Source organism: Lynx rufus, unplaced genomic scaffold (genome assembly GCF_022079265.1).
Source record: "Lynx rufus isolate CCGP_SWC_20201006 ecotype Redwood Valley unplaced genomic scaffold, mLynRuf1.p SCAF_4, whole genome shotgun sequence".
Taxonomy (NCBI): domain Eukaryota; kingdom Metazoa; phylum Chordata; class Mammalia; order Carnivora; family Felidae; genus Lynx; species Lynx rufus.
Genome location: NW_025814856.1, coordinates 71,024,102 through 71,145,997, shown reverse-complemented (window position 1 = coordinate 71,145,997; position 121,896 = coordinate 71,024,102). Strand labels below are relative to the sequence as shown.

The window sequence follows — 121,896 nt, the reverse complement described above, 5'->3', positions numbered from 1 at the left end:
TCCAAAGAAGAGATAAAATATGCTCACAAAAAGGGGTTCAACATCACCAGTTATTAGGGAAGTGCAAATCAAATCCACAGTGAGACACAACTTCATACCCATTAGGATGGTTACCATCAAGAAAACAGAAAAATGTGTGTTTGCAAGGATGTGGAGAAATTGGAACCCTTGTGCGTTATTGGTGGGAATGTAAAAATGTTTAGTCATTATGGAAACCGGTATGGTGGTTCCTCAAATAATTTAAAATAGGATTACCATATGATCTGATAGTTCCACTTCTGGGTATGTACTTTATATAAAAGAACCGAAAGCAGGGTCTCAGGTATTTGTACACCACTTTTCATAGCAAGATTATTCACAACAACTAAACTGTGGAAGCAGCTCAAGTGTCCATCAATGGATGAATGGATAAGACTTAAATGTTTAGTGGTAAAAGGGGAAGACATTCTGCAGTATGCTACAGTACGGATGAACTTTGAGGACATTATGCTAAGTCAAATTAGCCAGTTACTGAAAGACATATACTGCACGATTCCACTTATTGGAGGAACATAAGAGTAGTCAAATAATAAAGACAAAAAGTATAATATACTTTTGTTCTTTTGGCAGGGGGTAAGGGAGAGTTACTGTTTAATGGGTATAGAGTTTGCGTTTCACAAGATCAACACAGGGGATGGATGGTGGTGATCATCGCACAATGTTACCGTACTTGACACCGCTTAACTGTGCACTTAAAATCATTAAGATGGTAATGGAAGAAACACCAAAAGAAAAAAGAAAAAAAAAGTTTTGCTGCCTCTTTGGTCTGGGCCCAAAAAGAACCGAGCAGGTTTCACGTGGTTGCGGTGCGGCCAAGGAGAGGGACAGAGCACTCGGTGAGGCCCCCACCCCTTTCCCCCTCAGGCCTCGCAGGTCCCGAGCACGGCCTAAGGTCATCTCCTCCTGTTCGCAAGCTCCCAATGGCCCCGCAGCGGAGCAAGGCAGAAGTCCGAGGGGCAGGCTAGAGGCAGCTCAGGTTCACAGCCAGCCCTGCGGCCCTCTGGCGGAGTGGAACGCTAGAGCCGGGCTCTCCCAGAAGCGGGCGGGAGACAGGGCCCCTCCCCTCCCAGCCCCATTTGCTCTCCCCCCACCCCCTCGCCCCCGCGCGCCCTCGCGTCCTCCGGCGCCGCGGCCAATCCGAGCCCGGCTCCCGCCTCCTACAGCAGGGCGGTCAGGTGGCAGCAAGGCGGCTGCGCGCAGAATCCGAGCTTTGTGCCCCGCGGCAGGTAAGGCTCCCGTCGCGGAGTGGGGGTCGCGGGCAGCTTTGATAATGCCTTCGGGTTAGGAGCTTGGAGAGCGCGGCCCCCCGGAGGCCGGCGACGGCCCTGCGGTCTCGGGCCCAAGCCCCAAACCGCAGGCGCAGCCTCAGCGCCTCCTATCTCGCTCCGCTGGGCCCAGAGGGAAGCTAGCAGTCCGGAGGCTTGGTGATCGCGACGAGCTCCATCGGGAAGGGGCTTCCTCCAAAATGCAAGAGTGTTTAAAAAATCTGTATTTTATCTAAGAAGAGTTTATGGTTTCGGTTTTTACGTAGACTGGTGCTGCGTACATCTACGGTGTAGCCTAGGGGACTGAGCCTGAGCCAGTGGTTCTGTCGAGGCAGCTCCAACGTGGGGGAGACAGCTCGGCCCACAGGAGATGTGCGGGGCCGGGTTCTGCTCCTCGGGTACGAATCCTGCGCAAGCCCCGTAGCTTCTCCTCGCCACACTTTCCTCTTGGGAAACTGGGAAGTATCAGGTATTTCACAGACCCCTGTGAGGGTTACGTGAATTAAGTGCGCTCTAAAAAACTAAGGCTGAGCTCTCAGCAGCAACAGGGTTAAATATATACACAGATATTTCGAAGTACTGATACCCTGAATTGTTTGACAAATAAATTAACGTAGTTTACGACATCACGTAGAATAGTAACACATAAATATAAAAAATAAATGACTAAGATACTGGGGACAGAGATGATGTAAGAACAAAATAAGTCTGGGTGAAAAAGAAAGTAGGTCAGTGCTGTCCAATAGAACTTTCTGTGGTAATGGAAATGGCCTATATTTAACATTTACATAGCTGTACGTGTCAAGTGGCTACCTTATAGCACAGGCAGGTCTATATTGTTTTGCGGGCTGAGTATCCTAGGACGGTTAACTTCAGTTACACAGTTCTAGTCATTTGGTAGTAAAGCATGCTAGAGACTTCTTCTCACCTTCCCTCTGGCAACCACCGCTTTGTTTTGTGTATGTAAGGACTTTTTAAAATGTTAAAAACAAAAAGTTACTCCTACACGTTTTGCCTGTGTGGAAGCTCTGTGTTCCTTTGCCCACCCCCACTCCTCAGTTGTGCTGTGGTCAGCTCTTCAGTAGTTCATGGTTTCCTCCTACAGAAAGAACTAGTCTTTCAGTAAGAGGGAGTCAAGGTTCAGATCTTGCTGGGGGATCAGTGCCTAACAACATGTATCGGCCCAGAATGTCCTGATCTCAACCCGATTTTGAAACTGAGTTGCACATTGCTTGCAATTTGAATTAATAAGTCACTTAAAAAAAAAAACCAACATGGATGTATCCTTACAAGTTTCAATACAGTAGACGTTTATTCCTTAAAAGTATTTTGACTTCTGCTATCTCCTTTCTCTCTTATTATATCAAGATCACTTTAAAGAAAAGGTAGAAAGTTTTGAAATGGTGATGAGGAATAGGAGGAACATTGAGCAGGAGGGGCAAGAAGGTGGGATGGGAAAGAGAGTGGCTTAGGTGTAGAGGGAGTGTTCAAGAAAGCTTCCCTGGTTCTGATAACCCAAGCCTTGTCCCAGTTTACTTGTGTACAGTTCTGCCCATGAGAGAACCAGGAGAGAAGCTAATAACCTCCAGTTAACCAAGACAAACACTGAGGAAGCTAAGGCCAGAGGAGAAGAAAAAATAGAAGTGAAGTGGGTTAGAATTATAGCATGTCAGCACTGAAAGAGAGCGTAAAGATCATCTAAGTTTGTGTAAAGTTCATCTGCCCCCTTTCCTTTCTTGTGGTGCAGAAACCAAGGCAGTAAGAGGCCATGTACATTGGCCTTGGTCAGAGTGGTAGTGGGTGCCCATGCCAGGTGTAGAATTCTGGGCTCTTGAGTCACAGGCAGGCTCTTATCCCTGTGTGTACCTCAGTGCCTCATATTTTGGGGTCAAAGCTCAAACTCCACCTCTGTTTAGTTAGTAGACCTGCCACAGTAGGGGAAAGGAGAAACCTACTTTAAATTGGTTTAAGAAGGTCTTTTATGCAAAAGTGTTGCCTTTTTTCTTTATCTTTCTAGTGAACCACTGCAGCCTGAACTATCATTTGTTATTATGTGGTAATTCAGGAACTAACTCAAGATTCTTCTGTTTTGTAATTTTTCTTAAAGTGCCTGCTCCTAGACAGGCATACCATATATTTCTCGATGAGAAAACCTATTAATTCACATTAATTTAATTTATACGTTTGATGCAATGATAGGCACAATCCCAGTGAAATTGTTTTTTGTTTTTTTGTTTTTTTAACTTGACAAAGATATTCTAAAATTAATCTGGAAGTCCAAACAGGCAAGACTAGATAGGAATACTCTACAAGTTAATGAGAGAACTTGAACTGCCAGATAGCAAAACATTGTTAAGCCACAGTTATGTAAACAATATATTATAGGCATGGGAATAAAGGTCAGTGACACAGTAGAGGAAGTGAAAAAAAGAATAACTGTGTTCATAAAAAGTTATGTATGAGTCATTGGGGGAAAGGATGAAATATTCAATTAATGTTTTGGGAACAACTCAACTATTTGGGGGAAAAGTATAGTTAGAGTCTTATGCCATCACCACAATACTATTTAGATTGATTAAAATATAAAAGTATAAAAGAATTAAAAATCAAGGAAATAAGAATGTCTATAAGTATTTCTAAATATAATACTAAAAGTCAAAAACTTAAGTTTTTTTGGCCCAACTTAAGTTGGGCCATTTAAATATTAAACCCTTGAAATAAACTAGCAAACAAACCTAAATCTTCTTGTTATAGGATTAGGTCTTAGATATTTAAGAATATATTAAAATATAGAATAAAATTCTCCCTGGGTTCTTTTCAAACCTTAACTAGTCTTGGCAAGACAGTGGGGAGGAAGAGAGAGCTGTGTGATGAGCAGGGAAGATGTGGAAAGGCAGAGCCAGATCTCACCTGGCCAGGGTTCTGCCTCCTGATAGTGCCATCTTAAGGGGAGTTGAAAGCTGGATGGAAAAGAGCATGGGAAGGATCCCTCAGTTGAATGTGCTTTATACGTGACAGTGCTATTCATCCTAGGTGGTAGATTGCTAATGCCTAATGCAGTAGATTTGTAAGTGGGATTGTTTCACACATGTGCATTTCTCCAAATCATTTTTTGTTTGTTTGTTTTCTTTTGTTTTGCTTTCCCAGATTCTTTGGGAAAGCAGTCAAGTTTATTAACAATGTTTTGTAGACATTTTTTATAGGAAAACTTTCCTGGAAGTTCTCATGTGAGGAGCAAGTAGTAGCAATGTTTCTATGAAGACAAAAGACTTAGGGCAGTTTAATTTCTCTTGAATATGATTTGGGGATTGGAGACAAATTGGAAGCAGTGGAATGGCTATGTCAGAGGTTGCCTGAATTTAGATTTGTAATAGACATTGCTAAGCTGCCCACTATGGAGATGATACCCATCTGTAGTCCCCCTGATATTGTCAGAGAGTCTATTCCCCACACTTTGACCACTGCACTGTGGCAAACATTTTGATCTCTGACAGTCTGATAGAGCATCAGAAATAATTGTGAAATAATAATTTGTATTCTGTGATCATGGCTGACTGAGGTTGAGCATTGTTCCACCTATTTTAAGAGTTATCTGAATTTCCTTTTGTGGAAATCAGAACATTTTAGAGCTGGAACAGACCTTAGAGATGAAGTCCAGCCACACAGCCTACGATGAATCTGTTTGGACATGGCTGCTTGGCTAGCCCATGACTGAAGCAGGGCAAACACTCATTCTCCTGTTTGTCATAATAGCTGTCTGACAGGATCTGTAAAGTTCTCCGGAGCACTCTGGAATTTGGCTCTAGAACCAGAAAGTCTGAAAATTACAGTGCAGTGCTACAGTGCCTTGACTGTGAAAGACCAAACGCTTTTACCCACCCTGCACTTCAGGTATCTCATCTGTAAAATGGAGTTAGTGTTGGCCTTTTTGTCAAGGGTTTTATGGGTTAGTGTGAATATAAAGTAGTTGACACAAGTAAGCTCACAACTGTTATTATCCTCATATTTTTGCATTTTGTTATCTGACTTTTCCACTCACATGTAAGCTCTAAGCAGGCTTAGACTAAAGTTGTTAAGAACATAAGTAAAGCACAATAGAGTTTAGGATAGGGCATCTATGCAGGGGAGGGCAACCAAGTGTGTTCTCTGGGGAGTCCCTGTGGTCAAGACTGTTGCTTAACACACATCCTTGCCTTAGTTTTGGCTTTTTTCCCTGACTTTGCTATCAGTGTGTTAGTCATACCTCTGAGATATTTTATGCACAAGATATCACACCTATACTGACTCCCTGAGATCTGAGAAGAAAGCTTACCCACTTTGTCACTTCCTGCTTTTTAGGGTTTGTCTTCTAGCAGTTCCCTTTTTCATATTTTTTCAGGAAACATGAAACCTCCAGATTATTAAAGGAAAGATTGCATGTGTGCAGGCTAGGTTGGGTCATGAGACCCGATCTCAAAACAGGAGGAATGAGAAGAGAGAAGGGAGGGGAATTACTGAAAATGGGTTATTTTCAACACACAGCCTAGGTGACCTCCCAGGTGTTCATAGGATTGTCAGGAGTCAAGTGTTTTTGTTTTTGTTTTTTTAATTTTTTTAATGTTTATTTTTGAGAGAGAACGTGCTCGAGCTAGTGGGGGGAGGGCAGAGAGAGAGGGAGACATAGAATTGAAGCAGGCTCCAGGCTCCAAGCTGTCAGCACAGAGCCCGATGCGGGGCTTGAACTCCGACTGAGAGATCATGACCTGAGCAGAAGTCAGACACTTAACCAACTGAGCCACCTGTTTTTGTTTTTTCAAATAATTGATGTTATTATTTCATTGTTCTTATTCATGGTTATCATCACTGTGCTCAACTCTTTCTATATTTTGAAAGAGGACAAGATCAAATTCAGGGATGGGTCCAAGGATTGAGGCTACCATGGCCTTTTCTTCCCAGAGGACTTGGAGAGCCCTCCTTCTCCTCCAGCTCTGAGCAGTTATCTGCATTGGTGTCCTGGACATCCCACGCAGGTAGAGGGGCTAGAGAGGCTTTAGCTCTTTGTCATTTCTGGTTACCCAGTCACCCTGCCATTGCCTGCCCAAGTCTTAGTTGAAATAAAGTGGCAATTCTAACAGCTCTGAAAAACAAATGAAAAAGTTAAGTTTTATAGGCCTCTCTGTTCTAGTGTTTCTCCAAGTGTGGCTGTCTGACCATGTGTGCATGATCTCTTGGATGACTGTTGAAAATACCCGATTTTTAGCCTCCCTTCCCCTGTAGACTGCCTGAGTCAGACACTGGGGGTATAACCCAGAAATAGCATTTTCAACAAGCAGTCCTTGGAGTACATTAAAGTTTTGAGCCACTATTATTCTGTACTAGTTTTTTATTTCTTTTCCTTCTCTCTCCTGTTTCTCCTTCCCTTCCCTTTTTCCTTCCCCATTTCTTCTGACTCCTGATGACTTGTTTGTTCCTTCCTTCCTCCTCCTTAATGCTGCAGGTTCAGATTAGCCTATCAAACTGTTCGTAATAAATTTAATCCTTTAGAAAGTCAGCTGGGAGGAAAAAAAAAAGAAGTGTGTATTTCCTGCTGCCCTGCTTGTCTCCATAAAAGAAAGGCAGACCTGAAGCTATCCTCTCCAAGCACTAGCTTTGGGACAAGCATTATTCTTTTAAGTACACATGGCATTGTGTTTACAGTCCCTCATCTAGTATAGGAGGTGTGCCTGGGGGTTGGAAATGTCCTTCTTCAGAGAAACATCACGGGCATGACATCCCAGGGGAGTCCACCACCAGCAGCCTCAGAATCAGACACTGGCCTGGGTTCCCTTACTGGAGGGCTCAAGGTGGTGGAGGCATTTGGGGAAGATAGGGCCAGTGGACAGTAAGTAGTGTGGGAGAGAGTGGGGTGGCAGCGGGGAGTGTCTGCCTGGAGTGTGGGGCAGGTGTCATCTGAGTCCTGACCTCTGCTTTTGTCTTCACAGCCACTGAAGGAAGGGACCAAGATGAATGCAGAGGTAAGTTCTTTAAAAGGACCAGTTTAAGGAATGCTTTTCTTGCAGTATTCCTCATTTCTCTTTCACAGAGTGTCTTGTCTCCCTAGAGAGCTTTCAGAAACATCTGCACAAACTTGAAAACATTTCTCCTCCAACCTGCCCACGTGCACATGGCTCTGGGTGATATAGGAGGAATTAGGCTCTTCTGAGTTCTTATCTGTGTCTGTCCAGCCTCAGTTAGATTAGAATTTATCTATTGCAGTTAATCCTGAAACAACAGTCAAGAGCTAGGCATGGAGTGGACAGTGGGGCGGCGTTGGGGTGCTGGGCCTAGAGCCCTGCTTTGTATTATTCTGGGGACACTTACTCTCTGCATTGTCTCCTGGGGGTTCTCCATTCCACTGTCCCTGTTCTTTGATCTGGTGAGATGTCTAGTCACTTGGCTGTTTTGTTCTTTTTCCTGACTAACCAGCTTCTTCCTGTCTTTACTCCTTTCCAAGCCACTGAATTGTGGGGTCCATCTCTTCAACCACTGTTGGTCTGATGTCCCTAACTTTTCTTTTCCTCTTGTCCTGTTGATCCACCAATCCAAACCCAGGACAGTGGTCTGAGATGAGTGGTATAGCTTCATGCTGTTTACAGCTTGCAGCTATCTCTAAACCCTCAAGTGGGTACTCAGCACTGCCAGCCTGGCCCCCATGTAGCTGCAGGAGGCCCCCTTTCCCATTGCCCTGGATGGCCAGGTCCAGTCTTCTCACCCTTCCCTGCTCTCTCCTTACTGTTAGCATCTGGACCACCTTTTACCTTACAGAGAAAAATTAGAACCATCAGACATCATCTCTCTCAATTCCTACCTTCCCATTTGTCTTACTGCTCTTCTCACAGTGGAAGGGATGTCTGTCAGTGAGAGAGCTCCAGGCTGTGAGCATAGGAAAATCCAACTTCACGTGTTTTTTTTATCTTGGAAGTCCAAATGGAGGGCAGGCTTCAGGGCTGGTTGATCTGGTGACTCGGCAATCTTGAGGATCCAGGATCATTTCACCGCTCTGCTTTTTATCCAAGTGTTAGCTTTATCCTAGAGATGGTTTCCCTTATGGTTATGGGATGGCTGCCAGTTAACCCGTTGGGGCTACATGCTTCCTCATTCACTTTGAGCAGGAGAAAGAGATAACTTCCTGTGGCTCTCCCAGAAAAATAGGAACTTCTTTTTTTTTTTTCTTTGTTTGTCACAGCCTTCCCACCCCTAACCCCTGGCAACCACTGTGTAATACACTTTTAATTTTAGTAATTGTATTATGTTACAGTTTATATCTAGTTCTCTTTCTTTTTTTTCTACTCAGCACTACATTTTCAAGATAAAACATATAGTTAATCTGTTGCACAGTATCCCATGATGTGCATCTGTTTAATCCTAACAAGACAACTAGGAGCAAGATGCTATTATTGTCTCAGTTTTGTAGATGAGGAAAATGAGGGTTAAGTAAATTGCTCAAGTCACAGGGTATTGGGGGCCGAATGGTGATGTAAGCCCAGATGTCTCTGACTCCATGAATGTCTTTCTTCTTGTGTATATTCAGCTAATCCTGTCCATCCAGTTCAAATGTTGTTACTGTTGCATGAAAAGTTTCTCAGGGCTTTCTCTCCAGAAGTGGTATCTCCCTTTCCTTGATTCTCATTGCTCTTTACTTTTTGGTTACTTTCCATTCTCTGACCTCAAATATAGCTGTCTGTGTATCTTGTTCACCTTAGTATACCCACAGCATCTGGCATGATGCCTCATACTTAGTTTGTCCTCACCAAGTGTCAGTCATCATTTAGTCAAATGATCAGATGGTTCAGAAACTGTTCAGTAATCCTGTAATGCAATCCAGAACTTGGGTGGGTTAGAGAAAATGTAGAGGAAGGAAATCATATGACAGAAAATTTCAAGGAAAATTTGCTGTGATTCAGAGTCTGGCTGGAGTAGAAGGGCAGAGAAAGATTGTCAGCCTCAGCGAGCCCTTGGATCTCAGAGGAACTTTGCTGAGTACATGAATGACTCCCAGGATTTTGAGCATTTCAAGCTGGGTGCCTGATAGAATTCGTAGAGCCATTGGCATTTGCCCAGAATTTCAGAGCATAACCAGTCAGGTAGAGTGGATGGCTGGCATCTAGCACAGAGCGGGATGATCCAGGTCAGAATGAGATGGTCAGGTGGAAATTGGAAATGCCCAGTTGGCATTTCTTCTTATGATTGGAACTTGGAGGAAAGCATGGCTCACAGCTCAGGATGTTGGAGTCTTCAGCATAAAAGTGGTTATGGTGAAGGGACTCCCCCCCCCCCCAACCTCTGGGAATATGGGGAAGAGAGGAAAACAGAGGGACAAGGATTGAGTGCTGGGAATTATGCACTTCCAGGGGGCAGGGTGAAGAAGGAAAGTGAAGTATGAAAAGAAAACCTCAGTATGAGGTGAGAAAAACCAAGAAAGGAGGGAAGGTCCATTTGAATTTTAAATAGGTCTGAGGTCTAGGGGAATTCAGTAGAGAAAAAGCCCTTGAATTTAGCAACGAGAAGGTCTCAGATCTGTGATGAAGCAGAGAAGCATTGAAAACCAGATTACAACTGGGCCAGAAGGTATGGGTGGAAACAGCAGTTGTGAGGAGTCAGATGATTGGGGACATTGGACAGGACACCATCAGGGGCAGAAAGTCCCCAACATGGGACAGCAGAAGATTCTGGGCCTTATAGAGGGAACTCCAGGAAGGGAGATGGGAGTAAGCCAAAGAGTCCATAAGCTGTCAAGTTCTTATCTACTTGGAGCATCCCTTAGATATTTGTATGTATTTTAAGTGTTTTTATTTTAGGTAACTAATATATTCAGTTGATTCAAAATTTTAAAGGCTGTAGAAAAAAATTCTCTTCCCTCCCAGCTGTTCTGTTTCTCATGCTCCCAGGTAACTTTGTGTTCCTGGAATCTTTCTTTCAGAGAGATTCTAAACATATACAACAAATATTTTTTTTCTCTCCATATGGCTCCTTCTTTTTTGTACAAACTATAGCACACAACTTAACACTGATCTGTTTTTTGCTATTCTCACCTAGCAATCTATCTTGGAGATCAATCCCTTTAAATACAAAAAGAACTTCCTTGTTCTTTTCTATAGCAGTGTAATATTTTATTAAGTTTTTTTAATGTATGTTTATTTTTGAGAGCAAGAGAGACAGAGCATGAGTGGGAGAGGGGCAGAGAGACAGGAAGACACAGAATCCGAAGCAGGTTCCAGGCTCTGAGCTGTCAGCAAAGGCCCGATGCGGGGCTCGAACTCATGGACTGCGAAGTCATGACCTGAGCCAAAGTTGGCTGCTTAACCAACTGAGTCACCCAGATGCCCCTGTAATATTCCATTTTAAGAGCATACCAAATGTACATAACCAGCCTGCTATTATAATATATAATATAATATATAATACAGTACACATGTTATTTTCGATCTTTTGCTATTACAAATAAGGCTGCAATAAACCTAAATCATCTCATTGTGTATCTCTATAGGATGCATTTTTAGAAATGGATTTATTGGAGCACAGAGAATTTGCATAAGTATTTCCAAGTTGCTCTCCACAAATTTGCCCATTTTTCTCTCCCACTTGCAGTGTATGACTATTACCTCTTTTTCCACACCCACCAATGTGCTGTCAAACTTTTTGATCCTTGTGAACAGTGGATGAAAAACATTAGATTGTTGTTCCTGATTATTTGGAATCTCCTTCCCCACCTCCCAGAGTGGTAGTTCAGCACGTGTCCCCATGTCTCACCTCTCAAGGTTCCTCTAAAATTATTTTACATTTTCTCTTACCTTTTTCATCTGAAAACAAGTTTTTTCTAAGTTAGCAGAGCATGTTCTCTTAATCCTAACTTCCTTCAAATGCTGTGATCAGATCTGGAGCTCCAGACCCCAGTCTGACTCCAAAAGAGGGAGCAAGTTCATTCCATGACTATGATTTGGCTCTGAATTTTTGAGTCACTTTGCTGTCCTGTATGTGTGTCCTTTTTCTGCTGTCTTGAATCTGCTCCTTTTCCTCTACTGTAGTGGCATTTACCCAAAGGTTCAAGATAAAGTAAAGCAAACAACTGAAAATGGAATTTTAGATATCCTGGTTGCTAGAAATCCATTGCCCACCCTTACTGGCTCCTTTCTGTTACCTTCAACCTCCTCATAACCTGTGTGCATCTTCTCTTTCTGCTCCTCTCTATTGCCCTTTCCTCTGTCTTCTGCTAGTTCCCACCCTCTAATTTCTTACAACTTTATGCTAAGAACACTTAGAATGATTTCTTTTTTTTAAGATCTGTTCCTAACTGATACCTTGTGGAGTTTAATCAAAAGTTGGGGCGCCTGGGTGGCTCAGTCGGTTAAGCGTCCGACTTCAGCCAGGTCACGATCTCGTGGTCCGTGAGTTCGAGCCCCGCGTCAGGCTCTGGGCTGATGGCTCAGAGCCTGGAGCCTGTTTCCGATTCTGTGTCTCCCTCTCTCTCTGCCCCTCCCCCGTTCATGCTCTGTCTCTCTCTGTCCCAAAAATAAATAAACGTTGAAAAAAAAAAATTAAAAAAAAAAAAAGTAGAAGTACATTGGGGCACTCGCTCTGTGTCTCTTTCTCTCAAAAATAAATAAAAACATTAAGAAAATAAAAAATTAGAAGTACATTGTGTAAAAATGGTAGTATAAAGTTTGGGAGAGAGGAGATGGAAGTATAATATTGTAAGAGTCTTATATGTGAAATGGTATATTGTTTTCAGGTAGCTGTGATAAGTAAAATATGTATAATATAAAAGTCTTTAACCACTAAAGAGAAGTTGCAGCTATAGCCAATAAATGAGGTAAAATGGAATCATAAGAGGGCGCCTGGGTGGCGCAGTCGGTTAAGCGTCCGACTTCAGCCAGGTCACGATCTCGCGGTCCGTGAGTTCGAGCCCCGCGTCGGGCTCTGGGCTGATGGCTCAGAGCCTGGAGCCTGTTTCCGATTCTGTGTCTCCCTCTCTCTGCCCCTCCCCCGTTCATGCTCTGTCTCTCTCTGTCCCAAAAATAAATAAACGTTGAAAAAAAAAAAAAAAAAATTAAAAAAAAAAAATGGAATCATAAGAAATACCGTATTAATCTAAAAGAAGGCAGAAAAAGAGGGACAGAATAGATTGGACAAATAGAAGACAAACAATAAAGTGTTGGTTTAAACCTAACCATCTCAATGATTATAATGTAAATTGTCTAAACACTTCACTGAAAGGCAGAAACTGTTAGATTGAACAAGACCTGACTATATGCTGCTTAAAGAAACTCACTTTAGATATAAAAACACACAAAGGTTAAAGATAAAAGATTGGGGGAAAAAAGTACTATGCTAACACTAATCAGTGGAAACCAGAAGTGGATTGTTAGTATCAGACAAAATAAATTTAAGGGCAGAAGTATTAACTGGAAAAAAATGGTCATTTCAGAATGATGAAGGAGTCCATTAATCAAAAAGACATAACCAACCTAAACATTTATATATCTAATAACAGAAGGTATTATGGAAAAGTCCACCCAACAACTGTAGAATATACATTCTTTTCAAATGTGCCTAAAACATTTACCAGGATAGGCCGTATTCTAGATCATAAAGCGTGTTTCAAAATTTTTTTGATGATTCAGATCATTTAAATAATTTTTTTCTTCTTTCTTTCTTTTCTTTCTTTCTTTCTTTCTTTCTTTCTTTCTTTCTTTCTTTCTTTCTCACTTGAAGGATGTTTTGTGACTGCAATGCAACCGAATGAGAGATCTATAATAGAAAAATATCTGGAAAATCTGTAAACATTTGTAATCCAAATAACACATTTCCAAATAATCCATGGCCAAAGAATTAATCAAAAAGGAGATTAAACAATAAACTGAATAAAAATGAAAGTGTGGCATTTTACAGTTTGTGGGATGCAGCTAAAGCATTGTCATCCCAGAGAAATTTATAGGACTAAATGCTTATTTTTGGGGGGAAAAAAAAAAGAAAAAAAGGGGTTTCAAATCAGGGGCCTAAACTCTTATCCTCGAACTAAAAAGAAGAAAGCATGTTAAATTCAAAATAAGCAGAAAATTTGAAGTAACAAAAATAACAAGAGAATCTATGTAATAGGAAACAAACAAACAAAAACAATTGGGAAAATCAGGGAAAACAAAAACTTTTTGAGGTCATTAGAATTTATAAACCTTTAACGTGGCTTTGGAAAAAGAAAAGCCAGAAGTTAACAAATATCAGAAGTGAGATTCACCCTGTCTGTTTCCAAGCTGTCCACCTGCCAGGTGGTGCGTCCCTCCAGTTTTATCTCAGTTGCCACTGTGTTTCAAAAACCCCACACTGCGGAGACACCTGTGGCTCATGTCCACGTTGATCCTCTGGGGGAGGTTCTTGCCATGCTCTGGCCAGCACTTGCTTGTTCCAGAAAATGTTAATGTGACCGTGCAGTGGCAACAGCTCAGAGTTTATGGTAAAATCACAACACACAGCCTGTACCAGGGTTTGCTGCCTTCAGCCTGTGTCTTTGTTCCTATACCAGTGAACAGGCAGTTCTATGACACCCACCGGGTCTTTTGCTCATGGAGAGGCTGTATCACCTCCTGTCAGTTTCCAAAACACAGTACCAATAGAGAAAATCATGAAGTGTTGGCATCAGCAACAATTCCAGTTCAAATAACTCAAGATCAACCTCTCCATCATCCAGTTAGAAACCTATGTTTAGAGCTGCCTATTTTTCCTCAGATGGATTAAGACAGTGTAGGCAAGCTATGGTCAACCTGACCATGGTCGAACTTGCTTAGATGAGTTCAACTCTGTACCATTCCAAAAAGTAATTTTCAATTATTTATTTATTCTAGAGTAAGTGACATATGTATTTATTTGAAACCACTTATCTAGGGTTGCCTAGGTGGCTCAGTTGAGCATCTTACTCTTTATTTCGGCTCAGGTCATGATCTCATGGTTTGTGAAATCTGTGCTGGCTTGCTTCAGATTCTCTCTCTCTTACCATCTCTCTGCCCCTCCTCTGCTGGTGCTCTCTCTCTCTCCATCTCTCTCAAAATAAAAATAAAACCACCTACCTATAAAGCATCATAAAATTACAAATAGTTCATCACGAAAAGGCAAACTCAAGTAATCAGAATCATGTGTTGCATGTTCAATAAATACTCAAGAGACCATAGCAGATAGATGAGTCTATAGGCCTGGAAGATTTGTTCAGGGCATTGCAATGCAGATTTTCTCCACCTTTCTCAAAAGCCATGGGACTATATAATAAAACCTGAAGTTCATAATTATCCTAAGGCATTGTCTAATCCAGTGGAAAGTAAACCAAAAAAAACAAAAAACAAAAACAAGGTTTTCTGGAATATCTAGAACATTCAGTTCAGAAACAAAAATGCCCCCTTCCTGGATAAATGAAAAGTCTAATGTATTTTTTCCTTTCAAATTGATTAAATGACAAATATTTTGAATTCTTAAGTGTTACTTCCTTAAAAGAAGAAAGTGGTATCTAATACTGGCAAACGTTTTATTGCCCCAGTTTTGCAATAATTATAAGTGAAAAAAAAGAGGAGTAAGAGAAGATAAACAGTACAGAAAAACAATAAAAGCATTCAGACTTTTCAATTGTGCAAAAAATTTTGTATACTTCTGTTAGTTGTAAGCAATTGCCACAAAGAAAACAGAGTACATCTTCTTGTGGTATCTATGTAACCTGAAAATTTGTGGAGGGAAATGTTACAGAATTTAACTTGTAATTAATATTAAACATTATGTTTATACTAATGAAACACATAATTTATGGACTATGAAGTAACATGTATACAATATTTTTTAAAGTTTATTTATTTTGAGAGGGAGGACCAGAGGGAGAGGGGGAGAGAGAATTCCAAGCAGGCTCTGCATTGTCAGTTCAGAGCCTGATGCAGTGCTTGAACTCATGAACCATGAAAACATGACCTGAGCCAAAATCAAGAGTCAGATGCTTAACTGACTGAGCCCCAATATACGTACAGATTTTTAAGATATAGCTTGAGACTTAAAGAAGCTTAGTTTTTGTAGCTGTGGGTTATATTCCCAGACCCCTAAGCTTTTATTCCTTTTATTGTATAGAATAAAACTTTGGTGGGAAACTTTGAGAAGCATGTCTTAAGATATTAGATAATCCTTTTAAAAAACACCTTTATTGAGGTATACTTGATATATAATACACTGCACATATTCACCGTGCAGTTTGATAAGTTTTGATGTATGTATACATCTGTGAATACATCCTAGCAATCTAGGTAATGAGGTTATGCATCACCTGCAGAAGCTTCTTCATTTTCCTTTGTAATTTCTGTCTTCATCCCTCCTCACCATCTGTCAACTAGGCAAGTGATCTCTAATCTGCCTTCTGTCAGTATAGATTACTTTGCACTGCCCAGACTTTTGTATAAATGGAATAATACAGTATGTGTTTTTTGAGGGAGTGTGTTAAAAAAAAGGAAAGAAAGAAAAGAAAAGAAAAAAGAAGGAAAGAAACCTTGTTTAGAGCTTCCAGTACTTCAGAAGGATTGAGACAGTGCATGCTTCTACAAGCACAAATGGACCCTATACAGAGTTACCAGTTCCCACGTGTAATGTAAAGAAATGGAGATAGCTAGTTTCTTGGGCAAACTATTCCACCTAGATTCCCAGTGTATCCTGCTTTTAGCCCCCCTGCAAGTGTTATGATGACAAATACGTATGCTCATTAGTATTATGTGCAATATCGAACAGTAGTTTCAGTTCAGGCCACATCAAATGCCAACCCAGCTCAGCCTACTGCTTCACAGCCTCTACATTTGGCACATGTTCCTGGGGAGTAATCTCACCAGCTCCAAATCTAGTGGTTAAAGAAAATGGATCCAAAGGAGGATGTTCAAATGAATGCACAGGGAGGGTCAGTGCTAAATGAAAATGTCAGTTGACACTGGCTAGATTGGAGTCACATGTTTTCATAAGCTGCAGTTCCCTTCAGCACAGTATATTTCTTTTCTTCCTTTTTTCAGTTTATCATGGCAGCGGAAGTCATGTTACTAGTTTATGTACAGCAAGTTGGATGATTTCCTGTTAGGCAAGAAAGAGGTCAGCAACAGGCTCCCTGTAACATTGTCACAGTTAACAGTGATGGGAAACAAACATGAAAAAGTAGATCATTGTATGGATGATGGGCTTAATGGTGAGGGCTGTGAAGGTGCAGATGAAGATGACCATCAATTTAAAGACCTCGAGGGCTGCCTGGGTGGCTCAGTTGGTTAACTGACCGACATGGGCTCAGGTCATGCTCTCGAAGTTTGTGAGTTTGAGCCCCACGTCGGGCTCTGTGCTGGCAGCTCAGAGCCTGGAGCCTACTTTGGATTCTGTGTCTCCCCCTCTTCCCCTCCTTTGCTCACGCTCTGTGTCTCTCTGTCTCTCAATAATAAATAAATGTTAAAAAAAAAAAAAAAGACCTCGGTTAATGGCTTTTGCTTGGTCTTTTATCACTGCTTTCTGTACCTAATACCAGAGGGGCTACCAGATGTCAGCAGTTAAGCATGAGAAGTTATTGCAGCTGAAGAGGAGGGTTTGACTTTAGGAAAGTGTTTTATTTATTTATTTATTTTTTTTTTAATTTTTTTTTTTCAACGTTTATTTATTTTCGGGACAGAGAGAGACAGAGCATGAACGGGGGAGGGGCAGAGAGAGAGGGAGACACAGAATCGGGAACAGGCTCCAGGCTCTGAGCCATCAGCCCAGAGCCTGACGCAGGGCTCGAACTCACAGACCGCGAGATCGTGACCTGGCTGAAGTCGGACGCTTAACCGACTGCGCCACCCAGGCGCCCCTAGGAAAGTGTTTTAAATAATAGTGTAGTGTGTGTGTGTGTGTGTGTAAACACACATGTTATATATAATTAAATATATAACCTTTTTATTATGTACAGAGGTTTTTTTTTTAAATGTAAGCTTATATATATGAATACCATAAACACAAATGGATTGCTAATTGTGTGACTTTTAAAGATGCTAACAGAACATAGTGTAACAACATTGATCTTCCAAACTTTATTCATCTCAATTATATATATTATACCAAGACAGACATATTTATGAATCTTATTTTTTGTTTTAAGTTTACTTATTTATTTTTGAGAGAGACAGAGACAGCACGAGGAGGGGAGGGGCAGAGAGAGAGAGAAAGAGAGTGAGAGAGAATCCCAAGCAGGCTCTGCAGTGTCAGTACAGAGCCCAATGGAGGCTTGAACTCCTGAAGCAGGAGATCATGACATGAACCGAAACCAAGAGCTGGATGCTTAACCAACTGAACGACCCAGGTGCCCCTATGAGTCTTCTTTCTTTTTTTTTTTTTAACGTTTATTTATTTTTGAGACAGAGAGAGACAAAGCATGAACGGGGGAGGGTCAGAGAGAGAGGGAGACACAGAATCTGAAACAGGCTCCAGGCTCTGAGCGGTCAGCACAGAGCCCGACGCGGGGCTCGAACTCACGGACCGCGAGATCATGACCTGAGCCGAAGTCGGACGCTTAACTGACTGAGCCACCCGGGCTCCCTGAGTCTTATTTCTTAAAAGAGCTGCTTTGTGTATAAATATCTATGGTTAGTAGTTCAGCGTGTGTACCATTCAGTGTGTAATTTAATATACTCTATCAATTATTCTGAAAGTTTTAATGGATGATCTCACAGTTATTAATGAAGAATGTTACTGAGTTTAAATGTGCTACTAGCTTCATGTCTAGCCATAAACCAAGAAACTTAGCAGTGATCTTAATTTTATTGGGTAAGGGACACCTATTTTAAGAGCATGTATCATCTATTGGAGTTAGTACCTTAAAGAAAAGATAGCTCTTCAGTGGAATCAACAGTGGTATAAAATATTTTATAAAGGCAATATAAAAGATAATACTTTTATAAAATCAATTATCCTAGAAATCATTTTACATTACAAGAAAATTACAGACCAGTAACTCTCATGAGCATAAATGCAAACACTCTTAATAAGATTTTAGTGAATAGAATCATCAATAAATAAAAAGGATAATACATGGTGGCCAAGTGATGTTTATCCTAGGAATGAAAGGCATCATCAGATCAATAGACTTTAAGAAGAAAAAAAATTATATGATCATCTCAATAGATCAGAAAAGGAATTTGATTAAACTGTTTTTAGTTTAAAAAACCATAAAAACCATTTATCGTTTTAAAAAACAGCAAAAATATGAATAGAAGGAAATATTCACATCATGATAAAGGGTATCTACAAAAAAATCTACAGCTAACTTAAGTTTTCATGGTAAAAGACCCAAAGTTTTTCCCCTTAGATTAGAAAGTAGGCAAGAATGTCTACTGTCACTAATCCTAGTCAAAATCATAGTGGAAGACCCACCCAGTGCAATAAGGCAAGATGAGTAAATAAAGCACTGCAGATTGGGAAGAAAAAAATGAAACCATCTCTATTTATGTCTGACTTTATGGTCTATCTAGAAAATCTGACAGAATCTACAAAAAAAGCTGCTAGAAGTAATGAGTTCAGCAGGATTCCAAGATCCAAATTGGCATATAAAAATCAATTATATCTTTGCAATAAACAATGAGAAGTGGAAACTAAAAAAACATACTATTTACTAGCACTAAAAATCATAAATACTTAGGTATAAATTTAACAAAACATGGCAAGATTCATACACTGAAAATGATAGAATGAAAGAAGTCAAAGAAGACCTAAATAAATGGGGATATATACCATGTTCATGGATTTGAAGATTCATTATTCCAGGATATTTGTTCCCCCCCACCAAACTATATTCAATGTAATCCCATTCAAAATCCTGGCAGTTTTTTTCTTTTTGATAGAAATTGACAAGCTCATCCTAAAATTTATATGTAAAGCCAGGAAAACTAGAATTTTTGAAAAGAAAAAAAAGTTGGAAGGTTGACAGTAACTGATAGTTAGGTTTATAGTAAGTTTATAGTTAACTTTGTAGTAAGGTTAAAACTTACTATAAAACTACAATAATTGAGACAATATCCACCCCCAAAAATGCAAAGGCATTTAAATGGAAAAAGAATAGTTTTTCTCAATAAATTTTTGTTGGAACAATTGGATATCATATGCAAAGAGGAAAAAAAAAGAACCTTGCTGGCCTCCAGAGGAGATGGCACATGAGCTGGGTGTGAAGTCTGGGTATATTTACATACAAGCCTGGCATACTTCTGCCTCATTGTAGGCAGTTGGTATAGAGCCTGTGGAATACACATTCTAGAGGCTGCATCTCTACCTATCAAGAGCCCTTATATCTACCTTAACACCATATATAAAAATTCAAATCAGAATATAAACTATAACATAACTAAAACTGTAAATCTTAACTATAAAACTGCTAAAAGAAAGCATAGGAGAAAACCTTTGTACCCTTGGGTTAGCCAGAAGAATGATATATTAAAATTTTTGTGATAAGTTGGACTTCATCAAAATTAAGAACTTTAACTTTAGCCTCTCAAGAGCCATTCTTAAGAAAATGAAAAGACAAGCTACAGACTGGAAGCTGTTTGCAAATTACAAATTTGATAAATGAACAAAATGAATATATTAAAAACACATAAAGAACTCTAAAAACTCAATAACAATCCAGCAGAAGGTGGCAAAAGATTTTAACAGATGCTTTAACAAAGAAGATACAGACATCTATAGGCAGATGGCAAATAAGCACACAAAACAATGCTCAACATCACTAGTCATTCTGGAAATATATGTAGAAATCAGAGATACCACAACATACCAATTATACTGGCTAAAATGAAGAAGAGGAGAAAAACCTGATAGTACCAGGTGTTGGTAAGAATGTAGAACTCAGACATTGGTGGTGAGAATGCAGAACAGTACATATAGCTTTGCCAAGGTTCACTTCAGTAAATAGTTTCACAATTTCTCATAAAATTAAACCCATACTTAACATGTGACCCAGCAGACATAACATATGTATGACTTAACATAATTCACAAACATATGACTTAACATATGACCCAGCACTCTTATACCTAGGTATTTACCCAAGTTAAATAAGAACTGTGTTTATACAAAAACTAGTCCATGATTGACTATAGTGGTTTTATTCATAAAAGAATGAATTATGAATTCATTCGGGCTTGGAGCATCAGAAATGTTCTTCCTTTGCTAAATGGATGAACAAACCAGGATATGTATACAATGGACTACTACTACTTAGTAATAAAAAGAAAGAAATTACTGCAACATGTAACAACACAGATGAAAAATGCATTGTTCTAAGTTGAAGCCAGACTCAAAAGACTATATATTGTATGACTTCATTTATATGACTTTCTGGAAAAGGCAAAACTGTTGACACAGTAAGCCAATCAATGGTTGCCTGGAGTGGGAGTTGGATTTGACTTTTACAAAGGACGTAGGTAATTATGGAGGAGGCTGATAGAATTATTCTATATCTTTACTTGTGGTAGTAATATGTATGTTGGTCAAAACTCATGGAAATGTACACTAAAATGGGTGAATTTTATTAGATACAAAAAATCTAACTGATAGCATCAAAAAGGGCTTCGTAAGATCCTTGGGTCTTGAAAGTTTTGAAGGTGTCCTGGTGGGGAGTAGGGAGGAGCTCAAGGGACAAAGGATTTGCAAAGACTTAAAGGTAGCAAACAGTGGTGCCTGGGTGGCTCAGTTGGTTAAGCATCCAACTCTTGATTTCGGCTCTAGAGACTTGAGATTTGAGATTTTTGTGAGATTGAGCCCTGCATTAGGCCCCACACTGTCAGCATGGAAACTACCTGGGATTCTCTCTCCCTCTCTGTCTCTGCCCCTCCCTCACTCATGCATTCTCTCTCTATTTCTGTCTCTCAAATAAGCATTAAAAAATTTTTTTTAATATTTATTTATGGGAGAGAAAGAAAGAGCACAAGCAGGGAAGGGGCAGAGAGAGAGAGGGAGACACAGAATCTGAAGCAGGCTCAGGCTCTGAGCTGTCAGCACAGAGCCCGACAAGGGGCTTAAACTCACGGACTGCAAGATCATGACCTGAGCTGAAGTCAGACACTTAACCAATTGAGCCTCCCAGGTACCCAGTAAATAAGCATTTTTTAAAAAGATACCAAACATACAAAGTTTTACATACTTTCACTTGTTTGGGAAGTCAGAAGTCTAAAAATACACAGTGGGAGAGGTGACCAGGAGAAGTAGACCGGATCCAGGTTTGGAACACCTCAATTGTTTGGTAAAGAAGTCTTTGTAAGACTTTCATATTTAATTACAAGACTTATATTGTTTCATGTTTTATGATTATATCCATTATTTCCAAGCCCTGCAGGCATCTGCCCCCCTTGAAGCCTTTGAAAGAATACCTTCCTCTGTCCCATATACCCCCAGATAACAGTGTGGCTCACCTCAGTTCATTCAGGTCTTTGTTCAAAGCTGCCTCCTCAGAGAGGCCTTCCCTTACCACCCTATCAAAACTGAGACACCCCCTCCCTGCATCCCCACCCCATCTTCTCCTTTCTATTCCTTTTACCCTACTTCATCTATCCTGGTAATGCTCACTATCTCTTGACATTTATTCATGTGTTGATCTATTTGCTCTCTTCCTTCTTTGAAATTTCTTTAAGAACAGGGTTTGTCTAAGATATATCCCCAGAGCCTCACACTTTTTGGAGTAAACCATATATGCAAAGGCCCTGAGGTGCAGATGACCATCACATGTTAAAAGAGCAGGAAGTGGGGCGCCTGGGTGGCTCAGTCGGTTAAGCGGCTGACTTCGGCTCAGGTCATGATCTCGCGGTCCGTGAGTTCGAGCCCCACGTCAGGCTCTGTGCTGACAGTTCAGAGCCTGGAGCCTGTTTCAGATTCTGTGTCTCCCTCTCTCTGACCCTCCCCCGTTCATGCTTTGTCTCTCTCTGTCTCAAAAATAAATAAACGTTAAAAAAAAAAAAGATTTAAAAAAAAAAAGAGCAGGAAGAAAGCCAGTATGACAAGAGGGAGGGTGCTAGGTGATGAGCTGAGAGAGGCAGGGGACAGGTCTTGAAGGCTTTTGTAGACCACAGCAAATGGTTTGGGTTTTATTCTGCATATAATAGCCTCTGGAGAATTGTAAGCTGGGGGACAAGGAGGGGATAACATCATCTGATTATATTTAGTCTAAAGATTCTTGCTGCTATATGAAGAATAGAACAGGGGCGCCTGGGTGGCTCAGTCGGTTAAGCGTCCGACTTCAGCTCAGGTCACGATCTCGCGGTCCGTGAGTTTGAGCCCTGCGTCGGGCTCTGTGCTGACAGCTCAGAGCCTGGAGCCTGTTTCAGATTCTGTGTCTCCCTCTTTCTGCCCCTCCCCCGTTCATGCTCTGTCTCTCTCTGTCTCAAAAATAAATAAACATTAAAAAAAATTTTTAAAAAAGAATAGAACAGGGCAAGAAGTAAAGCAGTTATAAAAGCTATGGGAACAGTCCAAAGGATGAGATGGTAGCTTGGATTAGGGGGTAGCAATGAAGATGGACAGAAGTAGATAGAAGGCTTATGGATGGATCTTGGCCATTTATGGGTGAATTGGGTATGGAATGTGGGGCAGAGAAAAAAGGCCAGGATAACTCCCAAGTTTAAGGACCTGAGCAACCTAGTAGATGGTGGTGGCATTACTGAGATGGAGAGTGAGGGAAATATACCTTGGGTGAGGGGTTGGAGTAGAGAATGAAAAACTTTTCATGTTTTTGTTCCATGAACAACAAGGGGCAGAGGGTTTTTTTTTTTTATGTTAAAGTATTTTTTTTTGTTGAGATATAATTGACACATAATAATACATTAGTATCAGATGTACAGCATAATGATTCAGGATTCTTTTCTTTTTTAAAGAACTTGGGCTTTGGTGTTTTTCTCTCTTTAGCTGGTGTCTCAGTTTAGGCTGCTATGATAAAGCAGAGAAAGTACCACAGACCAGATGGCTTATAAACAACAGAAGTCTATTTCTTACAGTTCGGGGGCTAGAAGTCCAAGATCAGGCTGTGTGGTGGGGTTCTGGAAGGGTGCTCTTCTGGATTGCAGATTGCTGACACCTGGGCAGAGAGCAGGGCGAGGAAGCAAGGTGTTTTGTGACTCATAAGGGCACTAATCCCATTCATGAGGGCTCCTACCTTATGCACTCATCTAATCCTAATTACCTCCCAAAGGCCCTACTTCCTAATACCGTTATATTGGGGGTTAGGATTTCAACATATGAATTTTAGGAGGACACAGTCAGTCAGTAACAGTTAGGAAAATGGAGGCTTTAATCAGGGGAGGGACTTAGTTTTTATCTTAAGCAACTGCTGTGGCAGGCCTGTCGATGAGACATGGAAAGGGTGACATTAGGAGTGAGAGCATTTGGTGATTTAGTGTGGCATCAGGTGGAGACAAAGAAATCCTGGGTCAACACTAGAGCAGTTTACACAGGAAGGGGCAGAATTAGTGGGAAATGGTGATACCAGATATCTCAGGTGACAGGTGAGTCCTAGGTGATGTTCCCATTTCTATGCTCAGAGACATCCAAGAAGAACTGAGTGTAAGGGATGTGTAGATAATTTTTTATCAGTTTGGATTATATTAAGTGGCTCTATACCTTTAAAGAACTGACTTGATTTTTTCATTCTGATACTATTTGCATACAGCACCCAGCAGTATACCTGAGTAATAGGTAAGCTACCACAGTACCGTGGGAGTGAAGTTGGTTGGAATGCAGACAGACAATGTGGAATCTGAACAAGGTGACTGCTCATGGTTTTCCCTGTGTTCTGTGTGCCAGCATCTCACTAAGCACCTGTGGCCTCGGAATGAGTCCCAGCTGTATCAGATTTGTATGTCCACTGGAGGAAGGATTCAGGGAGTACAGAGGTACAGCTTAACGAGGAAAATCTCTTATCTTTGGAAAGGTGGCAAAGTGGAGAACCAGATGTGAGGAGCCTTCTCCATGGATGATACACTTGAGCTCCTGTAGAAATATATCTTGGGTGGAGCTGACTTCTCTCCGAGCTCTCATTTCAGGGAGTGTCCTATTTGCCCCTTGTATGCTGCAACTTTTGGTTCTGGGTTGTCTCCTTTCCTTCCTTGTCTGGACTCTGACTGGTCCTGGGCACAGGTCTTTGTTTTGCTGTTCTCTGCTAGATGCATGGACTGTTTTTATATCCTACCATGGTTCCGTGTTTTTCAGCCTGAGAGAAAGTTTGGAGTGGTGGTGGTTGGCGTTGGCAGAGCTGGCTCAGTGCGGATCAGGGACTTGCGGAATCCACATGCTTCCTCGGCGTTCCTGAACCTGATTGGCTTCGTGTCCAGGTGGCTGGCATTTGTCTTGTGCCTTGTAATTCATGGGAAGACCAGTGAGAATGGATTAGGGCTTGGGACATAGAGACTCTCCAGACCCAGGAGAGAGAAAGCCAGCTCTGGGGTCATTCCAGAGAACTGTGCTCAGGGTCAGCCCCACAGGATCTCAAGTTTGGATGGCTTTGGGGTCTGGAGTGCTGGGCCTGCAGCTGGGGTGTAAGGCGAGTCAGCCTTGATGGGACTGTGAAGACAAAGGCAGAGAAGATGAGAGCAGTGCCTAATAGTTACAGAGGGGTCACAGTGAACACATGTGGATTGGCTAAAAGAAGGCATTAGGTGTGTACCAGTTAATCATTATGTCAGTTATGATGGCCATCTATGTAGTGGCCCTGGGTTTTATAAGCCTTTTCAGCTATTTGACATAAATACCATTATCAACCCTACTTTACAGATACAGAAACTGAGCCACAGAGGGGTTAAATAATTTGACTATGGACACACAGCTGGAAAGTCTAAGACCTGGATTTGCATGCATGTCTATTTGATTCCAAAACCCTTCATCTAAGCAACATGTGTTCTTTTCCTTTTGATAATTTTGAGCCTTACTTTTCTTTAAGGTTTCATTTATCTCCTATAACTCTATCAAAACCAGACTTCCCACCATGTTTCTTCTTCCCTGACCCATAGGGAAGTTGCTCAGCACCTTCCTTCACCACTTACCACTTCCTCATACACACCATTCGCTGAACTAACACCATATAACATCATTTAGGAGTGTTAATTTATGAGTGGACAAGATGTAGGCACTTTCTTGGCTAAGGAGAGGGGGTGGCATGCAACTTAGACACCTCTCTGCTTTCTAGCGCTTTAGAGAAATCAAATAAATAGTGGCCCAAAGCATGTTTTAACTCCTGTGATGGTCCCTGCAGATGTTTTTTCCATATCTTAATTCATGGGACCTACTTTCCTCCAGTTTACCTGTCTCAAACCTGGCTTTTCCCTTAAGGATATAAAGTGGGTTTTGGGACAGTAGAGAGACCCAGAAGTGCTAGGAGTCTGCCCTTGGGCAGTCTTCTCCTCTCAGTAAGATTCTAAGGGAGTTGCACACAAATGAGAGATCAAAATTATTATTAGCACTGTAACTCCCATTGCACCCCTGCCTGAAGCCAGGTTGAACACAACACTTGGGCTCAAGGCTGAAGCAGGGCCTCTCTTTGTCCCATAAGCCCCAGTCCCCTGCTAGCTGGCTGCTGTGACTGATACAGTCGAAACTCCTAAGCTACCCAAGTCAGGAGGGAAGATGGCCTGCTTTACAGCCCTGCCATTCTCACACTGTTCCCCATTCTTCATGACCTACCCGCTGTGTTGTAGCATCTCCCCTGGAAGCCTACTCTGAAACCTTAAAGTGGATGTTCCCTGCCTTCCTTGAATTACCCACCTATACCCCCAACACAACATTTCTCGTATTAATGTTGTGATGTTGCTACATTTATGCATGTGTGCCTTCCTTCCTCTTTTAGACTGTGAATGAAGTCTGGTATAGTCAGTGTTTGGCCAAATGCTTGGAGCTGGCTGTGATCATAGAGACCACTTCTCATGAGATAAAAGGAGATCAGTTGTTTTTATTTTAGAGATGGAATAATTCAAAGACCGCCATGTCATATAGGCTGTTAGCAGTAGTGTTGGCACTCAGTGCCAGATCTCTTGACTTAAACCCCGAGGCTGTTTTTCTCACTCCATGTTGGAAACTGTCCTGGAAATGGGACAGAGGAAATTAATTTCTTTATATCCAAAAGCTAATTATCAGGACATCGTTGGGAGGAGAAGAGAAGGATAAATATAAATATAAATATAAATATAAATATAAATATAAATATAAATATAAATACAACATATATATATATGTATGTATACATGTGCTCATTTATTTATTTGATATTCTGTGTACTTTTGAGTTGCATTTCTGTTATTCTTAACTAGACGAGAGCTCGGGAACATTGATGAAGTCCAGCAGATTTCTTTGGAAAATGCTCTTTCCAGCCCAGAGGTAGAGGTTGCTTATATCTGCAGTGAGAGCTCCAGCCATGAGGACTATATCAGGTGGGTTTTCAATGTAGGTATTCCTTGCCTTGCACAGTAGTGCAGGAGTATAAAAATGACTGGGAAAGCTGAAATCTTGCAAAGAAGTTTTAATAATCAAAGGGAAAAGGGGCACCTGGGTGGCTCAGTTGGTTAAGCGTCCAACTTCAGCTCAGGTCATGATCTCATGGTTGGTGGGCTCGAGCCCCACGTCAGGCTCTGCGCTGACAGCTCAGAGCCTGGAGCCTGCTTCGGATTCTGTGTTTCCCTCTCTCTCTGCCCCTTCCCTACTCGCACTCTGTCTCTGTCTCTTGAAGATGAATAAATGTTAAAAAAAAAAAAAGAAAAATTTTAAAAAGGGAAAAATTACAGTGGGGCCATTACCTTTAAAAATTGTCAAAATCCGGGGCGCCTGGGTGGCACAGTCGGTTAAGCGTCCGACTTCAGCCAGGTCACGATCTCGCATTCCGTGAGTTCGAGCCCCGCGTCGGGCTCTGGGCTGATAGCTCAGAGCCTGGAGCCTGTTTCCGATTCTGTGTCTCCCTCTCTCTCTGCCCCTCCCCCGTTCATGCTCTGTCTCTCTCTGTCCCAAAAATAAAAATAAACGTTGAGAAAAAAAAAAAAAATTAAAAAAAAAATTGTCAAAATCCTAAAAACTCTAAAAACTTACTATTCGTTATAAAAATATAAGAAAATGAAAATTATGTAAAACTAAAATTTATTTAGTACACTGTAATTTAAAACAATAGAAACAAAGAATTAAAGAGTTTTCTTTGTAAAAAACTGACAGTAGTTTGAATAGTGTTGGTTTCTTCTCATGGTAGGATGTGGAGCCAGCATCTATTCTGTGCCTTGGCAGATTGTTGTAATCCTTTCTTGTGCTTTTAATATTGATAAATATCTCCAAGAGTTCCTTTAATATGAAATATTTTTCCAAGAGGTGAGGAAAGAAGTAGTGGTGGCATCGATATCATAGAGCAAGGGAGGTGACATGTTCCTCTGCCCCAGCTTCAAATGCGAAGCTTAGCGCCCTTCAAGCGTTGGGTGGTACTGACCCTGGAAGGAGGAGCCCCACAGGATCTGGCGGCTAACGAGGCAGTACCAGTCGCCTCCCTGAATCTCACTGCCCTCTTAGGTCCTTACATTAAATTGAAGCTGCCACCGTGCTATTCCCCAGGAGTAAGCTACTCCCTCCTTGTCACTCCAACTCTAGTGTGGAAAGAAACACCTTTCCTTGGTTCCCTTTAACCCACTTTGGCACCAGAATGTATTTCTTAAAAAGGTAATTGTGTAATTTTCATCTTATAAATGTTTGTACCTTAAGAGTATCTAAAAAATAAAATCCAAACTTCTGAGCGTAGCATTCTGGGTTCTTCACAGTCAGACTCTCAGCTGCTTTCATGATTTTGTTTCCCTCTCGTCCCTGAGTCCACTTCCCTGCCATATGCCGAAATTCATACTATTATCCAGATGGACAAATTTCCCATAAATATCCACGCCTCTGCATATGCTGCCCAAAGTGAAATTCCCTCATCTTGCATGTTGCACCTGGAAAATGCCTCCTATTTCAAGACCCAATTCAGATGTAGTTACTGAAATCTCAAACTGCCTCAGGCAGAGCTGCTGTCATGGGTTCATGGGTTTGGTAGTCTTTATTTATAGCTGTCATGTGGTAATAGACAATTTTCATATTAATGTCTTTTATTTCTCCTCCAGAGTAGCTGATAAATAGTGCCTAGTTGAATACATGAGTAGTTGAATGGATGCATGTTCAAATTAACACATAACTGGAAAGTCATTCTCCTCTAGCACATTAGAAAATAATAGGAAGTACAATTCATCCTCCTTATCCTCTGGCCCCATTTCTCACTGATTCTCATCTGTAGTCCTACATAACTTGGAGATTTATGTGTATTTATAACATTCCATTCTCTGTTATGCAGGGCATTTAATGAAGCTTACTTGAATATATTTTCTCTCTCTTTTTTCCAAAGGCAGTTCCTTAATGCTGGTAAGCATGTCCTTGTGGAATATCCAATGACACTGTCTTGGGAAGCAGCTCAGGACCTGTGGAAGCTGGCTGAGCAGAAAGGTGACGTATGTTCTGTCTGGAGCACAGACTCTCGTTTAGAGTTTCTGCCTGTAAGATGTCTTTGGTGCCATCTTTATGCCTTTAAAACTTAACCCTATGTCAGATATGTTACTGGTCCTGTGGGCTCCCAACCCCCTACTCATCCCCACAATTGTAGGCACGCATAAGGAGCACGTGTGGAGGGCCAGCAGGGCAGAGGGATGCGTGGGAATTTGCACATTTTTGTTAGAGACTTAACAGAGTCTTGTACTCTAATGACAAGCATGAATTAGCTTTGCCCTGTGCCAGTGCCATGATATTATTTTGGTGTTATTCATATGAAACATTGCTAGTAGAAAAATGCCCAAGTCAGAGTAATGCATGCCCAAGTCTTATATGCATACTTTTTTAAATTTTTTATTCAAAAAAAATTTTTTTAATGCTTATTTATTTTTGAGAGAGAGAGAGAAAGAGACAGAGTGTGATTTTGGGAGAGGCAGAGAGAGAGGGGGACATAGAATTCGAAGCAGGCTCCAGGCTCCAAGCTGTCAGCACAGAGCCTGAGGTGGGGCTTGAACCCGTGAGCAGTGAGATCATGATCTGAGCCGAAGTCAGATGCTTAACCAACTGAGCTACCCAGGTGTCCCTATTTTTTCCGTTTTTTAATTAATTTATTGTTTAATTTACATCTAAGTTAGCATATAGTGCAACAGTGATTTCAGGAGTAGACTCCTTAATGCCCCTTACCCATTTAGCCCATCCCCCCTCCCACAACCCCTCCAGCAACCCTCTGTTTATTCTCTATATTTAAGAGTCTCTTATGTTTTGTCCCCCTCCCTGTTTTTATATTCTTTTTGCTTCCCTTTCCTTATGTTCATCTGTTTTGTATCGTAAAGTCCTCATATGAGTGAAGTCATATGATATTTGTCTTTCTCTGACTAATTTCGTTTAGCATAATACCTTCCAGTTCCATCTGTGTACTTGCAAATGGCAAGATTTCATTCTTTTTGCTAGTGCTGCTATAAACATTGGGGTGCATGTGTCCCTTCGAAATAGTACACCTGTATCCCTGGGATAAATACCTAGTAGTGCAATTGCTGAGTGTAGGGTACTTCTATTTTTAATTTTTTGAGGAACCTCCATACTGTTTTCCAGAGTGGCTGCACCAGTTTGCATTCCCACCAGCAGTACAAAAGAGATCCTCTTTTCTCTGCATCCTTGCCAACTCTGTTGTTGCCTGAGTTGTTAATTTTAGCCATTCTGACAGGCGTGAGGTGGTATCTCATTGTGGTTTTGATTTGTATTTCCCTGATGATGAGTGATGTTGAGCATCTTTTCATGTGTCTCTTAGCCATCTGGATGTCTTCTTTGGAGAAGTGTCTATTCATGTCTTTTGCCCATTTCTTCACTGGATTATTCACTTTTTGGGTGTTGAGTTTGATAAGTTCTTACAGATTTTGGATACTAACCCTTTATCTGATATGTCATTTGCAATTATGTGCATACTTTTGTAGTTTGTGTTGTTTCTCAAGAGGATTATTTATCAAATATCTCCTACATGTTAGGAACTTGGGAACTCTACTATGTGCTTCATATATTATTTTGTTTAATTCTAGAAACCCTTGGAGGTAGGTATTTTCTCTTATGTATAGGAGCTTATGTATAGGAATCCATGGCTCAGAGAAGTTAAGTAATTTGTGCCAGATCACAAAGCTAGTAACAGGACTATATTGAAGATAGAGATTTGAATTCAGTCCTTTCCAGCTCTGAAGTCTACATTCATTCCTCTAAGCCATACTGCCTTCCAGAGATTTTTGTTTTTACATTACCTGCACAAGTCCCTCTATGGAGGCAACAAGAATTAACTATAATGTTTAATGATTAAGGGACCTAGTTACATGAAGTTTAAATTAAAAACTCTTTGTTTCAACATTTGCTATTGAAAAGCTTTAATATATGAGCAAAGTATCATGAACAATTGCATGAAAATCACCAAAGAAAGCACCTTGTGCTTATCACCAGTGTAGACTGGTCAGACTTTATTGAAACTCTTGTAGCACTCTGTAGCACTGGGATGTGCTGCTGAAGGACAGAGCCCATCGCCACAGCAGCTAAGCAGTGCCTAGAACTAAGTAGACCTTCAGGAGGTGTTTGAATGAGGAGATAGAGAATTACTGCTGTGAGTAAGAGGAGCTTTGAGGCCATCACCTTTGTATATTATTTTCTTATAGCACAGATATCCATGGACAAAGAACAAGACACCAAAGCATACACCATAGATTTCTTGCTAACTGCAAAGGAAAGAAAAAAAAAATGTGCCTTTGCAATGAAGAGCTCTGTTGTTTTCATCCTAACCGAATGATTGCTGATATGGGTCAGTCTGATGATACATACCATCTGATGTGATGTACACAGTGTCAATCATATAATTGAGACTTACAGGACATGCAAGGATAAAGGAGCAAATTAAATGGCACTGTAAAAAATCAAGCAAACTAGAATGTGGTACATGCTACAAAATAACAGGCTAAATTTTCTCAGAAAGGTAATATCCTGCACATAGTGACTTCCTTCCAAAGTGTAAATATAGAAAGGAGGGGAAAAGAGTACACTTTACACTAGAGAAACCAAACACTACCTTAGCTAGTTGATCAAAAGTAACATCAACAGTGGTAAGTTATGATAATAGGACGTATTCTTGATATGATATGATGAGAATGGTTCATTACCTCTGTAGTTTTCCTCCCCTAACCATAACCCCAGTGTGATCATGAGAATAACATCAGAAAAATCCCAGTTGAGGGGCATTCTACAAAATTCCTGGCCAATACTCTTCAGAACTGTCAAAGTCATTAAAAAACAAAGGAAGTTTAAGAAACTTTCTAACCCAAGAGGAGCCTAAGGAGATATGATAACTAAATGTGATGTGGTATCTGGAAACAGAAAAAGCACATTAGGTGTAAACTAAGGAAATCTGGGGGCACCTGGGTGGCGCAGTCGGTTAAGCGTCCGACTTCAGCTCAGGTCACGATCTCGCGGTCCGTGAGTTCGAGCCCCGCATCGGGCTCTGGGCTGATGGCTCAGAGCCTGGAGCCTGTTTCCGATTCTGTGTCTCCCTCTCTCTCTGCCCCTCCCCTGTTCGTGCTCTGTCTCTCTCTGTCTCAAAAATAAATAAATGTTAAAAAAAAAAAATTTTAAGGAAATCTGAACAAAATATGGACTTTAGTTAATTAAAAATAATAAGCTTAGTTTTTTAAAATTTTTTTTTTTCAACGTTTATTTATTTTTGGGACAGAGAGAGACAGAGCATGAACGGGGGAGGGGCAGAGAGAGAGGGAGACACAGAATCGGAAACAGGCTCCAGGCTCTGAGCCATCAGCCCAGAGCCTGACGCGGGGCTCGAACTCACGGACCGCGAGATCGTGACCTGGCTGAAGTCGGACGCTTAACCGACTGCGCCACCCAGGCGCCCCAAGCTTAGTTTTTTAAAAACTAAGGATAAGTGTTATATTAGAGCCTTGGTATTATCTCCATTAGCAAGCACAATCTGGGTGGATATGTTTAGATCATTAATGGCTTTTAAAAAGAAAAAGGTTCTTAGCAATGAAACTGACATTTTTTTCTCTAGGCAAGTATTTATAACTCAGAGCGTTCATTAAGCAGTTTTTACACAATAGTTATTATGTATGAGATACCGTACTTATTAACAATAGAGATAATAAAAAGATGACCCTTGCTTTTGAGGAGCCCACATTGCCATATGTTCACAACTAGGTAACATTAATCTGCTGAAAATGAGTTGAAAATGTAACTATAACATTTACATTGTAGCCCAGGGAAGTAATACTTTTATTCAACTTGGAATACCTAAATGCAATATCATTTTGTATGGCAAAAGTTAAGGATAATTTGGGAGTAATGTCAGCAAGATGGTGGAATAGGAAGCACTAGGACCTCATTCTGCCGTGGAGACACTGACTTAAGAGCAATATATAGACCATATTGCCTTTGTGAGAATTCCAGAAACAATTTAAGTGGTTGTAGTCACCCAGGCATACACAAAGCCAAGAAGAGCTGCATTGAAGCCGGTAAGAAGGTTCATTGCATTTGCTCGGCTTCACCCTGGCACAACAGGGTGTGATCAGGACAAAACTCCCAAGTCTTAGCTTCTCCCTTGGGGGAAAAAAGAAGAGTGGAACCTGCATCTAGTGTTCTGGTTTTGCAAGGGCTGCTTGAGAGACTGGTTTCTATCTCTCTTGACTTGGGGTGCTGAAGGAAGCAGTAGTGTACTTTAGATGCGAGATTAGAGGCTGCCAAGAACAAGGCAAACTCTATGATTTGTTATAGCAACAGAGAGACTGCAGTACTGCATAAAGAAACCAGGGTGAGCAAGATATTAGGTTTTTGAGAACAGGGGCAAACCTCTTTCACTTGGAAATTATACACATAATCCCAGAGAAGATACATCCCCAGGAAAGATTTGAGAATTGTTAGCCTGTCTGGAGAAGGTCTTTCCTTATAAAAAGTCAGTCTGTAAAGACTGGGAGAAGTGGCTGTTTTTCCAAATATTCAGATCTCAACAAATGATCACAAGGCGTAAAAAGAAACAAGGAGGGCGCCTGGGTGGCGCAGTCGGTTAAGCGTCCGACTTCAGCCAGGTCACGATCTCGCATTCCGTGAGTTCGAGTCCCGCATCAGGCTCTGGGCTGATGGCTCAGAGCCTGGAGCCTGTTTCCGATTCTGTGTCTCCCTCTCTCTCTGCCCCTCCCCCGTTCATGCTGTCTCTCTCTGTCCCAAAAAATAAATAAACGTTGAAAAAAAAATTAAAAAAAAAAAAAACAAGGAAAAATTGGCCTCTTAAAGGAACAAAATTAATCTCCAAAAACTAATCCTAAAGAAATAGAGACCTATGAATTATCTGATAAAGAATTCAAAGTAACTCTAAAAGATAGCTAAAAGAGGACACAGACAAGTGAATAAAATCAGGAAAACAGTGCATGAACAAAATGAATATATCAACAAAGAGCTGTAAACTATAAAAAACAAAAAAATTCTAGAGATGAAGAATAAAATGAGTGAATAGAAAAATGTGCAAGGGTTCAACAGCAAACTTGATCAAGTGAAAGAATTGGTACATTTGAAGATGGGTCATTTGAAATTTGAGTCAAAGGGGCAAAAAGAAAAAGAATGAAGTAAAGTGAAGAAAGCTTAAGGGATTTATGGTACACCATCAAACAGATCAATATATGTATTATACAAGTCCCAGAAGGGAGCAGTGAGCTTATTTGGAATAATCATGGCTGAACACTTCCCAAATTTGAGGAAGGAAATGGAATACAAATTGAAGACACTTAATGAACTCCAACTAGAGTAATTCCAGAGATCCACACCAAGACACATAATCACACTGTAAAGACCATAAAGGCAGAATCTTGAAAAAGGCAAGAGAAAAGTGACTTCTCAAGGAGCTCTTAATAAGCTTATCAGCAGAATTCTCAGCAACCTTGTAGGCCAGAGGGAGTTGGATGATATATTCAATTTGTTGAAAGAAATACAACTGCCAACCAAGAATACTATATTCATCAAGACTGTTCTTCAGAAATGAAGGTGAAATTAAGACTTTCCTGGAAAAACAGCAACTGAGGGAATTAATCACTACTAGACTTATTCTACAAAAAATGCTAAAGGGAGTCATTTAAACTTAAGCAAAAGGATTTTAAACAGCAATTAATCATATGAAAATAAAAAGTACTCTGGTAAAGGGAAACATAAAAAGAAATATAGAATCCTGTAGTATTTTGTTGGTTCATAAATCATCAAACAATTTTTTTAATGTTTATTTTTGAGAGAGCAAGAGCATGAGCAGGGGAGGGGCAGAGAGAGAGGGAGACACAGAATCCGAAGCAGGTTCCAGACTGTGAGCAGTCAGCACAGAGCCTGTGTGCGGCTCAAACTCCTGGACCATGAGATTATGACCTGGGCCGAAGTTGGACATTTAACTGACTCAGCTACCCAGGCACCCCAATCATTTTTAATTCTAGTATGAAATTGGAAAGACAGAGCATAAGAAATAACTATAAATCTATGTTAATGGATATACAATATAAATAGATATAATTTGTGATATGAGTAAAATAAAGTGGGAGGTTGGAAATGTAAAGGAATAAAGTTTTTGTATGCAGTTGAAGTTTTTATTAGTTTAAGTTAGATTACTATAATTAGAAGCTTTATTTAATTCCCACAGTAACCACATGAGATGTGCAAAAGGAAATGAGAAAGGAATCAAAACATGTCACCAAAAAAAAAAAAAAAAAGATCAACAAAACACAAAAGAAGGCAGTAAGAGAGGAAAAGAAGGACAAAATACTGCAAGAATTTATAGACAACAGTTAACAAAATGGCAGAAGTTTTTTTTTTCTGTCAATGATTACTTCAAATGTAAATGGTTAAACTCCTTAATCAAAAGACTTAGATTGGCTCAGTGGATTAAAACAAAACAAAAACAACGTCCAACTGTATACTGTCTACAAGAGACTTCATATCTAAAGACACATATGCACTAAAAGGATGGAAAAAGATATTCCATGTAAATAGTAAGCAAAAGAGCAAGAAGACATAAATTTATCAAACAAAATAGGCTTTAAATCAAAAAGTGTCATAAGAGATGAAGAAGGACATTATATAATGATAAAAGGGTCAGTTCACCTAACATTAGAGCTCCCAAATGTATGAAGCAAACATTGTTGAAGGGACACAATAATAGTAGGAGACTTCAGTACTCCACTTTGAGTAATGGATAGGAAAACCAGCCAGAAGGTCAATATATGAAACAGAGGACTTGGACAACACCAATTGAACAGACATATAGAGAATACTTCATCCAATAATAGCAGAATACACATTCTTCTCAAGCACACATAGATTGTTCTCCAGGATAGACTATATGTAGGCCACAATAAGTCTTAACAAATTTAAAAAGATTGAAATCATGCTAAGCATCTTTTCAGAACACAATGGAATGAAACTAGAAATCAACAGCAGAAGAAAAACTGGAAAATCCACAAATACATGAAAATTAAACAGTATACTGTTAGTTAGCCAATGGGTGAAGGGAAAAATCACAAGAGTGATTAGAAATATCTTGAGAAAATGAAAGTGAAAATGCAGCATACCAAAATATATGGGATATAGTAAAAACAGTACAAAGAAGGACATTTATGGTGGTAAACACATTAAACAAGAAGGAAGATCTCAAGTCAACAACCTAACTTTACACCTCAAGGAACTAGAAGACTGCACTAAATCAAAAGTTAGCAGAAAAAAAGGAAAACAATAAAGATTAGAATAGTAATAAATAAATAAATAAATAAATAAATAAATAATTTCAAAGAAACTAAAATCTTTTGAAAAGATTTAAAAAATTGACAAACTCTTAGCTAGATTAACTAGGAAAAAAAGATTCAAATAAACAAACTCAGAAGTGTAAAGGAGACATTATGACATGCTACAGAAATAAATGTATTACAGGAGACTACTATGAACAAGTATACTCCAACAACTGGATAACATAGAGTAAGTGGATAAGTTCCTAAAAACAGACAAAATACCAACTGAATCATAAATTCTGTACATACCTATAACTAGTAAGAAGACTGAAACAGTAACTTCCTAACTAGAAAAGCCCAGGATCAGATGGCTTCACTGGAAAATACTACCAAACATTTATAGAAGTAACAACAATTCTACTCAAAACTTTCCAAAAAATTAAAGAGGAAAGAACACTTCCAGACTTATATGAGGCCAGCATTGCCTGATACCAAAGCCAGACAAAGTTAACTACAAGAAAAGTAAAGACCATATATCTGGTTTCTGCAGATGCAGAAATTCTCATCAGAATGTTAGCAGCCTAGATTCAGCAGGACCAAGTGGGATTTATTCCTGGGATGCAAGAATTGGGTCAACATATGAAAACAAAGAATGTGATACACCACATTAAAAGAATGAAGGACAAAACCCACATGATCATCTCAATTGTTGCAGAAAAATGCATTTGACCAAATTCAACACCCTTTAATGATAAAAGCATTCAACAAACTAACAATAAATAGAAGGAAACTACCTCATGATAATAAAAACTATATATGACAAACCGCAAAACATTGCTGAAAAATATTGAGGTGACTGCTTCAAATACACAGACATCAATGCAAAAGCCATCAGAAATAGGAAAAAAAACAAGCATGACATTATCAGGAACACAATAATTTTCTAATAACTGACACAAAAGAAGGGGAAATCCACAAGTTACGTGAAAATTCTAAATAATTATTTGAAGGAAGCTCAGCATGATTCAAGAGAACAATAAACAAACTCAGGAAAACAATGTATGAACAAAATGAGAAATCATAAGACGAATACATTTTGGAGCTTAAGCATATAAGTGAATGAAATGAAAAATTCAGTAGAGAGCTTCAACAACAGGCCCAATCAGGTAGAAGAAAGAATCTATGAATGTGAAGACAGGTCTCTTGATATTATCCAATCAGTGGGAAAAAAGAAATTAAATTGAAAAAGAGCAAAGAAAGTGTATGTGAATTATGGGACAACGTCAATTGAAACAATATTCACATTATGGGAGTCCCAGAAGGAGAAAGGAGAGCAAAAGACAGGGAAAACTTATTTGAAGAAATAATGGCTAAAAACTTTCCAAAACTAGGGAGAGATGCAGTCATCCAGGAACATGAAGCTCAAGTGTCCCCAAAATGATTTAATCCAAAGAGATCACATTGTAGTCAAGCTCTCAAAAAAATCAAAGAATTCTAAAAGCAGCAAGAGAAAAAAGACTCACCACATACAAGGGAATCCTGATACAGCTGTCAGCAGACTTCTCAGCAGAAGGCCCAACAGGCCTTCCATGTGCTCAAAGAAAAACACAATCAACCAAGAATACTTCAGAACTGTCAATCACAAACTTTAGAAATGAAGGAGAGATAACGTCTTTCCCAAGCAAATAAAAGCTGGGGTAATTTATCATCATTAGATCTGCCTTATAAGAAATGCTAAAGGGAGTTCTTCAAGCTGAAAGGATGTGAATTAGTAACATGAAAATATATGGAAGTATAAAATTCACTGTTAAAGGTAAATATATAGTTAATTTTCTGAATATTGCAATAGTGAACTCTAGCACATAGGTTAAAAGACAAAAGTGTTACCTGTCAATGATGTAAATGACTTACATTCTCCACTAAAAGACATAGGGTGGCTCAATGAGTTACAAAAAAAAAAAAAAAAAAATCCAAGTATATGGTGCCTATAAGAACACTCATAGACCAAAACTAAAAGGATGGAAAAATATTCTATGCAAATAGAAACCAAAAGAAGCTGGAGTAGCTATACTGATATTAGACAAAATAGACTTTAAGTGAAAAGCTGCAGCAAGAGATAAAGAAGATAAAGGGATCAATTCACTGAGAGGTTGTAACAATAGTAAATTTTTAGGCATCCAATAGGGGCACCTGGGTGGCTCAGTTGGTTGAGCTTCAGACATCGGGTCAGGTCATGATCTTGCACTTGATGAGTTTGACCCCTGTGTCAGGCTCTGTGCTCACAGCTCAGAGCCTGGAGCCTGCTTTGTACTCTGTGTCTCCCTCTCTCTCTGCCCCTCCCCAGCTCATGCTGTGTCTTTCTCTGTCTCAAAAATAAACAAACATTAAGAAATATAGATATAGATATAGATATAGATAGATAGATAGATAGATAGATAGATAGATAGATAGATATCCAGTATTGGAACACCTAGATACATTAAATAGTTTATAGATCTGAAGACAAAAGGAGATAGCAATGCAATAATAGAGGATTTCAATACCCTGCTTTCAACAATGGATAAATCATCCACATAGAAATATAATATGGAAATAATGGATTTGAATTACACTTAGACCAAATGGACCCAATAGACATGTACAGAATACAGAGCATTTCAACCACCAACAACAGAATATACATTCTTCTCAAGAATGGAACGTGGAACATTCTTCAGGATAGATCATATGTTAGGCCACAAACAACTCTTAACAAATTTAATAAGAGTGAAATCTTATCAAGTATTTGACCACATGATATGGTATAAAAGTGAATAATAGGAAAGCTGGAAAATTCATAAATATGTAAACTGCACACTTCTGAAAAAAACAATGGGTCAAAAGAAGAAATCGAAAGGGAAATTTAAAAAAAAATCTTGAGATGAATGAAAATGGAAACAAACATACCAAAAATTATTGCATCTAGCAAAAACATTTCTAAGAGGAAGATTTATAGCAGTAAATACTTACATTAAGAAAAGAGAAAGATCTCAAACAACCTAATTTTACATTTCAAGGAAGTAGAAAATGAACAAAGCAGAAGAAAATAATAAAGATTAGAGCAGAAATAAATGAAATAGAGACTAGAAAGATGATGGAAAAGATAAATGAAACTGAGTTGGTTTTTTGAATAGAAATACAAAATTGACAAACCTTTAGCTGCACTTACCAGGAAAAAAAAAAGATGACTGGAATAAGTGAGGGAGTAATATAACTGATACCGCAGAAATACAAAGGATCATAAGAGACTACTATGAACAATTTTATGCCAAAAAATTAGATAACTTAGAAGAAATGGATAGATGCATAGAAATGTAATTTACCAAGATTTAATCATGAATAGAAAAATGGAACAGACCAACAATGAGGAAGGGATTAGATGATGATGATGACAATAATAAATAATAATAAATCCCAACATATAAATGTCCAGGATGAGATGGCTTCACAGGTGAATTCTACCAAACATGTAAAGAATTGTTACCAATCCTTCTCAAACTCTTACAGAAAATTGAAGAGGAAAGAACACTTTCGAACTCATTTTACAAGGCCAGCATTACCAAAATACCATGATCCAAGACAAGAACATTAAGAGAAAAGAAAATTACAGGTCAATATCCATAATGGACATAGATGCAGAATCTTCACCAAAATACTAGTGCCAAATTCTAGAACACATTAACAGGATCATACACGAGGATTTAATGATGTTCCTCCCTGGGATGCAAGCATCATTCAGGGTATGTAAATCATTAACATAATGAAGGATAAATATATCATCATCTCCATAGGTGCAGAAAAAGTATTTGGCAATTCTTTTATGATAAAAAAAAATCTGAACAAATTAGGTTTAGATGGGATGTTTCTCAGTATAATAAAATATTGAAAAGCCTACAGCTAACCTCATACTTCGTGGTGAAGCACTGAAAGCTTTTCCTCCAAGATCAGGAACAAGACAAGGATGCCCACTCTTACCACTGTGTTCTGTTTAATGTAGTACTGGAAGTCATAGAGCAAGTAGGCAAGAAAGAGAAATAAAAGGCATCCAAATCAGAAAGAAAAAGTAAAATTGTCTCTGCAGATGACATGCTCTTATATGCAGAATACCCTAAAGACTCCACCAAAAAACTGTTCGAACTAATAAGCAAGTAAAGTTGCAGATACAAAATTAGCGTGCAGAAATCATTTGTGTTTCTATATACTAACAAATTATCTGAAAGTGAAATAAGAAAGCAATCCCATTTGTAGTACCATTAAAAACAATAAAATACTTAGGAATAAATTTAACCAAGGAGGTGAAAGACATGTACACTGAAAACTGTAAGACATTGATGAAAGGGATTAATGAAGATCCAGCAATTGCACTAATAGATATTTACCCCAAGAATACAAAAATACGAATTCAAAGGGATACATGTACCCCGAATGTTTATAGCAGCAGCATCTACAATACCCAAATTATGGAAATGACCCAAAGGTTCTTTGACTGATGAATGGATAAAGAAAATGTGGTATATTTATATACAATGGAATATTACTCAGCCATAAAAAAGATAAATCTTGCAAAAAAGGACGTGGATGGAGCTAGAGAGGTTTATGCTAAGTGAAATAAGTCAGTCAGAAAAAGACAAATACCATATAATTCCATTCATATGTGGAATTTAAGAAACAAAACGAATGATCATAGGGGAAAAAAAGAGAAAGAGAGGTAAACCAAACACACACTTTTAGCTATAGAGAACAAACACATGGTTACCAGAGGAGAAGTGGGGGTGGGGTGGGAATGGGTTAAATAGGTATTGAGGATTAAGGAGTGTACTTGTAATTGAGCACCATGTGTTATATGTTAAGTGTTGAATTACTAAATTGTACACCTGAAACATACAGTATAATGAAACTAACAATACACTGTATGTTAACTAACTGAAATTTAAATAAAAAATTTTTAAAAACAGATTGAAGAAGACACAACTAATTGGAAAGGTACCTCATGTTCTTGGATTGGAAGGATAGATATTTTTAAAGTTCATACTTTGTAAAGCAATCTATAGATCCAGTGCAATCCCTAGCAAAATTCCAATGGCATTATTTTTACAGAAATAGTAAAACCATTTTGAAATTTGTGTGAAACCATAAGAGACCCTCAATACCAAAAACAATCTTGAGAATGAACAATAAATCTGGAAGCATCACACTTCCTAAATTACAATTTATGATATAAAGGTATAGGAATCAAAACAGTGTGGCACTGGCATAAAATCAGGCACATAGACCAGTGGAACAGTATAGAGAGCTCAAACATAAACCCATGCATACGTGGTTAACTAATATTTGGCAAGGGCACCAAGAACATACAGTGGGAAAATGGTAGTCTCTTCAATCAGTGGTGTTAGGAAAACTGGATATGCACATGTAAAAGAATGAAACTGGACTCCTGTCTTACATCAGTCACAGAAATTGTCTTGAAATGTATCAGAGACATATGAAATCATAAGAAAAAGAGACTTATCTGATACTGTAAAACTCCTAAAAGAAAACATAGGGGGAAAATCCTTGACTTTGTTTTTAGCAGTGTTAGCTTGGATAAGACACCAACTTCACAGGCAAAGAAAGCTAAAATAAACATAAACACATCAAACTAAAGAGCTTCTACACAGTAAAGGAAATATTCAGTAAACTGAAATGGCAACCTATAGAATGGGAAAAAATATTTGCAAACTATATATGTCATAAGGGGTTAATATCTAAAATATAAAGAACTCACACAGCTAATAGGGGAAAAGCAAACAATCCAATTAGAAAATTGGCAGAGGAATTTAAGAGACACATTTCCAAAGAAGATATACAAACAGGTATGTCAACAGATGTATGAAGAGGAGTTCACGGTCACTAATCATCAGGCATACCAAAACCACAATGAGATATCACCTCACACCTATTATGGTAGCTATTTTCAAACAATGAGGTAACAAATGTTGATAAGGATGTGGGGAAAAAGGAACTCTGATGTACTCTTGGTTGGAATGTAAACTGGCATATCCAAAATGGAAAACAGTATGATGGGTCTTCAAAAAATTAAAAACAGAACTGTCAGATGATCGATGATCCAGAAACCTACTCCTGGGTATATATCTGAAGGAATTGAAATCAGTGCATTGAAGGGATAACTGCACACCCATGTTCATTGTAGCATTATTCACAATAACCAAGACATGGAAGCAACCCAAATACCCATCAACAGATGAATGTTAAAAAAAAAAAAAGGTGTGATACATATATAAACTGGAATATTATTCAGCAGTGGGAAAGGAGGTTATTCTGCCATTTGCAACAACACAGATAAACCTTGAGCACATTATGCTAAGTGCGATAAGTCAGAGAAAGACAAGTACTATATGATTATCACTATTTGTGGAATCTAGAAAGTCAAACCTATAAAAAAAAATAGCCAGTGAAATGGTAATTACCACCAGGGAATAGGATGTGTGAGGGGTAAGATTCATAATGTTTAAGGGCACAAACTTGTAACAAGTAGTAAATAAGCCAGAGAGATATAAAAATAAATAAATAAAAATAAAAGGGAAATACTGAACAAAACATATTTGAACAAAAGAGCTTTCTTGTACTTTAAGTTTTTCCTGAGTTTTGTTTTGTTTTGTGTACCTAGAGAGGTTGGTAATATGGAAGGAATATATATATATATATATTTTTTTTTTCAACGTTTATTTATTTTTGGGACAGAGAGAGACAGAGCATGAACGGGGGAGGGGCAGAGAGAGAGGGAGACACAGAATCAGAAACAGGCTCCAGGCTCCGAGCCATCAGCCCAGAGCCTGACGCGGGGCTCGAACTCACGGACCGCGAGATCGTGACCTGGCTGAAGTCGGACGCCTAACCGACTGCGCCACCCAGGCGCCCCTGGAAGGAATATATATTAAAAAAAAAAAAAAAGTCATGTGGGATTAGTTGAAAATAAAGAACTATTGAAGAAGGGGAACCAGTTCTGGTATTTTATGAATCTTCTAACCTAGATAAGAAAAAGCCACCAGAGCAAAAAATTTTAACAGCTTTCTTTTATAATCCAAAATTTTAGTTACGAATATTAATTATCCACCCTCCAACCTGGGTAATTTGAAAAAGTCACTTGGTTCTTCCAGTTTTTGAAATAAAGAGTCTAATTTTAGCTTCTCTTTAGTCCTCAAAATTCCTTTTCTTCTCCTTGTTTCTTAGATTTTTATGCTGCACTGCCCCATTCTGGCTAGAAGAGAAGTTAGCACTCAGCTCAGATACTTCCCAGATCTCATCTTGCCTTTGGGGCAGGTAGATATCATGTTGCTTTCTTAGACTTTCATTTCTGTTGTAAGTTGAGAACTGACATCACCTCCAGGTGGGGTGTGTAAGGGTATAGTGGTACCCCAGGTGGTTCTGCAGTCGCTGTGTCCTTCTGTGCTGGTAGAAGACAGACCTAGACTCTGGGATGCACATCTATACATGACTGATGATGACTGCCTTTTTTACTCCCATTTTTGTCATGACAGGAAAGGTCTTGCATGAGGAGCATGTTGAACTCTTGATGGAGGAGTTTGCATTCCTGAAAAAAGAAGTGGTGGGAAAAGACCTGCTAAAAGGGTCTCTCCTCTTTACAGGTCAGTTTGAGGTGGGATCACAGGTCATGTGTAACTGGTGAGGCCAGAAAGCTAACTAGGTTCTTTCCTAGTTCTCTAGGATGTTAATTTGGATTCATTTTTTCTAAAGACTGTCTGACTGAAGGCCAATTTAATATAATCTTCCCATGCTTCCACAAACAATAAAAATAGCCATTTTTTTTTTCTTTCCTCAAATGAGATTTAAGTGCTTGGTGGACCTTAGGTAAAAGTATGTTAGAAATCTTAAGCTTACAAATGCTTCTGTCCCAACCTTTTAGATAGAATTTTCCTCATTAAATCTTAACAAATTGGAGACTATTTTTCCACAGGAGGTTGAACATGGACTCAGGTTCTTGGAGAGGAGAATATTTTTGTTCTCTTTGCAGAGTAAACAATATCTATAGCCCCTTTCTTCCTCCAACACGTTACAAGGACATGGGCAGCCCCCAGAATATTTGGTCTATACTATATTTGATTATTTGCTCTATGTTGGTCATTATTTGAGGAGCTCCATTAGCAATAGGATATGAGCATCCTGGAGCCTCCTGCTCTTTGGATGGCCTTCTTATCTGGCTATATCCTAGAGTATTTGGAACCTTTCCTGAAGGCTTTCCTTATAGAAGCAAAACCCTGACATGGTCAGGCATTGCTCAGTGGTAAAACCATTTATCTCCTCATGAATTTTCAGAAAATAACAGTGAAACCTCTTTTTAAAATCCACCTTCATCTTTTAAAATAATGATAGAGTTGTAACAATAATAACCATGAACTTGTACAAGGAACTGTGCCACGTATGTGACATGTATTAATTAGTTCATGTTAATTCATATATGATAATCCTATAAAGTGAGTATTTATACCCCCATTATACACACAGAGAAAAGGAAGCTCAGAGAGGTGAATAGCTTCACAAAGTTGTCAAAAACAGCTTTGTGGCAGAGCCAGATTGGAGCTCAGGCCTCTGACTTCATGGCTCAAACATTTGATGGCTGCTCTGTCCTCTCCAAAAAGCCCAAGAGCAGACAGTAACCAGCTGAGAGGGAGAAACCTTTCTTTTGTAACTTTGATATTTAGGTCCTAGTGACTTCAAACCATGTTGTCTATGAAACTTATAAATTTTTTTGCTTTTATTTATAGCTTGTTCTCTTTTTTATTTTTTTAAAAAAATTTTTTTTATAACATTTATTTATTTTTGAGACAGAGACAGAACATGAATGGGGGAGGGGCAGAGAGAGGGAGACACAGAATCGGAAGCAGGCTCCAGGCTCTGAGCTGTCAGCCCAGAGCCCGACGCGGGGCTCGAACTCACGGACCGTGAGATCGTGACGTGAGCTGAAGTCGGACGCTCAACCGACTGAGCCACCCAGGCGCCCCTGTTCTCTTTTTTAAAACATAGTCATAATATGAATTCTTTTCAAGTCAGTATCAAATTTGTAAGGAATTAGTTTATAAACAACGTAACAGGTTACATAGCCTTTTAAGTTTGGGTTATGTTTAAAATTGGGGCTGGAGAGAGTCGGGAGCAATATCTTAACCACACATATTGCTCACACAGATATTTTTTTTAATGTACTTTTGTGTAGGAGATTATGAAGACTAAGGAAACACTTAACACTGTATCAGTTTTTTTTTTATATTGACATAGTTTATAGGTATTGCTGTTTTCTTCATAGCTATCATGGTGCCTTCACCCTATTGTCATTTACCCTATTGTTAGTTATATGGTATTTATAGGAATATAGGCTTGGGGGCCTAAAATACCTTGATCCTTTTTCTTTTATAAGACTTCTTTAAATCACTAACTGAAGAGGGTATGTATGTATGTGTGTGTATGTTTACTATATGTAAACCACATGTGCATAGTAGAAGCCTGAAATATTTTTATTATCCTATGGGCTAGATGGACTGCTGTTTCCAATAAAATGTTTTATTTTCCTAAGAAAATTGAATCAAGTAAACAAGAAAAAAGAGAAGTGCTTTTATGAAGTTTTCATTCAGGCACCTAAATATCAGTAGTCATCTTGCATATCATGCTGTAAGGCAAGGTTGCTTTGTCTTGAGGACCTAGCCACACACCTGCCCACTTGCTCCCTCAGCTCTCCAGCTATCAGTCCTTAACTTCCCACTTCCCATGGTATTTGTGATTCCCCACAGCTGGCCCATTGGAAGAAGAGCGGTTTGGCTTCCCTGCGTTCAGTGGCATTTCTCGCCTGACCTGGCTGGTCTCCCTCTTTGGGGAACTTTCTCTTATATCCGCCACTTTGGAAGAGCGAAAGGAAGATCAACATATGAAAATGACTGTGTGCTTAGAGACAGAGAACAAACGGTAGGTTGTGAGAATCTGTGAGGGGGAAACTTGAGGACATTGTCATATGTTCACAAAGGTGAATCTAGACAGAGCCCAGAGGGCCTAGACCCCCAACCCCAACTCCAGAAGGACTGTCTGCTTTTGTAGACACAGTAGGTGCTGGGATTTCACTTATGTTGGCCTTATTCATCCTCACAGCAGCCTTGGAAGGTAAATAAGACGAACATGATCCCCTTTGCCAAGTACATAGAGGCTTACGGAATTTGAGCAGGTTGCCTAAGCCACACAAGTGAGCAAGATCAGATGAAGTAACAGAAATCCAGTTTACCCCTGAGACCTGAATTTTTTCCAACATTTTATTATGAATGTTTCAGACATATGGTAAAGTTGGAAGAATTTTGCAGTGAACACCCATACAACTACTACCTAGATCTTGCCATTGACATTTTATCCTGCTTGCTTATCACGTGTCCAAATATCCATCCCTCATTGTGACTACAATTTAAGGTTCTGTTTCTCAGCTTTATCTTATTCTGTCATACTATTCCCAAAGTGTTCTGATTCTTTATTTTTTATACCAAGTCTTTTAAAACAAAAGCATATTCATAATTCTCCTTGAAAAGCACTTGGGCTCTATAAAATATTTAAAATAACAAGTGTTTTGGAGTGTTTCTAAATGTGCTTCCAGCTGGTGGGGCTCTTGGTAGTAAAAGAAACAGACCATTGGGTATTTACAAAAAGAGAAAAGTATTTGGGTTCCTGAATGAAGCCTGATCTTTGTCCATTTTGAGGAGTTTCCTCTTTGCTGGGGAAAGGCAGAGGTCACAGATGAAGGAAGATAAAGAATGCGGAACCTGCAAGGGCTGCATTTGGAGTAATAGCACTAGCGGACCCTGACCTTGTAAGTGTAAGAATTGCAGCTATGGTCTGACCATCCCCACAGACAGGTGCTGTCCCCAGTAGCCAGAGCTAAACATAGCTCAGGGTGCTTCTGGAGCACAGAAAAGGGGAATGTCGAGAGGTCAGGTCATGCTTCTCAGAGGAAAATGTGCTCTTCTCAGTCCTTGACAGGAAATAAGATGTGAGGGAAGCAGAGACTAACTCATTATTGCAAAGGCGGGGCAGGCATCAGATGAGAGGTTGGGACAGATGGCAAACAACATATTATAATAAGTTGTTAATTACATATAATACTTTCTACTTCACAGATTGTACTTTTACTGTCACACCACCACAATAGCATAGGTGAAGCTGTATATTTATTAGTCATGTCCACTGATTAGGAAATTGAAACAGAGGAAACATCCTTGATGTTTGGCATTTCCTCAGACTTTTAAGACTCCATGTTCTATGGAAGGATATGAAAAATTTTCTTAGGTAGATCAGAACCTTTGGAATATCTCAAATTTCTTTTTATTCCCTTTTTAAAAAAAATATTATTTGTTTTATTATTTATTTTATTTGAGAGAGAGGGATAGAGAGCGCGAGCAGGGTAGAGGGGCAGAGGGAGAGAGAGAAGATCCCAAGCAGGCTCCATACTCTGCCTGGAGCCTGATGTGGGGTTCAATCCCACAACTTTGGGATCATGACCTGAGCTGAAATCAAGAGTCAGATGCTCAACTGATAGAGCCACCCAGGTGCCCCTGTCTCAAATTTATTTGTATCCAACGTTAAAGCAGTGAATAAACAGCATTAATGTTCATCTTTGTTATCAAATTCTGGAATGTTTTAAAGCGTGTACCATGTGCTTTTAAAACTAGCCATGAGCTGAAACTAATACAGTTATAATGTCACCTACCTCAGTTAAGTAAAACAAAACTAGCCATGGAGATTAATGTTTTAGAAGTGAGACCAACTTTTTGATGATAGAGTTTGTAATAATTTATTTTTAAAAATTGGAGTCATAATCAAAAATTTTTAAATGATAGATTGAACACCTTAGTTTTACTAGTTTACTAATCTAACTACTATCTTTTAGACTCTGTCTGACCTGAATATGAATTTTTTATGTATCGGCTATCATTGATTTATACATGAATCATCTTATCATTTTAAATTTTTTTTTTCAACGTTTATTTATTTTTTTGGGGACAGAGAGAGACAGAGCATGAACGGGGGAGGGGCAGAGAGAGAGGGAGATACAGAATCAGAAACAGGCTCCAGGCTCCGAGCCATCAGCCCAGAGCCTGATGCGGGGCTCAAACTCACGGACTGCGAGATCGTGACCTAGCTGAAGTCGGACGCTTAACCGACTGCGCCACCCAGGCGCCCCTCATCTTATCATTTTAATGACTTCCAGAATAGACGACTTGGTGAAATGTAGCTCTTCAAAGCAAATAAGTCCCTGCTTGGTTTACGTGCTGCTTAGTATAGTGTCCTCTGTGACAGAGAAAGGCCATCTTATCCTGTAAATGCAGTTATGGCTTCTGACTGTGCTTGGGAAGAATGCTTGGGATCTGTGGGCTTCTTTCTCTCTCTCCCCCAAAACTTGACTCAGTCTGCAGGCCTGAGTTTCAGCTTTCAACTATAAGTAGATGTCTTTCTAGGGTTGTTAACTGCACATTAGGAGCCTGTGCCAGTTGTTTCCAGAGACAATTTTTTAAGTTATAGCTACCTTCAAACAATAGAGTAGAATAGAGCAGAACCATAACTGGGAATGGGGAAGAGGCTGGCGGGGGGGGGGGGGGGGGAGGTGGTGGGAAGCATGATTTTGAGAGGTCACAATAAAAGGACTAGCCAGACAGGGATTATTACTTGAATTCCTGTTGTGGAAGTGCTGGTGTTAGAGACTGTTTACTGAGTGCTTACTGTGTGCCAGGCACGGGCCTAGCCCTTTAACAAGGATTTTCTCATAGAATCTTTATGCGAACTCTCTAAGTGGGAATTATTATGATCACCTGGGAAACTGAGGTTCAGCACTGTTAAGAAACTTGCTAAAGGCACAGAACTAAGTGTTGTGTGAGAATCACACTTAGGCAGCCTGTCTCCTGTCCCCAGATTGTGACACCTTCTCCCCAAAACTTCATGGGAAGGGCACAAGAAAGGAAGGTCTTAGAAACCACATCAGGTCTTGTCTTTCCCTTGTTGCAGTCTTCACCTGCCAGTGACGTAGGTGTCATTGTCTTAGAGCCCAAGGTCATCCAAATAACCCTAGTGCAGCTTCATTCTCAAGCCTGTGTTCTTTCCACCTTACCAACAGTTTTCACACTTTGTAAAAATAAACAATACTTTTTTAATCGAAATGTCATGTGGATAGTCAATGTATAGAAGAGTTACACATTTCAGCTCTCCTGTCAAAGACAGCTGGTAGGAGTGTGGTCCCTGCCTGCTCATCCTTAAGAGCCTGGGGAGAGCAGTTAGAAGTCACCACCTCCACCGGGTTTGCAGATGCAGGCTGAAACTCGGGATATGGATGTGGTTAAACACCTCCCTGTGGAAGGGGAGACCTAAGAAGCTTTTTGTTGGTAGTCTATGCCCAAGTTGACAAATGCAAATATTTGCAAATGAAAGTTCTCGCAGAGAGAAAGAGTGGAGGAGGGGTCTGTGAATTTAAAACTTGTGTTTTGGGTTGGGATGTCTGGAGCTAAGTGTTGTCCAAGCCCAGAACGTGTGTGGACAAGGTCCCATCCTCAGCCCTACTCTATTCAGTTGACAGTAAAGTGCCAACAGTCAGTATGCACACACCGGATAATGTATGGAAGTGTTTAATCACTATATTGTATGCCTGAAACTAATATATCGTACACTGTTAAGTAACTGGAATTAAAATAAAAACTTTTTAAAAAAGTTACAGATAAGACAGTCACAAGAAAAAACAAACTGATGTTCACACAAAATCATTGAGTGAATTCCCTTGCCTGATGGCAAAATTAAATGAAGGACTGTTTGGCCCTGAAGTTGGAAACAATCACCCAAGGCCTCTGGGAGGCTGGTAGAGGTCAAGATGCCACCTGAGCCACTACATTGAGCAGCAGCTTCAGGGAAGATAGGTACAATATGCAGACCTGTTACCAGGTTCTCACGGGCTAGCAAACATCCACCTGCACTCTCTTGTAATCTCTAACATTTATGATTCTTTTGTCTTTGCAGTCCGCTCACATGGATTGAAGAGAAAGGACCTGGTCTAAAACGAAACAGACATTTAAGCTTCCATTTTAAATCTGGGTCCCTGGAGAATATGCCAAATGTAGGAGTCAATAAGAATATTTTCCTGAAAGATCAAAACATATTTGTCCAGAAACTCTTGGGCCAGTTCTCTGAAAAGGAACTGGCTGCTGAAAAGAAACGCATCCTGCACTGCCTGTGGCTTGCAGAAGAAATCCAGAAATACTGCTACTCAAAGAAGTAAGAGAAAGAAACATGCGGCACATCTAAGATGGGACCATAGTTTGCTTTTTATGAAGAGTTGACCTCTATCTCTGTTCTTACAATTAAACATATCTTGGGCAAACAGGATTTGCTTACTGTCCCGAGCTGTGTTGGGAGTGATATTTGGGAGTTGGGACACATGTAATAGGGATGAGAGAACTAACCTTGGTAGAGCTGAGCCAAGTGCTTCATATGCCTGATGTAATTTACTCTTCCCAACAGCCCTATCAGATGGGTATTACCAGGTTTGTTTTCATTAGTGTATTGGAAAATTTTATTTGAAGTCACCCAGATAGTAAATACGAGAACCAGCCTTTAAATCTTTCTCATGCACTGAGCCACTGCAAAATAGCCTCTTCCCTGCTTTAAGGAGTTATGTTTCACCCAACAAACTGTCACTGGGCGAGTATGCTAGGTGCTAAGGATTCTAAAAATGAATAAGACATAGCCGCTTTCCTCGCTAACCTTGTCGAAAGCAAACCAGTCATACAAACTGGTCACTGTAATGTAATAGGTCCAGTAAAAGAGATATGCCCCTGGTCATCTGGAGGAAGGTTTGGGGAAAACCTACAAACCAAATCTTCATAACTAGGTTAGTTGTGTACAGGTGAGAGGAGGGCTTTTCTTGGCAGAGTGCTGACATGACCAAAGAGAAGGAAGTGAGAAACAAGCTGGTGAGTACCCTGGGAACAGTGTTGCTAGAGCATTGTGTCTGGAGGAGGGAGTCCCAGAGATTAAATCTGTGGGGTCCCTATAAGCCAGATCAAGGAGCTAGGGTCTTATTTCTTAGGCACTGAAGGCTCTTATTTAACAGGGGAGTGGCATGGTCAGTTTTCTAGTTTAGAAATGAAAACTTCCAGGAGGAAATGAGACTTGAGACCAAGGAGGAGGCATCCCGTTAAGAGCCAACAAATGTGTTCATACTTGCAGCCCTTGGCTTATCTAGACTCACTGCTTCTGTTGAGACACAGCTGACTTGAGGCAGAGCTGATTCCCAGGAATCTTCCCTTTCATTTCATTGGTTGTCCTGTTGCATTTTCTTTGAAGCTTGTGTTAGATTTCTTGCCTTTGTGAATGTCTCCCTCTTGCTTTTTGCCTACTACCTTCCCATTGTGAGGTTTAGGAGCTGGGAAGTCATTGGTGTCAGCACTCTATTTTCTACCTCGATTTCCATGATTCTGTCACCATATACCTCAAGGTAGAACCAAAACTCCTTAAGGTTGTTCCTTTATTTGCCATGTAAAACAGTTTAATAAATATTGGTCAGTTAGTTCTCTTGTTTTATTATTCACATCAAATATCCTTTGTGGCCAGGAAATATTGTATCTATTTTTGTGTGTTGTACAGCATCTAGCATGAGGCAAATATGTGATTAGAATGTAGTGCAATGGCGTCTCCCATTTGGGCCTGATAACTCTGCTATTTCAAAAATATTGGCCATATTTGGTATTAGAGGTGGGGGTGGGTGTCAAAACCAGAGCTGGATAGTAAAGTGGTATAAACTGGTTTTATTTAATTAAGACTTGTGATAGATGAAAACAGATCTCAGTGTAGAACCAGGCTCAATTCCAAATTGTATTTTCAGTGGATGGAAAATTACTAAGAGGAAACATGGGGAGGGAATTCTGTCTAAACCAACTTGATAAGGTTCTTGCTGAAGGCAGGCCAGTGTACTCAAATACCAGGGGTGGGGGACAAGGGATTTGATCAGATATTGAGGGTAGGGATTCTCATGGAACTGACTTAAGAGTTTTGCTAAATTGGGTGATGCAAAGACAGACGTGGAAATCCAAAGTTTGAGGCCTAGTTTGAGAAGAGGGTTCAGAGGAGCCTGACTAAAAGTTTGGTCAAAGTCTTTGTCATGGGTTATGTGATTACTAATTGATGACTACTCATCTTAAGCTTGTTTTGTGTGTGGTCAAGAGATTAAAATGAAAACATCCATTAGTTTTACTAATTGGTAAGAATTGCAGAAGGAGGGGCGCCTGGGTGGCGCAGTCGGTTAAGCGTCCGACTTCAGCCAGGTCACAATCTCGCGGTCCGGGAGTTCGAGCCCCGCGTCGGGCTCTGGGCTGATGGCTCAGAGCCTGGAGCCTGTTTCTGATTCTGTGTCTCCCTCTCTCTCTGCCTCTCCCCCCGTTCATGCTCTGTCTCTCTCTGTCCCAAAAATAAAAAAAAAAATAAAAATAAAAAAAAGTTGAAAAAAAAGAATTGCAGAAGGAGAAGGAAAAGATGGGAGAAAATAGAATCTGGAGAGATGGAGCAGGAGTCCTTCTTCCTCTGCTATTTACAACTGCCCTCATCATCCTTTGGGGCTACTGGAGCCATTCTGGCCCCAGCCTACTGCAGCATTTCCCAAATACTCCTTCCTCTGAAACCCCACCCCCACCCCCACCCCCAATCTATCACTGTCTTCCAGAGCTTCACTGAAGTTAAGCCACAAGTATCCCCTGCCATTTGTTTACCCAAAATATGGTGACCTTTGTTTTTTCCCTTGACTTTCATGGAAGGCTTAGTGAGAAAAGAGGGATTTGAGGTCTGAGATTTCAGAACAAATTAGGCTTTTAGTCCAACTAGAAGAAAAAAGCCCTTTATCCCACTGTACTAATGCTTTGATCCCTCTCTGCTCCTCACCCACTTCTGTGGTAGGAGCAACCTGCCTTTAGTGATAAAGCTGAAAAAGAAACTAAGCAGCAAAGCCCAACCTCCCTCTAGGTGCACCTGAATTCTCCATTTGTCCATGTGGTAGGTGACAGGGGTAGGCTCTTCCTCTGTAGTGGGGTGGCTTGAAGCTTTGAAAGAAAGTTACTCTAAGAGCAGAGTAGCAAACCTATTTGGCTTTGGATCCCAGCTACATTTCCCAATCTTTGTCATAATAAAACTGGTACTTTTTTAAAAAACTTAGTCTGTCTCCTATGTTTATAGCTGAATTGGTCCCCAGAATTGGGAAGGAGAAAAAGGAATGCACCTTGCTGGCACCTTAAATCCCAACAATAGATTCTCTCCTTAGGGTTTACTGCCTGAAGGAATCAAGTGGAAAAAAAAAGAGGGTGGGGAGGAAACATTTTAGTCAATGGCTCTATCGTTCCTCAAGAGAGGGCTTCTGTTGGGGAAATTCCTTGCTAAGCCAGTCCATAAGTAGTGGTGGTGTTGGAGATGGAGGGGGATTGACTGTAATAAAAGGAGAAGCTTTGGGAACCTAGGTTGATGGGTTGAAGGGGAAAAAAATAGACACTTCTCTCTGCAAAAGTAATTAATAGGATTTAATGGGAAAGAAGGTAATTAAGAGGTCTAGGATAATGAAGCCTTTGATACTCAAAATGTGTGCTGACCAGTAGCCTTGGCTTTGGCATGGCCTAAAAACTTGTTAGAAATGCAAATTCTGAGGCCCACCTTAGACCTACTGAACCAGAATCTGCATTTTAGATTGCATGGTGATTCCTGTGCATATCAAAGTTTCTTGGAGCTTGTGGACTAGTAAGGAAGAAAAGTGTTACCCATAATGTTAAAGCACAGCTATGAAGAATGCTAAAGGAGGATTTTTTTTTTTTCTTCTTTCTTTTCAACGTTTTTATTTATTTTTGGGACAGAGAGAGACAGAGCATGAACGGGGGGAGAGGCAGAGAGAGAGGGAGACACAGAATCGGAAACAGGCTCCAGGCTCTGAGCCATCAGCCCAGAGCCCGACGCGGGGCTCGAACTCCCGGACCGCGAGATCGTGACCTGGCTGAAGTCGGATGCTTAACCGACTGCGCCACCCAGGCGCCCCAAAAGGAGGATTTTAAAATCTTGTTCTAGGGAGAGTTTTTCTAGTCAAGAATTTAGGAAAACCTTCCCTAAAGAATGCATTGAAATCTGAACGTTGAGAAAGACTTTTGGCAGGTGTAGGCAGACAAGGATGTGGAGAACATTTCAGGTGGAAGGAATAGCACATGCAAAACCCTTATGTCCAGCTATGCCTGAGGCCAGCAATACCCCTGGATGTTACAGGTGTGGGCACCTTAAATTCCCTCTTGTTAATTCCATTTGGCTTTTCTAAACCTACCTTTTTTTTTTTTTTTTAAGTTGTGAAATGAGAATGGGCTACTAACATTGGAGAGTCTCTTTTACTGACTTCAAAAAAGTATATTACTATTTATTAAACAAGCAATATCCGGGGCTGATGCTAAGAGGCTTACATACCTTATTCCATTTACTTTTTATAATTCCTATAAAAGGCCATATGCAGTAAGCACTTTTCCTTCATCTTTTTTTTTTAACACATGAGGCTCAGAATTTAAGCTGCATGGCTGAGTTCCTTTACCTAAGTCAATGCAAAGTGCAGCCTACATGTTAGGTCCTGTGGCCCAGTCCCTATTTGTGTAGTTTTATGGGTAACACAGCATGCTCATTTATTTATGTATTGTGTATTAATGCTATCATGCTACAAAGGCAGAGTTGAGTAGTTGTGACAGAGACCGTATGGCCCACAAAGCCTAAAATATTTATAGTCTGGCCCCTTAGAGAAAACATTTGCCAGTCCCTGTTCTAGGTGGGAGCTCAGGTCTCTCTGAGGAAAGGACTAGGGTACAGTAGTCCAATTCTGTGGAACCTGGAATTATGAATAATTCCCCTTTGCTTAGACAACAGCTACAGAAGAAGAGGCTTCAATGTTTTTCCATAGAGAGTTATGTTACCAGTGGGTTTCTCCAGAGTTGCATACAATCATAAATGCTCAATTGGCCTTGGCTCTCTATCAGTGACTCACTGTGTTCTGAGATACTGTAGAAATGCTCTACATTTGTTGGAAGTCTTTGAGAGCCTAGAGGCTTCGGGAATTGGTTTGCTGAGGACTTGGGATAGGGAAGGACATGTCAGAGCACTGTACACTGAGTCTAGAGTCCAAGCACAATATCAGTCCTTGTTGGACACCCAGAGTCTTCATTTGGAATCAAAGGAGTCATTGTCCTGGCAACCTGAGGATGCCCATGAGCAAAGACTATATACTGGGGATGGACAGAGTAAGGGGAATGGCTGAAGTCTGAGTTCCTTTGCACAGTCCTGGAGTCTGTAGGTCCTGAGCTTTATCCTGGGACCTTAAAGGGCCACTACCTTCCTCTCAGTCACATAAAAGTGCTGATTTTGTTTGGGGATCTTCATGCCTGTGGCTCCAGTGCTAGTGCTGGACATCAGGGAAGAGGCAGCCTCCAGTGTCAGTGGTGTCCACTGAGTTTTGCTGGAGAAACTGGACCAGGGAAAGGTCATTCAGAGGTCATTCTGGATACAACAGGAATCTCCCATTACTAGCAGCTATCTCCACAGATTAAGCTGGTCAAAATCTAGATGGAGTGTTCCACGGTCTTTCTATTTCTTCGTTCAGTAACTGTCCCAAGCACTCACCTTGTGTTTGGGGATCTGGTGGGCCTAAGTGCAAGGCTTACAATGACAAAGTGGTCCCTGCCTGCCAGGTATTTACATTTTGGAGGGGGAGATGAACAAAGGTATGAAAGACATGTGGGGAAAAAAAAAGCCAGAAATATAATTGTGAAAAGAATGAGTGTGATGTGAGGACAGGTTGGGGAGTCACTGGAGTATATGAAAGGCTGCACTGAGGTGACATTTACTGGAGCCAGAATGACAAAAGGAATCCACACTGCACATGTCTGCAGTGTGTCAGGGAGAAGATATTGCTGGTGCAGAGAATAGGAGACAAAATTGTGTTTGTCCGTTAGAAACATTAAAAAGGTGGAAAATGTGCCTGTAGGATCCTGGAAGGGGAGAGGCAGGGAGAAGGCAGATCATAGACCAGATGCTGGGACCTATTAGACCGTTAGTTATCCATTCCTCTCTGACAGCATTATTCGAATACTTTGAATCTTAAAACTACAAATATTTAATAGCTCACATTTTTCTGGGAGAAAATCCAGGCACAGCATAGCTGTGTGATACTGCCTCAAAGTCTCTATGAAGCCAGGGCTGTGGTCTCAACGGAGACTGAACAGGGTGATATTTTACTCCCAAGCTCACTGATATGGGCAATATCAGAATATCAGAATTCAGTTTGAACTGAGAGCATATTTCAATCTTTTCACCAGGGAACGTATATCTTTCTCTCCTATATAGAGGTCTCATAGGGTAGCCCCTAAGTTAAGTATTTGATCTCCCCATTTCCAGGGTTCATGGAGAGACAGAGGGAGCAAATGAGGACAGAAAGCAGAGAGTTAGACACACACAGAGAGAGACAGAGAGAGTAGAGATACAGAAAGAAGGGAGGAGAGAGAAAGGGCAGGAGGGAGACAGCGGAGTAGAGAGACAGAGAGAGATGGAACAAACACAGGACAAAGTAAAAAGAAAGTGACAGAATTTTTGTCATGAAGTCTTGAAACTGATCTCCCATCACTCCAACTGGGTTTCACTGGTTAGAAGGCAGTCACTAACAGTGTAGTGGTTTTACAAGGAGTGAAGTTTCTTGACTGGACATGCATCACTGTCTGCATCCCCTGGGAAAGTCCAGGAGAGTATGTTGAGCAGGCATACCCCAGAAGCGAGAACAGTGGCCAGTTCCAAAATGGCTGTAAGTGATGAACGTCCAGCCTCACTCATTATTAGAAAAGTGAACATAGGACAATGGATTTGTCCACCAAACCAGCAAAAACATTTCACCAAACTCCTGAAACTAGACCCCTTTTTGGGCATTAGAGCTAAGGGCACTTATGTTTCAGTAGTGAGAGGGACCTCAACTCTCTTACCGGAGGGTGATTGTTGCCATGATTTCAGTTGCCATCAGCTTTGATTATGGTGAGAGGTTCTGCTTTTAGAAACCAAAGACAGTGATTAGAAATTTGCACAAAGAATTCATGTAGGCATTTGTGACCTGTGCTTGACTCTAAGAGCCTTCAATGGGACACCTCTTTCTCAGACAGAGAGGATCCATTTCCCCTGGAAGCAGGACCATGATACAACCATTTAAAATGATGGTGTCAGACAGAATGTCTCACACCATTGTCAAAACACTTTAATGGACGATGACCTAGTAAGTGATCTGTTAAGACTTTCTTTTTTCTTTTTTTAATTTAAATGTTAGTTAGGAGGTGCCTAAATTGCTCAGTTGGATAAGCATCCGACTTCAGCTCAGGTCATGATCTCACAGTTTGTGGGTTCGAGCCCCAAATTGGGCTCTGTGCTGACAGCTCAGAGCCTGGATCCTGCTTCTGATTCTGTGTATCTCTCTCTCTCTCTCTCTCTCTCTCTTTCTCTCTCTCTCTGTGCCCCTCTCCCACTCATATTCTGTCTCTCTCTCTCTCTCTCTCAAAAATAAATACACATTTAAAAATTTTTCTTAAATAAAAAAAAGTTAGTTAACATGTTTTCAGAAGTAGAATTCAGTGATTCATTACTTACATATAACACCCAGTGCTCATCACAAGTGCCCTCCTTAATAACCATCACTCATCTAGCTCATCTCTCACCCACCTCTGTCCATCAATCTGCAGTTTGTTCTCTATCATTAAGTGTCTCCCTTTCTTCTCCTCCCCACCTTCCCATATGTTAAATTCCATGTATGAGTGAAATCATATGATATTTGTCTTTCTCAGATGACTCATTTCGCTTAGCATAATACATTCTAGTTTCATCCACGTGTTGCAAATGGCAAGACTCCATGCTTTTTGATGGCTGAGTAATATTCTCATCAAGATAAAAAGCATTTGCACAGTGAAGGAAACAATCAACAAAACTCAAAGCAGCCTGCAGAATGGGAGAAAATATTTGCAAGCGACATATCTGATAAAGGGTTAGGATCCAAAATCTAGACACGACTTATCAAACTCAACACCCAAAATTCAAACAGCCCAGTTATGAAATGCGCAGAAGATATGAATAGACACTTTTCCAAAGAAGACTTCCAGATGGCAAACAGACACATGGAAAGATGCTCAACATCACTCATCATTAGGAAATGCAAAGCAAAACCATGATGAGATTCCACCTCACACCTGTTAGAATGGCTAAAATTAACAACAGAAAAGACATCAGTTGTTGGTGAGGATATGGAGAAAGGGGAACACTCTTGCGCTGCAGGTTGGAATGCAAACTCATGCAGCCACTTAGGTATGGTTTACTTAAGGAAAATGTTAGAGAGTATTCCTTCTATGGTTACTTGTTGTTCTCATTTCTGTGTACTATTTAGGGCACTGTCATCAGGTGAAGATTATTCTTTATGATGATTAGAGTAAAAAAGGTTGACAACCAATATAAATGGATATTTAAAGATATGGACTTGAATTTACCCTGTTAAAATGAAAACAATACAATAACAAAAACAAAAACAGTTTACTCAACCAAATAACCTAATTCACATTGAGATTCCACTCTGAAAATAATGTTCATATGTAGAAAAATAACCTAGGCTGTGATTGCCTTCAAATGCCAGGATTTTTATTTTCTTCCTTATCCTTATTTTGTCTTTCTAAATAGCACATCAAGCTACTGGAAAATGTAACATGGTTTGTAAGCTGCTCAGAGTTTGGATTCAGGATCCACAAGATAGTGTGTGCCAGGGTTAGGCAAGGACCTTAGGCAAGGACCATCTCCTCCTGCAGTTCCATCCTGGTCATGGAAATGTTGTGGTGAAATGCTGGCTTCCAGGCTGAGATATTCCCTGTTGTCCACCTGGACAAATCTATTCTTTTCTCAGACCTCGATGGCAGGTCCACTTAGCGTCATAGTCCAGGCTAGGATTAGGAAAAGGACCCAGGAAGCACTGGGAGTTGAACTACCAGCAGCACAGTGGTCTCCAAGGTGGGCTGGGTTGAGGGCGCATGGTCTGATACCAGTCAGGCTTAAGGTTTGAATTCCAGAGCCACAGGATTGTGTGGACCAGGGTTAGACAAAGTCTTGGGATCCCCTCCAGCAGCTCTATTCCAGCCATGGAAATGTCATGGCAATATTCTGGCTTCCACACTGAGATATTCCCCGTTGGCCACTGGGACAACATCTATTCTTTTCCCAAACCTCCATGTGGGCCCCCGTAGGACCAGAGCACTGCCAAATGTTCAGGTTAGGTCCCAGGAGGCACCAGGGCCTAAAAGCTCAGTAGTGCAGTGGTCTCCCCAGAACACTGAGTTGAAGGCACATGGTAGGGTGCGGGTCAGGCTTAATCTTTGGGTTCCAGGGCAGGTCTTATCCATGGCAAAGCTTAGATTTGCCTTCATGATGCCCTGTGAGCAGTTCCTTCCCTGCTTTGGAATTTGCATAGCGATTTTCCAAATCCCATGTTGAATATTCTTGCACTGTTTGTGGGCCCCAAAACTGTTCTGCTCTTAGACCAAGGAATTGTACCCCCATCATGAAAGAGCATTGGCTAGTGTTATGGTTAGGTCCTGGAAGTTTTCAGGTACAGAACCATACTAGTCCAGTGATCTCCCAGAAGGGCATATTTGAGTGCGACTATTAGTGTGCTGGACAGGCACAGGATTTGGGTGCAGTGGATGGCCCCATTATGTGTTCCATGCTTAGCACTTTGCCCCACTTTCAGGCTTTAGAAAACCCATGGTCAACTCCAGTGTTACTCGCTGAGTATTTCAACACCCATCATGTGGTCCAAATCTGTTCTTTTGGTAAAAGGTGGGCCCTCAGAAGCAGAGCCATGGCTAAGGTTAAGGATGGCTCCCTGGAAGTGCCAGAGACACAAACAACAACAAGGTGGTCATCTGCCTTGAAGGCTGAGTTGAGGGTGCATGGTTGGGTACATGTCAACTTTTGGGTTTAAATACAGGAGCCAGAAGATTTGTGGGCCAAAGTTATGTAAGGTCTCGGCATCATCTCATGCAGATCCACCCCTCCTTTGGAAATGTCATGGTGAAATTCTGACTTTCACCCTGAGATGTTCCCTATTGGTCATTGAACCTAAATCTGTTCTTTTTGCACATGTCCATGTTGGGCTCCCTTATGGCCAGAGCCTTGGCTGGGATTATCATAAGGTCCCTGGAGGCTCCAGGGGCTGAAACCCCAACAGCACAGGGTTCTCCCTGGGGGACTGTGGTGAGGGCGCATGTCAGGGTGTGAGTCAGGTTTTGCCTTTGTGTTCAAGGACCAGCCCAAGGTATGTGCCAAGCTTAGCTTTGGCCTCAGGATCCCCCTTGGGAATCTCCATCCCTGTTTTGCAAATGGTCTGATGAGTTTACAAGTTCCATGCTGAATAATCTTGCACTGGTTATGGGCACCAAATCTATTTTCTATTCTCAGACCTACAGATTGGTCCCCCATAGGGAAAGAGCCTTGGCTAGGGTCAGGGTTAGGTCCAGGAAACTTCAGGGACAGAACCTACACCAATACAGGGATTCCCCAGGAGGGGTGAGTAAGTGCACCTGTTAGGGTGTGTAACAATAATAGGCTTTGGGTGCAGTGAACAGCCAATTGTGTGTTCCAGGCTTAGATTTAGGCACTGGATCCCCTTTGAAGCTCCATTCAGGGCCTGGAAATCCCAAGGTCAAATTCAGCATACCTCACTCAATATTTCAGCACCCATCATGAGTCCCAAGTCTGTTCTTTTTTCAGACCTAGGACGTGATCCCTCGCAGAAGCAGAGACATGGCTAGGGTTAGGGTTGGCTCACAGGAAGTGCTAGGGGCACAACCACCAACAGTGCCTTGAATTTGCTGGAGGGCTGAGTTGAGTGCTCAAGGGAGGCTGTGGGTCAGGCTTAGTCTTCGGGTTCAAGGGCCAGCCTATGATGTGGGCCAAGCTCAGGTCGGGCTTCAGGATCCCCCTTGTGCAGCTCCATCCTTACTTTGGATATGACATGGTGATTTCACAACATCCATGCTGAATAATCTGCATCTGTTATGGGCTCCATATCCATTCCTTTCAGACCTGCAAATTTGGCCCCCATAAGTAAAGATCCTTGGCTAGGGTCAGGGTTAGGTCCCAGGAGGTTTCAGGGACAGAACTGATACCAGTGCACAGATCTCCCTGGAAGGCTGAATTGACCATGCCTGATAGAGTGCGTGAGAGGCATGAGGATTGGGTGCATCGGACAGCCAATTTTGAATGCCAGGCTCAGCATTTTTTGTAAACATAACCCAATTCTTGTCCTTAATGAAGAACTCTTGCCTTAGGTATATCAAGTTTAATGACATTATTTATTATCCATCAAGATCTTCTCGGGGTCTATACAAATTCAGTCTTTCAGAGTACTATCTCTGGCTTGGAGATGTCCAATGTGGATCAGCCCTTGTGACTGTGGGATAGGTTGAGCCAAATGAACCCTGACCTTCTGGTTTCAGGACTACTTAGACATGTAGAGCCATAGGGCCTTGGCAGTGGTCCACCCGAGACCAGTTTGTTTGGAGGCTGGACCAGACAGTATTAGAAGGGAGCTGGCCTCCTTGCTGCACCTAGGGGACATGAAGAAACACATCTCCATGCCATATTGGTTTCACTCCCATTGTGGAAATATTGAATGCCCTTTGGTCATGGCTGTAGCCATTCCATCACCCTTACTGTGTCTCTGACTCTGCCTTCATTCATGCTTAGGAGCCATGGAGCTGGCACACACTCAGTGGGCTCCTAGGGATGGATGTTGTGTTCTCACTGTTCCGTGCTCAGTGACAGCCATCAGCATCGTATATACCAAATGAGAATAGCCCTCCTATTCATGAGCTTGGTGCTTGGCTGTTTGTAGCAAGGGGTGGGGGGAGTGTAGACAGCTTGACCCATTGCTCTGCCTGATTGAGGTTTCTTCCCCCTGAAAGGCAGACAGTTCACACAAGAGCAGTAGCTGGTGAGCTGGTGAGCTCCAGAAGCTGGTGAGCCCAGAAACTTCCCTTGACAGGAAGTGGGCACCAATGCCTCTCTCCACACTTTGGAGCCACATCTGGGGCACCTCCCAGCTAAAACACTGTCAGAGCTCACTCCAGTCAATGATGGAGAAAGCAAGAAAGGCAGACCAAGTCCCAGGGCTCTCTAGGTCCTTCTGAAGGAAGAAGTCAGGCCTGGTGCCAACACAGCTCCCAAATGGAGATTCTAGGGAGCATATTTCCCTAAGACCTCTGGTGTTTCTTCTTCTTCCCACAGCCATGTTACCAGAGCTCTTGCTGGGCACTCACTTTTCCATAGAATTCCCCTTCCAATCTTTGAAGAGTTCTGGTTTTCCTTATTCAACTTCACACATCTTTGCTCCTTCTCTAAAAACAAGGTTCTTCCCACAATCCATTCAGAGTCAATGTCTCCAGGTCCTATCCTCTGCCTTCCACCTGGGAGTCTGGTCCAGTCCTTGTGACTGGTGGAGAGATTTTGCCACAGGGCTCCTATTCAAAAGCCTTGTGACTGGCTTTCAGAAGGATACAGCCATTCAGGGCATTTTTAGCAGCCAAGCAAAGGATGTTTCATATGTAGACTGGGCCAGAGGTCTGGCCAGGGAGCTGGTATCTTTCTGGGCTGAGGGCAAATGAAACAAGACATCTTCTTTCCAAGTGTATCCCCATTCCCACTGGAAGTGTTCAGCTTTGGCTCTCCTTGCATTTCCTTTTCCTTTCTGTATTTTGATAATTTTTTCTCCCTTAGGAGCCATGGGGCCATCACTCACTCAGCTGGCACTACTGGGTAGGCTGCAAACTCCCACTATGCTCCTGTGCTAAGTGAGAGCTATCAGGCTTTGTTCTACCAAAGGAAAGAAAGCCTTTACTCTCTTGGTGCTTGGTGGTTGGCCTGCTGTGCTATGTAAGGTAAAGGGGAGCCAGCTTGCCTGACTGACCTGGACGATTGAGTTTTCTTCATTCTGAGAAGCAGAAAGTTAGCACAGGGGCAACATGAATGGGAGGGGGTCAGCACTAGAAGAGCCCTTGCCAGGATGGAGGGAACCAGATCCTTGTTCCAGAATCCTGAGCAAGAGCCAGCAGAACCCAACAGCTACAGCTCAAACACTGCTGCCTCACTCAACTGATTGAAAAAGGGGGAGGGATACCCAAAGCCATAATTCACTGGTTCCTATGGAAAAAAATGCAGGCTTCTGGCTGACAGGGCTCCCAGATGTAGTCCTTCAGAGGCTTCTTTTGTCCTAAGCCCACAGGCATTTCTTATTCCAGATATAACTTGGTTGAGAGGAGACTGCACTGGGTACTTCATTCTCAACATTCTCCAAATCTCATGCGTGATGAAGAACTCTCGCAGTCTGTGTCTCCATCTCCACCACTTAACCCTTTTTGTGAAGAAACATTCTGCATATAATTTATTCAGAGCCAGTTTCTCAGAGCAATGTCCTCTTGTTTCAGCTTGGGAATTTGGTGGTGTCTTTGTGATGTTGATATAGGTATTGCTTTGGGTCCTTCTTAATTTCATTTTATAATTATGTGGCCACCCCAAACCTAAGGTGTGTAAAGATGCCCACGGAGAATCCTTGAGGGTAGTTTAAGCCAGTGTTTAGGGGAGGATCCTGCATCCTGGGTGGGACAAGAGGAAGGGATGTTAGAGATATCTCCTTCCTCAATTAGACCTGTGCCCATTTGAATGGAGAACTTTGGCCTTGTAGTCATTCCTCTCCCATTGCTGCTTTTCTAACTTGCTCTCTGTTCACACAGAAAGACAATGTGGCTGTCTATACCCAGCCATGTTCCAAGGATTGGAAGTCAGTTTCAGTCAGTTCCTGAGCCAGTGAAGGACTCTCAGAGTCTGATGTCTCGGAGAACAACTGACCCTCATGTCCTCAAACTCTTCTTGCTTAGCGGGCTATTATAGGAATAGTGAATAACTGCTCTTCTTTTGAATCAAGGGATTCCCTGGAATCCTTTCAGAGCCAGTGTCTCAGAGTCATATCTTTTCCTATTAAGCAGGGAGTCTGGAACAATTTTGGTGAGTGTGCAATAGGTTTGGTCACAGGGGCTTTGGGAGTTGTGTTTCAGAATTTGTAGACATCGCCAGGCCTAGAGCATTTGCAGGTGCCCACTGGAAAATGCTTGTGTGTAGGCTAAGCCAGAGGTTTTAGGAAGGGAACCATCCTACTATCTGCATCAAGACTTAATTAAGAAATATATCTCCTTTGCAGATGGATGCTATTCTCTTTGGAGATGAAGAACTTTGGCACTGCTTGTACTCATACACATCCCATTGCTGATTTTCTAGCTAGGTCTCAGTTCATGTTCCAGGACCATAGGGCTGTTATTAACACAGCCATGACTATATGAATGGTGCCAGGTTCCCAGTCAGTTTCTGTAAATTGAAGGTACTCTGGGTCTAATATCTAAGAGGAAACCTGGCCCTTCTGTCCCTGAGCACATGGTGTTGCTTAGCTGGCTAGTGTATGCACAAGCATCACTATCCAGTTGCCCTCCCTCCCCTCACTAATATAGATCCATTCATTTTGAAGAACAGGCAGTTTTCATGTGGGCATGATGCTCCAAGATCTGATCACCACATAAAGTCCCCTTGGATGGAATCCTGTACCATGTACTGCTTCCAAACACTTACCCATCGGCTGGGAGTACATCCCTGCTACAGCTGTATCACCACTGCCCCTATGTCCTGATGGCAAGGATAGAGCACATAAGTAGAACCAGGTCTTTCCCTCTGATTCTGAAAAACAAAATCGGAAGGCTTCTTGATGACAGGGCTTTCAGGTGGAACTTATACATGGCACTGTTGGCCAAATCCTGCTGGCGTTTCTCTTTCCTGAGTCAGTCAGTGAACTGGGGAAGACTGTGCTAGTCACATAACTTCCTATATTATCTCATTCTTATCTCTGATGCAGACTTCTTGGATTCCCTCTATGTGTTTTCACCCCTTTGCTCTATTTTAGTGCTGAGCCCATGCTGGGGTCCATTCCATGTGATTGTCTTACTGTCATATCCTGGGCTCTCCACTGGGGTTCTGGTCCATTTATTGTGACTGTGGCATATGTTGTCCCAAAGGGCCCCAGGGTCTTTACAGGATAGACTTCCCTATATGCTTGTTCATCTCTGCATGAGTCTCAAACTCAGGTTTCTGGTCAAGTAGGCCTATGTTTTTCTTTTTGTTTTGCCATGAACAGATCCTCAGAGCCTCTTGGGTTTTGAAACATCTTGAAAAGACAAGAATAACTATAAAATGGGAAGGTGTTACAGTGTCTGAATGATGCTCAGGTCAGTATCTATTTATTTTAAACCAGTGCAACCTTAGTAATATGGGAATAGACAAAGCAACCCTGTTCTAGTTCGTTCCTCTGCATTTCTCCAGGCATACTGCACACTGGCCAGCATCTTGACTAAGTATCTCCTCACATAGTTTATTCCTGGTCCTCTTACACATCACAACATGCATATCCATTTCATGTGAGGGTAAACATGTGAAAGCACTTTAATCCTCCAAATGTGGGCTGGGAGAGGTGAACTGGTAAGGAGGCAAACACTAAGTGTTGCTCTAATGGGTTCCACCCTATCTGCCAGGCCCTGCCTTCTGCCACTGTCCTTGGGGCTGTTGTGGAACTAGTCCTGCCAGCCAGAACTATCACTGTTGTTACTGTTGAGTATGTTGAAGGAGGACAGTACTGCATAGGCCAATGCCATGGCTGCCACACCATGACCACAGAGTGGCTTTGCTGGGCCACTGAGGCTGCTATGGAACTGCCTGATGCACAGGGTTGTTCATGCCTTGGCACCTGACGCAGAAACCTCATTGTGGTGGTGACCTGCACCCACCACTGATGCCTGTGGTCCTGCTGACCCCTCTGTGCCCCCAGATGGAAGGTAAATCCAAGTCTGAATAAGTGCAAGTGCTGCCATTAGCAGTGGCTGGGCTGCCTTGCTTGCTTGCCAGTGGAAGTGGGCTGCCCACTTCCAACATGCACAGGCTTGTGTGAAAATCTATGCCTGGGCGCCAGTTGAGTTAGTGACAGCTCCAACACTCCTAAGTCTAAACAGGTACATAGTTAGACATAGAACCATGGAAAGCAAGTGTCCATTATGAGGGCCAATATTTCCAATGGGAATGGGAACAATCTGGAAAGGGGATGTGTAACTTCATGTCCCCTCAGCCAAGAAAGGAGGCCAGCTCCCTTCCCAGTCCTCTGGCCTAGTCGAAGTGCAAATGTTCCAACCTGGGCTCTTCCATTTCCCTAGGCATCTGAATGCCTGAATGGTTTTGACACCAACTTCCCAGGGGCCCTGTTACCAAACCTATTGCACAGTCACAAGGATGGGACTAGGATCCCCAACTGAACACCAATTTGCCAGGCTACGTTTACTCGGACTTGTGCAGGGATGACTCGTTCTTGCACTGCTGCAGGATATATTAACGTTTCCTCAGCACAGCTTTGTCAGACCCTCCCCTGGTGGAGCTCAGGACCCAGTTGTCGCACCTTGAATTTTTCTATGGAGTCCTTGCTCATGTCATTCCCATTTTTGTTCCATGGTCTTTCCATCTTCCTGGCTAGACCTTGAACTCCTAGAGGGAAGACGTGGCTGCCTTAGCAGCACTGGCACTATGTGAATGCTCAGATGCTCATTCCCAGTGGCTGACTGAAGAGGTAAGGGGATCCATCCCACCATTTAGCAGCTCAGTCATCGTAGCCTAATTTACCTGGGTCATTTTTCAATACTTATTTTATCGTATATTTGTTCACTCCAGTATAGTCATAATTTTGGGTGTGAAATCACACTCCAAGATCAAGAGTCTCATGCCCTACTGACTGAAAGAACCAATTTTAATGGAAATAGACTGATTTCTAAGTTATCTTGCAGGTTAACATTTTGTACATATATTAGGTTATGCTGAATTACAAGAGAACGTGCCACATTTCAAAAGCATGTCCCCATAGATTTCCTCACATGACGGTGCTGGGTGTGTGTTTAGATTGGAGACTAAAGTCCTTCAAGTGGTCACTGAGGAACCCAGAGTTCCTCCATTTTACCCTTCTCCCTCCCGAGGATATCAGGTACTTGCACAACCAGCAGCACAAGGGGCGATAAAGGGGAAAGAGAACAAGGAAATGCACCTGGGAGCATGTTATCAGCCTGGTCTAGAGTGCCTAAAATATCCCTTTTCACTCATTCCTTGTTTTAAAGGCAAGGAAGTTTTAAGTAATGATCTGTGCGAAACTATGTCCCACAAAACAGAAAATGCATCCCTAGATATGCACCAGAAAACATACAAAGGTAATTCCTGAGCTGAAGGAAAATTTTCTCCCTCCGGGACACATTGTATGAAGGAAATAAGAAGAGTAAACATCTATGTGTGTGTTTGTGTGTGATTTCTACATATTAATGAATATGACGTTTTATCACTATCTCTGAATATCTTTAAGAAGTGAAGGATCATTGACTTTTAAATAGAAGAATTAGTAAAACAATAGGTTAAAAATCATAATTTGTGAGCTTACAGACATATAGTATTAAGATATATGACAGTATTGGGGCGCCAGGGTGGCTCAGTGGGTTGAGCATCCGCCTTCATCTCAGATCATGATCTCACAGTTCATGGGTTCGAGCCCCGCATCGGGCTCTGTGCTGACAGCCTGTTTCCGATTCTGTGTCTCCCTCTCTCTCTGCCCCTCCCCCACTCACGCTTTGTCTCCCTCTGTCTCAAAAATACATAACCATTAAAAAACATTTAAAGAAATTACATTAAGATCTATGCCAGTAGGAATTAAACGACTGGTGGTTGAGAAATCAATGAAGTGCCTCTTAAGATTGATTGTTTTCAAGTACGAAAACTCTCATAAACCACATGACTGCAAGTAGTATAGTGTAAATATTGAAACTGCAGCCCAGTTAGCCAGTTAAATGGAAAGAATTCTACATATCTGTGTTCACTTACACTTCACCACCCCACTCTTTCTTTCTGGTGAGGTCATGATCTCTCGGTAGTGAGAATGCTGAGAGAGGAAGTTGGAAGGAGCCCCCTTGTGTCTGGGTGCTGGTGACATGGAGGGAGCTATTGTGGGCCTCCATGTTTTCCTAGGTGTCCACGGTCCAGGAATATTACAGCCCTCCCTAATTCCCCTGCACAAACCGGGCTAGGAGAGGAAGTTCTGGCTGCCGCAACTTCCTGTGAGATGTGGCCTGAGATCTCGACAGAGTTGACCTAAGATCTCATGAGATTTGCCCCTCAAACTCATGACATCTGTCAACAGGACAGAGTTGGCCGTTTGCTCTGAGATTAGAAGAAACACAGAGTGCCCTCAAGGTTCCACAGCCTGGGAGAATCAACGAGGGCTTATTGTGTGTCCGGGGGAGCCAGGTGCTGTGCACTTTCCTTTCCCCCGCACCTCCTCACCTCCTGTTTCAATCCCCTCTAGCTTCACAGAAAGCAAGGGACACCAGGCCAAGTCTTCCCTATTTTAGTGGTGGTTGTTACCCTGGCTGCTCTTGGAACTCTGGATGAGTTGGAAAGGATGAGCCAGGGACCTCATATCCTTTGGGTGGTGGCCTTGGGTTGTTTGTGGGACCCTGGGTGTTGGTAGCAGTCCACAAAGCAGGAGTGTCCCAACCCTGCCTATTTACACTGCACAAAGGTGACTACACTAAGGAGTTGTCGTGCCTGCCCCCTTCTGGCTATATTTGGCCTGACATCTCGTGAGATTTGGCCTGGGGATCTCACAAGATTTGTCAACCGAGCAGAGGTGGCTGCATCTTTTTGAGTCACGACAGACACAGACTGCGCTAAGTGTCCATGGCCTAGGACAGCGCTCAGGGATACTTTTTCTGTGTTCACATGAGTCCATTTCTGGGCACTGTGCTTCACCCCACTCCTCCTCCTCTGCTGTGTCTTGTGCCTCTAGTTTACTGGGAATAATGGGTCAATCTGGTCCAGCAGCCCCTGTTTCTGTGGCCAGGTGTTTCACCCACCACATCTAGGGTGCTGAGACAGACAGGAAATACGAACACGACCCCTCGTGTCTTGATGCTGGTGACATGGCAGGGTCTACTGTGGGACCACAGGTTTTCCAAGGTGTCCCCAACCCAGGCAGAGCACAAGTCGACTTCTTTATCCTGCACAAAAGAGGTTAGGCTACCTAGTTCCCGCTCCTGCCAAGTTCCCAGGAGGTTGGAAAAGATCTTGCCAAATTTGGCCATGGATCTCATGAGATCTGCCCCGAGATCACGGGAGACTTGTCAACAGGGACAAGGTGGCTGTGTTCTCTGGCGGCAAGAGAGACACAGAATGCCCTCAAGTTCCTGCACCCTGGGAGGTGCAATGGCAGGCTGCCTGTGTGTTCAGAAGAGGCGGCTCCTGTGCACTTTGTTTCTCTCTGCACCTCCTGACCTCCTGTTTGCATCACCTCTCATTTAGCATGAACAATATGCAGTCCAGCTGTTACAGCACATACTCGACACCCAGGAAGAGCCAAGCCACACTCATTCAGGCAATGAGAAAACACTGTTTATGGGGCAACGTTGCCGGCCCAGTGGAGTTCCCTCCAAAGGCTGAGCCCCGCACCTCGGCCTTTGCCTCCTTTTCCGGCGGTGATGTCAGGGGCTTGAGAGACAAAAGAAAAATGGGAGGGGGTACTTATCAGTGGTGTGCTCTACGGGTAGTTGGTGGAGGCAGGAGGCAAAGAAGATCACAGAAGCTATTAGAAAGCATGGAGAGTATCCAGCCTCAGTCATCAGGCTGGCCCCTTTTATCTTTTTTTTTTTCCCTAGGTTTTCTTCTCACAGTCATTCTTTCCTATTTCAGTAGTCCGTGTTACCGCCACTGCTCCTAGAATACTGAGAGGCTTGGGGAGTACTGGTGAGACACCTCGGGACACTTTGGTGGTGGTGCCTGGAGACATTTGTGGAAGTCCAGGAGTTCCTAAGTGTCCCCAATCCATGAATGTCCCTGTCCTGCACAAACCAGACTAGGTGAGTGAGTTCCCACTCCTGCTGAGTTCCTGTGAGATTTGTCCCAAGATCTCCTGAGAGGTGCAGTTAGATCTCGCATGATCTGGCCTTATATCTCACGAGAATTGTCCCTAGATCACGGGATACTTGTGACCAGGGGACTCTGGCTTCGTTTTACAGACTCAGGATAGACACAGACTATGCTCAAATGTCCAATGTCTGGGACAGCTCTCAGGTAGCCTCTTAGTGTGATCACAGAAGCCACTTTCTGTGCACGTTGTTTCTCCCTTCCCCTCCTGCCGTCAGGTTTCTCTGTCCTGTAGTTCGGTGTGACAAATGGGCCTCCGGTCCATTTGTTCTTACTTCATTGGTCCGTGTTTAGCTGTAGTGTACCTTAAGGCTGGGAGCGGCAGAAAGTACGAGCGAGGCCATTTGTGTGAATTGCTTCTGGTGTCTGTTGGCTTTTGTACACCCCTGGATGTCGCAGCAGTCCCCATGCAGAAATGGCCCAGCCCTGGCGGTGTGCCTTGCAGGTACAGCCAAGACCAGGAAGTTCCTCCTGCTGCTAATTTCCTGTGAGATGTGACTCAAGATCTGGTGAGCTTTGGACACACGTGTTCTGAGATATGACCTTAGATCTCGAGATTTTCTCTTCATCAAGCGCTAGTGGTCACCAGGGAAGAGTGGCTATGAATTCAGGGGCAGGACGACACAGACTGCCCTGAAATGTCCAAAGCCTGGGAAAGTTCTCAGGGACTCGGTTCGTGTGCTCATGGCCAGTTCCTATGTGCGTTGTCTCTCCATACTCCTCCTACATTCTGGTTTGTGTCCCCTGTATTTGTGTGTGGAAAATGGGCTGTCTGGTTCATCCCTTCCTATGTCTTGGTCTGCATCTCACCCTCCTGCACCTAGGACACTGAAAGGCTGGGGGTATGAGCCAGGCACCTGATGTGGAAGTGCTGGTGGCATCTTTGAGCTTTGGCGCAACCACAGTTGTTCTTAGCGGTCCTCAATCCAGGAATGTCCCAGAACTGCCAGCATACCCTGTGTGCATCAGGCAAGGCTAGGAGTTCCTGTTTCTGCTGACTTCCTGGAGATTTGGCCAAATTTCTTGCAAGAGTTGACCTTAGTTCCCTCGAGATTTCCCCCTAGATCATGGGAGATTTGTCAACAGGGAATCATGACTCCTTTTGAGGAGGGCAGGACATATGATCCTCTCAATCGATGGAGAAGAAGGAATTAACAAAAGACAGCATTCTTTCTCAAATGGAAACCCTCAATAAATTAGGAACAGAAGAAACATCCCTCAACATCCCAAAGACCATGTGTGAAAGACCCACAGCGAATATCATCCTCAATGGGGAAAAACTGGTAGCCTTTTCTGGGCTTGAGTTGATTTTCTTGCAGAGTCCAGAAGGAATATCTCCAGTGCTTGCTCCCTGAGTCTCACAACTCATGTTAAAACCTGGAGTAAACGTCTCTGATTGGGACTGGCTGGCATCTTAGCTCTTAGGGAAACTAAGAAACCTGGTATGTGAACATTCAGGTTTCAAAATGTGGGAAATTCCTCATACATGCAAAGGGATTTCAGACACTGAATGGACAGGATATGACAAAAGATCCTCCAATGCCCAACACCATGTAGACAGCCTTGTGGAGAACATTCTAAACCCAGTGCCAATCGCTCCCCAACCCTCTCCCAAACACACACCGTTGCACAATACAACTCAGACATTGATACTGCCCAGAGCATAGGGTCAGGGCATAGAATCCTTAGTGTGGATGGTTGATTCAACCTTCAGTATTATTTAAATTATTTACAATGAAACTTGAAAACTTTTAAAGTTCACATTTCTCGGAATAGAGCAATTATTCTAAAGCCATGGTACCAAATAGGCATTAGAGCGTGTTTTCAATCATCTGTATCCGTTAATCACCACTCTAGGAGCCTCCTACTATTGTAACAGATTCCCACAAACTTACTTGCTTAAAACCACACCAACTAATTGTTACGCTCTGGACATGAAAAGTCCACAGTGAGTCTCCCGGCACTAAAGTCAACATGGCAGCAGGACTGAATTTCTTTCTCTGGACTCCATGGAAGAATCTGTTTGTTGTTCCTTCCAGCCTTTAGAGGATGCCCACCTTTTTCTCTTGGAGCCCGTGCCATCTCCAAAGCCGGCCATGTCTGATCAGTTACTCTCACATCACGTGATCTTGACACTGACTCTCCCTCTTTCACTGACATGGACCCTTGTGATTACATTGGCCCCTCCAGGCTAATCTCCCCAGCTCAAATTCCTTCATCTTATCACAGCTACAAAGTCTCTATCACCGTGTAAAGTAGCGTATTCCCAAACTCATGGGGTGAGCATGTGGACATTTGTGGGAAGCTCTAGTCTACCATAGCTACTACCCCCATCAGTGAACACATCTCTAAAGCATGTCAATCAATGCAATCTCCTCATTCCTTAAATCAGCACATTACCACCCGTCAGTCTACTGCTTTTGAGAGCCAACCTGTCAGCAGCTGACACCAACTCATGTATGTCCCCAACATCCACCATTTCCAGAACTCCACACTTCCCAAAAATTCTACATAAGATCAGCAGTGTGGCCAGTTCAGAGAGACCGTGAGTGACTGACAGGGCTTGCCCTTCCTGAAGGAAGCAATACATTCAGCTCTGTGCTTGCTGCTGCAGAAATTATGAGCAGAGCTTGTCATTTTTCAAACTATTTCAGTATGACATGTATACATTTCCCAGAACATAACTGAATGAAAGGGAAAAGGGAAAGAAAGACTGTGCACGTGCCAGTGTTGAGGCATTTGAATTGGGGAGAGAGAAGAAGGAACCCTGTGGTGGGAGGAATCTGAGGATCCAGTGCCTTGAAGGTTCTCAGGGATAAGAGCTGTGTGCTGCAAGCAGATTTCATGGGGGAACAGGGCTGGAGGAGTGTGTGTGGATTGACTGTGTCCTGTTAAAAAGTCACACATTGAACTCTAATGCCTAATGTAACTCTAATGTGACTGACTTTGCAGAAAGGCCTTTACAGAAGATATAAGGTTAAATGAAGTTAGGGGCATGGGGCCCTTGATCCAATAGGTTTAATGTCCCCAAAACAGTGAGCTTGAGCTCTCCACCTCCCACCCGTGCACAAGCACCCAGAAAAGGACACGTGAGACCACAGGGCAAAGAGGGCCCTGTGTGAGGATGGGAACAGAGCTCTCAATGACACCTGAATTGGTGAGAACTTCCCATTTTGATCTTAGATTTCCAGCCTCCAGAATTGTGACAAACAGATGTCTGGTAAACCCAGACATGGTGTTCTGTGGTATTCTGTGAAGGTAGCCTAAGCTGATTAAGGCGGGTGACACTCGGGCATCGGCCTCAGCAGCTTATCCTACCTGGGCATTTCCAGAATCTAACTCAGTTTTGTCTATGTTCCGGAACTGGCACTCACAATCCACTTCCCCCCTGTGAAGAATGATCTGTGAATTTACTTTTTTTCAGTTAGCTCCATGCCCAGTGTGGGGCTTGAACTCACTGACCCCAAGATCAAGATTCACATGCTCTACCAATGGAGCCAGCCAGGTGTGACTGACCTGTGACTTGTCACATGGTTGATGATTTCATAGCACAATTTCTTACATGTAGGAATGACCTAGACCGAAGATCTTCTTGGATTTTCTTGTCATCCAGTTTGACCTCAAATATCAACCTAGAATGACCTGGGAAATCTAGGTCCAGATTCTGCAGGGTGACTCCTTGACCCCACATGGCATGCTCTTCCTTTTCTCTTGGGAAATTTCTGTGCTTCTGACTCTCCAGAACCACAAGACACGTATTTGACTGCTGTGGAGAGAGCTGGGCTTAGTCTTGGGGAGACACAGTTGAAAAGGAAAGAATCCCCAGAATCAGGGTATGTTGTGGTGTATGGAATTATAGAGGATGTTCCTGTGGGAGGAACAGAAGCTGAGGATGAGAGCCCCTCTCCCACTCCGCTTTTCGGCGGGCCCAAACCTTCCTTTTGTGGGAGCAGCAGATGAGGCACTTCCAGCAATAGTCAAAAACCATCATAATAATTTATAGAAGCAAGGATTCCGTGCAGCCTCTAGATTTGAAGGCCTGGAGGCTCTTACATAGATGGCAAGCCAGCACAGCAGTAGAGGACCTCAAAGTCCGAGAAGTGTGAGTTCACCAAGTGGATAAGGAGCCCTTTGCAGATAGGTGGAGTGTGCTTAGTGGAAGTAATCTTGCAAACGAAAACTCAGGTGGGAAGAACATGCACAGGCCAACGGCACCGCGGCCTGAGGGAGAAGACAGTCTGTGCCAGCACAGGTGTATCTGCACATGGCCACCAGCTCCATTTGGGCAGGCACAGGTACTCTGCTCATCTAGGTTTGCCTGGCTCCACCTTGAAATCGTCTTTCACACAGGCCAACACAGGAAAGGCTGTGTCAGCGTGAGGGGAAGATGAGGGAAAACTTTGCACCAGCAAGAGAAGCACTCATTTTTCTCCCTGTTTGATCAGATCCTGGGGAGCTCAGCATTCATGGCCACCTGCCCCCCGACCCTTCCCCCGCAGGCCTGGGCACGACAGGCTTTAGGCCACTGTTGGGGGAAGGGTGACCAAAAGTCAGGAAGCCCTGGGCATTCAGGATGACACCTGCCTGCAAAATCTCCACGCACTGAACATCTGGGTTCCTGCTTCTACACTGTGGGTTCCGAGAGCAGGACCACGGTGCCCCTCGTAGCCTCTTGGGGGAGGTGCACAAGGATCCCAGGATTGAGGCAAGGGCAGGTCCAAAGGATACCATCCCACCTTCCCCTTTAGGCCCAGCTGAGAGTTGACAGCAGGAGGTGAACAGGGTTCCAGGCACACCTCATTCTTCCCTTGAGTTCCTCCACGACTGCACCTTGGATGAGATTTGTGCAATCCAAATCAGCCTTTGGAGGGAACAAAGCCATGTCTTGAAAACAAAGCCAAACAACTATTCTGAAGACACTAGAAGCATCTGGGCAATTTTATGGTCATCAGCAGAGCACTTCTGGGGTCTGATTTGCCTATGTCTTGATTGCGCCTCTAGGTACTGTCTTACTTTTCCACATATATACATATACATATAAATATGTATATGTATATGTATATATTTACATAATTAATTGCTCTAGTAACGAACCCTCTACCTTCATTGCCCTCTTTTAGCTTCTCTTGGTCTTTTTTCTTGCTACCATTCTCCTTTCAGCATGGATTGGGTAATTAATTATGGCTGAACGGCCAGAATCTTTGTCCCTTTCATAGGCTTCATGGGGTAGTGCATCTTCGTGAGATCTGCGAGATCATTTTGCTGTCCATTTGTGTGGTATTTGTGGTGTACTCTCATATGATCCTGTTGCCAAAGATTGATTCTAGAGCTGCTTTCGTTAAGTGGGCTGGGTTGTTGGTACACTACTAAGAAAGAATGAGTTCAGCGGTAAGTATATTTTGTCATGAAGCCTTTGGCTTGCCTCCTATGTCTTCCCATTATGTCTTACTTGAACATTCAGGACACTCTGTTCTATAGGTGTGTTCTGACTGGCTCTATCAGAACCCTACTGTGGACCTTGTCATATGCAGATAAGATAAGCCAAGAGAGTCACATTGAGTTTTCAGTGGCATTAAAATCTTTTGACAAGGGCTCCTGGTAACCCACAAATCCTCACAACAGTTGTGGAGATGTGTAATGTAATGTATATATTTTTCAAACTGTAAATGGGGTACCTAGGTGGTTCAGTCCGTTGAGTGTTTGACCTTGGCTCAGGTGGTGATCTTGCGGTTTGTGTGTTGGAGCAACTGAGTTGGGTACTGTGCTGGGCCTGGAGCATGCTTCAGATTCTGTGTCTCCCTCTCTCTCTGCCCCTCCCCTGTTCGTGCTCTGTCCATCTGTCTGTCTCTCTCAAAAATAAAACGTTAAAAAAAAAACCCTGAAATTGAGGTCAATGTATTTATTGTAATTCTATTTCACATTAGCATTCTTTATCTCATCTAGTTAAACTTGTCAACATCTGTTTGGGTGGTGTCTCAGTCCGTTCGGCCTGCTCTAACAAAATCGAACACAGAAATTTCTTTCTTATGGCTCTGAGGGCCAGGAAGTCTAAGATCAAGGCCCCAGCATGGTTGAGTCCTATGAGGGCCATCTTCTTGATTCATAGCCAAACACCTTAGGGCTGTGTCCTCACTTGGTAGAAGGAGCAAGGGGTCTCTGTGGCATCTCTTTTACAAGAGCACTAATCCCATTCATGGGGACCTTATGATCTAATCAACTTCCAGAGGCCCACCCGCTAATACCATCACATCAGGCATCAGGATTCCAACATATGGATTTTGAGGGGAAATGAACATATGGATGTTAGCAGATGATGACATGACCATGTGTTGTAGAATCTCCACTTTGTGTGCCTTGGCTGGGAGTCTTTGAGGAAATTACTGAAGCTCTCATTGACTCAGTTGATTCACTTGTAAAAGGAGAAGTGCCTTAGTGTTGTGGGAGGCCATGGGAAAGTCCCCCACTTGAACCTTAACTCTTTGTGTTGGCTGGATCAACAGATTGTGAACTTGGCTCTAAGCAGGCCCTCTGGCGTGTTGATTTCTTAACAGATGCACAGTGGCTCTGAGGGGATGAAGACTTGGCAGTCTAGTCAGCGACTAACCTGGATGCTGCAGGTTCCTGAAAGTACCACATGATCTCTGCTTGTTTCCCTCCTCTCTTCCTTTGCCATTTGAACTCCCACCATACGTGAAGAGACTCAGGTGATTGATGTCTGAGAACAGGATGCTGACTGTTCCCTCAGGTAAGAGTTAAGTGCCAGACCTAGGCAAACCATTTTGAGTACCTCCTAGCTCATGTATTTTAATTGCCTCTTTGTGGAGTGTGAACCTCTTAGACCTTAACCTAGAGACCTTGGTGCAGAAAAGCTTAGCAGATGGAGGGGAAAATGGAAACAGAGTTGGATATACATGTTAGCCTCAGGGGAAAGAATGTGGTTTGAGTTGGGAAATGAGGAGGTGGGTAAAGGGAAGGTGCAGATATATATCAGGTGGCCCTCCTGCCATCTCACTCCCTCTCTCTCCATAGTAAAGAAACATGAACAAATATTAACAGAACGTTCCCCAGGGCAGGTGCTGGCCCCGGTCACAGCCATTCATTCGCTTTGTAATTAACTCGAGGGTGTTACTTTAGCATTATTGAGTATTTGAGTATTATTATTTGAGGAGCACTGGGTTCATTTACAGCCACCTCCCTGGGAAACCAGCTTTGCAAAAGCTTCCTGTGTCTCTTTGGGGGTGACAGGGAGGTGTCCACCTTGGGAGGAGACACCTGCCAGTCCCTGTCCCACTGGCCTGGTCTCTGGAGCCCTCTGCCTGGCTCCTGGCTGTCATGCTGGCGGGCAGTCGGTCAGAGCATCTGGTGGGCACAGGGAGGTGCGGTGGTGCAGACCATGGCGCCCAGGAGCTGTGCCCCCTGCGAGGGGGTGGGGGGATGGGGCGACTTGGACCCTGGGCCCAAGCAGGTGTGCGGGAGCGCGCGCACGAGTGCGCGCATGCACGTGGGCCAGGGCCGGAGCCCGGCGAGGGACACAGCTGAGGCTGCAGCGGTGCTGTGAGTTGGCTCCCAGCCCGCCTGCCGCCCCAAGCCCCCAAGTGTCTGGGCCAGCCAGGGACTGACGCCCACCTCAGCCCCCGACCGGGGCCATGCTGCTGCCTGGCGCCTGCGACGGGGTAGCCACGGCATTGGCGGTAGGGGGAGCGGTAGTGCAGGCGGGAGCGCTCGCGGGAGCGCGGGCGGAGCCCCGCGTGGAGAAGACTGGGAGCCAGGAGCCTCCAGCCTCGGAGGGTGGCGGCCCTGCTGCTCCTGCTGCTCCTGGAGCCAGAGGCCAGGGCGCGGGACGCGCTTCCCGGGCGCCTCGGTCTTTGGCCGCGCTGGTGGAGTGCCAGCACTGGCTGGGGCAGAGCGCGATGCGATGCCCCCACCCCGGCGCCCCCGAACGACCATCTGGGAGAAGCCTAAAGGTGGAGCAGCTGAGACCCACAGCCTCCCTCCAGGACCTGCCTCAGTCGCGGTGCTGCCAAGGTAGGGACCCTCGCGACAAGGTCGCACGTGGCCTTCCCCCCTGCCCCTCTCTGTCTTCCACTTCCATGAGCACCACCACCCCCCCCCCCCCGCCCCCCGGTGCTCCGGGCTTCTTCTTGGGCTCCTTTGCGGCTGTGGTCTGGAGGCCTCAGGAGTGGGCTTTCTGGGTTGGACCCCGGTTCCCTGGAGGAGGAGGGCCCCAGATCGAGTAAGGGGTTAGGCTCAGGCGGTGGGGAGTGGCTCAGGTCGAGAGGGGGGGCGCCCTGAGTGCCCATGGAGGTCTGACTGGGTTGGTGGTTGGTGGGTGGAGGTGGGAACGCACAAAGGAACGAAGGAACGATGGAAGGAAGGAAAGCGTGGACCTGCGGTTGTGGGAAAGTGTCAAGGCAGGGCCAGGGAAGTCGCAGCCTTGAGCAGGAGGAATCATTCCTGCCTGTGAAAATGAAGTACAAGGGACGTGAGAGTCCAGAGAAACATTCCAGGGAGAGTCAGGGTGGTGGGCCTGAGTTGCTGGAGGCCAGCAGGGGACGGTGTTGAAGGGATGGAGAGTGGAAGCAGCAGGTGAACACAGGCCTCCTGCCTCCCCCCTCCACACCTGCTCTCCTGCCCTGCCCAGCCCCGCCGCGCCCCGCCCCGCCCCGCCCCTGGTGGCAGAGTTGCATCCTCTGATGGGGAGGGGGAGATCTCACCCCGCTTGTGGCGAAAGGGGGTCCTCTATCGTGGGAGTCAATGGGACTAGGGGGTAGGAGTCTGGATTAGGGCAAGTGCAAGTCCCTGGTGAGCTCTTCATTTCTGAAGGCACTGTGCATTCCATCAATGAACTCGGAGCCAGGGAGCCAGGAATAAGTGGCGCTTCTGTGTTTTAGAGGGTGGTCCAGACTCTTTCCTACTTGGAGATGTGTGCTGAAGAGAACTGGGTGTTGTGGATGGAGTCCAAAGGCATCTCTTTGGGACATGTTGGGTGGGAACGTCTGCTTCGTACTCTCGCGAGGAAGGTGGACTGGAAAGCTCCTCCTTCCAGGCCGACTTCGGGTTTTGTTGTTCATATCCGTGGGGTGTGGCGCTTCATGTGTCCGTGGAACGCCTCCTGTCTTGCATTCGTTCTGTGTTTCAAGAGTTTCAGACCTTAGGAATCACATCTCCTCCAGGATACACCAGGCAGCCTGAGGGAGAAATGACTCTGAGCCCACCGGGTCTCTAGAAACCAGTACATGTGTACCTGAGCAGTCGTGCTCATCTCTCAGCCTCCTTTGGAAATGAGGTCTTGCGCAAACGCTCTTTCATTGCATGGGTTCCACCTCTGTCAGGTTGTTGGGGTTTGTGTTCGTGCATGTGTGTAATTGTCTGCAGTGCTGTGTCCTGTATTTAGTCCGGACCGTGGCAGGGTCCCAGTTCTTTCCAAAGACACAGTTTTGTTGCATAGGAAATTCTCATTTCAATAGTGTTTCCCAATGCGGTTACACCGGATGAAAACTTCCTGCAGGCAGTACCGTGACCTCACCGAAAGCAAAAGTCTGAGAACGGAGGCTTTCCCAAACTTACATATCAAGCTGACCGGTACTTTATGTTTTCAGTAAGATGGTGTGGTGTTGGCCACTTTGAGCAGCTGAGGCTCCTAAGCATCTGTTTTCTCCCCGGGGGGTGAGTTGTCTCTGTCAGCAATTCTGGAGATTATGATTTTCTTGAAGATCATTATTTTCTTGATTACCATGATTACTACATTCTGCATAACCCATCGCATGGAATTTGATAAGGAGCCCGATTCCCGGAACTTTTTGTCCCCAAACGCTCACTACAACAAGGAGAAAAACAATCACTTTTGTGCGATGGACAATGTACCTTACCTTTATTGTACTCTTTTAGTGGTATGTACATATGTTTAGAGTAATGAATGTGTCCACTTAGATCTAAGGAGTTTTAGTGACATCATGGTACTTCAAGTAACCATAAAAGTAATGGAAAATCTAAGTTACCTAGTAATCTAAGCACTCTGTCCTGTTGGATACGAAATCCTAATTAAAGAACTGAAGTCCGGGTAAAGAACTGCCAAGTCCTTGTAATTCGTTACTATTCATGTAGGTCTAGTGAATGGAAGGGACTGAACTAAGGTCTCTGAAATAGAGGAAGCTAGAATTTGAGATACTGAGTCACCTTTACTCTCCCTTTCCCTGTTGACATGGTCTTTTTTTATTCGATGATTTCTCTTGAACTTTACCCTATTTCCCTCCTTCCTGCCCCCCCCCCACCATTGCAATCATCTTTATGTATTGATGGGCTTGTTTCATTCTGTTTTGAGGATTTTTGTTTTTTGTTTTCTTAGTTTTTGAGTCAGATTCCCCATATATGTGTGAGCATTCTGTATGTGTTTTTCTCTGTGTGAGTTCTTTCACTTGGCAAAATGCCCTCCAGGCTATTATAAACACTGTGGCATAATAACAGGTGTGAAGGTATTTTCGGGAGTTAGTGATTTCATGTTCAGAGTAGTACCTACGGGGGTAATTGAGGGAAGTTGCTGGATGATATGGATGTTCTCCTCTGAATTGTGTGAGCAAACTTTACATTGTTTGCGACTGCCTCTGCACCAAGTTCCAATGCCACCAACAGGGCCCAATGATTCGCATTCTTCCACATTGTACCCGACGCTTGTGCTTTCTTGTCTTTTTGATAAGACCGTTCAGACAGGTTTCAGGTGATATCTCTTTGGCTTTGGACTTTCATTTCCCTAATATGGCGTGACATGGAACTTCTCTTCATGTATGTGGTGGCCATCTGTATGTCTTCATTGGAAGAATGCCTCTTCAGGACTCTGCCAGTTCTATCATTGCTCTTTGGTTTTGCATTGTCGCTCTGTAGGAGTTCTTGATATCTTTTGTGTTTTAACCCTTGACCATGTATATAGTTTGCAAGTATTTTCTCCCATTAACAATGTTGCCTTTCCATTCTGTGGAAGATATTGTTGCTGTGCAGAACTTGTTTTTTTTTTTAGTTTCATGTAGTCCCACTTGTTTAGTTTTCCTTTGTAGCTTTGGCTTCTGGCATCAAATCCCAAAACTCAAGTCAAGACTGAGATCCAAACATTCTCATGGGTTTGGCATTTGGCTCTGTCCAGCAAAGCCAAGGAGAGCAGAAAGGATTGCTTCACACTCCATGCAAGTCAAGAGAGGTGAGAGGGAGTTTAAGGGACATCTCCGCGAGCTGCTCTCAGGCTCCCGTAGTCTTTAAGCCTACAAACGATGTGCAACACGTCAGCGGGCCACATGCTAGAAAGAACGTATTGAAGACATGGTGCAAACCACATCGAGACAGGATAAAATATTCCACGCGACAACACGGTCCAAGGACTTGGTGAGCCCATGCAGAACCCAACCCCTAGATACACACGCACTAGATCAGCCAAGTCTCGCCTGCCCCCCAGATACACACCAACTAGGTAAGTGAGCTGCTGCAACTGTTTGCAGGAAGGCCAGAGAGCAGTGATCTGCTCTGCCAAGCGTTCCCTATAATCTCCCAACTCAGGACATCGTTGTGCGATTTCCCACACCTCCTGCCCAAGGTCTTATCCAGGACTTTCTGGTTTCAGGTCTCAAGTCTGTAATACATTTTAACTTTGTTTCTGTGTGTGATGCTAAATAGGTGTCACTTTGTTTTCCTGCGCCTGTTGTTTTTCTGTGCCCAGTGTTTCTGGGCACCACCTATTGAGGAGACTGCCTTTGCCTCAGGTTATATTCTTGGTTCTTTGGTTGTGAAATAATTGGTTACATATGTGTGGGTTTCTTCCTGGGCCTTCAGTTCTGGTCCAGTGACCTGTGTGTCTGCTTTTACCCCAATACTGTACTGCTTGGGTTATTGTAGCTTTGAGATCTAGTTTCAAATCAGAAAGCATGGTGCTTCCAGCTGTTTTCTTCCTTCTCACAATGACTTTGGTATTCAGAGCCTTTTGTGGTTCTGTCCACCTTGAAGGATTATTCTATTTTTGGGACCGTGCTTCAAGTTTGAAAGGATTGCACCTAGGGAATGTGTAAATGGCTCTAAGTAGTGTGGACATTTTGAGAATCTTAATTCTTGGGATCCACTAGCATAGAATGTCTTTCTGCTTATTTCTGTCTGTTCAAATTCTTTCTCCACTGATTTCTGGTTTTCAGTAAAGAGGTCTCTCATCTTCCTTGTTAAATTCATTCTTTTCTTTTTAAATTTTTTTTATGTTTATTTATTGTTGACACAGAGAGATACATGGAAACACACACACATACACACACAGAAAGAGAGAGAGAGAGCACGTGTATGAGTGGAGAAGAGCTGAGAGAAAGGGAGACACAGAATCTGAAGCAGGCTCCAGACTTTGAGCTGTCAGCACAGAGCCCAACAGAAGTCTCACAACACAAATCATGAGGTCACGACCTGAGCGAAAGTCAGATGCTTCACTGACTGTGACACCCAGGTGCCTGTAGGGTGATTTATTGTCAAGAATTTTCTTCTTTTGGAGTGATTTTAAAATTATTTTCTTAATTTCTCGCTCTGATAGTTTGTGATTCATGTACAGAAATGAAGCACATTATGTACAACGGCATACATATGTTAACATGACTGAAATCATTTATAAGGTCTACTAGTAATGTTGTAGAGTCACTGTGGTGTCTCTAGAGCATATCATGCACTCCCAGTAAGTGAAAAAGTATCTGGGAATATAGGATGATGTGATCGAATTTAGATGCGAGTAAGCAGATATATGGAGTGAGAGTGTGCAAATTTTCTGAAATGTTTTGTGGTTGATATAATCCACCAAGTCCATAAAGAAGGTTTGTTTGGATATATGTTTTCTTTCAACCAGACCCAGAGAGCTGTAACATAAATATATGGTTCCCAACACATTGCCACAACACGCCCTGTGCATCTTGGGAGCTGGCCACCTTGTCTCTCTTTTCTGTCCTGGAACCCAGTGCCTGACTCCACCGCTCAGTGAATTCATCTCAGAATACTGCAGTTGGGACGAGACCTACATTTTTCATAGACTTCCTGAAAGGCACCTCAAAAACATTGGATTTTACAGAGTTGTGTCTGATCTGCCTGGAATCCTCTGATGATGTGTCAGTTGGAATGGCACTTTCTTTGCTGGGAGATCAGGGAGCCCTGCAGTATTCCTGTGTGTCTTGTGGTCACCCGTGGGTGCTGTGTGGCTGCTCATGACAGGGACACTGCTCCCCAAAGATGAGGCTGGCAGGTGCCAGGTGTCACTGCTGGAGGAGCCTGAAGGGTGGAGGGGCTTGACTCGGTATCAAAGCCTGACTGAGTCTCCATCCTGCAGTCTCCCTGAGCTCCTGATGTGCTGTGTAAAGGACTGTCTTGCTTGCCGAGGCTCAGGTGGTTCTTGCTGTTGCCACTGAATCCTCAGGATGAACCCATTCAGGTCATGGTCTTTAACTCATTGACCTGACCTGCACCTACGGTACTTTCCTGAGAGTAAGCAACCCAGCCTGGGAGGAGGGCCAGCAAGCAGACAGCAGTGGCCCAGCCTGCATCCTCCACTGGCCTGAAAGCAGGGACTGGCTGATCTTCTGAGAGGCAGAGCTATGGACCTGGAGGTACACAGGCCACTGGGGTTTGTCATGGGATGGGGCCTGGATGGGTGTGTCATGGGACATGGGGCAGGGATGCTGTGCAGGAGGTCAGAATGAGGGAGTGTGGTTTCTTCTCTGCCCCATGGGTCACTCCTAGGTACCCTGATGGCCTCAGTGCTGGCTTGTCCTCCTATTCTTCAGGTATCCACTCAGTCCCGGGGGTCCCTGCTTTTCACATAAGACCCCAACGGAATCAAGAGTCTGTAGGTACTGGAACCTGGAGGCAGCGCCCGAAAAATGCCTATAAATTATGTCCCCAAAGGTGTGCTAGGTGTACACGCCTAAAGAAAGAGAGAGTTCCAGTACACATGTGCCCTTGTGTACAATGATGAGAGTCAAAATATTGGAATTGGCCCAGTCATTCAGCTTCTGGAGATGCAGAGTACAGGATGATGTGTGGCCCCTGAGAATGCAGAAGGGGACAGGACTGTGCCTGTCCACTGTGGGGACATCCCATAGTACAAGACCATAGTCCTGGATGGATGCCCAACCTGCTCACCACTCGTAGACACAAACACAGACACCTGCTGCACTCAAAGCCAAAGGACTGTGAAGATGACACCATGTCTTACGGGCTATTATTTCTTCAAAGAATGTATATTTTTTCTCTGTCTGTGTTTGTTGTTTCCTCTTTATTTATTTGGAAAGAGCCAGAAGGAGATTCCTGACCAGGGCTTCAAGCTGTCATTGCAGAGCCTGACTTGGGACTTGATCTCAAGAACCATGAGATCATGACCTGAGCCAAATTCGACTCAGAAACTCGACTGTTTGAGCCACCTTGGTGCCTGTCCTCATTATTTAAATCTTCCTTTTACTAAATAAACATCACCTGTAGAAAACCTTTAACAACTTTACACTTTGTTGCCTAATAGATTAGCATAAATGGAATATTGACTGTTACATTTGGGTATTTTTATAATATGCACATTAGACCAATATCACCATGGCCTGTCCAGGAAAATGAAAGATTTTCAAGGTATTCTCTCTGGTCCAGACATTTCTCTTCTGGCTTCTGCTCTTGTGTCAAACCCCAGAGGGTCCCCATGCCAGACAATGAAGATATTTCAAGTAGGGGCCTTCACCTAATCTTTGTTCTTTGTTGTTTGATAAAATGTCCATATCATAGAAATTCCAGAAGAGTCAGAGAAAAAGGGGCTGAGGGTGTACTTGAACAAATAATAGCTGAGAACTTCTCCAATCTGGGGAAAGAAACATGCATTGAAATCCAAGAGGTACAGAGAACTCCCTTCAGACATGACTTGAATCGATCTTCTGCACGGCATATCATAGTGAAAGTGGAAAAAGAAGGATAAAGAGAATCCTGCAAGCAGCTAGGGATAAATGGGCCCTAACATACAAAGGTCGACACAGAAGGGTGGTAGCAGACCTATCTATTGAAACTTGGCAGTCCAGAAAGGAATGGCAGAAAGTCTTCAATGTGATGAACAGGAAAAATATGCAGCCGAGAATCCTTTATCCAGCAAGCCTGTCATTCAGAATAGAAGGAGAGATAAAGGTCTTCGCAAACATACAAAAACTGAAAAATTCATCACCACTAAACCATCCCTACGAGAGATCCTAAGGGGGATTCTGTGAGGGAAATGTTGCAAGGACCACAAAGTACCAGAGACACCACTACAAGCATGAAAACGTCAGATGTCACAATGACTCTAAACCCATGTCTTTCAGCAATAACACTGAATGTAAATGGACTAAATGCTCCTACCAAAAGACGTAGGATATCAGAATGGATAAAAGAAAACAAGACCCATCTATTTGCTGCCTACAAGAGACTCATTTTAGACCTAAGGACACCTTCAGATTGAACGTGAGGGGATGGAGAACTATCTATCATGCTACTGGAAGTCAAAAGAAAGCTGGAGTAGCCATACTTTTATCAGACAAACTAGTCTTTACATTAAAGGCTGTAACAAGAGATGAGGAAGGACATTATATAATAATTACAGGGTCTATCCATCAAGACGTTCTAACAATTAAAAATGTCTATGCGGTGAATATGGAAGTCCCCAAATATATAAAACAATTAATCACGAACATAAGCAACCTCATTGATAAGAATGTGGTCATTGCAGGGGCTTTCATACTCCACTGACAACATTGGATAGATCATCTAGACACAGATCATTAAAGAAACAAGGGCCCTGAATGATACATTGGATCAGATGGACTTGACAGATCTATTTAGAACTCTGCATCCCAAAGCAACAGAATATACTTTCTTCTCGACTGCACATGGAACATTCTCCAAGATAGATCACACACTGGGTCACAAAACAGCCCTTCATAAGTATAAAAGAACTGAGATCATACCATGCACACTTTCATACCACGATGCTATGAAACTTGAAATCAACCACAGGAAAAAGTCTGGAAAACCTTCAAAAGCATGGAGGTGAAAGAACACCCTACTGAAGAATGAATGGGTTAACCAGGCAATTAGAGAAGAAATTAAAAAATATATGGAGACAAATGAAGATGAAAATACAACAATCCAAACTCTATGGGGTGCAGCGAAGGCAGTCCTGAGAGGAAAACACATTGCAATCCAGGCCTATCTCAAGAAACAAGGAAAATCCCGAATACAAACTTTAACAGCACACCTAAAGGAAATAGAAGCAGAACAGCAAAGGCACTCCAAACCCAGCAGAACAAGAGAAATAATAAAGATCAGAGCAGATATAAACAATAGGAAAAAAAGAAAAACAACTGTAGAGCAGATCAATGAACCCAAGAGTTGTTTTTTTTTTTTTTGTTTTTTTTCTTTTTTTTTGAAAAAAAAAATAAACAAAATTGATAAACTTCCAGCCAGGCTTCTGAAAAAGAAAAGGGAGATGACCCACATAAATAAAATAATGGATGAAAATGGAATTATTACAACAAATCCCTCATAAATACAAGCAATTTATCAGGGAAACCTATGAAACATTATATGGCAACAAACTGGACAACCTGGAAGAAACGGACAAATTCCTAAGCACCCACACACTTTCAAAACTCAAACAGGAAGAAACAGAAAACATGAACAGACCCATAACCAGCGAAGAAATTTAATCAGTTAAAAAATATCTCCCAACAAATAAGAGTCCAAGACCAGATGGCTTCCCAGGGGAATTCAACCAGGCATTTTTTTTTTCATGTGACATTTATTGTCAAATTGGTTTCCATACGACACCCAATGCTCATCCCAACAGGTACCGTCCTCAGTACCCATCACCCACCCTCCCCACCTTCCCACCCCCCATCAACCCTCAATTTCTTCCCAGTTTTTAAGAGTCTCTTATGGTTTGGCTCCCTCCCTTTCTGTTTTTTTCTTTCCCCTCCCCCATGGTCTTCTATTCAGTTTCTCAGGCATACACATTTTCAATAAAATAGTTGACTGAATCCAAGACTGCATTACAAAACTAAACTGAGATCAATTAGTATTTATCCCAGAAATGCAAAGATGTTTTATTTTTTTAATTTATTTTTTTTAATTTATTTTTAAATATGAAATTTATTGTCAAATTGGTTTCCATACAACACCCAGTGCTCATCCCAACAGGTGCCCTCCTCAATACCTATCACCAGGCATGTAAAGCAGAGATAATATCTATGGTTCTCAAGCTGTTCCAGAAAATAGAAAGGGAAGGAAAACTTCCAGACCCATTCTATGAAGCCAGCATTACTTTGATTCCCAAACTGGGCAGAGACCTAGGAAAAAAAAGAGAACTACAGGCCAATATCCCTGATGAATATGGTTGCAGAAATTCTCAACAAGATACTAGCAAATCGAATTCAACAGCATGGAAAAAGAATTATTCACCATGATCAAGTGGGATTCATTCCTGGGCTGCAGGGCTCGTTCGATGTTCCCGAGTCAATCAGTGTGATACATCACATTAATAAGACAAAAGATAAGGACCATATGATCCTGTCAGTCGATGCGGAAAAAGCATTTGATGAAATTCAGCATCCTTTCTTAATCAAAACCGTCAAGAAAGTTGGGATAGAAGGAACATACTTAAACATGACAAAAGCCATTTATGAAAAGCCCACAGCTAATATCATCCTCAATGGGGAAAAACTGAGAGCTTTCCACCTGAGATCAGGAACACGACAGGGATGTCCACTGTCACCAGTGTTGTTTAACATAGTGTTGGAAGTTCTCGCATCAGCAGTCAGACAACACAAGGAAATCAAAGGCATCCAAATTGGCAAAGATGAAGTGAAGCTTTCACTTTTGCAGATGCCATGATATTATACATGGAAAACCCAATAGACTCCACCAAAAGTCTGCTAGAACTGATACATGAATTCAGCAAAGTCGCAGGATACAAAATCAATGTACAGAAATCAGTTGCATTCCCATACACTAATAGTGAAGCAACAGAAAAACAAATAAAGAAACTGATCTCATTCACAACTGCACCAAGAATCCTAAAATACCTAGGAATAAACCTAACGAAAGATGTAAAAGATCTGTATGCTGAAACTATAGAAAGCTTATGAAGGAAATTGAAGAAGATACAAAGAAATGGAAAAAATACTCTGTGCCCATGGATTGGAAGAATTAATATTGTTAAAAATGTCAATACTACCCAAAACAATCGACACAATCAACGCAATCCCAATCAAAATGGCACCAGCATTCCTCTCGAAGCTAGAACAAGCAATCCTAAAATGTGTATGGAACCACAAAAGACCCCGAATAGCCAAAGTAATGTTGAAAAAGAAAACCAAAGCAGGAGGCATCACAATCCCAGACTTTAGCCTCGACTACAAAGCTGGCATCCTCAAGACAGCATGGTATTGGCCCAAAAACAGACACATAGACCAATGGAATAGAATAGAAACCCCAGGGTGAGACCTACAAAAGTATGGCCAACTAATCTTTGACAAGGCAGGAAAGACTATCCAATGGAAAGAAGACAATCTCTTTAACAAATGGGGCTAGGAGAACTGGACAGCAACATGCAGAAGAATGAAACTCGACCAACTCGACCACTTTCTTACACCATTCCCAAAAATAAACTCAAAATGGATGAAGGACCTGAATGTGAGACAGGAAACCATCAAAACCCTAGAGGAGAAAGCAGGAAAAAACCTCTCTGACCTCAACTGCAGCAGTTTCTTGCTTGACGCATCTCCAAAGGCAAGGGAATTCAAAGCAAAAATGAACTATTGGGACCTCATGAAGCTAAAAAGCTTCTGCACTGCCAAGGAAACAATCAACAAAACTAAAAGGCAACTGATGGAATGGGAAAAGATATTTGCAAATGACATATCGGATAAAGGGCTAGTATCCAGGATCTATAAAGAACTCCCCAAATTCCACACCCGAAAAACAAATAATCCAGTGAAGAAAGGGGCAGAAGACATGAATAGACACTTTTCTAAAGAAGACATCCAGATGGCCAACAGGCACATGGAAAGATGCTCAACGTCGCTCCTCATCAGGGAAATACAAATCAAAACCACACTCAGATACCACCTTATGCCGGTCAGAGTGGCTAAAATGAACAAATCGGGAGACTATAGATGCTGGCAAGGATGTGGAGAAAGGGAACCCTCTTGCACTGTTGGTGGGAATGCAAACTGGTGCAGCCGCTCTGGAAAACAGTGTGGAGGTTCCTCAAACAATTAAAAATCGATCTACCCTATGACCCACAATAACACTGCTAGGAATTTACCCAAGGGATACAGGAGTGCTGATGCATAGGGGCACTTGTACCCCCATGTTTATAGCGGCACTTTCAACAATAGCCAAATTATGGAAAGAGCCCAAATGTCCATCAACTGACGAATGGATGGAGAAGTTGTAGCTTATATATACAATGGAATACTACTTGGCAATGAGAAAGAAGGAAATCTGGCCTTTTGTAGCAACGTGGATGGAGATGCAGAGTGTTATGCTAAGTGAAATAAGTCAGGCAGAGAAAGACAGATACCATATGTTTTCACTCCTATATGGATCCTGAGAAATTCCACAGAAGACCTGGGGGGAGGAGAAGGGGGAAAACAAGTTACAGAGAGGGAAGGAGGCAAACCATCATTGAGACTCTTAAAAACTGAGAATAAACTGAGGGTTGATGGGGGGTGGGAGGGAGGGGAGGGTGGGTGATGAGCATTGAGGAGGGCACCTGATGGGATGAGCACTAGGTGTTGTGTGGAAACCAATTTGACAATACACTTCATATTAAAAAAAAAAAAAAGAATTAAGAAAAAGAAACAAAAGCTGGACTTGGCTGCAGCTCATAGTCTCCAGGTAGAATTGCTGAGGCTTACAGATTGTCATCCTCCTACAGGTCTCTCAATGACTTTATTTAACATTTTGCCACTATAGCTTGGCCCCGGTTAGTGTCACTTTCCCTGATAGCCATAAACACTTCCCCAGATAGATGTTAGCAGTTACCTCTCAAGCATATGGCCTACTGATACACATCGGAAGGGTTTCAAGACTGATGTTTTAATAGCCAGTAGTAAACAACCTTATCTTAGCAGCAGCTAGCTCCTCATGGTCCTGAAAGTGCTACTTCTAAATTCCTTAGATGGGCGCCTGGGTGGCTCAGTCAGTTAAGCGTCCGACTTCAGCTCAGGTCACCATCTCGCGGTCCGTGAGTTTGAGCCCCGCGTCGGGCTCTGGGCTGATGGCTCAGAGCCTGGAGCCTGCTTCTGATTCTGTGTCTCCCTCTCTCTCTCTGCCCCTCCCCCGTTCATGCTCTCTCTCTGTCTCAAAAATAAATAAACGTTTAAATTCCTTAGAGACTTGCATTACCCTTAGCCCCCACTAAGTAGAAAGTATGGAATCAGTCACTTCTCACAAACACAAGTGCAGCTCTTCCTACCCATGGGTTCTAGCTCCATCCTGTAATAAGCACATTTTTGCACCAAAAATGGCTCAAAATTCTTTCTTGACTGTTTGCTCTCAGCCCACATCACACCAGCAATGCTACATATTAGCTCCTGGTGCATTGATCTGTTCCTTTGTTTGTTTACCTTGATTTTTGTTTATTTCTGCTCTACTCTTCATTATTTCCTTCCTTCTAATGGTTTTGGGTTTTGTTGTTCTTTTTCTAGCTCCTTTAGATGTAAGGTTACATTGTTTATGAGGGAGTTTTTCTTGCTTTGTGAGGAAGTATATTGCTATACACTTCTATCTGAGAACACTTTTGTTGCATCCCAAAGATTTAGGACCTGTGTATTTTCATTTTCTCTCTCTCTCTCTCATATATATATATTTGTGTGTGTGTGTGTGTGTGTGTGTGTGTGTGTGTGTGTGTGTGTGTGTATAATCTATATCTATCTCTAAAATTTCCTCTCTTATTTCTTGGCTCACCTTTTAGCTCTTTGATCGCATGTTATTTAACCCCCATGTATTTTTGGTCATTCCAAATTTTTTCTTGTGGCTGATTTTTACTTTCATAGCATTGTGATCAGAAAAGGTACGTTGTATGACTTCAATCTTCTTGAGTTTGTGAAAATTTGTTTTGTGACCTAAGATGTGATCTATTCCAGAGAACGTTTCATGGACGCTTGGGTGCAATGTACAATGTGTATTCCATTGTTTTAACATGGAATGGTCTGCATATACCCATTAGATACATTTGGTCCAATGTGTCATTCAAATGCACCCTTTTCTTGATGATTTTCCTTTTGGATGTTCTGTGCATTGATGTAAGTGTGCTGTTAAAGTCCGCAACTGTTATTGTGTTATTGTCCATTATGCTTTCAATAGCTGCTTTATGTATTTGGGTGCTCTCATGTTGGGTGCCAAATCATTTGCAATCACATCTTGTTGGACTGTACCCTTTATGATTATATAGTGTCCTTCTTTGTCTCTTGTTACAGTCTTTGTTTTGTAATTTTTGTGGTTTGTATAGAGATATTTACTGTCCTTATGTATTTTTAATAAGGTAAACATAAATTAACTTCAAAATCATTTTACTCTGATTCTTTGAATGTACACATTGAAGTGCCATTACGTATATTCACAGAATTATACAACCATGACCACTATGTTCTCCTAGAATATTTCCATCACAGACACATGTATACTACCCGTCAGCCATGGCTCAACCCTCACCCCGGTCTCTGCAACCACTGACCTCGGTTTCTGCTGCTTTAGCTCCTCTGGGGTTTTCAGGTGTGTGCAATCACACACCATGGCTTATTGTGTCTGGCTACATAACATGAGAGTGATTAATAATTGGTTAAATGTTCAATCAAACTAATATTTTTAGGACAGAGGAATATTCCCCAAAGAACATAGATTATGTGAAGCCCCCTACTTGAAATATCTTCATTATCTGGGATAGGGATCCCATTTAGAAGTTTGACTCAAGAGCTAAAAGCCACAGGAGAAATGTCTGGAGCAGACTGGGTGGCTCAGTCGGTTGAGCGGCCGACTTCGGCTCAGGTCATGATCTCGCAGTCCATGGGTTCGAGCCCCGCATCGGGCTCTGTGCTGACCGCTCAGAGCCTGGAGCCTGTTTCAGATTCTGTGTCTCCCTCTCTCTGACCCTCCCCCGTTCATGCTCTGTCTCTCTCTGTCCCAAAAATAAATAAGAACGTTAATAAAAAAAATTTAAAAAAACAAATTAGTCTAAGGTGCATATTAAACAAACATCAAATTCAAATAAGAAATCTTCTCATTTACTACCGATACAGGTTTTATACGGATGTTGTTTCTTAAATGAAATAAAAATCTGAATAATAAGGACAGGCACCAAGGTGGCACAATTGGTTGAGTGTTTTGACTTGATTTTGTCTCAGGTCATGATCTCATGGTTCATGGGATCAAGCCCCAAGTCAGGCTCTACAATGAGAGCACGAAGCCCTCCTCAGGATTCTCTCTCTCTCTCTCTCTCTCTCTCTGGAAATTAAGAATTAGAAAAAAATAAATAAATACAAATACATATGAAGAAAATGATATACCCCTGTCAAGAAATATTTGCCATTAGACATGGGGTCCCTCCTTCCAGTCCTTTCGCTTTGAGTGCAGCAATTGTGTGTGTTTGTGTGTGTGTGTGCGTGCGTGCGTGCGTGTGTGTGTGTATCAGTTGTGTGACAGGTTGGGCAGGAAGGGTTTCATGAGTATGCTCTTTAGTACCTGATGTCCCCATAATGGACAGGCTCAAGTTCTGTCCCCTTCTGCATCCTCAGGGGCCACACATCATCATTTACTCTGTGTCTCTACAAGTTGAATAATTGGGCCAATTCCAATATTTTGAGTCTCATACTTGTACTGAAGGGTACATGTGTACCATTAATCTCTATTTCTTTTTTTTTTTTAATTTTTTTTTCAACGTTTATTTATTTTTGAGACAGAGAGAGACAGAGCATGAACGGGGGAGGCGCAGAGAGAGAGGGAGACACAGAATCGGAAGCAGGCTCCAGGCTCTGAGCCATCAGCCCAGAGCCCGACGCGGGGCTCGAACTCACGGACCGCGAGATCGTGACCTGGCTGAAGTCGGACGCTTAACCGACTGCGCCACCCAGGCGCCCCAATCTCTATTTCTTTAGAGTGGCACACCTAGCACAATTTTGGGGACATAATTTGTACATATTTTTCAGGTGTAGCCTGCAGTTTCCAATATCTACAGACTGTTTATGACGTTAGGGCCTTCTTTGGGAAGGGAGCAACCCCTGAGACTGAGTGGATACCTGAGGAATTCAGAGGACAAGCCAGAACTGAGGTCATCAGGGTACCTGGGAGTGACCCAGGGGGCAGGGAAGAGCCCACACTCCCACTCATTCTGACCTCCTGCACAGCACCCCTACCCCATGTCCTGGAACACACTCATCCAGGCCCCATCCCGTGACACACTCCAGACCCTTGTGCACCTCCTGTTCCATAGCTCCGCTTCTAAGTAGAGCAGCCATTCTCTGCTTTCAGGACAGGGGAGGATGCAGGCTGGGCCTCTGCTGCTTGCTTGGGTAACTAACTAGGAGTGTAATTGCCGGATCATAGGGTCGTTCTATTTTCAACTTTTTCAGGCACCTCCATACAGTTTTCCAGAGTGGTTGCACCAGATTGCATTCCCACCATCAATACAAGACGCTTCCCCTTTCCCTGAATCCTCACCAACACCTATTGTGTCTTGGGTTGTTAATGTTAACCATTCTGACAAGGGTGAGGTGGGAACTCATCAGGGTTTTGATTGGTATTTCCCTGATGTTGAGGGATGTTGAGCATCATTTCATGTGTCTTTTAGCCATCTGGCTGTCTTCTTTGCAAAAATGTCTATTCATAACTTCTTCATATTTCATTTGTAAAAGATTTATTAATTTATTGTGAGACAGAGATACAGAGAGTGTGTGGGTGTGTGTGTGTGTGTGCGTGCGCACGCGCACACACATACAGGAGAGACAGAGAACGAGGGAGAGAGAGAATCCTAAGCAAGCTCCATGATGTTGGCACAGAACCGGATGAGGGGCTCAATCCCATCAGCCATGAGATCATGCCCTGAGCTGAAATCAAGAGTTGGACACAGAACTGTGCTACCCAGCATGCCTCTTCTACCCATTTGTTAACTGGATTCTTTGTTTTGGGGGCATCGAGTTGTGTAACTTCTTTATGTATTCTGGATAATAACCTTTATTGGATATGCCATTTGCAAATATCTTCTCCCATTCCATAGGCTGTCTTTTACTTTTGTTGATGGTTTCCTTCACTGCACAGAAATTTTTGTTTTGTTTTTGTCTGTTATTGTTGTTGTTGTTGGTGGTGGTGGTGGTGTTTTATGTTTTATCTCGAGGAGTTCCCAATAGTTCATCTTTGGTTTTGTTTCCCTTGCTTATGGTGATGTGTGTGGTAAGAAGTTGCTATGGCCAAAGTCAAAGATTTTGCTGCCTGTGTTCTCCTCTAGGATTTTGATGGTTTCCTGTCTCACATTTAGGTCTGGCATCCAGTCTGGATTTCTTTTTGTGTACGCTGTAAGGAAGTAGTCCAGTTTCCTTCTTCTGCATGTTGCTGTCCAGTTTTCCCAACACCATTTGTTGAAGGGACGGTCCTTTTCCCATTGGCCATTCTTCCCTGCTTTGTTGAAGATTAGAAGACCATAGAGTTGTGGATCCATCTCTGGGTTTTGTGTTCTGTTCCACTGATCTATGTGCCTGTTTTTATGCCAGGACCATACTGTCTTGATGACCTACAGCTGTGTAATATAGCTTGAAGTCAGGTCAGCCAGTCCTGTCCATACGTAATTTTTTTCAAAAATTTGCTTTCACATGCTTCTACAACTTTCTCTTTCATCGAGATTTGGTCCTAAGTTTTTCCCTTTCCAAATAATCTGTCTTGTTTCCTGGCAAAATTACATTCTTTTCTTTCCAGAAAAATGTATTCTCACTTCTCATTCCTTTTATGCATGTCTCCTAATTTCTTACATACAAGATTCTTTCCTTCAGGGTGCCCTGGTGCCTCAGTTCAATAAGCATCCAACGCTTGGTTTTGGCTCAGGTCATGACCTCATGATTTGTGAGTTCAGGCCCCAGGTCAGGCTCTGCACTGACAGTACAGAGCCTGCTTGGGATTCTCTCTCTCTCTCTCTCTCTCTCTCTCTCTCTCTCTCTCTTCCCCACTCTTGCTTGCTCTCGCTCTCTCTCAAAAATAAATAAAAAGAAAAAAGAAAAGATTGTTCCTTACAATATTCAGTAGTTTTGATTCCATTAATCTGATGAAAACTGAGTAGTAACCAGTTGTGAATTACCACAGGAGAATTCTTTAGGTTAGCAAATTCATGAATATTTTGTAATTTTTAGAACATGTTCTTTCATAGTACAACTCTTTCGTAATGAATGAAACATGTTTCCAATACACCCATATTTACCTTTACATCTCTACAATAAGAAGCCAACAAATGATAAACCTCTGTTTAGCAATGAATGGTTTAGCGTTTTAGCTTCTTTGGAAAAGACTTAGACATCTAGTGACTTTAACTCCATTTACAAAACATTATGAAACCAGCGAATACTTAACAAAATAGGCAAAATCAGTCAGCACTTTCAGGAATCCTTGCTGACAGAGAGCAATAATTACAACATGAATTTAACTACTAAATTCAGGTAGAATAAAAGTGGATTATCTATATCACGTTTGACCCTGATAACTCAGGAAGACGTATCTCTCTTCCTTGAAAGAACAATGTTTAGTATGGAATATGTGGCACCTGCACCCCCTGAAAGTTAATCACTTTGTTCCACACTGGCAATTTTACCTGGGGCTCCCATGGGGAAATCTCAAGTGGGCAATTTAACCCCAAAGCAGGCCTGGAGCCTTTTCATGTTGCTTTGGTAGATGCTCCACTCTGAAGCTCATAAGGCTGCGACCCGACAGCCTGGGGTACTTTTGCTCCTCAACAGTGAGGGGAGGAGAAGCAAGATCTGATAGCAGCAGAAATGCGGAGGATGGAGTCCACTGTGACAGTGGAAGCCTTGCCGGTCGTGCAGGAGCTAGAAGAGGGGAAGGCGGGGGCAGAGGTGTGCTGGTAGGGATGCCACCAGCAAGGCCAGAAGCAGGTTCAAAGTTTGGACTAACATTCCGCTGTCACCGACTCCTGTCTCTTCCTCCTGCAAAACATGTCGTTTTCTCTACTTGGTTTTGAGCCCTCTGGTGGAGGCAGAGGAGGAGGAAATGGGTTGGACAGCTGGTGCTCGTGCTTGAGGAGGTGGATGGAGTATTTCCAGTGTCGGCCTGCCTTCCTTCTTCTTTTTCTCATTATTCTGACGATTGGCAAGGGTGTCCAGTGTCGTAGATTTTCACCCATCCTTATCTTTCTGGACCATAAATTGGGATCCTCCCCACCAGGCATCTTTATGATGGAGTCACAACAAAGCCTGAATGTAGGTGATTTCATCCCAGATCGGGTGAACTTGAAAAACACTTTGTTTAGTTTTTATTTTTCTGAGTTTTAGAAAGCACAGTCTTCCTCCACAAGTGCTTGATTTTAAGCCAATTAAGTAGAGCTCATCTATAAATTATTTTTTGGAATACTATCCAGAGGTAGAAAAAATATCGGTCACACTTGTAACACATACGGGCACGTACACACAATCCAGATGCAAACAAAATCTAGCCTTTGTTTCACTGATATTTGTGGAGTGAACATTAAAGATCCAACTTCCAATGATCTCCCCGTTATTAAAGCAAATCAAATGGCAAGATAGCATGTCAATTTAGGGACGTATGAATTAGCTATTTTCCAGTTTCCGACTAGAATACGACCAGTTTTGTCCAAAGATGCCAAGTGCTGCAGCCACCAGCACAGCAAGCGAAGCCCAGTCTGCTTCTGTGAGCATCGGCTCCTCTCAAGAAGTCAGGGGTTTCACTGACAGGACTACATGGCTTCCTAGTCTCTGGTTGCTTAGTGTTAGAGCTGGGTTTCTCTTAACTCTGTGTAGAAGAAAACTCATTTCGACATGTCAACAGGAGCACGTCTGAGTCATCTGTGACCCAAGTTATTCTTGGTTAGTTTTCCCAGTTAAGTAAGTTCCTCTCCAAAGAGAGGTTCCGTATACATTGTATCTATATCCTGTGGAATTCCTGTGGGTGGTGGTTGCTTTTGCAGAAGCCGTTTGGCTTTGAAAGCACAATTCCCCATTCATTTAGTTTCAGTTTTAGAATAAAGCTTGAGCAAAATCAAAAATGGTAAGTATAGTGGGTTGGGAGGGTGCTGCCTGTGAGTGTCTCTTACAAATGGCCACAATAGACTCTCATGGGTGTCAGGTTCTCCCAGAGAGGGCTCAAACCGTCGAGGGGGCTCAGAGCACTGGCAGATCACTCCGGACGTGTGCATCTCTGGATGAGCCAATCACTAATTACAGTATGGAATAGGAAGTTCCTCTAGGACTGATACACATCTCAAGGAATATCCTCAGACATTTGCACTAGGCTTGCAGCCAGCAAAAGGTGACATTCAGCTGGAAGGAACAAGTCCTCCTCTTTTATTGGAGAGGAATGCCTTAGTCTCTCATAATTCTAGCCAGAAAATGGCAATCACTATGAAGTCAAATTCAAACAACCAACCCATCCAGGCCAACACCTCTATGGTATTCCCACCTAGAGAACATTAACAGTAACACTTAACACCTGGAATAAAAGTCAAGCCCACCAAGGGAAACTGGGGAGTTCCAGACGTCAGCAGAACTCATGGATACACTTTCAGATGGTGAGAAGTCAGAGGGGGCACAAAGAGCCTGTGCTGGTACCAAGCACTGAGTTCCCAAAGACCTCCAGGTGTTCTCAGGCAAGTTTCTGTGATATCCTGCCCACTATGCCAAGAAATGTCGACACTAAATGAACAAATTGGGGAAAACAATGAAAAGAAAATGGGTTTTATCTGAGCTCCAGTTAGAAGAGCTGCTCGGGATACACAATTTTCTCAAAAAACCTGTGCTCCACTGAAGGATCACCTGGTGTCAGGGTATATAAATATGCATACGTATGTGTAAAGGGTAAGGAATACTCATGAAGAAAGACATTGCAGAAAGTTACAGACTTAATCTTAAGATTTTAGTATATGGAAGGCTATATGAATTTGATCATATGGGAACAGGGAATTTTTTTCTTTTTCTTATTTTTATGATTGGAATGAACCTTTTTTGTCATTTTTAAAACCTATCAGATGTACAGTATGTCCTCACGGGAGTAATAGAGCCCATGCTTTGAGGTTTTGCAGGGTTATTTTGACCTTGATCGCTGTTAAAGTATACCTTCCCTGGGAATCTCACAACGAGGCCCACAAACATGAAAACCGGAGAATTGCTTGTATTGTACCTGTTCCCATGTGTGAATGGAGCCTGCCTATAAGCCCACACTTTGAATTCCTCTGTCCCCACAAACCTGTCCCACATTTGAATCCCTTATTCACAGCCCCACGTCCTGATAATCTCTTTCGCTCAGTTCTGGACAAAACAACACCTGTGTTCACCTCCCTCTTGGGAAAGAAGTCCTAGGGTGGAGTACCTTGAAGTGGGCCCAAGTCCACTTCCTCACGATGAAACCAGTCTCTCTCATCCCTTACCATCAACATTCTGCCCTTTTCCTTCCTGGATGCAGGGGTGTGTGGAACACCTAAGGTGCATTTTAAGGTAGTCATACACATGAATTATACTACTGTTGATTACTTTTGCTCTTAAAATGATTTACTGTTGAAATTGGCCTGGAACCACCAGGGCCTCGGGATCCCTCAGGCAGTGTTTCTTGAAACATATCACAGAAAAACATGTTCCCGCTCCCCCACGTTGCTTGTTTCAGCTTCCTGCTGAATGTGGTGTTGCAGACACTGGCGCCCTGATCAGTGTCCCCTGCGGGGGAGGTATGAGGCGGGGCTTGTATCCCAGACCCAAGCACATGTGCAGGAGCCCAGGCACGGGTGCCAGCAGGCGAGAAGGCCAGGGGCGGAGCCCGGCGAGGGACACAGCTGAGGCTGCAGCGGTGCTGTGAGTTGGCTCCCAGCCCGCCTGCCGCCCCAAGCCCCCAAGTGTCTGGGCCAGCCAGGGACTGACGCCCACCTCAGCCCCCGACCGGGGCCATGCTGCTGCCTGGCGCCTGCGACGGGGTAGCCACGGCATTGGCGGTAGGGGGAGCGGTAGTGCAGGCGGGAGCGCTCGCGGGAGCGCGGGCGGAGCCCCGCGTGGAGAAGACTGGGAGCCAGGAGCCTCCAGCCTCGGAGGGTGGCGGCCCTGCTGCTCCTGCTGCTCCTGGAGCCAGAGGCCAGGGCGCGGGACGCGCTTCCCGGGCGCCTAGGTCTTTGGCCGCGCTGGTGGAGTGCCAGCACTGGCTGGGGCAGAGCGCGATGCGATGCCCCCACCCCGGCGCCCCCGAAAGACCATCTGGGAGAAGCCTAAAGGTGGAGCAGCTGAGACCCACAGCCTCCCTCCAGGACCTGCCTCAGTCGCGGTGCTGCCAAGGTAGGGACCCTCGCGACAAGGTCGCACGTGGCCTTCCCCCCTGCCCCTCTCTGTCTTCCACTTCCATGAGCACCACCACCCCCCCCCCCCCCCCCCCCGGTGCTCCGGGCTTCTTCTTGGGCTCCTTTGCGGCTGTGGTCTGGAGGCCTCAGGAGTGGGCTTTCTGGGTTGGACCCCGGTTCCCTGGAGGAGGAGGGCCCCAGATCGAGTAAGGGGTTAGGCTCAGGCGGTGGGGAGTGGCTCAGGTCGAGAGGGGGGGCGCCCTGAGTGCCCATGGAGGTCTGACTGGGTTGGTGGTTGGTGGGTGGAGGTGGGAACGCACAAAGGAACGAAGGAACGATGGAAGGAAGGAAAGCGTGGACCTGCGGTTGTGGGAAAGTGTCAAGGCAGGGCCAGGGAAGTCGCAGCCTTGAGCAGGAGGAATCATTCCTGCCTGTGAAAATGAAGTACAAGGGACGTGAGAGTCCAGAGAAACATTCCAGGGAGAGTCAGGGTGGTGGGCCTGAGTTGCTGGAGGCCAGCAGGGGACGGTGTTGAAGGGATGGAGAGTGGAAGCAGCAGGTGAACACAGGCCTCCTGCCTCCCCCCTCCACACCTGCTCTCCTGCCCTGCCCAGCCCAGCCGCGCCCCTGGTGGCAGAGTTGCACCCTCTGATGGGGAGGGGGAGATCTCACCCCGCTTGTGGCGAAAGGGGGTCCTCTATCGTGGGAGTCAATGGGACTAGGGGGTAGGAGTCTGGATTAGGGCAAGTGCAAGTCCCTGGTGAGCTCTTCATTTCTGAAGGCACTGTGCATTCCATCAATGAACTCGGAGCCAGGGAGCCAGGAATAAGTGGCGCTTCTGTGTTTTAGAGGGTGGTCCAGACTCTTTCCTACTTGGAGATGTGTGCTGAAGAGAACTGGGTGTTGTGGATGGAGTCCAAAGTCTTCTCTTTGGGACATGTTGGGTGGGAACGTCTTCTTCGCCCTCTGGCGAGGAAGGTGGATGGAAAAGCTCCTCGTCAAAGGCAGACTTGTGGGTTATGTTCTTCCTATCCGTGGGGCGTGGTGCTTCCCGTTTCCGTGGAGCGCCTCCTGTCTTGCATTCGTTCCGTGTTTCAAGAGTTTCAGTCCTGGGCAATCACATCTCCTCCGGGACTCACCAGGCAGCACGAGGGAGAAGTGACTCGGAGCCCAGCGGGTCCCTAGAAACCAGTGCGTGTGTACTGGAGCAGGCAGTGCTGGTCTGTCAGCCTCCTTTGGAAATGAGGTCTTGGGCAAACAGTCTTTCATTGCATGGGTTGTACCTCTCCCCGGTTGTTGGGGGGAGCGTGTGCACGTGAGTGTGGTGCTGCGGCCCGTGTGGAGTCCGGACCGCGTCAGGGACCCAGTTCTTTGCAAGGAATGCGTTTTGTTGCACGGGAATATCTCATTTCAGTAGAGAGTTCCAATCGTGTCTCAAAGGCTGAAAACATCCTGAAGGCAGCACCTTGACCTCACTGAAAGCAAAGGCCTAAGAGCAGAGGCTTTCCCACACTCCCATCTCGAGCTGACTGGTGCTTTATGTTTTCCGTAAGATGGTGTGGTGTAGGCCCCTTGGAGCCGCTCAGGCTCCTAAGCGTGTGTTTGGTCCCCGAGGGGTGAGTTGTGTCTCTCCGGAACGAAGGAGATTATGGTGACCTTGAGTATCATTACCTTCCTGATTACCGTGATGATTCTGCCTAAGTCATCGCATGGATATTGATCCATGAGCTCGCCATGTGAGAGGTTTCCTTGGTAAAGTAGTGGCCGTGCGTGTCCTCGAAACTTGGTTGCGGTCCGAACACCTTTGATGCTTTGCAAGTCCTCAAGCGGCTCCACGGGTGTGCAGTCCCTGTTGCCATATAGGTGAGGAGGCAGAGTCTTTTGACCTGAAGCCCGTCCAAGTATCCAGGGAGATGTGCCAGGGCCTCTCCCTGAGGCACTGGGTTCCTAGCCGGCACCAGCCAGAATCCGGCAGGGAGGTTTTCTTGATGCCAGCGGGAAGTCCTGAGGAGGGAGGGGGAGCCGGGCACCGTCGTCGTCGTCGTCGTCGTCGGGGGAAGGAAGGGATCCCTCCCCTGCCTCACCATCCCCAGCAGTTGCCTAGGTGCTGGCCACGAGGGAGGGGACTGCCTATGCGTGTTTGTTTTCTCCTTGGTCTTATCCCACCTCGGCAGAGCGCTTAGCCTGTTCCAGGCACTGTTCTGAGCACTTGAGAGATCTATGCTGACGACACAGAGTACCTCGGCAAGGACTCTGGTCCCCCGTTCGTATTTCCAAGGGAAGATGTGAAAGAATGTGTTGCGGGGGTCACTGCTGTGAAGCGGGAGGACTCGAGGCAGGAAGCCAGGCAGTCGGGCTCCACATGAGCGTGCTGCACCGCTGGCTTTCCCACTGCTGCCTGTCGAGAGGCAGGGAAAGCATTTGCACCTAGCGTGCGTGTCCTGCGAGCAGAGGTGGGCTTGGAGACGTGCGTGTGCCCTCAAACGGGGAATCCAGCAAAATAGGCTCTAGGGCCTGAGTCACGCTCTCTGCGGGGAACCCTACCATTTCACATCCAGCCTGAGACACTTTGGACAGTGACACGCGGGGCTCCTAGTGAGGGTGGCGGCACAGCGGGGGGCATGGGTCAGCTGGACCTTCCCAGGACCCCCGCCCCCCCCCCGCCGGTGCTGTGCTCCCCCTGAAACCCAGGCAGGGCTGGAAGGAGGAACAGGCTGTCGATGGCACCATCCCTTCCGCAGGGAGGCTTCTGGGGAGCTGGTGACTGAGGTGACCTTTGCCAGTTGCCCCTCTGAATTGCAGGAGATGCGGCCGAGAGCCCTCATTCCATGCGGTCCACACTCCCCGTCGCCCTGTGTGCCAGTTGCCAACGTCGCCGGCGATCAGGTGGTGAACGTGGTCCCCGAGTAGGGGAACCCCGAGGCCGTTTCTGCGTCCTCAAATGCTAACGTTCTCTGCTTGTGTCCTGCGCCCTGGCTGGTCCGAGACCCTGAGCACAGGGCCTGCAGGAAGGGTGAAGGGTGCCAAGCTGTCTCCTGGTAGGTAGCTGCGGTGAGGTCGTTCCCGGTGGCCCGCGCTCAGCTGCAGGGCACCTTGGAACCCAAAGCCACGACGTTTCCAATGGGACAACGTGCGCTGCAAGGGGAACCTGGGGAGTCATCAGGCCCTAAGGGTAGGTAGGCAGGCGTGACCTTTATCCGTGGGCCTTTTGATCAGAGCGCCCTCTTTGCTAGATATCGTCAGGGCAGCCTCTTTGGAAGACAGAGGGCAGGTTGTGGACAGTTGTATAGCATCCTTCCTGGTGGTATGTGTCGTAAGGGCTCTGACCTTGCGGAAATGGGCGGGGATGGATGGAGTGGACTCCTGAATGGAACCTTCCCCGGGCGCCTGGGTGGTTCAGTGGGTTGAGCTTCCGACTCGGGCTCAGGTCACGCCCTCGCGGTTCCCGAGTTCCAGCCCTGCGCTGGGCTCTGTGCCCCCTGCTCAGGCCCTGGAGCCTGTTTTCAGATTCTGTGTGTGTCTGGCTCTCTGCTTCTCTGCCCCTCCCCCACTGGCGGTCACTGGCTTACCGGCTTGCTCTCTGGCTCCCTGTGTCTCCAGAGTGAAGAAACATGAACAGATAGGAAATAGAACGTTCCCCAGGGCAGGTGCTGGCCACGGGCACAGCCACTCATTCGCTGTAGTAATGAACTCGACGGTGTTCCTTTAGTGTTATCATTTGAGGTTCTCTGTTTCTTTCATTCATTCTGAGAGACAGAGAGAGAGTGGACGCATGCATGTGTGCCCGTGAGCAGGGATAGGGCACGCAGGGAGGGAGAGAGAGAGGAGGGCCAGCGGGCTCCGCATCGTTGGCGCCCATCTTGAGGTGGGGGCTCCTTGTGGAGGCTCAGCCTCACAAACTGTGAGATCGTGACGTGAGCCGAGATCCAGAGCCACATGCTTCTGTTTCTTTTTTAATGTTCACGTCTGAGAGAAAGCGAGAGAGACAGAGAGAGCACAAGCGAGGGAGGGGCAGGGAGAGAGAGAGGAAACCCAGAAGGGAATCAGGTTCCAGGCTCTGAGCTGTCAGCACGGAGCACTAGGCGCGACTCAGCTCAGGAAGCCTGAGAGCCTGACGTGACCCGAAGTCGGACCATTACCCAGCTGAGTCATCCAGGCGGCCCACAGAGTTTGCAGTGTGTCTTTTCAAAAGAGAAAACAGCTAGGTTTATATATACATCTATCTACCTGTGTGTCCCTGTGGATACCTATGGACATACACATACACGTCTGCATATACGTACACACTTTCGTGTATGTGTATATATATGTATGTGCATACACACACAGAAACACACACACACACACACACACACACACACACGCACACACACACCATGTAAACTGAGCCAAACAGTCTTCTCAGTGGAGACGCAGAGCCAGGAGGGAGGCATCAGCACAATGTTCAAAATGAAAGGGAAACGTCATTCTCGTATCTATCAGTACGTGCCATGACAGGGAGACACACGTGAGGGTTCTGGTAGGAAAGGAAGCTGCTCCCACGGAGAATGCAGGCAAATGGTCCCTATGGAGCCAAGGGAACCCTAGTGCACTTGTGGTAGGAGACTGATAAAGGAGGCGGAAAACTGGTGACCTTTCTAATGCTCGCAGAGGGCATTTGCATTTGTATAGCATGCGAATCGTTGACGTTGCCCCTGGGGGGAGAAAGGTTTTGCATCTCCGTTCTCCTTGGTGTGTGGCTTAGTTTTGTCTTCCCTTGTGCACTTGCAAGAGTCCTGACAGGTCCTGAGGGTCCACAGTAAGTCCAAGTCGCCAGAGTCCAGAGTCCCTCGGTGGGGCTTGTGGGATGGTGTCCTTCCCATGACCATGAAGTCCACAGACCAGTGTTGTGCTTTTGCTGTCAGTCCTGTTTCTACCAGGTCCAGTCTGGGGGTGCCTCTTTGCAAGTCCTCAGGTGAGGACACGTGATGAAGGCTGCCCATTGGGACTGGCCTTCGATGATCCATATGTCCGTGACTCCCTGCTCTCCTTCCAGGGCTGCGTAGGTTCGTGCCCTTGATGCTCCTTTCGTCGAAAGCCTTGACTGCTTGGTCTCTCTACTCCTCCTCACCCTGGACGGTAGTCCTGTGGCTCCCCTTGAATCCTCAGACATACGTTTCCTTGCCCACCTCTGCACACTGGCCCTCCAGAGCAGGCTCTGGTACGCCTTGCACGTTCAGTCGATGCTTGCTGCACAATCGCATGGGTGATGGCCTCTCTCTCTCTCTCTCTCTCAGCAAAAGAAAGAAACGTTGAAAAGCAATTGAAACCCAAGAAAAGAAAAATGGCACGGAGGAGTTGGGATCTGAGGCACACTGTGAAGAAAACATGGGGGTTGGGAGGTAGTGGAGGTGGACAGGCGGTTCCACAGAGTCGAAGGACGTGCCACAGTCAGCGGTGGCAGGGTGGACTTGAGGGTGGGACCGCTGGTGGTGCAGTGCAGGTAGGGCCATGGGAAGGGCATGCAGAGCTGAAAAGCACCGGCCTTTCAAGGAGAAGGGAGGTGGAAGGAGTCTCGTGTGCCCAGTGTGTCTCCCTGTCCCTTAGGGCTGCCCTTGCGGTCACGGGTCACGAGCGAGGAGGGTGCACGGCTGTTGATGTCCACGGTTGGCGGGAATGTGAGGCAGAGTGACCAAGAAACACAGAGGCCTGGGATGCAAGAGGGATCACTGGGTTCACGTCCAGCCACCTCCCTGGGAAACCAGCTTTGCAAAAGGTTCCTGGGTCTCTTGAGGGGTGACAGGGAGGTGTCCACCTTGGGAGGAGACACCTGCCAGTCCCTGTCCCACTGGCCTGGTCTCTGGAGCCCTCTGCCTGGCTCCCGGCTGTCAGGCTGGCGGGCAGTGGGGCAGAGCATCTGGTGGGCACAGGGAGGTGCGGTGGTGCAGACCCTGGCGCCCAGGAGCTGTGTCCCCTGGGGGCGGTGTGGGGGAGGGGGTGGGGGTGGGGGGATGGGGCGGCTTGGATCCTGGGCCCAAGCAGGTGTGCGGGAGCGCGCGCACGAGTGCGCGCATGCGCGTGTGCCGGGGCCGGAGCCCGGCGAGGGACACAGCTGAGGCTGCAGCGGTGCTGTGAGTTGGCTCCCAGCCCGCCTGTCGCCCCAAGCCCCCAAGTGTCTGGGCCAGCCAGGGACTGACGCCCACCTCAGCCCCCGACCGGGGCCATGCTGCTGCCTGGCGCCTGCGACGGGGTAGCCACGGCATTGGCGGTAGGGGGAGCGGTAGTGCAGGCGGGAGCGCTCGCGGGAGCGCGGGCGGAGCCCCGCGTGGAGAAGACTGGGAGCCAGGAGCCTCCAGCCTCGGAGGGTGGCGGCCCTGCTGCTCCTGCTGCTCCTGGAGCCAGAGGCCAGGGCGCGGGACGCGCTTCCCGGGCGCCTCGGTCTTTGGCCGCGCTGGTGGAGTGCCAGCACTGGCTGGGGCAGAGCGCGATGCGATGCCCCCACCCCGGCGCCCCCGAAAGACCATCTGGGAGAAGCCTAAAGGTGGAGCAGCTGAGACCCACAGCCTCCCTCCAGGACCTGCCTGAGTCGCGGTGCTGCCAAGGTAGGGACCCTCGCGACAAGGTCGCACGTGGCCTTCCCCCCTGCCCCTCTCTGTCTTCCACTTCCATGAGCACCCCCCCCCGCCCCCCGGTGCTCCGGGCTTCTTCTCGGGCTCCTTTGCGGCTGTGGTCTGGAGGCCTCAGGAGTGGGCTTTCTGGGTTGGACCCCGGTTCCCTGGAGGAGGAGGGCCCCAGATCGACTAAGGGGTTAGGCTCAGGCGGTGGGGAGTGGCTCAGGTCGAGAGGGGGGGCGCCCTGAGTGCCCATGGAGGTCTGACTGGGTTGGTGGTTGGTGGGTGGAGGTGGGAACGCACAAAGGAAGGAAGGAACGATGGAAGGAAGGAAAGCGTGGACCTGCGGTTGTGGGAAAGTGTCAAGGCAGGGCCAGGGAAGTCGCAGCCTTGAGCAGGAGGAATCATTCCTGCCTGTGAAAATGAAGTACAAGGGACGTGAGAGTCCAGAGAAACATTCCAGGGAGAGTCAGGGTGGTGGGCCTGAGTTGCTGGAGGCCAGCAGGGGACGGTGTTGAAGGGATGGAGAGTGGAAGCAGCAGGTGAACACAGGCCTCCTGCCTCCCCCCTCCACACCTGCTCTCCTGCCCTGCCCAGCCCCGCCGCGCCCCGCCCAGCCCCGCCCCTGGTGGCAGAGTTGCACCCTCTGATGGGGAGGGGGAGATCTCACCCCGCTTGTGGCGAAAGGGGGTCCTCTATCGTGGGAGTCAATGGGACTAGGGGGTAGGAGTCTGGATTAGGGCAAGTGCAAGTCCCTGGTGAGCTCTTCATTTCTGAAGGCACTGTGCATTCCATCAATGAACTCGGAGCCAGGGAGCCAGGAATAAGTGGCGCTTCTGTGTTTTAGAGGGTGGTCCAGACTCTTTCCTACTTGGAGATCTGTGCTGAAGAGAACTGGGTGTTGTGGATGGAGTCCAAAGTCTTCTCTTTGGGACATGTTGGGTGGGAACGTCTTCTTCGCACTCTGGCGAGGAAGGTGGATGGAAAAGCTCCTCGTCAAAGGCAGACTTGTGGGTTATGTTCTTCCTATCCGTGGGGCGTGGTGCTTCCCGTTTCCGTGGAGCGCCTCCTGTCTTGCATTCGTTCCGTGTTTCAAGAGTTTCAGTCCTTGGCAATCACATCTCCTCCGGGACTCACCAGGCAGCACGAGGGAGAAGTGACTCGGAGCCCAGCGGGTCCCTAGAAACCAGTGCGTGTGTACTGGAGCAGGCAGTGCTCGTCTCTCAGCCTCCTTTGGAAATGAGGTCTTGGGCAAACGGTCTTTCATTGCATGGGTTGTACCTCTCCCCGGTTGTTGGGGGGAGCGTGTGCGCGTGAGTGTGGTGCTGCGGCCCGTGTGGAGTCCGGACCGCGTCAGGGACCCAGTTCTTTGCAAGGAATGCGTTTTGTTGCATGGGAATATCTCATTTCAGTAGAGAGTTCCAATCGTGTCTCAAAGGCTGAAAACATCCTGAAGGCAGCACCTTGACCTCACTGAAAGCAAAGGCCTAAGAGCAGAGGCTTTCCCACACTTCCGTCTCGAGCTGACTGGTGCTTTATGTTTTCCGTAAGATGGTGTGGTGTAGGCCACTTGGAGCCGCTCAGGCTCCTAAGCGTCTGTTTGGTCCCCGGGGGGTGAGTTGTCTCTGTCAGCAATTCAGAAGATTATGATTATCTTGAAGATCATTATTTTCTTGATTACCATGATTACTATATTCTGCATAATCCATGGCATGGAATTTGATAAGGAGCTCGATACCCCCAACCTTTTCGTCACCAAAGCTCACTACAACAAGGTGTAAAACAATCATTGTTGTGCGATGGACATTGCACCTTACCTTTATAGTAATATTTTAGTGGTATGTACATACGTTTAGAGTAATGAAAGTGTCCACTTAGATCTAAGGAGTTTTTTGTGACATCATGGTACTTCAAGAAACCATAAAAATAATGGAAAATCTAAGTTACCTAGTAATCTAAGCACTGTGTTCTTTTGGATACGAAATCCTAAGTAAAGAACACATCATGCAAAAACTGTCAAGTCCTGATAATTCCTTATTATTCTACTAGGTCTAGTGAATGGAATGGACTGAACTAAGGTCTCTGAAAAAGAGGAAACTAGAATTTGAGATATTGAGTCACCTTTACTCTCCCTTTCCCTGTTGACGTGGTCTTTTTTATTCGGTGATGTCTTTTGACCTTTACCCTATTCCCTCTTTCCTGCCCCCCCCCCCACCTTTGCAATCATCTTTATGTATTGCTGGGCTTGTTTCATTCTGTTTTGAGGATTTTTGTTTTTTGTTTTCTTAGTTTGTGTTTCAAATTTCCCATATATGTGCAAGCATGTATATGTGTTTTTCTCTGTGTGAGTTCTTTCTCTAGGCATAATGCCCTCCAGGCTATTATAAACACTGTGGCATGATAACAGGTGTGAAGTCATTTTTGGGAGTTAGTGATTTCATGTGTTCTGAGTAGTACCTAGGGGGGTAATTGAGGCAAGTTGCTGGATGATATGGATGTTCTCCTCTGAATTGTGTGAGGAAACTTTACATTGTTTGCGACTGCCTCTGCACCAAGTTCCAATGCCACCAACAGGGCCCAATGATTCGCATTCTTCCACATTGTACCCGACGCTTGTGCTTTCTTGTCTTTTTGATAAGACCGTTCAGACAGGTTTCAGGTGATACCTCTTTGGCTTTGGACTTTCATTTCCCTAATGTGGAGTGACATGGAACTTCTCTTCATGTATGTGGTGGCCATCTGTATGTCTTCATTGGAAGAATGCCTCTTCAGGACTCTGGCAGATCCGTCATTGCTCTTTGCTTTTGCATTGTTGCGCTGTAGGAGATCTGGATATCTTTTGTGTTTTAACCCTTGACCATGGATGTAGTTTGCAAGTATTTTCTCCCATTCACTATGTTGGCTTCCCATTCTGTGAAAGATATTGTTGCTGTGCAGAACTTGTTTTTTTAGTTTCGTGTAGTCCCACTTCTTTAGTTTTCCTTTGTAGCTTTGTCTTCTGGTGTCAAATCCCAAAACTCAAGTCAAGACTGAGATCCGAACATTGTCGTGGGTTTGGCATTTGGCTTTGTCCAGCAAAGCCTAGGACAGCAGAAAGGATTGCTTCAGACTCCACACAAGTCAAGAGAGGTGAGAGGGAGTTTAAGGGATGTCTCCGCGAGCTGCTCCCAGGCTCCCACATTCATTAAGCCTACAAACGATGTACAACACGTCAGCTGGCCACATGGTAGAAAGAACGTATTGAAGATATTGTGCAAACCATATCTAGACAGGATAAAATATTCCATGTGACAACACGATCCAAGAACTTGGTGAGCCCACGCAGAACCCAACCCCTAGATACACATGCACTAGATCCGCCAAGTCTCGCCTGCCCCCCAGATACACACCAACTAGGTAAGTGAGCTGCTGCTGGCTCTTTGCAGGAAGGCCAGAGAGCAGTGATCTGCTCTGCAAAGCTTTCCCTATAACCTCCCAACTCAGGACATCGTTGTGCGATTTCCCACACCTCCTGCCCAAGGTCTTATCCAGGACTTTCTGGTTTCAGGTCTCAAGTCTGTAATACATTTTAACTTCGTTTTTGTGTGTGGGGTTAAATAGGTGTCAAGTTGTTTTTCCGCGCCTGTTGTTTTTCTGTGCCCAGTGATTCTGACACCACCTGTTGAGGAGACTGCCTTTGCCTCAGGTTATACTCTTGGTTCTTTTGTTGGGAATTAATTGGTTACATATGTGTGGGTTTCTTCCTGGGCCTTCAGTTCTGGTCCAGTATCCTGTGTGTCTGCCTTTACCCCAATAGTGTACTGCTTGGGTTATTGTAGCTTTGATCTAGTTTCAAATCAGAAAGCATGGTGCTTCTAGCTGTTTTCTTCCTTCTCACAATGACTTTGGTATTCAGAGCGTTTTGTGGTTCTGTCCACCTTGAAGTATTCTATTTTTGGGAACGTGCTTAAGCGTTGATAGGGATTGCACCTAGGGAATGTGTAGATGGCTTTAAGTAGTGTGGACATTTTGATTATCTTAATTCTTGGGATCCACTAGCATAGAATGTCTTTCTGCTTATTTCGGTCTTTTCAAATTCTTTCTCCAGTGATTTCTTCTTTTCAGGAAAAAGGTCTTTCTCTTTCACGGTTAAAGTCATTGTATTCTTTTTGAAGTTTTCTATCTTTTTCTTGACAGAGAGAGATACATGGAAACACACACATACACACACACACACACACACACACACACACACACGCAAACAGAGAGAGAGGGACAGAGAAAGAGAGAGAGACAGAGAGAGTGCATATGAGTGGGGAAGAACTGAGAGAAAGGAGACACAGAATCTAAAGTAGGCTCCAGACTCTGAGTTGTCAGCACAGAGCCCCACACAGGGCTCAAAACAACATCATGAGATCACGACCTTAGCCAAAGTCAGATGCTTCACTGACTGTGCCACCCGGTGTTTGTAGGCTAAATTTACTCTTAAGTTTTTTCTTCTCTTGCAGTGATTTTAAGTTATTTTCCTAATTTCCCTCTCCGATACTTTATTATTCATGTATAGAATTGAAGGATGTTATGTACAACGACATAGGTATCTTAACATGACGGAATTCATTTAGTAGGTCTACCAGTAAGGTTGTGGAGTTCCTGCGGTCTCTCTAGAGCATATCATGCACTCCCAATAAGTGAAAAAGTACCTGGGAACATAGGATGATGTGATCAAATTTAGATGAGAGTAAGAAGATATATGGAGTGAGAGTATGCAAGTTTTCTGAAATGTTTTGTGGTTGATATAATCCAAGAAGTCCATAAGCAAGGTTTGTTTGGATATATGTTTCCTTTACACCAACAAGTCCATAAACGAGGTTTGTTTATATATATGTTTTCTTTAAACCAGAACCAGAGAGCTGTGACATTGACATATGCTTCCCAACACATTCCCACAATGTGCCCTGTGCATTTGGGAGGTAGCCCCTTGTCTCTCTTTTCTGTCCTCGAACCCAGTGCCTGACTCCACCACTCAGTGAATTCATCTCAGAATACTGCATTTGGGAAGAGACCTATGTTTTTCATAGACTTCCTGAAAGGCACCTCAAAAACATTGGATTTTACACAGTTGTGTCTGATCTGTCTGGAATCCTCTGAGGATGTGTCGGTTGGAATGGCAGTTTCTTTGCTGGGAGATCAGGGAGCCCTGCAGTATTCCTGTGTGCCTTGTGGTCGGTCACCAGAGGGTGTTGTGTGGCTGCTCGTGACAGGGACACTGCTCCCCAAAGATGGGGCTGGCAGGTGCCAGGTGTCACTGCTGGAGGAGCCTGAAGGGTGGAGGGGCTTGACTCGCTATCAGAAGCCTTGACTGAGTCTCCATCCTGCAGTCTCCTTGAGCTCCTGATGTGCTGTGTAAAGGACTCTCTGGCTTGCCGAGGTCCAAGTGGTTCTTGCTGTTGCCACTCAGTCGTCAGGATGAACACACTCAGGTCATGGTCTTTAACTCATTGACCTGACCTGCACTTAAGGTGCTTTCCTGAGAGTCAGCGACCCAGCCTGGGAGGAGAGCCAGCAAGCAGACAGCAGTGGCCAAGCCTGTATCCTCCCCTGGCCTGAAAGCAGGGACTGGCTGCTCTACTGAGAAGCAGAGCTATGGAACAGGAGGTGCACAGGCAGTTGGGGTTTGTCATGGGATGGGGCCTGGATGGGTGTGTTCCAGGACATGGGGCAGGGATGCTGTGCAGGAGGTCAGAATGAGGGAGTGTGGTTTCTTTCCTGCCCCATGGGTCACTCCTAGGTACCCTGATGGCCTCAGTGCTGGCTTGTCCTCCTGATTCTTCAGGGATCCACTCAGTCCCAGGGGTCCCTGCTTTTCACATAAGACCCCAACGGAATCAAGAGGCTGTAGGTACTGGAACCTGGAGGCAGCGCCCGAAAAATGCCTATAAATTATGTCCCCAAAGTTGTGCTAGGTGTACACGCCTACAGAAAGGGAGAGTTTCGGTACACATGTACCTTTCTGTACAATGATGAGAGTCAAAATATTGGAATCGGTCCAGTCATTCAGCTTCTGGAGACACAGAGTAAAGGATGATGTGTGGCCCCTGAGAAGGCAGAAGGGGACAGGACTGTGCCTGTCCACTGTGGGGACATCCCATAGTACAAGACCATAGTCCTGGAGGGATGCCCAACCTGTCACACCACTCATGAACACAAACACAGACACCTGCTGCACTCAAAGCCAAAGGACTGTGAAGATGACACCGTGTCTTCTGGGCCAATATTTCTTGAAAGAATATACATGTTTTTCTGCGTATGTACTTGTTGTTTCGTATTTATTTATTTATTTGGAGAGAGCGAGAAGAAGAATCCTGACCAGGGCTTCAGGCTGTCATTGTAGAGCCTGACTTGGGACTTGATCTCAAGTACCGTGAGATCATGACCCGAGGCAAATTCGACTCGGAAACTTGCCCATTGAGCAACCAGGGTGCCAGTCCTCATTATTAAATCTTCATTTTACTGAATACATGGCACCTGTAGGAAACCTTTCAGAACTTTATACTTTATTGCCTAATAGATTGGTATAAATGGAATATTGACGGTTTCATTTGGGTGTTTTTACAATATGCACGTTAGACCAATATCACCATGGCCAGTCCAGGACAATGAAAGATTTTCAAGGTATTCGCTCTGGTCCAGACATTTCCCTTCTGGCTTCTGCTCTTGGGTCAAACCTCAGAGGGTCCCCATGCCAGATAATGAAGATATTTCAAGTGGGGGCTTCACCTAATCTTTGTTCTTTGAGGACTATTCCTCTGTCATAAAAAATATTAGTGGCATTGAATATTTAAGCAATTATTAATCAGTCTCCTGTCATGTAGCCAGACACAAGAGGCCATGTTGTGTGTTTGCACACACATGGAAATCCCAGAGGAGCTAAAGCAGCAGAAACCGAGATCGCTGGTTGCAGAGACTGGGGTGAGGGAATGAGCCGTGGGTGATTAGTAGTCCATGTGTCTCTGTGATGGAAATGTTCTAGGAGTACATAGTGGTCACGGGTGTAAAATCCTGCGAAAGTACGTACTGACACTTGAAGTTGTAATTTCACAGGATCAGACTAAATTTTTTGAAACTTAATTTATGTTTGAAGTATAAGCCAATAGTACATAAGTACACTAAATATCTCTATACCCAATACTAAAATGACAAAGAACGCAATGACAAGGTCAGGGAATTCATCCTGTGGGGCTGCAGCCGACTTGAGCCGCTGTTGGGGAGCTGAGGCTGGTTGCTCAGGTGCAGCAGGTGGTTGCTGCAGCCCTTCCGTGACCCCGCCGGCTGGGGCTGGGGGCTGCTCATGCTCTGGGGCCACCAAAGGGGCAGGGGGCTCTTCCAGCTCCTGAGTGTCAGCCAGAGCTGATGGTACCTCCTGCCCTGGTGGGGCCGCTGCAGTGAGGGTCTCCGATTCTCGTACGCGCTGAGCTCCAGGAGAACTGGTGGCTTCAGGCAGCCTGGGCTGCGAGGCTGCGGTGGGCACCACAGAGATAGCGGGGGCTTGCTCCCGAGGCACGTCGGGACGGGGCTCTAGAGCTGCTGCCAAAGCTTCAAGAACAGAAAGTGTCATCACCGTGATTGGCATTCCAAGGCAGGAAACCTCTCCCGCAGACATTGTCATCTGAGTCAAAGAACCCACCAGGAGGAAATCTCCCAGACGGCAGGCTAATGGAACAGTGATCTGAGAGGAGTCCCTACGCCTGGCCCACCTACAGTCTCAGGAAACATGTTCTCTGTGGCATACCCCGTCCCCTCCACACGCCCACATCTCCCACCCAGAGTCCTCCTCGCCCAGAGACTCTGGCTCATTGGGCTCACGGTGTTTCCGCCATGAGTAGAGAAGGCGGGCGCGGCGCTGCAGCTCGGATCCCGGCATGTGGACCCTTACATACGCCCGCAGCAGCTTCAAGCTGGTGAAGTCTGGAGGCCGGAAAAATTCCTCGGGGTAGTGATCCAGCCAGGTGCCCAGGATGGAGGAGATGGCCCTGGGGATACAAAAGTAGCCAGAACGATCACCATGGGGTGTTCCTCCCACTGATGTCTCAGGACGACAGGCCTGTGGGACCTGGCCTCCCTGCCTCCTGCTCCTGGACGTCCAGAGGGTGGTTCTATCCGTTGTCCACCTGTGATTTGGCAGTCCCGCCTACGAGAGACCTGGTCACTGAAGAGGGACCGTCAAGATTCTGTTTGACGGGAACCCCTTAACCGATGATGTGGTCGTCTGTGTCCTTCTTGGGGAAGCCAGCCAGACTCCTCGCTGTGTCCCGCTGCCTACCTCCCACTGGAATTCAAGTCCGTGCGTGAGTGGAGGGGTGGTGTCGGGATGAGTCAGTGCCTTCACTGCATACCCTAGCGCTCCATGAAAATCTGCGCAAATACGGGACAAGAGGACTCTGTCTCTTACCTGGGCTTGCTGGGACCCTCCTGATGCCTTCAGCGTGACGACCTGTGCCTCTGTGCTGCCTCATGCACTCCGTGCACATGTGGGTGTCCTCCCGCTGACACCGTTCTCCCACCGTGTGGGTGATATGTGCTCCTTGAGCCCTCACTGTGTCTCCTGTACCCTTGCTAAGCACGCACTGTGGATGTTCCCCAAGGTGGTGAGCGTGATGCTCCCCAAAACCGTTATTCTGGGTCCCCTGATGGGGGTCTAGGCAAGGCTGTGAGTGGGAAGGGATGGGGTTGGACTCTCTAAGGGGCTGACGCGGTGCTCTGGCGCTCTCTGCTGCCTCCCTGTGCCCACAGCCCATCCTCTAGCAGACAGGACAGAACCCCTTTCCTTGCTTCCAAGAGAAAGCCCTCAGAACTTTGCCCTCTCACAGGACTCTCAGACGTGTGGGATGCTGGGTCCTGCAGCCCCTCCCACGCACAGTCTCAGCACTGCCCTCTTGGAGAAGGAAGGCCCTCCAGCCTGAGCTCAGCCTACTCACAGTTTCTCCTGCTCCCCGGGTCCGCCATCCTCCTCAGCCTCCGGATGGAAGCATCCGTATCTGGAGGAGGCCAGAAGGACATCATATGAGCTGTCCTGTGGATGCTACGTCTTGTCCTATCCAGAGTCACTGACTGCTGACTAGAATGGAGCTCTGGAGGGGAGGGTACTGTCCGCTCTGCGCATTGGATCCCAGTCAGCTCCTACAGAAGTGCCTGCACCTAGTGGGGCTTCCTGCGTGTTTGAAGAATGATAGGGCCCCAGTCAGCTCCATCACACATATTGGTGTGGGTCTGGGCGTCCTGCTCATCCTGGGCATCCTTGACTGGTTTGAGCCAGGACTCAGACACGGCACACAGATAGAGCCTCCAATCTCCTTTTCCAATGGGAAACCAGCCCAACTCAACACCTGGCGACAGTGAGGGATGAGGCAGAAAGTTGATCATGGGCAAGAGGACAAAGATGACCCAGCAGAGACGCAGCCCTGCCAGCAGAGCTTTCCACAGGCCAGGGTGACTTTCCCTGCCGTGCCCCCACTGAGGAGCTGGAGTGTTTCCACCCGGATCAGAGGAACAACGTGAGACGCCAGGACGTTTGATGACTTTCCTGAGACTCAGAGCTTTCAGGGGCTGAATCTGGGCTGTGAAGGGCAGGGAGCTCACCTCATAAACAGTATTTCCAGGACCTGCTGGGTGGTAGCAAAAGCTCTGTACGTGCTCAAGAATGTGAAGAGGTAGGAGGGGTCTCTACCCAGGAAAGCAGGTACCAGGTGCTCCACTCGCTGTTGCAGTAGCATCCAGCCTCCTTCGATGGTCCATTCCTACAGAAAGGGAGAGTTTCGGTACACATGTCCCCTTGTGTACAGTGATGAGAGAGAAAATATTGGAATTGGCCCAGTCATTCAGCTTCTGGAGACACAGAGTAAAGGATGATGTGTGGCCCCTGAGAAGGCAGAAGGGGACAGGACTGTGCCTGTCCACTGTGGCGACATCCCATAGTACAAGACCATAGTCCTGGATGGATGCCCAACCTGTCACACTACTCGTGAACACAAACACAGTCACCTGCTGCACTCAAAGCCAAAGGAGTGTGAAGATGACACCATGTCTTGGGGGCCAGTATGTCTTCAAAGGATATACATTTTTTTTTTTTTTTGCCGTATGTATTTGTTGTTTCCTATTTATTTTTTTGGAAAGAGCAAGAAGGGGAATCCTGACCAGGGATGGCTTCAAGCTGTCATTGCAGAGCCTGACTTGGGACTTGATCTCAAGAACCGTGAGATTGTGACCTGAGCCATATTCGACTCGGAAACTCGCCCACTGAGCCACCTTGGTGCCTGTCCTCATTATTTAAATCTTCATTTTACTGAATACATGTCACCTGTAGGAAAGCTTCCAGAACTTTATACTTTATTGCCTAAGAGATTAGCGTAAATGGCATATTGACGGTTTCATTTGGGTATTTTTATAATATGCACGTTAGACTAATATCACCACGGCCAGTCGAGGAAAATGAAAGATTTTCAAGGTATTCGCTCTGGTCCAGACATTTCCCTTCTGGCTTCTGCTCTTGGGTCAAACCTCAGAGGGTCCCCATGCCAGATAATGAAGATATTTCAAGTGGGGGCTTCACCTAATCTTTGTTCTTTGAGGACTATTTTTCTGTCATAAAAAATATTAGTGGCATTGAATATTTAAGCAATTACTAATCAGTCTCCTGTCATGTAGCCAGACACAAGAGGCCATGTTGTGTGTTTGCACACACATGGAAATCCCAGAGGAGCTAAAGCAGCAGAAACCGAGATCGCTGGTTGCAGAGACTGGGGTGAGGGAATGAGCCGTGGGTGATTAGTAGTCCACGTGTCTCTGTGATGGAAATGTTCTAGGAGTACATAGTGGTCACGGGTGTAAAATCCTGCGAAAGTACGTACTGACACTTGAAGTTGTAATTTCACAGGATCAGACTAAATTTTTTGAAACTTAATTTATGTTTGAAGTATAAGCCAATAGTACATAAGTACACTAAATATCTCTATACCCAATACTAAAATGACAAAGAACGCAATGACAAGGTCAGGGAATTCATCCTGTGGGGCTGCAGCCGACTTGAGCCGCTGTTGGGGAGCTGAGGCTGGTTGCTCAGGTGCAGCAGGTGGTTGCTGCAGCCCTTCCGTGACCCCGCCGGCTGGGGCTGGGGGCTGCTCATGCTCTGGGGCCACCAAAGGGGCAGGGGGCTCTTCCAGCTCCTGAGTGTCAGCCAGAGCTGATGGTACCTCCTGCCCTGGTGGGGCCGCTGCAGTGAGGGTCTCCGATTCTCGTACGCGCTGAGCTCCAGGAGAACTGGTGGCTTCAGGCAGCCTGGGCTGCGAGGCTGCGGTGGGCACCACAGAGATAGCGGGGGCTTGCTCCCGAGGCACGTCGGGACGGGGCTCTAGAGCTGCTGCCAAAGCTTCAAGAACAGAAAGTGTCATCACCGTGATTGGCATTCCAAGGCAGGAAACCTCTCCCGCAGACATTGTCATCTGAGTCAAAGAACCCACCAGGAGGAAATCTCCCAGACGGCAGGCTAATGGAACAGTGATCTGAGAGGAGTCCCTACGCCTGGCCCACCTACAGTCTCAGGAAACATGTTCTCTGTGGCATACCCCGTCCCCTCCACACGCCCACATCTCCCACCCAGAGTCCTCCTCGCCCAGAGACTCTGGCTCATTGGGCTCACGGTGTTTCCGCCATGAGTAGAGAAGGCGGGCGCGGCGCTGCAGCTCGGATCCCGGCATGTGGACCCTTACATACGCCCGCAGCAGCTTCAAGCTGGTGAAGTCTGGAGGCCGGAAAAATTCCTCGGGGTAGTGATCCAGCCAGGTGCCCAGGATGGAGGAGATGGCCCTGGGGATACAAAAGTAGCCAGAACGATCACCATGGGGTGTTCCTCCCACTGATGTCTCAGGACGACAGGCCTGTGGGACCTGGCCTCCCTGCCTCCTGCTCCTGGACGTCCAGAGGGTGGTTCTATCCGTTGTCCACCTGTGATTTGGCAGTCCCGCCTACGAGAGACCTGGTCACTGAAGAGGGACCGTCAAGATTCTGTTTGACGGGAACCCCTTAACCGATGATGTGGTCGTCTGTGTCCTTCTTGGGGAAGCCAGCCAGACTCCTCGCTGTGTCCCGCTGCCTACCTCCCACTGGAATTCAAGTCCGTGCGTGAGTGGAGGGGTGGTGTCGGGATGAGTCAGTGCCTTCACTGCATACCCTAGCGCTCCATGAAAATCTGCGCAAATACGGGACAAGAGGACTCTGTCTCTTACCTGGGCTTGCTGGGACCCTCCTGATGCCTTCAGCGTGACGACCTGTGCCTCTGTGCTGCCTCATGCACTCCGTGCACATGTGGGTGTCCTCCCGCTGACACCGTTCTCCCACCGTGTGGGTGATATGTGCTCCTTGAGCCCTCACTGTGTCTCCTGTACCCTTGCTAAGCACGCACTGTGGATGTTCCCCAAGGTGGTGAGCGTGATGCTCCCCAAAACCGTTATTCTGGGTCCCCTGATGGGGGTCTAGGCAAGGCTGTGAGTGGGAAGGGATGGGGTTGGACTCTCTAAGGGGCTGACGCGGTGCTCTGGCGCTCTCTGCTGCCTCCCTGTGCCCACAGCCCATCCTCTAGCAGACAGGACAGAACCCCTTTCCTTGCTTCCAAGAGAAAGCCCTCAGAACTTTGCCCTCTCACAGGACTCTCAGACGTGTGGGATGCTGGGTCCTGCAGCCCCTCCCACGCACAGTCTCAGCACTGCCCTCTTGGAGAAGGAAGGCCCTCCAGCCTGAGCTCAGCCTACTCACAGTTTCTCCTGCTCCCCGGGTCCGCCATCCTCCTCAGCCTCCGGATGGAAGCATCCGTATCTGGAGGAGGCCAGAAGGACATCATATGAGCTGTCCTGTGGATGCTACGTCTTGTCCTATCCAGAGTCACTGACTGCTGACTAGAATGGAGCTCTGGAGGGGAGGGTACTGTCCGCTCTGCGCATTGGATCCCAGTCAGCTCCTACAGAAGTGCCTGCACCTAGTGGGGCTTCCTGCGTGTTTGAAGAATGATAGGGCCCCAGTCAGCTCCATCACACATATTGGTGTGGGTCTGGGCGTCCTGCTCATCCTGGGCATCCTTGACTGGTTTGAGCCAGGACTCAGACACGGCACACAGATAGAGCCTCCAATCTCCTTTTCCAATGGGAAACCAGCCCAACTCAACACCTGGCGACAGTGAGGGATGAGGCAGAAAGTTGATCATGGGCAAGAGGACAAAGATGACCCAGCAGAGACGCAGCCCTGCCAGCAGAGCTTTCCACAGGCCAGGGTGACTTTCCCTGCCGTGCCCCCACTGAGGAGCTGGAGTGTTTCCCCCCAGATCAGAGGAACAACGTGAGACGCCAGGACGTTTGATGACTTTCCTGAGACTCAGAGCTTTCAGGGGCTGAATCTGGGCTGTGAAGGGCAGGGTGCTCACCTCATAAACAGTATTTCCAGGACCTGCTGGGTGGTAGCAAAAGCTCTGTACGTGCTCAAGAATGTGAAGAGGTAGGAGGGGTCTCTACCCAGGAAAGCAGGTACCAGGTGCTCCACTCGCTGTTCCAGTAGCATCCAGCCTCCTTCGATGGTCCCTTCCTCACGGTTCTCATTGTCGGGCATGGGTGAGATGTTCATACCCTGAGGTAGAACACAGGAGGGACACAGAGTCAGACACAGCACCATGGACATCAGGAGGCTTGGGGTCCAGAATGCAGACCAAACCCCCAAGCCGTCCGTGACTTGTGGCAAGAGTCCGACCTGGGTGCCCAGAGTCTGAAGAAGGATGTTGGCGTTCACACGAGAATTTGAGGTGGGAAATGGCTGAACACGTTAGGATCTCTGATCCGACATCCCCACAGGCGAGGGAATTAAAAGCAAGAATGAAGTATTGGGACCTCATGAAGATAAAAAGGTTCTGCACAGTAAAGGAAACAACCAACAAAACTCAAAGGCAACCAATGGATTGGGAAAGGCTATTTGCTAATGACATATCGGACAAAGGGCTAGTATCCAAAATGTATAAAGAGCTCGCCAAACTCCACACGTGAAAAACAAACAATGCACGGAAGAAGTGGGCAGAAAACATGAATAGACACTTCTCTAAAGAAGACATCCGGATGGCCAACAGGCACATGAAAAGATGCTCAACGTCGCTCCCCATCAGGGAAATACACATCAAAACCACACTCAGCTATCACGTCACGCCAGTCAGAGTGGCCAAAATGAACAAATCAGGAGACTATAGATGCTGGAGAGGATGTGGAGAAACGGGAACCCTCTTGCACTGTTGGTGGGAATGCAAACTGCTGCAGCCGCTCTGGAAAACAGTGTGGAGGTTCCAAACAATTAAAAATAGACCTACCCTATGACCCAGCAGTAGCACTGCTAGGAATTTACCCAAGGGATACAGGAGTGCTGATGCAGAGGGGCACTTGTACCCCAATGTTTATAGCAGCACTCTCAACGATAGCCAAATTATGGAAAGAGCCTGAATGTCCATCAACTGATAAGTGGATCAAGAAATTGTGGCTTACATACACAATGGAGTACTACGTGGCAATGAGAAAGAATGAAATATGGCCCTTTGTAGCAACGTGGATGGAACTGGAGAGTGTTTATGCTAAGTGAAATAAGCCATACAAGGAAAGAGAGATACCATATGTGTCCACTCTTTTGTGGATCCTGAGAAACTTAACAGGAACACATGGAGGAGGGGAAGAAAAAAAAAAGAGCTTAGAGTGGGAGAGAGCCAAAGCATAAGAGACTCCTAAAAACTGAGAACAAACTGAGAGCTGATGGGGGGTGGGAGGGAGGGGAGCGTGGGTGATGGGTACTGAGGAGGGCACGTGTTGGGATGAGCACTGGGTGTTGTATGGAAACCAATTGGCAATAAATTTCATATATATTTTTTTAAAAAACCATCAAGGAAAAAGAATCTCAGGTCAGATTGTTAGAGGAGTGTGCACGGCACCTCCCCGCATGAACAGCAGTGTGCCTGTGATTTCTAACAGCACAGTCCATTCTGGGGATCCGAAGAGAGGGACAGTACCTGGCAGAGGTTGGATCAGGATAATAGGACATGGAGGATGCTCAGTGCAGCACTGTGACATGGCAAGAGAAGGGAATCCTGTCACAATCCCACATTTGTGAAGGGTTGAATGGGTGAGGTGAGTGGTCACATTTCCAGAATGTTGTCTAGGTGGTAAGGCCCTTGCTCCTGATCTGGAGGGGCCCCAGGGGCGTGTTGCTTGGCCACCAAAGTGCAGAGCATTAGACATAATGCAATGAGCCCCATGTCCTTTGGGTAAAAACCTCCCTGCTCCTCACGAACGTGTGTCAGACGTGGAGAAGGTGTGGAAGGATGGTCGGGCGAACCGGGACACCTGGGAACGTTCGTCGGGGAAACGTGTACAACAGTGCCA

The 121,896-nt window shown here is 44.5% G+C and overlaps 1 protein-coding gene, 1 long non-coding RNA gene and 1 pseudogene across 8 annotated transcripts; all 3 read left to right on the top strand.

Annotated features, from left to right (window-relative positions):
- The first annotated feature begins 1,058 nt into the window (after positions 1 to 1,058).
- On the top strand, positions 1,059 to 51,737 carry BLVRA (biliverdin reductase A). Of its 7 annotated transcripts, none has more exons than XM_047096957.1 (8): positions 1,059 to 1,265; positions 7,265 to 7,297; positions 24,522 to 24,643; positions 26,612 to 26,731; positions 28,705 to 28,802; positions 43,684 to 43,791; positions 45,946 to 46,117; positions 50,189 to 51,737. In XM_047096957.1, exons 2-8 carry the CDS (start codon positions 7,286 to 7,288, stop codon positions 50,445 to 50,447), a joined length of 891 nt encoding a protein of 296 aa, XP_046952913.1. In that variant the 5' UTR covers positions 1,059 to 1,265; positions 7,265 to 7,285; the 3' UTR covers positions 50,448 to 51,737. The 7 variants fall into 7 exon arrangements, with proteins under 7 accessions (XP_046952913.1, XP_046952918.1, XP_046952914.1 ...); XM_047096962.1 differs by lacking the exon at positions 1,059 to 1,265 and adding an exon at positions 1,611 to 1,702; XM_047096958.1 differs by lacking the exon at positions 1,059 to 1,265 and adding an exon at positions 1,754 to 1,773.
- LOC124524620 (homocysteine-responsive endoplasmic reticulum-resident ubiquitin-like domain member 2 protein) lies at positions 15,230 to 16,629 on the top strand (annotated as a pseudogene).
- A 13,737-nt stretch (positions 51,738 to 65,474) lies between the features above and the next one.
- On the top strand, positions 65,475 to 77,589 carry LOC124525011 (uncharacterized). Its single transcript, XR_006965375.1, has 3 exons — positions 65,475 to 65,559; positions 70,094 to 70,260; positions 76,879 to 77,589. It is a non-coding gene; the product is annotated as an uncharacterized LOC124525011 (long non-coding RNA).
- The last annotated feature ends 44,307 nt before the right edge of the window (positions 77,590 to 121,896 follow it).

Bases quoted from the DNA above. Each gene is read 5' to 3' on its own strand.
- BLVRA (XM_047096956.1), top strand. The intron at 24,644-26,611 runs GTGGCTGGCATT...ATTCTTAACTAG, and splicing joins CTGATTGGCTTCGTGTCCAG to ACGAGAGCTCGGGAACATTG. The intron at 46,118-50,188 runs GTAGGTTGTGAG...TTGTCTTTGCAG, and splicing joins TTAGAGACAGAGAACAAACG to TCCGCTCACATGGATTGAAG.